Source organism: Adiantum capillus-veneris, chromosome 16 (genome assembly GCF_014529385.1).
Source record: "Adiantum capillus-veneris isolate H3 chromosome 16, ASM1452938v2, whole genome shotgun sequence".
Classification (NCBI taxonomy): Eukaryota; Viridiplantae; Streptophyta; class Polypodiopsida; order Polypodiales; family Pteridaceae; genus Adiantum; species Adiantum capillus-veneris.
The window spans coordinates 140,149,838-140,294,016 of NC_140946.1; the positions used below are offsets into that span (position 1 = coordinate 140,149,838).

A 144,179-nucleotide genomic window follows, 5' to 3' on the forward strand; every position below is an offset into this window, starting at 1 on the left:
CTACTCGCTTAAGTATTTTAAAAGGCCCACAATATTGGGGAGATAATTTAGGTGTTGGCCCAGTTTTCAAACTTTCTGAATGTTCTGGCACACGTAAAAATACTTCCTCCCCTTCCTCAAAGGTAACTTGTCGACGTTTCTCATCAGCATACTTCTTATACCAATCCTACGCTTGTCGGACATTTTAACGAGCGAGTTTCAGCATATCCATGTGGTCTTGGAGAAAATCCTTAACCTGTTGGAGCTTTTTGGTTGCCAACCCCACCGTAATAGGTGACCTAGGTTGAAACCCATACATGATCATGAAAGGACTAAATCCAGTGGTGACATGCTTAGAACTATTGTAGGCAAACTCGAGAATAGGTAAGTATTCTTCCCAGTCTAACTGTTTTTTGCTGACGTGTGCTCTTAGCATATCCTCTAGCACTTGGTTAACTCGTTCAGTCTGAACATCTGTTTTTGGATGATCGGGGTTGTACCGAGGTTCAATTGTGTACCAATTGTTTGAACACAACCCTCCAAAAATGACTGTTAAACTTGGGATCACGATCATTGACAATGTTACTAGGAAACCCATACAACTTGTATAGATTGTCCACAAATAACTTGGCATGTTCTTGTGTCTTAATCGTTGATTTGGTTGGAATAAACTTACATAGATTAGTCAACCGGGCTACGACCACCCATACCGAGTCATGACCTTGTACAGTGGTTGGTAAACCCACAATAAAGTCCATAGAGATACTTTCCCATTTTCCATTGGGAATCTCCAAAGGATGTAAGAGTCCTCCTGCTTTCAGGCGCTTTGCTTTGTTAACTTGACATTTTTGGCAATGCAAGACATAAGCTTGAACAAAGCCATGTATACCTGGCCAGTACAACTGTCGTCGTATGAGAGCATAAGTTTTTCCAATACCCGGGTGCCGTGCACTTGGACTATCATGACATTCATAAAGAACTTGGTGCCGAATGTCTGTGTCCGTCGATACACAAACTCTCCCCTTATGGAGTAGGTACCCATTGTTGATGGTGAATTGCTTCCATTGTCGTAGTTCATCACTCAATAGAGGAGAACTAGGTTGTGGAGGTTAACGTTACACTACCATCATTGGAGTGAGAAGGATCTCTCATTTGTACATGGCTCCACACTTTAGAATATGCTTCATCATGCTCATATTTTCCTTTGAGAGAATCCAAAAATTCACTACGAAGTTCCATGAACAAGAGAGAATTGATCTCCGGCATACGACTTAGAGCGTCAGCCACCACATTGTATCGACCTTTATGATATCAGAGCTTGGCGTCATATTCTTGAAGAATCTTGGCCCACCTAGCTTGCAGACCCTTCAAATCTGTTTGTTGTGTAAACCATTTGATGCTTTCATGGTCAAACACAATCTCAAACTGAGCACCATACAAATAATGCCGCCATGTTTTTAAGGCAGACACTATTGCATAGAGTTCGCGCTCATAAGCAAAGTAGTTCTGCTGAGCTACATCAAGATAATTGCTTTCAAATGAAATTGGTCGTCCATCTTGTAACAGGAATGCTCCAATAGCACGGTCACTAGCATTCGTTTCCAAAACAATGGTTTCAAAGGATCTACAATAGCTAGTATGGGAGCTATAGCTAATGCATGCTTTAGCGTATTAAGATTGTGTTGTTGAGCGGGTCCTCACTAAAAAGCTTTGTCTTTGCCTTTCAGTTGATTCGTCATGGGAACATCAATATTAGAATAGTTTTTAATCAACCTTCGTTAAAAACCTGCAAATCCCAAAAAAAATTATAACTCTTTGAGATTTTTAGGAGAAGGCCATTGCCGGATTGTATCCACTTTGGATTGATCCATATATAGCCCATTAGCTGAAATAACATGCCCCAGACAGTGAATTTCTTCTTCCAGAAAATCACACTTAGATTCCTTGGCATATAATTTATTTGTTCGTAACAACTCAAACACCTACCTAAGATGTTGTAAGTGTTCTTCTCCAGAAGCACTATAAACTAGAATGACATCGAGAAAAACAATGACAAATTTACCCAAGTACAGCTTCAAGACACTATCCATAAGTGTCATGAATGTTGCAAGCGCGTTGGTTAACCCAAAGGGCATCACCAAGAACTGGTAGTGTCCAAACCTTGTTCGGAATGCAGTTTTGGGTATATCAGCAAGTCGAATACGGACTTGGTGATAACCTGACCGCAAGTCTATTTTCATAAAAATGCAAGCATGAGTGAGTTTGTCGAACAACTCATCCACTCGTGGCAATGGGTACTTGTTCTTAACCGTAACCGCATTTAAGCCACGGTAGTCTACGCACATGCGCATAGTGCCATCTTTTTTCTTCACTAATAGGATAGGAGAAGCCCATGGTGAAGAGCTGGGTTGTATAAACCCTCTACTAAGGTAGTTAGCAAGCTAACGTTCCATCTCAGCAGCTTCAGAGTAACTCATACGGTAAGGTAGTTTACTGACAGGTTTACAGCCTGCAACCACATCGATACTATGTTGCACCGATCATGTCGGCGGTAATCCTGGTGGCAAATCATTAGGAAAAACATCTTGAAATTCCTTTAATAATTTTTGTAACTCACTAGCAACGTTTGCTTGTTTGGAAGTAGCCATTGGTGGAAGAGATGAGAGAGAAGCATGGGGCGTTGAGGAATGTTCAACAGATTCAGTGTTAGAGAGAAAATGAGACAATGAGTAACACAAGAAAACTTGATCTATTTCATTATCAGAAACAAGCTGCATAAGCTCAGTTGTACATATCAATGGTGAAGAAGGTACATCCTTCTCTCCTAAAAACAACACATGTGCGCCATGGGATTCGAACATCAAGCTATTGTGCTCATAGCTACGCTTCAGTGATGGTCCTAGGCTATGCAACCATTCCCTACCAAGGACCACGTCTACCCTCTTCATGTTCATAACCTGAAAATTCAAGGATGTGGAGTAACCTTGTACTTCCAACGGAACATCTCGGACTTGAGTATCCCAGATTTTGGTATCATGTCCATTCATCATTGCTACCTTGTAGTGGTGGATACTCAGAGTTTGAGGCAATTGGAGTTTTTTCACCAATCCATAATTGATGAAATTGTAAGTAGCACCGTCATATACCAAGATGTGCACCTTGTGCCCTTGCAGAGATCCGTGCATACGTACTAACTCATGTGGTCCGAAGGTCTGTTGCCACATGGAAGTTGTGAGACAGCATTCATGCACCACCTCGGTGTGTGTTACTTCCACTGTAGAGAATCGTGAGGAAGACTCAAGAGGCAGCAGTTGCACCGTGTGCACTGCTTTCTCCTTGCCATGAGCAGCAGATTTCCCCTTGGGACAATCTTTTTTTCCATGACCACTTCCTAAACATTGAAAACATAATTTCTCTTTCTTAGCTTTATCAAATTCCTCAGGAGAGAGAGGACCTCTGGACCCCTTGAGTTTTTTAGATGCTTTTGAATTGGCTACTATAAATTTCCTTTTATTCTGCCCATACTATGTGCGTGTATTACCATGTGTATTAGCAGATACGTGAGTATTATGTGCTTTCTTTTCATCTAGATCATTGTGAATATGTGCTTTCACTATGGCTTCCTCAAGTGTTTTAGGGTCTTGGGTCTTGACCTGCTTCTTAAGCTCCGGTGTCAGACCTCATATAAATCCCCGTACTTGCTACAAGTTATCTAAGCCTTCCAAATTGAGGATAACATCCCGATAGTGAGATATATATTCAAGTAATGATGGGTATTGGCACATGGAACACGTGTCCCAAGCCGTCCAATTCCGATCTGCCTCATTTGTAGGCAAAAATTCTTTGCGGAACATAGCTTCAAAAGCTGCCCAACTCTGTGGTATGATATTCTTCTCCTTGAGAGACATCCACCATTTGTGGGCCTTGCCTTCCAGAGTTAAGCTCGTTTGTAGTGCTCTGACTGCGTCCGGAGTACGCCATAAGGCGTGAATTCCATCCCACTTGCTGAGAAAGATGTTTACTTCATCCTTATTGCGGTCTTGGTCTTCTCCCTTAAAAGTCAGTGGTTTGGTATTTTTCAACAACTCATCCACCTTTTTGCAGTGAGAGTGTACAAAGTATCAGCAGTTGGACCTTGTCCTTGATTAGAAGGGCCTTGCCCCTGTGTAGCAACGTGCTCATGCATGTGCGTGTCTTGCTGACCCTTGGATTGCTGTTGCATTAATTGAATCACTAATGTGGATAATTTAGTGACATTTTCATTTAAAGATTTAAAATTTCCTTCCATAACTGATATGCGTGTCTGAAGTACACAAAATTCTTCAATGTCGAGCAATTCATAAGTGTCATCCCCTGCCGTAGCGTCGCGGGCACTCTCCTTGAGAGCATCCAGCCGCGGGCCATCATGGGCAGGATCAGGCGTATTTTGCTCAAAATCAAAAGTCATATTGATATCTGAATCCGTGGCGACACAGTGCAGTGAAAGGAATAGTCAAAAAAATACATGAGATTGAGAGCACTTGCAAAGTTTAATTAGCCTTGCTAATCCCGTCAAAGTCGATATTATCCAAGTCAAAATTGATCCAAAATGTCAGCCGTGTAGGGAATTCCTTAATCCCTTGTAGCCGAATTGAGTATGGGTAGTATTGCTTTCAACCGTAATCGATTTTGAGAGATAACGTCACTTTGAACTCCTCTTGAGATGCTTTATGAAATCTCTGAAAGATAATACGCAGAGAATGTGTGTGGTGTATGTACTTATGGCCGTGTCGGGATGTCGAGCTTCACCGAAGCTTCACAAGAGGGCGGGGGGGGCGGGGGCGGGGGGGGGGGGGTACCCACTGTGGGTACCGTCCCTTAGCTTGTGTAAAAAATCGTGGCCACTAACCCCCAATGGGGTTGGGTGCCCGTCGGGTGTGAAAATACCTTGCTCTCCGGCTATGGCAGCCCACAGAAAGCGCGAGGGGGTGATAAAAGCTCCCCCTGCCTTGTAGGATGGTCGAGGCCCATCGCTACAGGCACGTGAAGTGCTCCACACCCCAACGCGATGCCGTAGAGCCCGCAAGGGTGCAATTTTGTGCAGGTCGCCTGTCGGCGGTTTCTCCTCGCAAGGGATGTTGCCGAAGCCTTGAGTCTTGTCGTCCTCCTCATATGGGATGAGCTCCACGCCTCCTTGACCCCGACATGCAAAACAACATGCAAGAATTGTGTGGCTCCCCTCCTCCACGGCTGTGCCTTCCCAAAAAGGAACCTTGCTCTTCATACCAATGTTAGACAAGAGGAACTAGAACCTAGGAGTCCACCTCCCAACCACCCACTATATAGCATGGCTCCTAGCCCTTTGCCCTAGTTGGACTCCCTTTCCACACTGCCTAGCCTGGCCTTGCCCTTGTCTAGTCTGGCCTTGCCATTGTCCTGACAGATGGCTTGGGGAATGGACCTAAAAATGGCTTGGTCTCCAAAGGTTGGCCAAAGTTCTCCATTGTGGTACTAATGGAACATGTACCAACCTTGGTACTCCAAGTGATGGTGACTGCACTTTGGGTGGTCTTCTTTGTGTATCCTAGTCCCTAAGATTTTCTTCATCTCTCTCTTTGTCTTTTGCATCACATGGTGGAATAGAGGTGCCATATACAACTTCATATGGCATCCTCAGGTGAATATCCAGCTTTGAGGAGGTCTTCATAGGTGCATCTTTGTGCTTTTCTTTTTCTTCTGGTGTCAATGCAGCATCTATTTTCTTCTTTGGTAAGTCCCTTTGTTGAGATGTCGGGGGTTTAGGGCATGGAGATAGAGAGGTAGGTCCAGGGGAAGGTTCAAGTAGCAAAGTATTCACTCCTTGCTCACTTTCTTGTTGTCCTTCTCTTGTGTTTCTAGCATCTCTTTCAACTTCTTTTAGATATCTTGGACTTCTTTGACTGTGAAAGGCTCTAAATTTTGTTGTTCGATCACTCTTTCAGGTTCTTCATAGGCTCAAATGTAGTGATCGAACTGATCTTCTAGTGGTCTTGAGGAGTTGCCCTTGATCTTTGCACCATCTATAAAGATAGATTTCTTCTACATGTCAATAAGTCCATCCATCATATGATCACAAAAGCTACTATCACAAGTGGGGCACATATTAGGTTACTCATTTATTGGAATACTTCGGCGTGTTATCATAACACCCGCCTCATTAGCATGAGGTGAAATTCCAAAAGAACCTTAGAGAGGCAAGTCAAAACAGGGATAAAGGTAAATCTTAGAGTGAGAAAGGAGTTGTGCAAGCAAAAAGACTCCCTCAAAGAACCCATGATGCATTGATTAAAGCACGCAATAATATTGAGGACCCAAGCCCATAACTTCGATAACCATAGCCAAGCGAACATTGTTGAGAAAGTGATCCGGACCCCAAAGTGTAACCCTTGTTATGCCTCAAAACGTCCACCATTTGGTTTGTGCTACTGAAGTTCGCAAGTGAGGGAAGAGTAGATGCTCAAAAAACTCCATAAAATTTCTCCTTACATATTCACTTATTTGTTGAAGATGAGGAATGGCCGCAGATAAAACCAGCTCACACTACCAGTCCATAAAGTAATGAAAATGAGCAAAGATGCACCTAAACCTAAGAAGTTCTTGACTTTTATTGTGTCTCTTAAGACGTTCATTGTATTTTAAGATCTGGGTTCTTGTCTTGAGTCCTTCTTTCTCTTCTCTTTACAGGTACAGTCAAATTTGTTCTTGGCTTCCTATATCTAGTACTTGTAGCACTACCTAAGAGAATTACATACATAGCTAATATATCTTTATTTATTTATTTTGCGATTCCTATATCTAGTACTTGTAGCACTACCTAAGAGAATTACATACATAACTAATATCCCTAAACCCTAAACCTAAGAAGTTCTTGACTTTTATTGTGTCTCTTAAGAAGTTCATTGTATTTTAAGATCTGGGTTCTTGTCTTGAGTCCTTCTTTCTCTTCTCTTTACAGGTACAGTCAAATTTTTTCTTGGCTTCCTATATCTAGTACTTGTAGCACTACCTAAGAGAATTACATACATAACTAATATATCTTTATTTATTTATTTTGCGATTCCATACCGCTATCCAAGTTACAAGATTTAAAGAATAACACTAGTCTTGCTATTATTTACCAAAAATAGTCGTATTACAAAAGGTGGCATTACTTGAGTGACACAAAAAGGTAACAAGACAGGGCTTGTATCCATCAATTACATGGGCTAGGGAAGATTGAAAGGATCACAAAAAGGAGAAAACACATTACAAAAGGTGAGGAAACTGAGACGTTCCTACTCCTCCAAGGAAGTATCTTCATTGGGATAGTCCTCCCACTAGACCAAAACCTCTTGAACCATTCTGTGTAGTAGTTTCGGTTCCTTCATGTCTAGAATTTTGTCTAGCCTCATCCTCTGACTCTCCCTTTGTCTTGAGAATGGGAAATTGTTGATTCACGTCACTAAGATCCAAGGTAGCATAGACATTTGCTTGTTCTTCAATCTTATCCTTTACTGAAACAAAATTTTGTGTTGTTGAGCTAGGTGGTTTGGTGGTTGGCCCTTGAGTATGGAAATGAGTTGTAGGGGGGAGTTCTTGCTTGGGTTGGGTTTCTTCCTCTTGCTCCAAGGTTTTTGAATTGTTCTCTTTGATAGGGGCAATTTTTAAAGTTAATAGGGGTAGTCAGAAGATTGGGGTTATTTCCTTTGAGTGACTAGAAGAGTATTCACAAGAACAAAATGTGATGGTGGTTGGGTTAGGGCAGTTGGCTTCGGTATAAATGGCACTTTGGGTGCTCTAGAGGGCTGATTGGGGTAAGGAGGGAGAGAGATCATGTTTCCTATCTGTTGTAGAATCTCCCTTAAAAATACTCTTATGATTTGACTTGGCCCGGATTAGAGCGTCTTTGAGTGAGGCAGGGCAAAGGGACTCTCTATACACATAATTTGAAATCATAATAAGGGTTGACCACCAAATCTTTTATTAGGTGATATCTGATTTCATCTAGAGCAAGAAAACTGAGCCAGTCCAACTGCTTCAGGAGAATACATGAGTAGTCTTAGATACAAAAACTCTTGCATGCATAGCCATCATAATAGCATCGATCTCAGCCGATTACAATCAATCACTAGTTATTGTATGGCACCCTGCTTTTGGGGTTATGATGTGTTGCCTTAGCTAGGTGCACCTATTCAGATTAGGATTTCAAGAACTCATACACAAGTCTTGGAGAAGAAGGAGAAACTCAAGGGCACACAACACACGAACTTATATTACTTTGCATGCAGGTTCAAAGATAAGGGAAGCCCTAGGGATTTTATCATGTATAAAATACAAGGACAAAAACCACTCAATGATGAGAAAAGGGCCACGATGGTCCTAACTGTGTTTGGACACGTCACCACCATATTGTGGTGACAAAGAAACGATGAGAGAAGACTTGTTGCTCGCGTATGGGGGAGTGGAAGACCTTATGAAACTGGCCCTCCTACAAAGAGTCTCTCCATTTACTATGCTTAGTGCAATCATGGAAGAGCATTTTTCTCATGATTACCAATTCCTTATGAAGGTAGATGAATAAGTTAGGTGTGGATTGCAATACACAGAAAAATCTTTAAAATCCATCGAGCCAAATGTAGCTAACCATAGTTAAAAGCTTTGGGTGGTCACTTCCCCAAATATGTATTGTATCTCGTGATGTAATTATACAAGATAACTAATACTCAAAAATGTAAAGTTTATGTATACATTAGAGGGGAGTTTTAAAGCACGCCAATCACACTATAAATATAGCATATATATTGGGGTATCATTAATAATCTCTTGAATGCACATGATACAGGGGAGATTTTGATGAGTGACCACCCCGAGTGTGAAAGCTACACTACACTTGCCTTCACAAATAGAAGTCTTTATAGTAGGCTTCTTATTGCTTAACCACAACATATGTGAGTGGCCCAAAAAGTGAATCAAGACACATGAGCGTCATATGAACCAGCCCTATGTGTCCAAAAAAGCACCCAAGTATGATGAGTGCCTTGGGATAAAACAACCCAAGGTGTATAGTGTGACTTATATCAAAAAAATTTGTTAACAACCTATGAATGCTTCAACCTTGTGTTTGTGTTATGCATGAATTTTCTCACATGTGAGATTGAAATGAATCGCCCGACTTGTAATACATGCACAAACAAAGCATCCAATAGCTTTCGAAGATAAAGTGACATCAAAGTAGTCTCAAGCATCATGAAGACTAAGCGTCAAGCATGCCTCCAGAGGAGTAGTATTAGGTTTGCAATCCTCAAGGCCCAATCAACATAGCAATGTCTCAATGAAGTTTGTCTAAAACATAGAGCAATACCTTTATGACATTGCTTAAACTATATGCTCAAACAGTGATGCAAGAATCCCAAGTCTGACATCTCAAAAGAGACATTCAAATTAGACCTAAAATAAGCAATATGTGCTAGCATGAGATAAGATGGTTAGGGAGACATCATCTTCATGCTTGACGTACGAAGTACTCTTTGGACTACTTTCAAAAAACCATGTGTATCAAATAAGCATGTCTCTTCAAATATTGTCTCTTCTCATACCAAGCGTGAGGATCTTGCTCTAAACCATAAAAGCCCTTCTCAACATGCACACATAGTTATTTTTCCATTTTTGAAGAACACCGTGATGTTTTGTTTCATAGTCTTCCTCATGAAATTTAGGATTCACGTTTCATTGGTGTTGTAGTTGATGCATGTCTGAAACATTATGAGCTATAAATGCTATGAATGGTACTTATTGAAATTAAAACCCTTCTCTTGAGCAAATTTTTTCCATTTCTAGTCTTATATAGCGAGCAAAGCTAATATTTGGTCTATGTTTGGACTTAAAAATCCATTTACTACTGGTGACATTTTTAAAAATCCATTTACTATTGGAGAATCGGAAATGAACGTAGGCTCTTTTTGTGCTTCATATTGATCCACATTTGATTTCCAAAGAGCACTAAAAAGAGGAAATAACCTATCCTGCATGTCCAGTGAGTTAACATTTGTCTCTTTTGGTACATCAAAACAATAGCTAGACAACATTTTCCACAAAGACTACATTTCAATTAATCAAGAAACACTTGTGAGTGAAAGAACCTATAAACGTTTGCTCTCAACTTTATAACCAACAAAATATGCATGACAATCTCATGGTCCACTTTTTTACAATATTTCTCACGTACTAAACCATAGGCCAACGAATCAAAGATATGCAAGAAACCAATAGAAGACTCCTACCAAAATTCATACAAAGTGAGAGTAGTGATTTAGTTTTCCTTTCAAGAACACATTATTTTGAGGAGTATTCGACACAATATGTTGATGTTTTATACCATGATTAGCAAAAAATGCCCTAAAATCTTTTTGTTAGAGTTAATGGTGGGCTAATTAGAGTAGCATTTGTGATTATTAGTAGATTATTCAATGGATAAGAGAATGGAAGCCAAAATGAATTAGAATTACATTGATAAACTTGGAATATCTAGGGTAGTACATGGTATTACAACCCAAAAATCATCCCCTACAAAGGTGGGTCAATTAGAGTAGTATTCATGATGATTAGTAGAGTACTCAATTTATAATAGCTATTATTTGGACTAACCTGTCACACAGCTATCCAAATAACTCCAAACAAAGAGGCCAAGCATCTTCCCATCACTTCTACAAGTGCCATCAATCACCGAGCCATTGTCTTTCTCCTCCTATCGCAATGTGGTACTTCCTTGGTGTTGTTGTTCGTTCAATTGTTTGAGAAACATTTTGAAGAGACATGCTTCTTCTTCCCACAATGCGTACAACTTTTTATTTTGCAAAAATCAGTTATATGCCCTGGTTTTCAACACGCATACCACTTAATTATACCATTATGTAAAATGCAAATACATGAATAGTTGAAGTGTTTTTTTTTTTTGCCTCCTTGATGTTGTGCTCCTCTTCTCTTTTCATTGTGCATATGGAGTGGTCTTTGCACTTGGAGACTCTCTAAGGCTCGTGTCTAGCTCCTCACAATTGCACACATCACAAATATTTCATACAAACCATTAGCAGTTTTGCGTGGATGGATTTCTTTAATGCGTAAGAGAGAGAGAGAGAGAGAGAGAGAGAGAGAGAGAGAGAGAGATAGAGAGAGAGACACACACACACACACACAAATAGAGAGAGAGGAATTTGGTCTAGTTTACGACCTTGCTTCACGTCTGACCACTTTGCCCACCTAAAACAATAAAGGGAACCTTAATCCCATCATGACCAAGAGATTCCCAATATAGTCAAGATACTTAGGCAAGTGGCCCTTATATTGGGGGAAGAGAAGGTGGTTTATCCTCTCCTTGGATAGTGCACCCTGCGTGCACGCGCGCACGCACACACACACACACACACACATTATCTCCAAAATAGCACAAAAATTAGGGCTTGGTAATATGAGCTAGTGCCACCCAAATCGAGAGGTTAGGGGTTCATCTAAACACCCAAATCGAGAGGTTAGGGGTTCATCTAAAAGTGGATGACAGGGGGATTCTCATCACATAGGAAGTGCATCCAAAAGTGATTTAGTAAGAGGAATTAGCGATGCAAAGATGGAGAAATTTGGAAAAATGACGCACATAGCAAAATTGAACAAATGAGGTGCTTAATTGACTAATATAATTAGTACTCCATCAACTTGACCATTAGGTATTGGTGTATACCTAATCAATGACACAATTGAAAGTGTAATGAGTAAGATCATTAATTAAGCTAATGGGTGACTAGGGGATAGATGAAGAGAGTGCTTCATGAAAAAACAAGAATCTAATCTCCAATAATTACATGTTATCTAACTAAGAAAGGCAATGGCTAGCAAGAGCATGCCCAAAACTTGAAGTGTGCTAACTAGTACTACAAAAAGTTGTTTAGGGATCTTAGGGTAAATAGGATACTAACTACCTCCAATATCTTTGATATTACTTGTTAGGGTTTGTGTTTGGTTAATTAGAGTAGGATCCATGATGATTAGTAGAATCCTCAATGCACAAGAGAATGAGAATCAAAATGAAGTATACTACGTTGATAATGGGCTTACAAAGTGTGTACAAGGTATCTCCATATTGTAGGAATAGAGAGAGCATGTAGGGATAGCACAACATGGTGGTACAACACCAAAATTATTCCCTAAAAAGGTGTGTCTACCTAAGGCATGTGGGAGCTCCTTTGGCATTTTTTCCTTCACTTGTCTTCATATAAACCTCATAAATTACACATAACTATCACATTACAAGGTACCACATAACTATCACATTACAAGGTACCACATAGGATTTTTGGTCAAGAGGCGCTACACAAGTACACATAAAGACTCTCAAAAGAGATACAAGGTAGGGTTCTCACAAAGAAAATTTAATGTCATGGGACAAATCCCACACACCTAAAACCATCCCATTTTATGTCTTTTAGGTCATGCATACTCACTCTAACCACTTTTAATTAAAGCTTATTACAAAGTTAATCAGTGAGATCAACTCACATTTTAGTTTTCCTCAAAAATAGGATTTTAGGATACCCCTTGTAGCCATCACCTCAAGCTTACAAGCTTTATCTTCTTAACCACTCAATGCAAGAGGTTGCTCCTCAGCTTAGACCACACTAGCTACATCCCAATGCATCCAATCAATACCACATAGCTTCAATCTTAACTTGTGTTTGACAGGTTGTTTAGTATGCGGCGAGTACAATTAGCTTTAATTCTTGGTGTTATATAAAGCTTCATATTTCAGAAAACCCCTAAATCCATAACACAACCTAAGGTAGGAAACATTGCCTTAAACCACCAGTCACAATTCTAGGAGATCAAGCTTCATCATTGAATTCCTATTCGTGACGTTGAAAACTTTCTCTAGTTTCCATAGACTCATTCTCAATACAAGATCTATTAAAGCAAGCCCCCTTGCATTTACGGTCGCCTACATGTTTTCTTGACACTACCAACTATCAGAGACTTTAGGAGAATTCTATTTAGAGCGATAATCAAAACACTTGGATACTGCCCAATGATTGCAGCAAACCCAAGAATAATTACAAGTTAGTCATAAATAGATTCAAAGGGTGGACAAAGGAGGCACATTGGAGTTGTATTGAAGTATCTTCTCCAACTTTCAAGGCCTATTAAAGCTCTAGGTGGACCGCATTAGCTACAAAGCTCACAAAATGAAGAGTCTTCCTCAACAAAGAGATTTCAAATTTGTTACCATATGCATGTGGTAGTGATGTGTGTGAACACAGTTAGGACCACCGGGGCATTTTTTCCCTCACTAGGAGGTTTTTCCCCCCGTGCATTGTATATACGCTCATCACTCTAGAGCTAACTTATCTTTCCATTGCACACTAAGTAATACACTCTATGTTGTGTGCCTTGAGCTTCCTTCATCTTCTCCAAGATGTGTGTGTTTCTTGCAACCCTAATGCCAACAATTGGTATCAGAGCAGGCTGCGTCCTATAGGGCTTAGTCGCCACCAGCAGCTCCAGCACACAGCTGCTCACTTTCTCCAATTTTTGTGAGCTTTGGCGAGCGTTTGCAGGTCGACAAATATTTTGGGAGCGCTCGTAGAGCTTGATCTGCTCATTTTTTATTTGGGCTCATTTCGGTCTCCGTTTCCACCACAGGCAGTACTACGCATGATATTTTGTCATTTTGTGCATAATTTTTGTCAATGCCATTTTCTGTATAACAGGCCGTGTACAGTCTTCTATGGTTTTCACGTGTTGTTCCCACTCCGTTTTTCCTCTTTTTCGGTAGTTTTCACATTAGGTACAACATTCACCATGGCTGACAACAACACAGATGTGTTCAAGATGTTTGATGCTAAGAATAGGTTGGATGGGGATAATTATCCAATATGGGCTTACATGATGCAGCATGTCCTTGTGTCAAAGGGTGTTTGGAACATTGTGTAGGGCATTGATCTATGTCGTGGTTCTGAGGATGTAGGCGATGTTGACGATGTTGCAGGTTTTGGTGGCAGGGTTGCTGCTGCCATAGTTGTTTTGCCTACGGCTGAGCAAGCTCGTTGGGATGTAAAAGATGCATATGCTCATGCATTTATTGTGTTGTCTGGTGAAGCGCACTATTACTCCTCACATTTGTTCATTGAAATCTGCAAAATAGGCTTGGGATATTCTAGTTGGTCTTTATGCAAGTTGCAATGAGGCAAAAATGCACTGTTGAGTAAAGAGCTAGAGTCGAAGATTATGCATGAGGAAGATGACATGGGCACTTTTCTTGTTGGTGTCAAGGATATCAATGAGAAACTTATTCTGTAGGTGAAGTCATTTCAGACAGTTCTCTTGTGAAGACTGTTCTTGATGCCTTGCAAGATTCTTACCAGACTTTTGCTAGTACTTGGGGACTTATGACCCACGGAAATTCTCAAGTTGTCAAGTTTGATGCATTATGCACATTGTTGTTGTTGCAAGAATCACTTTCCAGAAAAAACTGGACTAGACAGCGTGTAGTTGAACAGGCCTTTATTGCTACTCAAAGAAAAGGTGGTAATAGCAATGTAGCCACTTCTCATGGTTCTTCTGTGAGTGGTAAATTTTCTATTCATAATGCTTCTACTAGCAGCAATTCATCTGGGAATTCTGGTGATGAGGGCAAAAAGAAGGTGAGTTGCCATTATTATAAAGTTAATGATCATTTGATCAAGCAGTCTCCTAAGTTGAAGGCCAAAGAGGCTAAGAAGAAAGAGGCTAGTTCCACTACAAATGCAGCTATTATTGAGTCTTCTATGAAAGAAAACTCTGATGCTGATGTTGATACAAAATGGCATTTAGTGCAAAGTGCACTTATGATCCTTTTGTTCATCATGCATGTTTGTCAGTTGATGCAGATGCTCAAGTGTGGTACTTTGATAGTGGTTTACAAAGCACATTATCTCTCATTGTGACGTAAACCTCTCTCGAGGATGTCCCTCATGGAAATTCAGTCACTTGTGCTATCAATGCCTCTTATCAAGTCAAGGGAGTTGGAAAGATTGTACTTACTACTGTGAATGGCAATTATTTCACACTTGTTGGTGCATTGTATGTACCTGGGATCAAGAAGAATCTTTTGTCTGTATCTGCACTTGCTAGACTTGGTCTTGTAGTCAAATTTGTGGATGACAGATGTAGAGTTCATGATCTCAGTTTTGGTGATCAAATTATTGCATCTGGCATTTTGTGTCATGGACTGTATAAGCTCACTTTGTATGACAAGTGGATAAAATTTTTCAAATGCAGTTGCAAATTCAAGTGTTGTTTCAGATGCAAAATTGTGGCATGTACATTTTGGGCATTTGAATTTCGTCAGTCTGCTGCGTTTGTAGAAGTCTGATATGGTTTCTTCGTTGCCGCCTCTTGAAGTGCCTGTCAAACATGTTTGTGAAGGCTATATTTTGGGTAAGATGCAGCGTTCGAAGTTTCCAAAGGATGGTTTAGTTAGGGCCACATGTAGGTTGCAGCTTGTGCATAGTGATGTTTGTGGGCCCATGCAAAATCCGCCCTTGGGCAATTACCTTTACTTCGTGACTTTCATTGATGATTACTCCAAGCATGCATGGGTATTTCCGCTTAAAACGAAGTCCGAAGTTTTTATGTGCTTCAAACAATTTCTGGCTATGGCTAAAAATGTCTCGAAATGTACTATGGACACCCTCTCTTCCAATCCGGGGGGGAGTATATGTCTCATGAATTTAATGCATTCCTAGCTAGTTGTGGGATAAAACACAAATGTACAGTCCTTATACGCCTCAGCAAAATGGTGTTGCTGAGAGGAAAAACATGTCACTTACAAAAATGGCACGATGTATGGTCAAAAGTCAAGCTTTGCCACATTCTTTTTGGCTTGAGTGTGTCACTTATGTACTAAACAGATGTCCTACGAAAGCTTTGCACTCTATTACTCCATATAAAGCACGGCATGATAGAAAGCCTTCTATTGAGCACATGCGAATTTTTGGCTGTTTGGCATATGTTTTGGTGCCACAAACTCAGCGCAGAAAATTGGATGATAAAACTGTCAAATGTATTTTTGTTAATTAAATTGCTGAAAGAAAAGGTTAACGCTTCTATCATCCACAAACAAAGCGTATCTTGGTCTCACAGGATACTATGTTTGTGGAAGATTCTGTTCAACCCTTGCTGTCATGTACCAGACAATCATATAAGCTCACAGGACATTTACGACACTTTGCGCTTCTTTTCAATGGCGGAAGTTCGAATGTAAATTTCAATGAGACAAATGTACAGCCTATGGGGGTCTTTGGATATGTTAAAGATCAACCTATTACTAATGTAGATGTACATGATGTGCTTGATGACGAAAGGACTGAGAATGAGCAGGCTACAGGTATGCCTAAATGGCTGGTGCATACTTTGCGTGATAGTAAATTAGATGCACCATTGTCTAGTCATACTCGTTCAAGTGCATCTTATGCATGTTATGCTTTGTCTATGTCTACATGATGTTGAGAAACCTGTCTTTTGATGAAGCACATAATCCAAAAAATTGGATGGCTACCATGCAATCAAAATATGATGCACTTATAGAAAATGACACATGGACTTTATGTGATTTGCCTCCTGGCAAAAAGGCCATTGGTACGAAGTGGGTTTACAAGTTGAAACGCAAGCCGGATGGTGAGATTGATCGCTATAAGAATCGACTTGTTGCAAAAGGTTATACACAGCAAAAAGGCATAGATTATGAAGAGACTTTTGCTCCCACTTGTCGTACGACGCATTGGCATCTCATTTTGGTTGGGATGTACATTAGTCAAACATTGTTATTGCTTTCTTGAATGGTGACATTTGAGAAAGTTTATGTAACGTAGCTTAGCAATTTTGTCATTAAAGGGCAAGAAGATAAAGTGTGCAAATGTAAGAAAGCTTTGTATGGGTTGAGGCAATGAATTGTATGGCTTTGTAAGATAAAGAGAAAATTCCTCAAACCAAAAAAACATGGCAATGAATTAGAATATTATACAATGGCAATAAAGTGCTACTTATATACCTACTTGGGGGACCTTAAGCACCCCCCTCAAGATTTTCTCAACCTACTTATATACCTACTTGGGAGACTTTAAGTACCCCCTCAAGATTTTCTCAACCTATTATCATGTGAAATAAGGAAAATAAATACCTCAAGGTTTTCTCAACATATTATCATGTGAAATAAGTAGAATAAATACCTAAAGGTTAAAATAAATAATAGGATCCAATTGGATATTCATTTGAGATGCATAAACCTAAACACCCATCTCTATAGCTCACAATGGACATTTGCAGGAGGACCAAGTGGATGAAGAAGCTACCGTGGACACCCTAGTAGTAGGCCGTCAAATATTGGATATACCTTAGATTTGCAACCACCACCTCTCACAATAAAGAATACCATCTCAAGTATAGGTTACCTCATAGAAAGTTGAATTGTAAACCACATTACATCCAAGGAACCCCATTCACGAACCGTGAAGATATCATGTCAAAGATTTTGAAGATAATGAACTTGGAACACACATTGTACATAATCCCGCTGAAAGAAATGGATTGTGTACACAACACCTATAGTGTTTTGTATACGTCATGTTGGTTCCTTGCCGAATCCTCTTTGCTTTGAACTCCGACACACAGGTTCAAACACCGATTACTTGACCTCCAACACATGGATCTAAATCGAGTACTAGGAGAGCTCCACTTGCCCCTCTTTGCCACTCACATGCCTCTTTCTAGTTGAAGCATGTTACGCAAACCACCACCAAATTAGAAAGTTGCAACCAAGGCCACTATGACCGCCACCATGTATCTTGTACACTTATTGTTATTGGTGGAAGGAGTAGTCATTAGGCGTGCTACCAGATGAAGAAACTTTGGAGGTGGCAACTTTCCCACTATTCCTTTGGGCAACCAACCACAAAGGCTTGTCCTTCTCATACTTCCGGAGAATGGAGAATACTAAGGTCATGAAACACTTTCTAGATTTCACCTAAAGCAGCTGCCAGCTTCTGGTAGCCGTGGCAATTGTCGGCACACCTGGGCAGTCTGCAAGCATTTGTTGCAGGGTGGCCCCATGTGTAAATCCATAACAAGTGAAAAAATGGTTTTTATCCCATGAAGTGCGAGTTGCCTTTCCACGTGATTGCAGAAAATTTCAAAATGACTGTTTTCCTTTTATGTTTTAGAGGGGGCACATACTTATAAAAAATCTTTGGAATGCCCAGTTAGGCCTAGCAAGTGCAAAGGTAGGTTTTGAGGTTTTCAACACATTAGCTCTTTCACCAGGTACAATGTCTGGGACCAACAGAGACACACACCAAAGAAGCAATCACTCAAGGATAGCACATCTAGAACCATACCAACCGGAAATAATATGACCAAAGGGAAACAACATATAGCTACTTTTGTTTCGTCTGATCTCTATGTTATAATACTAGCATAAGTACAGTGACATCATTGATGTGCATTGTTCGTATGTGCATCCCCATTCGCCATCAAAGATTGAAGGGACCACTAAGTTAGAGTCTGTATCTTCTTCCTGTTGTGAGAAAATTGTGCAAGTGTATCGAGATGTATTACCTTTCTAAGCGGTAAGAATACATAACTTCACCAAACACATCATAAAATCTAAACAATATAGAGGTTGCTGTCATGGAGACAGCAAGAAAACCTTGACCATCATAGACAAAGTTTACACCAGCTTCACTGCCAAATGATCTCAACCCTTTGAATGCTTTTGAGCCTCCACCACTGGTGAAGAAATGAACAGAACTGCAATAGCCAAAAAATGTATGAGATCCTATATCTACGTTGAATGCATACACTGTGGAACAGAAACAATACCTGTTTGAGCGCTTGATATGTTGAAGGTTGTGATCATGTCCATTGATGTACGCATCCACCTTATATCTCTGCAGCAATCAAATGCACAGTTTTGATGCAGTTCCAAAGGAATGATCAAACACAGTGAATTGCTACATATTGTTTCTTTTCTAGATAAAAATTACAATAATTACCTCCAATATGGGCAGCAATTGATTTACAAGCTCAGGAGTGTCTCCATGATGTCCTACACTCCTGATAGTGTGATGCCCAATTACAAATTTCCAAGAAGCCTTCGATGTGTCAAGCTTATGAGCCAAACTCTGTAGAAACAAGCATAAACTTGAATCACTTGCTTATCCAAGAAAATCCTTATCCGAGTAATGTTTACTTACTTGCAGCTGTGACCGCAACTGATTTTGTCGAGGAGCTAATCCTCTCCAGTCGAAAGTTTGCTTTGAATTGGCTTCCCAATACTCATCCACGAAGGTGGTGGTATCAATGAAAAAGAACTCTACAGAATCCTTACAAGGTTCTGCAACATGCATGCAAGGACAAATAAAGTGTACACCAAAATGAGCAAAAGACCAGGCCAACAAATTGTAAACAGCGAAAGAAGAGAGAGCTAATGAAAAGGCCTCAAAAAAAGAAAACCTGCTGCATGACATAAAACGCGATGCACCTCAAACTCTCGCCGACAAAACCAGCGCCAATCTCGCTTTACCAGCTCACTGTTGATTTGAGACAGAGCATTTCCCATATAATCATGGTTGCCCAAAACTGAACATAAGAGCAGATAATCAGATACTCAATTGAGACCCAAAACCAGTAAAATATTATTATGCGTTCCACAGCGTTTCTCATGCTTTGTGTCATGCTTATTCACCGCTTCACTGCTACCCTTTTGTAATTTTTACTCATGAATGTGCATGACTAAACGTTCAATGACCTTTGGGATTCACATTCGTAGCCTTCTGTTTTTCTTCCTATGAGTGGCACTTTTTTGCTCATCACCATCACCCAGTGTCTCAGACACCTTCGCATGCAACAAACATTTTGAAAACTAGTATCAATAGTTCATAGAGCTAGCAATCTTACTGTTAATCCCTTTTGACAGTTGCTGAAGACTAAAATAATGGAGGATACTTATGCTGTGGAGAGAGACACAGGCCTTCAACCACCACTGTTGCCACCAACAATCCACAGCAATCTGACTACAGAGACAAGCACTTTTGTGCGTGCCCTGGCCTCAAAAGCTCTTAAAAACATAAAGCTTCAGAACTCTAGTGTCGGGTGTTAGCATACTGGTCGAAAACAAGACCAGCAATAGAAAAAAAACAAAAGTCACCATGACTGCATGACCAATGTGTTAGTGAGTGCATGCGTGTCAGTGTGATCTGAGTCACACTAGCACCCCCAGCCTTTAACTTTTAGGCACTAGCACCAAAAGACTTCACAACCCTACTATTTACAACAGTGCCCAAAAGCAAGTTAAAAGTCATCTGCTATTACAAACTGGCGCGGCTGATTCTCCATGACGACTGGAGCTAGAACACGCTTAATAGGGATATGAGTTTTGGTCATCTCTCCATGACGGGTCACCTTTAGGGGCTAGATATAGGCAGACGTGAGATCTAGCTTGCAGCTGCAAAAACGAAAAGTAGATGGGCTGATAATTGCAGCTGAATCTGGTGATATCAGCATACCAGCAAGGGCTGCCTGATGTTCCTGCATCTGTCTACTGCAAAAACGTGAGAGGGTATGCTCTAAAATATGGTGCTAATGAAGGCAGATCGCTGATTGGGTTAGCTGCTAGGGCTGAAAACTCCAGGCTGCAGAGGGGGGGGGGGGGGGGGGGGGGGGGGGGGGGGGGGGGGGGGGGGGGGGGGGGGGGGGGGGGGGGGGGCGCGACCTTGCTGCTAAAACACCAAGGATGCTGGTGGAGAGGGTGCCCTGCTGATGGGATCTTCTTGTTCTACTTCTGCCAACTTTTGTATCAAATGACTCGCATAGACTCCTCTTGTCCTAATTTAAGTCAAGTTTTCAACTTGCTGAATTTACTAAGAAACTCGCTAAAAATTGCCCGTGCAAAGTATCATAGTTGGACCTGCACCAACTGTACCTCCAGAGACACAGAGTGAAACATCACATGCTTGCACATGTCACGCTTCGTGATTCCGGCAATTACTTGAACATGAATACTCATTTGCTAGTCTACACCAGTGTAACAGGGAACGGGGGGAGCACGGCCCAAACGAAACGGCGTTTCGGACGAGTCCCGTTCCCGAAATGGAGATGGGAATGGAACGCCATTCCGGAACGGGGTGTAACCGGAACGGTGTTCCGGAATGGGGGGAACGAGGCGGAACAACGAAACGCAGGGCGGAACGGGCAAAAGTAGGCATTTGGGGAAAACAAAGTCGGCTTTTGGGGGCAGATTTGGGGCTGTTCGGGGAACATATTTGGTGCAGTTTGAGGGCAGGTTAGGGGGCAGATTTGGGGTTGTTTAGGAGTTTATTTAGGACTAAGCTGAATGTAGGTAATTCAAGCCTTACTTTAGGTGGACCGTTCCGACCCTGTTCCCGTTCCGCCCCCCCCCCCTCCCTCCTCCCCGTTCCCGTACCGTTCCGGACCCTCCCATTCCCGTTCCCGTTCCGGGTAACTATGGTCTACACAATAACGTTGTTGGTTGCTCAATTGTGCCTTGTACAAATATTTATGCAAAGATGGACCTACTCGCTCACAAAGGCACCATACGGAATTCTCTAGGGTTTTCTAGTCTAGGGGTTGGCTCTAAGTTGTAGTAGCATGTCCGAATCGCGCATCCAGCCCATGCACACAAGACAAATTGTGGGTTGCAGGCACAATCATGTAAAATTCCCTAGGGTTTATAGGGTTTATCTCTAACTCGTAGTAGCATGTCATTGATGTTTGCATGGCACATCAAGCCCATGAGCACAAGACAAACTCCTGGGTCGCAAGCACACCACGATTGCACATTTGCTAAACATTATTTTTCTTCTACGACGGACACCCCGTGCCAACGGAACAGAACAGACTGAACAACTTTAAGCAGTTCAATAACAACTGGAGAGAGAGAGAGAGAGAGAGAGAGAGAATTGCACCCGATGGGGAATTTCTTTTGTGGTAATTCTTCGAGATGAAGCATCTCCGGGGCTCATTTGATGCACCTTTGGATCCGTCTTGATGAGGGGTTGCTAATGGTCACCTATGAGACCAAAAGGTTACATGTGGTGAATCTAATACCAGGTCTGGGTACAAAAAGTGCAAAGAACTGAAAAGAAAATAGTGGGTAGGGGTGGGATGAAAGCTGATACAAAGGGAAGACAAAGGGTGAGCTGATACAATGGAGCTCACACACACACACACACACACACACACACAGAGAAGAGTATTTTAACGTCGTAGGAAAATATCCCAAGAGACCATAAAGATCTATCCGACGAGGAGAGTTGAACTCAAGACCTGTTATGAGAGAGGGAAATGGCATAACCAATCTACCACACTTGAGTGATAGAAAGGTTATACCATTTGAGAGAGAGAGAGAGAGAGAGAGAGAGAGAGAGAGAGAGAGAGAGAGAGAGAGAGAGAGAGAGAGAGAGTTCCACCCCAAGAGGGCAGCGGCCCCAAACATTCGCACCCCTTTTGGTATTTCTTTATATTGCTTCAACTCAATACAGGCCAGTACTCTGTTCTTTGCACTCCCACGTGGAGACATGCCATATTCAAAGGCCCTTGGCCATGAAAAGCAATTACATGAAAAGCTTCAAGTTCTAAAAGCATCTAGCCCAAAAGCTGGCGCTGAAATCGGCCAACGAAAAATATGAAAATCCGTACACGTGCCACTCAGCAGCCAGTGCAAAATGCGGAATTCCGTACACCCTGCCAACGCGATTTATTGAGTGTCCGTACAACTGATGCCACATCATCATTTGAATTCACGAAAGCATTGTGTGTGTGTCTTGCTTTCTTTTAATGTCTTTAGGTCGCTTGGGCCCCATCGGATGGGGTCCCATAAGTTGGTGGGAACTCTTCTTTAAAAATAGGACACTCAGTAAGACTTTGCAAGTTGGTAAAACTTCTTCCACTGCTTCTACTTCTTCTGTTGCTTCCAGGGGTTAGGCCCCTCGGGCAGGATCTGTACGTTGGCTCCGTTTTTCAGTGGTTTGACACATCAGCAATTTGTGACATCCCCCCCTTCTTGAAAGAGAGTAATCGTTTGAGATTACCATATATCTACAAAACAACTCAAGTTAGCTCAAAAAACGATTCCGAGGGACATTCCGAGGGACAATCAGTTTTCTCATTCCAGATTGGAGCTCTTGATATCTTGGGTCGTTGGCTTCCCAAAATAATCTCATCCAATAAGAAGTACATTCTCATTCCACATCAGAGCTCTTGATATTCTGGCGTAGCAAAATTAGCCATCATACCCAGACCACGCTGATCTCTAACGGGTGTCTCGATGCACTAAAATTACATACCCAGGTAATCTCACCCGATTAGGAATATTTAGTGGTTGGCAATTTACAAAGCAACACAAATGCTCACATATGCATGTTACAATACATAGAAACATATAGCCGCCCATGAACACTCCCCTCGCAAATAACCATCCAGGTTCGGGCCGTGAGCTGTTCAACGACTCCCTCATCACTCCTCCCACAAATATCCTAAAAAGGTCTGGGCCATGAGACCACTACTCAAACTTCTTAATACTCCCCCCAAATAACCACAAGGGTTTGGGCCATAAGTATGTGCAAGCATTCTCAAACATCATTTCTCAATACTCCACCCGGGAATAAATCACCAATCATTAAAACCAGTACTAAAACCAGAGAAGTTGTTGTGTGGAGCCTTGTACAGATACGGCTCGTTGCTCTACTCTTCCCAGCCCCACCCCCCCACCCCCTCCTCTCACGCGCTGCTGCCCCCCACTCCTGCTCGCTCGCGCTACCCACTCCCCTCCTCTCACGCACTACCCACCCCCTGCCCGCAACTCTGCCCTCTTCGCCCTCACTGCCCCCCTCTCCCCCTCACGCGCTGCCCGCTCACCACCACTACCGCGCGCTACCCTCCTCGGCCGCCTGCTGCCCCTGCACGCCCCACCCTCACCTTCTTGCTCCCCATGCCCTTTTTCTTTTTCATCTTCGCCAAAACCTCCACCACCCCCCCCCCCCCCCCCCCCCCCCCCCCCTCGCCACCAGTAGCCCTGCACCCTGCCCTTGCACCCACTACGCACACTCGCACCCCCAACCTATTGCTCGTGTTGCCCCTTCCTCTTCACATGCTCCTTCATTTTTACGGCCTTCGATTTGGTGCTCGGTCTCCCTTCAGAGAAAGGACTCGTAGCAGCAGAGGTCGCGTCGTCACCACCCCTGCCAACAGTAGCAGACACGGATGGATGCTCGTGCCCGCCACAGAGTGGCTCCCAAGAAGTCCCCTCGTACGACCCCGCCGAGCCCCACCATCCGACTTGCTCTTTCACCGAGAGAGCAAGCAAGCTTAGAGGCAGAGGTGGCACGTCTTCAGGCCACCTCTGTTATTTGCAAGATCATTGGCACCCGACCTAGCGGAGGGGGGGGTACGTGATCTCTCGAGGCCCAACAGCGGTGGGATGTTCAGCTTCTCGGGCGCGGCTACTATCAGATTGAGTTTGAGACTTCCGAGATGGAGTCCAAGGTCATTGCGATGAGCCCCCTGGCCATCCGAGCAACTAGAGCTCAATTTCGACAGTGGCGCCATGGTTTCGATATGGCTACCAATGCTCTTGTCGAGGAGGCAGACCTACCCTTCTCAGTCTGCTTCCCTGGCAAAAGTACCTCCCGCTCCTTTCCAGGATAGTTCCAAGATTGGGATTGTCTTGGACACACCTTGCACGGCAACTTTTGTTGCTGCCAAGGCAGCAGACATACCTACAGTCCGCGTTCTGGTTCGAGACACCCACACCCTCCCGAAGGTCGCTTTACTATCTCGGGTGACTGGTGGGTTGCTCCGTCAAAATGTGGAGTATTTGGTCCTCCCGAATCAGTGTTTCACTTGTCGACAGATAGGCCATCTTGCAAAGGCATGTCCACGGAGGAGGCCCTGACCCACGCAACAGGCCCAGCCTACTAAGGTTGGCTCGGCTCAACAGACACGGACATAGGGAGCACAGGCGGGTACATCCTCCAAGACTGGCTGACAGCAGGTGCGTGACTAGCACCACGCCAATTCAACGCCCCTAGTGGCCGGGTGACTGGTGGGTCGCTCCGTCAGAATGTGGAGTATTTGGTCCTCCCGAATCAGTGTTTCACTTGTCATCAGATAGGCCATCTTGCAAAGGCATGTCCACGGAGGAGGCCCTGACCCGCGCAACAGGCCCAGCCTACTAAGGTTGGCTCGGCTCAACAGACACGGACATAGGGAGCATAGGCAGGTACAAACTCCGAGACTGGTATCTAGGTAGAGGAGGGCTGGCAGCAGGTGCGTGACTATCGTCGCACCATGCCAGTTCAACGCCCCTAGTGGCCGCCCTTGACCAGGCCAGTAGCAATGGGTTCCTACAAGGAACCATTTCGACCCCCTATAGCAGGACGATCGGACGGACACCCCTTCCACCTCACCCTCGCTATCGACAGCCCCTCATCCTAAAGCCCCTACCCCCCCCCCCCCCCCCCCCACCTCCATTGTTGCTAAATTGGCTTTATCTGACAGGAAAATAATTCTAAATGAATTATTGGATTTAGAAGTGAGAAGGGTTTTCTCGCTTGGAACACCAAGAAAAATAATTCTAAATGAATTATTGGAATTTTAAGTGAGAGGGATTTTCTCACTGGAGACATCCAAGTACAGAGAATTCCTAGTGCGTCATTCAGAGTAATGACGGGAGCACTGTGAAAGGGAATATCTATAAGGCCACTAGGAACGAGTACTTCTGATGCGTCACATTAGATAGGTGACAGGGAGCATTGGGAAGAAGTATCCGACCATCCGGTAACGGACATCTCTGATGCATCATAGGATGGGTGACATAGAGCATCAACAAGGAGATTGTACCGTAAGTTCGGTAGGAAAGGACTAGGTGATGGGTATTCCTAATGTGTCACAAGGTGGGTGATGAGTGCATCGGAAAGGGAATATCCATAGTCAGGAGGAAATTCCGAACTGTGTTGGTATTGTGCACAAGGAAAAGCAAGCACTTGAATGAAGATGGGTTGAGAGGAAACTTTGAGGAAAACAGATGCTTTTTGAGAAAGCGGGATTGCCTTTCGGGAAAGCAGATGCTTTCCCGCAAGGAAGTCTATGTCTGCACTGCAACTGTGCATGTGATTGCATCCAAGGACGCCTGGAAACTGTTGTGAAAGCATTGTTTTTAACTTATAAGAGTTCCCTCGCGAAGAAGTGCCTACGAAGCGTGTTTCCATCGCGACAAGCTGCTATTTTTCTCTGTTATCAGCCCATAAACGTCGTAGACGGGGCTGATTTACGAGAAAGAACCCGAGAACACACCTCTTTTGTGTGTAGGATTGGAAGAGAGGATTTTCTATGTAGAGATCTCTTCTGGGGAATTGCTTTTTAAGAACCGAGTTACGTTTCGAGCGTCGAGACTTTGAAGGTAACGATTTTTATGTTATGATCTCTAAGTATTTTTTTGCAGGTGTACTTCCTCTTAGTGAGGGAGTAGGAGCAGAGGAAGGCATGAGCCTCTGCAGGAGAAAGCGCTCTAAGGAACTAGAGCCAAATCAGGCCAAGGGTTTCGTATCCAAGTTTGGGAAGCAGATCCACGGATCGAAGAGAGGTAGACTCTCGAGATGTGATCCGGAAGTTGAAATTCCCAAGGGAAGGACTTCGTCTCCAGGAAAGCAGAGTTATTCTGCAGGAGGAGGACTCTAGAAACAGAGTCGGAAAAGAGTTGCAGGGATGCCATGCCCTGAGTCTGGAAGGTGAAATCCAGAGGCGAGAACCTTGATTCTCGAGGATTTGGAATAAGGAACGGAAGTTCCTTGGAATAGGGTTTTTCCCTAGGAATAGGAAGCCGAGGCTTCCAGGAACCATCAAGTCTTATTCCAGAACGAACGTGGTAATACGTTCGGTTCAAGTGCTTGTATAGACTTCTCCTCAGTAATAAAGATCCTATTACGGGGGGGGGGACCAGCCCATCTTCTGGTCCCAGTATTGTGTCGATCTTCTCACTCTATCTCTCTGTCTCTCTATATCCTCTGGCTTCAGTATTAAGTGATAAATTCTATTTATCCAAGTATATTCTATATTGCTATGCACTCCCGTTTGTGACAGTGGTATCAGAGAATGGTCTCCTCTCTTGCTCTGTAAAGGAGGACGACTCTGGGAAGATACTGGAGAAGCCATGACAAGCCAAGAGAGAAGTAAGCAGGCGGAACCCTAAGCCCTGCAAGAAAAGCTCGCAAAATTTTTCTCTTCGTAAGAAGTCGACACAAGACTTGGGATTTTCTGAGAAGGCGACAAGAGCATGATGCTCAAGAACCTAGAGAATCCAAGGAGCGGAATGCTCAAGATCCTTCAGAATCCAGAAAATATCCATGAACATCAATCCAGAACCATAGCCATGAAATCCCGTTATCCCGAGAAGGATATGAAGGTCTTTAGACCTTAGAACACTCCGGTCAAGTTTGATACTTTGGACGGAAGGGAAGATGTCCCCAAAGCTACCGCTTTCATTTGACAGTTTGAAGTTGCCTTTGCAAACGGCAATTTCTGAGAAGAGTCGAAGATGAGGCATGTGACCAAACACCTCAAGGGGATTGCAAGTACTTGGTGGTATACCAAAGCTCTGCAAGGAACTTACAACAAGACTTGGATTCAATTCAAGGTTGAATTTTCCGACAAAATGTTTTTCCTCTACGCTTTGAGGAAGGCATCCAAGAAGATTGGGATCGGTTTGCCCAATAGGAACACGAGCGAGTCAAAGCAAATAGTGGAAAACATTGCTAGTGGTAATAACTCGCAAGAGGAAAAGATTGGAAAGAAGTACCGCCGTGCACAAGGAATCTTCGGATGAGAACCGTCTGCCTACGTTGAGCGACGGCCCGGAACAAGAACCTTCTTTAGCACACTCTGTTTGTGAAAGAAAGACATCGAGCTTAATGCTATATGACTTGGGCATTCCCTATGTGGGAGGACACAAGAGGTTTAATATCCTCTGGACTAACAGCGCAGGATTATGCGCAAGGACAGCTACCTAGATTGATTTCTAGGAAGATTATTCTTCTCGAATTTGAGAAGATGGAATCAATTTAACAAAGTCTCGAATAAGGAAACTTTGGATCAGAACAATTGGCCTACCCAAAGAAAAGGCCCGGAATAAGAACTTACTTTGGTAGGATGACACACTTTGTTTGCCACAGGAAGATTTACATAAGCTTAGTGCTCTCGACATGCCCTATACGGGAGGACACAAGAGGTTTAATATCCTCATGACTAATAGCGCAAGGTTATGCGCGAGGACATAGACCTGGATTGATTTTTAAAAGGATTATTCTTCTCGGGATTGAGAAGGTGAAATTGAGTTAACAGATTCTCGGAAAGACGAAATGACAAGTTCTTACATGGCTCGTAAGTTTGATGAATGATGAAGGATATCCTCGAGGTACTAGAGGAAGGACATGAACTAGTAAGGTATGTCACGTGACACATCCCAACCCTATGTGTCCGTGGACAAGCTACACCATAGCACGGTTCCCGTCAGTCAAGTCAAGTTTAGATTAGCAGTGATCTGGCACTTTTGTGAGTCTATTCGTAGACCGTGCATGCCCAGTCACTTAGCATAGATGCATATCCTCCGGTTGCACACAGCATGATCATCGGAATTCCCATCAGAATCCATTAGCATCAACTAGGGGAATTTCTCTAGTGCATTTAGCCTATTTTCCTATTTATTGGGATTTTCACTTATTATTTTCAAGTGACTTTCCTCAATTTTGCTAAGTTAATATATAAGCAAACCCAAGTTCACACTTTCTGGCAGAAGAGGCAGCAGGAGCTTCCCGCTCAACAGGCAACTTCTCAGCAGTAAACACCCCCACCCCCAGCAGTAGACCCTCGCCATACCTCTCACCATCCCCTTGGCGTTTCCTTCTCTAGCAGCAAATCCATCGCCTTGAAGCTTTCACCTTCTAGCGCTGTCACCCCTACAGATCAGCCCTCTCACTAGCGTTTTTCTCACCAAGCATCTGCCCCAGCCAGCGTTTTCTCATCACAAAAACGCCAGCCTAAAACCTCAGCTTTGCTAGCTTTTTTCACAAGCAGCCCATTAGCATTTTTGTATCTCCACAGCCCAGCGTTTTGGCAAGAACAGGAACAGCCCAGCGTTAATGATTATCAGCAAAAAGGGGGCTATAGTTCAGCGTTTTTGGACCAGCCATATCAGTGTTTTGATCAGCAGATTTCAGCCTTGAAGAAAACGGAGGTTTTCAGCCATGACACAGTAGGAGCAGATTCCCCCAAGTCGGTTGCAGATGATCCCCCATTTTCAGCCATAGAAACGCAGCCAAAACAGTCATTTTCAGCCACAAAGACGACCCCGAATTCAGCCCTAGAAGATCACAAATTTCAGCCTTAGCCGTCGTCGTCATCGGCATAGTCCAACTTGCATCTGTCCATTGCATTCGCATTGTACACCTTTGTGCAATCAAAGTAGACCACTCTCGCCGACGAGAGTGGGGCCTTCGGAGGAGGGTTTTACAACCCCTCGGGTGTCGTATCTCTTCTCTCTCCTTCTCTTAGTCTCATTCACTTGCACGCACAATATCCACTTGCTTTGTCGTGATCATAGCATTCTCCATAAGACGGAAAGCTCTCTCTTTCCCTAAGAACTAAAAGGAACCTTGAGCAATAAAGATCACTAATCTTGAGAAAATACAACATTCATTCCGTTGCACCTAACATTGGTATTAGAGCTTTGGAAGTGTTCTGCATTACTCAAGGAAAGAACCACAAGAATTTTTTTGGATTGTTGCGATCGCACGAACCCAAGTTTACTTGGGCGTGGCGATTCCTAATCGTGTTTTGTTGAAGAGTGACAAGAATCCCAAGAAAGAAGGGCTTGTCCAGCCTCCCCTTGTGTCTCTTTTCACTCATTGCGAGCGGACCGTGCACTTAGCGGCCGGCCAATCGACGTGAGGTGGGAAAAAGCAACCTTGGTGTGAGCGCAAGGCCGCCAAGGGGTGTGCCCGCAGAAAAGAGTAGAACTCGGGTGAAGAGAAGATCCTTCTCAACACGATTTGAGAGCGAAAGAAAACCTCAAGAACCTCAAGAACCCAAGACCCTCAAGACTCGAGAACCTCAAGAACCCAAGATTCTCACGAATCAAGGACCTCAAGAACCTCAAGACCCTCAAGAACCAAGTTCCTTGCGAGCTTAAGATCCCAAGATCATAGTGCATGGTCGTCACCCGAAGCCGAATGGATACTTCGCATACAGGTGATGAGAATGAGAGAGGCGACGAAGACTCGTTCGTTCCCACCCGGAGATGATCTCTTCAACCCTCCCCCTTCGCCATCTATGCCAAACCCTATGGAGGCAGTGGTCAAGCAGATGATGGCCATGATGGATAGACAAGAAGCAAATCGCCTTGCTCTTGCCGCAAAACAAGAAGAAAATCGCCTTGCTCTTGCCGCAAAACAAGAAGAAAATCGACTAGGTGATGGGTATTCCTAATGCGTCACAAGGTGGGTGATGAGTGCATCGGAAAGGGAATATCCATAGTCACGAGGAAATTCCGAACTGTGTTGGTATTGTGCACAAGGAAAAGCAAGCACTTGAATGAAGATGGGTTGAGAGGAAACTTTGAGGAAAACAGATGCTTTTGAGAAAGCGGGATTGCCTTTCGGGAAAGCAGATGCTTTCCCGCAAGGAAGTCTATGTCTGTAGTGCAACTTTGCATGTGATTGCATCCACGGACGCCTGGGAACTGTTGTGAAAGCATTGTTTTTAACTTATAAGAGTTCCCTCGCGAAGAAGTGCCTACGGAGCGTGTTTCCATCGCGACAAGCTGCTGTTTTTCTCTGTTATCAGCCCATAAACGTCGTAGACGGGGCTGATTTACGAGAAAGAACCCGAGAACACACCTCTTTTGTGTGTAGGATTGGAAGAGAGGATTTTCTATGTAGAGATCTCTTCTGGGGAATTGCTTTTTAAGAACCGAGTTACGTTTCGAGCGTCGAGACTTTGAAGGTAACGATTTTTATGTTATGATCTCTAAGTATTTTTTTGCAGGTGTACTTCCTCTTAGTGAGGGAGTAGGAGCAGAGGAAGGCATGAGCCTCTGCAGGAGAAAGCGCTCTAAGGAACTAGAGCCAAATCAGGCCAAGGGTTTCGTATCCAAGTTTGGGAAGCAGATCCACGGATCGAAGAGAGGTAGACTCTCGAGATGTGATCCGGAAGTTGAAATTCCCAAGGGAAGGACTTCGTCTCCAGGAAAGCAGAGTTATTCTGCAGGAGGAGGACTCTAGAAACAGAGTCGGAAAAGAGTTGCAGGGATGCCATGCCCTGAGTCTGGAAGGTGAAATCCAGAGGCGAGAACCTTGATTCTCGAGGATTTGGAATAAGGAACGGAAGTTCCTTGGAATAGGGTTTTTCCCTAGGAATAGGAAGCCGAGGCTTCCAGGAACCATCAAGTCTTATTCCAGAACGAACGTGGTAATACGTTCGGTTCAAGTGCTTGTATAGACTTCTCCTCAGTAATAAAGATCCTATTACGGGGGGGGGGACCAGCCCATCTTCTGGTCCCAGTATTGTGTCGATCTTCTCACTCTATCTCTCTGTCTCTCTATATCCTCTGGCTTCAGTATTAAGTGATAAATTCTATTTATCCAAGTATATTCTATATTGCTATGCACTCCCGTTTGTGACAGTGGTATCAGAGAATGGTCTCCTCTCTTGCTCTGTAAAGGAGGACGACTCTGGGAAGATACTGGAGAAGCCATGACAAGCCAAGAGAGAAGTAAGCAGGCGGAACCCTAAGCCCTGCAAGAAAAGCTCGCAAAATTTTTCTCTTCGTAAGAAGTCGACACAAGACTTGGGATTTTCTGAGAAGGCGACAAGAGCATGATGCTCAAGAACCTAGAGAATCCAAGGAGCGGAATGCTCAAGATCCTTCAGAATCCAGAAAATATCCATGAACATCAATCCAGAACCATAGCCATGAAATCCCGTTATCCCGAGAAGGATATGAAGGTCTTTAGACCTTAGAACACTCCGGTCAAGTTTGATACTTTGGACGGAAGGGAAGATGTCCCCAAAGCTACCGCTTTCATTTGACAGTTTGAAGTTGCCTTTGCAAACGGCAATTTCTGAGAAGAGTCGAAGATGAGGCATGTGACCAAACACCTCAAGGGGATTGCAAGTACTTGGTGGTATACCAAAGCTCTGCAAGGAACTTACAACAAGACTTGGATTCAATTCAAGGTTGAATTTTCCGACAAAATGTTTTTCCTCTACGCTTTGAGGAAGGCATCCAAGAAGATTGGGATCGGTTTGCCCAATAGGAACACGAGCGAGTCAAAGCAAATAGTGGAAAACATTGCTAGTGGTAATAACTCGCAAGAGGAAAAGATTGGAAAGAAGTGCCGCCGTGCACAAGGAATCTTCGGATGAGAACCGTCTGCCTACGTTGAGCGACGGCCCGGAACAAGAACCTTCTTTAGCACACTCTGTTTGTGAAAAAAAGACATCGAGCTTAATGCTCTATGACTTGGGCATTCCCTATGTGGGAGGACACAAGAGGTTTAATATCCTCTGGACTAACAGCGCAGGATTATGCGCAAGGACAGCTACCTAGATTGATTTCTAGGAAGATTATTCTTCTCGAATTTGAGAAGACGGAATCAAGTTAACAAAGTCTCGAATAAGGAAACTTTGGATCTGAACAATTGGCCTACCCAAAGAAAAGGCCCGGAATAAGAACTTACTTTGGTAGGATGACACACTTTGTTTGCCACAGGAAGATTTACATAAGCTTAGTGCTCTCGACATGCCCTATACGGGAGGACACAAGAGGTTTAATATCCTCATGACTAATAGCGCAAGGTTATGCGCGAGGACATAGACCTGGATTGATTTTTAAAAGGATTATTCTTCTCGGGATTGAGAAGGTGAAATTGAGTTAACAGATTCTCGGAAAGACGAAATGACAAGTTCTTACATGGCTCGTAAGTTTGATGAATGATGAAGGATATCCTCGAGGTACTAGAGGAAGGACATGAGCTGGTAAGGTATGTCACGTGACACATCCCAACCCTATGTGTCCGTGGACAAGCTACACCATAGCAGGGTTCCCGTCAGTCAAGTCAAGTTTAGATTAGCAGTGATCTGGCACTTTTGTGAGTCTATTCGTAGACCGTGCATGTCCAGTCACTTAGCATAGATGCATATCCTCCGGTTGCACACAGCATGATCATCGGAATTCCCATCAGAATCCATTAGCATCAATTAAGGGAATTTTCCAGTGCATTTAGCCTATTTTCCTATTTATTGGGATTTTCACTTATTATTTTTAAGTGACTTTCCGCAATTTTGCTAAGTTAATATATAAGCAAACCCAAGTTCACACTTTCTGGCAGAAGAGGCAGCAGGAGCTTCCCGCTCAACAGGCAACTTCTCAGCAGTAACCCCCCTCCCCCCCCCCCCCCCCCCCCCCCCCCCCCAGCAGTAGACCCTCGCCATACCTCTCACCATCCCCTTGGCGTTTCCTTCTCTAGCAGCAAATCCATCACCTTGAAGCTTCCACCTTCTAGCGCTGTCCCCCCTGCAGATCAGCCCTCTCACTAGCGTTTTTCTCACCAAGCATCTGCCCCAGCCAGCGTTTTGTCATCACAAAAACGCCAGCCTAAAACCTCAGCTTTGCTAGCGTTTTTCACAAGCAGCCCATTAGCGTTTTTGTATCTCCACAGCCCAGCGTTTTGGCAAGAACAGGAACAGCCCAGCATTAATGATTATCAGCAAAAAGGGGGCTACAGTTCAGCGTTTTTGGACCAGCCATATCAGCGTTTTGATCAGCAGATTTCAGCCTTGAAGAAAACGCAGGTTTTCAGCCATGACACAGTAGGAGCAGATTCCCCCAAGTCGGTTGCAGATGATCCCCCATTTTCAGCCATAGAAACGCAGCCAAAACAGTCATTTTCAGCCACAAAGATGACCCCGAATTCAGCCCTAGAAGATCACAAATTTCAGCCTTAGCCGTCGTCGTCATCGGCATAGTCCAACTTGCATCTGTCCATTGCATTCGCATTGTACACCTTTGTGCAATCAAAGTAGACCACTCTCGCCGACGAGAGTGGGGCCTTCGGAGGAGGGTTTTACAACCCCTCGGGTGTCGTATCTCTTCTCTCTCCTTCTCTTAGTCTCATTCACCTGCACGCACAATATCCACTCACTTTGTTCGTGATCATAGCACTCCACAAGACGGAAAGCTCTCTCTTTCCCTAAGAACTAAAAGGAACCTTGAGCAATAAAGATCACTAATCTTGAGAAAATACAACATTCATTCCGCTGCACCTAACATTGGTATCAGAGCTTTGGAGGTGTTCTGCATTACTCAAGGAAAGAACCACAAGAATTTTTTTTGCTTGTTGCGATCGCACGAACCCAAGTTTACTTGGGCGTGGCGATTCCTAATCGTGTTTTGTTGAAGAGTGACAGGAATCCCAAGAAAGAAGGGCTTGTCCAGCCTCCCCTTGTGTCTCTTTTCACTCATTGCGAGCAGACCGTGCACTTAGCGGCCGGCCAATCGACGTGAGGTGGGAAAAAGCAACCTTGGTGTGAGCGCAAGGCCGCCAAGGGGTGCGCCCGCAGAAAAGAGTAGAACTCGGGTGAAGAGAAGATCCTTCTCAACGCGATTTGCAAGCGAAAGAAAACCTCAAGAACCCTAAGAACCCAAGACCCTCAAGACTCAAGAACCTCAAGAACCCAAGATTCTCATGAATCAAGGACCTCAAGAACCTCAAGACCCTCAAGAACCAAGTTCCTCGCGAGCTTAAGACCCCAAGATCATAGTGCATGGTCGTCACCCGAAGCCGAATGGATACTTCGCATACAGGTGCTGAGAATGAGAGAGGCGACGAAGACTCGTTCGTTCCCACCCGGAGATGACCTCTTCAACCCTCCCCCTTCGCTATCTATGCCAAACCCTACGGAGGCAGTGGTCAAGCAGATGATGGCCATGATGGATAGACAAGAAGCAAATCGCCTTGCTCTTGCCGCAAAACAAGAAGAAAATCGACTTACTTTCGAACGCGAGCGCGATGAACGAGAAGCTCAAAGGGAGATTCGTCATCAAGAGTTTATTTCCCACATCCTAGCTTCGAAGACCGAACCACCCAAAGATCGTGAAAGTTCGTCAAGTGGCGCAAGCCACGACGCGGATTCCAACCATCCAGTTACATAAAAGTTGACTTTCAATAAGTATGATGGTAAGATGGATGCTACAGTTATTCATTCTTGGTTGCATCAATTTAATGCTTATTTTGCGACAACTAAGAAGACAGAAAATAGCAAAGTTTTGACGGCAGCTATGTATCTTGCCGGCGATGCCATCAATTGGTACCACGCATGGCAAGAGGCACAGCTAGCCGCGCACCTAGAGGCAGCCGACGATTTCACGCCCCTCTCTTTTAGTTGGGCTGATTTCCAAGACAAGCTCAAGGCACGGTTTATGCCACCTCAATACCTGGCACGATTGAAGGATGATTGGCGCGCTCTCAAGCAAAATGGTATGCCGGTTATGTCTTTTTCTAATCGTGTTTTGCAGCTAGGTACCCAATTACGCAAGTCGGATGATGAGCGCAAAGAGGCTTTTCTCTTTGGATTGGACGAGTATATCAAGTACGATGTCGAGGTATTCGATCCAATCGATCTCAACAAGGCGGTAGCGATTGCTCTCGCACAGGAAATGAAGCACAACAAGGGAAAGCCTAAGGAGAACAAGACTTCCACAAGTACCTCGCAGACTTCTCAGAACCCGCAGAACGGTAAGAACGGTAAGAATGGTAAGAATGATAACTCTTCTCACCAATCTTCCAACAGTATCTCAACAAAGAATTCTTCCAATGAATCTAAGGGTAAGGCTAACACAACGACTAAACCTAAGCTTACTCCATATGAAAAGGTAGCACAAGGGATTGTAGGAGGATACATCACGTCGGAAGAACAAAGCACTTATTCTAAGGAAGGTCGTTGTTTTCATTGTCACATTAAGGGTCACATAAAAAGAACATGTCCTAAGCTTGAGTCGAATGAATCTAAAGAACCCACAGCACCCACTACATCTGTCAATGCAATGAATGATAACACGATTGTGCCCAAAGTTTCTCAGGACCCTCCCATTGATGATTCTCTCATTAAATGTTATGGTCGTACGTCGAGGCACCATTTTGTCATATTGTTTGACCTAGGTAGTATGCATGGATGTGATCAGTCCCTCTCTTGTTGAGAGAGCCCGCCTCGAGGTTAGTCCGAGATCTCCTATCGAGGTCTCTGGCTTTCGTCCCGGTATGGACGCTCTCATCACGAAGGAATGCCTTGATGTGTTGTTTGCAATTCAACAGACTGCATTCACTAGAAGATTTGTTGTTTCTCCTCTCTCAGGATGTGATATGATTTTAGGCATGAAATGGTTTCGTGAAATAAACCCTCTCGTTGATTGGGAGGCTAACACTTGACTCTCAATGCCAAAAGTGATTCTTCTACTGTCTTTCATGGAGTGGATACTTCTCCTCCTCCATCTCTCATTGCTAATATGCAGGACAAGATTGAAAGGATTCGGGATAAGGAGATTCTCTCAGTCTCTCTTTCTCCACATCATGACACACAGGATTTGCATGATTGTGTGAAGCATGATGATGATTTGAAGAATAACGATTTTCTTGATGATTTGGATAAAAAAGACGAGCATGATGAATTCCATGAAGATTATGTGATTGTTCACAAGGATGATGTGTTAGTTGATGCTTTTTCTAGCGAAGCTAACCTCGTTGTAGAATCGATCAATCACCAAGAATCGATCTTGGCTTTCGAGTCGAGGTCCACAGATCCCCCACAAGAAGATTCGATAGATCCCGAAGAAGAGATCTTGGCTCTCAAGCCTTGGTCCAAAGAGCCATCACAAGAAGTATTACGTGTTCGCATGATTGATACGCACGCATTGTTCGAGTGTTTCATTCGTGAAGGTTTCATGTATTTTAGTCAGCATCGTTATCTGATCCCTTTTCCTAGGCATGACATACTGTATGTTGAGCACGTTTCTCTCGTGGATGAGCACGAATGTATGCGGATTGTTCATGAAAAGCTGAAAAGTTTGTACGTCAGGAAGTCACATTTCATGTCTCTTCCTTGGCATGACACAGTTTCCGAAAGATCCCATGATCACCAAGCATGGGCATTTCCATTGTGATTTGCCACAGTTGATTGATTTTGATCAAACAGAAAAGATTCGATCGCATTGTTTGCATGTGGTTGATGAACGGGTTGTCACTCCGTCTCTATGTTCATCTACATTGCATACACAATCTTTAGAGAAGACACGATTTTTTTCCTTCACTTTACATGGCATGGGTATGTTCATGGTTTTGTGTTGGAGATGGTTTCAGGAATTTTCGGCCATGGAGATTCTTGAAAACGATAGAAGCAGGATCTAGACGAAGTTGAAGCAAGGAAGGAGCCACAGAAGACTCTGAGTCGCTTTCGGCGCGGCCCAAAGAAGCAAGCGTTGCTGACCTTTATGAAGTTCAAGTACCGCTCGACCCACAAGCAGAGTGGGCTAGCGAAGAGTCCCTTCCAGGATTCCGGATGCTGTTGGCGATCTCCCTCGACGCCATACAGTTCGGTACCAGTACCTCACTTTGAAAAGGAGGGGATGTCACGTGACACATCCCAACCCTATGTGTCCATGGACAAGCTACACCATAGCAGGGTTCCCGTCAGTCAAGTCAAGTTTAGATTAGCAATGATCTGGCACTTTTGTGAGTATTCGTAGGCCGTGCATGCCCAGTCACTTAGCATAGATGCATATCCTCCGGTTGCACACAGCATGATCATCGGAATTCCCATCAGAATCCATTAGCATCAATTAGAGGAATTTTCCAGTGCATTTAGCCTATTTTCCTATTTATTGGGATTTTCACTTATTATTTTTAGGTGACTTTCCAACAAAAGTAGGTAGGGCAATTTTGCTAAGTTAATATATAAGCAAACCCAAGTTCACACTTTCTGGCAGAAGAGGCAGCAGGAGCTTCCCGCTCAACAGGCAACTTCTCAGCAGTACCCCCCCCCAACAGTAGACCCTCGCCATACCTCTCACCATCCCCTTGGCGTTTCCTTCTCTAGCAGCAAATCCATCGCCTTGAAGCTTCCACCTTCTGGCGCTGTCCCCCCTGCAGATCAACCCTCTCACTAGTGTTTTGCTCACCAAGCATCTGCCCCAGCCAGCGTTTTGTCATCACAAAAACGCCAGCCTAAAACCTCAGCTTTGCTAGAGTTTTCACAAGCAGCCCATTAGCGTTTTTGTATCTCCACAGCCCAGCGTTTTGGCAAGAACAGGAACAGCCCAGCATTAATGATTCTCAGCAAAAAGGGGGCTACAGTTCAGAGTTTTTGGACCAGCAATATCAGCGTTTTGATCAGCAGATTTCAGCCTTGAAGAAAACGCAGGTTTTCAGCCATGACACAGTAGGAGCAGATTCCCCCAAGTCGGTTGCAGATGATCCCCCATTTTCAGCCATAGAAACGCAGCCAAAACAGTCATTTTCAGCCACAAAGACGACCCCGAATTCAGCCCTAGAAGATCACAAATTTCAGCCTTAGCCGTCGTCATCACCGTTGTCGTCATCGGCATAGTCCAACTTGCATCTGTCCATTGCATTCGCATTGTACACCTTTGTGCAATCAACGTAGACCACTCTCGCCGACGAGAGTGGGGCCTTCGGAGGAGGGTTTTACAACCTCTCGCGTGTCGTATCTCTTCTCTCTCCTTCTCTCAGTCTCATTCACTTGCACGCACAATATCCACTCACTTTGTTCGTGATCATAGCACTCCACAAGACGGAAAGCTCTCTCTTTCCCTAAGAACTAAAAGGAACCTTGAGCAATAAAGATCACTAATCTTGAGAAAATACAACATTCATTCCGCTGCACCTTACAAGGTAAGTATTGAATTATGAAATTTATGTTTAATTTACTTTTTAAGTTCTTTACTGAGAAAGGACCAGCTCAACTCACCATTGAGCAAGATTTGGAATCTTTCCGGTTTCTCCCCGGCAGTTCAGTTGGACCTCTACAGTTGAGGACAAATATTTATAAGTGAGAGGGATGTTGCTGAATTGGCTTTAATTGACAGGAAAATAATTCTAAATGAATTATTGGATTTAGAAGTGAGAAGGGTTTTCTCGCTTGGAACACCAAGAAAAATAATTCTAAATGAATTATTGGAATTTTAAGTAAGAGGGGTTTTCTCACCGGAGACATCCGAGTACAGAGAATTCCTAGTGCGTCATTCAGAGTAATGACGAGAGCACTGTGAAAGGGAATATCTGTAAGGCCACCAGGAACGAGTACTTCTAATGCGTCACATCAGATGGGTGACAGGGAGCATTGGGAAGAAGTATCCGACCATCCGGGAACTGACATCTCTGATGCGTCATAGGATGGGTGACATAGAGCATCAAGAAGGAGATTGTACCGTAAGTTCGGTAGGAAAGGACTAGGTGATGGGTATTCCTGATGCGTCACAAGGTGGGTGATGAGTGCATCGGAAAGGGAATATCCATAGTCAAGAGGAAATTCCGAACTGTGTTGCTATTGTGCACAAGGAAAAGCAAGCACTTGAATGAAGATGGGTTCAGAGGAAACTTTGAGGGAAAACAGATGCTTTTTGAGAAAGCGAGGATTGCCTTTCGGGAAAGCAGATGCTTTCCCGCGAGGAAGTCTATGTCTGCATTGCAATTGTTCATGTGATTGCATCCAGGGAGGCCAGGGAAGTGTTGTGAAAGCATTGTTTTTAACTTATAAAGTTTTATTGAGTTTTTGGGCAGATTCAGACTATTTTTAAAATACTCCGGCCGCCCACTTAATAAGTGGGCAGCCATCTGATAAATAAGGCAACAGATCAGCCAGCGTTTTCTCTCTCTCTTTTTCTGACAGAACAGCGCAAAAAAAACACCCAAAAAAAAAAACAAAAACGGCCGCGATCTCTACGCGAGCAGCCATTGCTCTGCTATCTTTGCCGTGGCCAGGGAGCGGAGCTATAAAAGCATCACACGCCCTCTCCTAGAGGGAAGATTAGTTTTTGCAAGGAGGAGATGCTGCTGCAGATTTTAGCCGCAAAGAAGACATTTGCCGGTGATGCCCATGACTGTCCCAAGTGTACCCGACGTCGCCAAGACCCAATGCACGAGTTCCCTCACGAAGAAGTGCCTATGGAGCGTGTTTCCATCGCGACAAGCTGCTGTTTTTCTCTGTTTTCAGCCCATAAACGTCGTAGACGGGGCTGATTTACGAGAAAGAACCCGAGAACACACCTCTTTTGTGTGTAGGATTGGAAGAGAGGATTTTCTATGTAGAGATCTCTTCCGGTGAATTGCTTTTCAAGAACCGAGTTGCATTTCGAGCGTCGAGACTTTGAAGGTAACGATTTTCATGTTATGATCTCTAAGTATTTGTTTGCAGGTGTACTTCCTCTTAGTGAGGGAGTAGGAGCAGAGGAAGGCATGAGCCTCTGCACGAGAAAGCGCTCTAAGGAACTAGAGCCAAATCAGCCCAAGGGTTTCGTACCCAAGTTTGGGAAGCAGATCCACAAATCAAAGAGAGGTAGACTCTCGAGATGTGATCCGGAAGTTGAAATTCCCAAGGGAAGGACTTCGTGTCCAGGAAAGCAGAGTTATTCTGCAGGAAGAGGACTCTAGAAATAGAGTCGGAAAAGAGTTGCAGGGATGTCATGCCCTGAGTCTGGAAGGTGAAACCCAGAGGCGAGAACCTTGATTCTCGAGGATTTGGAATAACGAACGGAAGTTCCTTGGAATAGGGTTTTGCCCTAGGAATAGGAAGCCGAGGCTTCCAGGAACCATCAAGTCTTATTCTAGAACGAACGTGGTAATACGTTCGGTTCAAGTGCTTGTATAGACTTCTCGTGAGTAATAAAGATACTATTACGGGGGGGGACCAGCTCATCTTCTGGTCCCCAGTACTGTGTCGGTCTTCTCACTCTCTCTCTCTCTCTCTCTCTCTCTCTCTCTCTCTCTCTCTCTCTCTCTCTCTCTCTCTCTCTCTCTCTCTCTCTCTCTATATATATATATATATATATATATATATCCTCTGGCTTGAGTATTAAGTGATAGATTCTATTTATCCAAGTATATTCTATATTGCTATGCGCTCCCGTTTGTGACATCCATCCCCCCCCCCCCCCTTCGCATCCCCCCCGTTACCGCCTCACCCCATCCCATCCCACCTACCGACCCCCTTGCTTCATCGTTTACCCCATCTCCTTCTGCACAGCCGAGGGGATAGGACCTCCCTCGACAACTAGGAGGTCTCTTGGTAGTGCTTTTGCCACGAGCTGCCTGGCACAGGAGGAACAGCCTTTTCTGCAGGCACCCTTGTTGGTGCAGACGTCACCTTTTGCACCAGTCCCTCATGGACTGACTAGTTTCGACATCCGTCGTTGGTGGGACTTCTTCGCTTACAATTTCACACAATTCCTTGGCAACTCTTCTCTCGATCTTGCGGTTGCTTGCTTCAGAGTTCACGTAACTTTTCTAGCAACTAGAGAGGAAGAAGCCTTGGACACAACGGTTGGTTTCTCCTTCCCACTGTGTGACAAGGATCACACTGAGTGGACCTTCAATTCAGTGATGGACTGGCTCCAGGTTCAGGGTCTGGAGTTCTCTCATCACAAGGGAGACTTGGGAGGATTTGATACAGACTCTGTGGTCGTTGGCCAAGTTTTCTGTGACACCACTAGCTACAGCAAGATGTAGGCACATTGTGGTACACTTTTTTGTTGACAAGCAAACTACACCCTGTGATGGCTTGGATCAAGATTACTCCCCATCATTTTTTCTCACTGATCCCATGAGGATTGTCTCATGAAATGTGTAGGGATTAGGTGGACCCCGTTTCACCATCAGAGGGGTTGCTTGCATCAGGAGCTTCAGAGATGCCTAGTGGGTGGTATGATTGATATACTTATGCTCCACTAGCATCATCTTTGTGAGAGCCGCATTCGGCGTAGTGGTCAGATTCTTCGTGGCCGCTATGAGACCTTTTTGTATAGCTGCTTTTGGGCCTGGAGGCATCCAGGGAGGTGTATGTATGACTATTGCAGACTCATGGCAGCACGCCATTGTGGGCGATCTGTAGGCATTTTGGCAAGGACCAGCTTTCAGATCATGCGCAAGTGATTCTTACTTTGGCAGACGGACAGGGGAGTGGGAGTACCTTAATACGCATCCCTGAGAGGATTTTACTGGATACAGAGCTCAGAGAGCAGGTGGTGGCGCTTTGAACAGAGAATTCGAGTACACAGGGCACCCCAGCTAGTAGAGTGGCCGCTAGACTTGCTGAGCATAGTTGCTTCTTCCTCCAAGAGTCTGCAACTCGTTTGGATGCAGCCGAGGAGGAGGAGAAACGGCTTCAACGAGGGATTACTTTTTCAGAGCGGATGAAAGAGCGCCATCCCGACAGTCCTTCGATGGAGGAGCAGAAGATGAGTTAGAGACTCGAGATGCCTCTCTAGGTGAAGGAGCTTCATGAGGCCCTCATGGCAGTCCCCCGAGGCAGCTGGCCAAGGGAGGATGGTTTGACTCCCAGTTTTTTCTTGGAGTACTCGAAGCTTCTTGGCCAGGATCTTTGTAGCGCTTACCAGCACATCTTGTACTGGAGAGATGCCTAACAGCATGAGCGAGGGTTTGATTTACCTTATCCCCAAGGAGGGTGGCGCCTTGGATGAGATTCGGTAGTGGCGTCCCATCACCATTCTCAAATCAGCCTACAAAATCTTAGCCAAGGCTCTAAGTTTGAGAATTCAGCCGCTACTTGAGAGCATTATACATGGGACCTAGATATGTTTTGTCACGGAGCGCAGTATCCTTGACAACATCTTCACCTTTTGGGAGGCTTTAGCCCTTGCACGCCTCTTAGGACAAGACCTGTGATTCTCCGTCTCGATTTTGAGAAGGCATACGACATAGTTGACTGGGATTTCTTGGAGGACACGCGGCTCTCTGTGCAGGATGGGGTTCTCAAATACTTGGGTTAGAGGAGTGTCAGCTCTCTACAGATGTGCACACATTCAAGTGCTATTGGCAGGGGGAAGAGGGGAGCACTTCATGCTCACGCGTTCGGTTAAACAAGGTTGCCCTCTTGCCCCCTTCCTGTTTCTCTTATATGCTGAGGCGATGAGCAGATTTCTGACTTCACGGGAGGTTGGTTTGTGTTCCCTATTAGGGGAGACGAGTTGCTTGACCCTAAATTTGATGACGACTCAGCTATGTACGTGGAGGGCCGTGAGGCCAATCTGAACAAGTGTCAACAGGCTCTTGAGATGTTTTGTCGTGCGTCAAGAGCACTGATCAATTGGAGGAAGACAGTGGATTTCTGGGTTGGCAATGCTCCTAGGCCTGATTGGTTGTTGGGTGATGGCTTCAGGTGGATCCCCCCAAAGACTTCTATACGCTATTTGGGCCTCCATTGGAGTTGAACACGGCTCTCTTTGGCTGGCAGAGTTGTAGTGGTCAACCACGTGCTATTGGCTACTTATGTTGTACATCACATCTTGCTAGATCTTCTCGAGTTCCTGCATCAGCCAGCTGGAGAGGCTGATCAGGAATGTTTTGTTGTCAGGGCGTGACACCCAATCAACCCGGGCCAAAGTGTCCTGGTAGGTCATCACTTTACCATGTTCTCAAGGGTGGCATAGCAGAGCCCTCCTTGGGAAGCTTGTGGTCAAAGGACTTCTTCCAAGGGAGGAGCCTTGGAAGGAGCTACTGCTTCACTGGATTCGAGCCCAAGTCCCTCACGCAGGCTGCCCTTGAAGCCCGTCCATCAGGTACATTTTTACAGAGATGCGCACGGTTGGCCTGAGTAGGAGCCTGGAGAATCGATTTGCTGCAAGCATGCTTAGGTCCTAGGAGCAGTTGAGGAGTGGCCTGGAGCAGCATCAGCCCACTAGAATGGAGGAGCGCTTGAGGCAGCCTCTTGTTTAAAACCCCATGGTTAGCACACCGAGAGGCCACTTGGTTGGTAGCAAGCCCCACGCTTCTTGGGTCCCATGGCAGAGGGTCCAGCCTGCACTCTCGGCGACTGGCTTCAGTTTTGAGGCTGTTCTGAGGAGGTTCAGAGCAAACAATTACGAGGCATGAGAGGGGTACAGAGCATGTGTTAGGATATTACAAAGGCTATACCAGCTGAGTGGCATACCCCTCTTGAGGCAACGGCTCCCGGCTCCCAAATGGATGAGGACCTTCACACGGCTGGAGGTCCTCATTGCAGTTCGTGCCTGCTCTGAGTCAATACCACACATGTTCTTTGAGGTGCATGGAGAGGGTCGCCTTCACAAAGTTTCAATAGAAGCACCACATGTTGCAGAGTGTTGTTTTCAGAGGATCCGAGTTGTGGTCATCCATGGGAGGACTTGCGTCATAGATCCTGACCCAGCAGATCTCGAGTCAGGACACTATACCACACATGTTCTTTGAGGTGCATGGAGAGGGCCGCCTTCACAAAGTTTCAGTAGAAGCACCACATGTTGCAGAGTGTTGTTTTCAGAGGATCCGAGTTCTGGTCATCCATGGGAGGACTTGCGTCATAGATCCTGACCTAGCAGATCTCGAGTCAGGACACTGGCGGCAGAGTTGTCCTATGGTACGAGTACAATGGGACCCGGGAGTGTGGTTCCGGCAGGATCCTTTCTCTTCGGCCAATCACCCAGGTATTCCCTTTCTCCAGTACACAGTTCATTTGGCACGACACAATTGGCCGCACAAAGCGAGTTTCGCCCAGCTACAGCACTTCACTGGCAGGAGGAGGGTATCACAGCCGAGTTCTTGTCAGGCTTTTGGGAGTGGTTGTGGGACAGCAGGCAGCCAAGGAGAGCTACCATGTTTCAATGGCTAGTTGCGCATAGAGCTACAGCAATTGGAAGTTGGTTGGTACACAACGCCTTCTCAGCAACCTGTGGCCATCCTTTGGAGAGCCAACGTCGTCGTTTGTGGGACTACCCCATGGCACAACAGGTTTGACTTCGGGTTTTTCGGTTGATACCAGCCCTTTCCACAACTCGACAGTACACTTGGGGTGCTGCAGCCTGGTCCACACTCACGGGCCCTGCACTCCACTTTGAGTTGGCTTCCACTAGCACGATGATTGTGATTCAAGGGGGTCGACCTACACTTAGGTTTCCACAGAGCTCATCCCCCAGGGGTGGTGCATGGTGTTGGGAGCTCTTCTACGGCCTGACACTTTGGTTCATCTGGTGGGTCCGCCGCTTTCGCATCTTCGAGGCTCGCCTCACTAGTAGAGATTGTTCGTGACTTTTGGTTGGAGTTGATTCATACACTCAGGAGTCAGTTTGAGAGACTTCAGGGTAGGTCCAACCGCATGTTGCGGTTTTGGTGTTGCCCAGGGCCTTTCTTCACCATGGTTCAGGGCAGGGGTAGTTCTCGTTCGTCGTACGGAACGTTTCATTCCGTCCGGCCTGTCACGTTCTGTTCAGTACGTTTAGTACAATCCTTTCGTCCGAATTTTGTAGCCGTTGGTGACAGTTTTTGAACGTTGAAAGTGAACGTTACTAGCCGTTTAGGGAGCCATTTTGGAGCATATTTGCAACCATGTACCAATGCCCATTGCCATGCTCTCCCTCTCCCATGCTCTTCCTCTTCCTATTTAAGCAACTCCTCCACCATGTTCTCCAACACAAGTTACAATCCCATGTGCTCCCATTGAAGCTCTCAAGTGACAAGCTCTCCATCTTCTCTCCCTTGGGTCTCTCCCTCTCAAGCTCCCATTGAAGCTCTCGAGTCTCAAGTGACAAGCTCTCCACCTTGTCTCCCTTGGGTCTCTCCCTCTCAAGCTCCCATCTCAGCTTTCACCTCTCTCTCTCTCTCCCACCCCCACCCCATCCTTCCAAGTGCCCTCTCTCTCTCTCTCTCTCTCTCTATAATCTATTGATACTAGTAGCTACATACTACATTATGCCTCCTCCTCTTCATGAAGCCTTTGAGAAGCATTGCCGCTATTTTGAGCGGGTGGGGGGCAAGCAAAACGCTTGCAAGTGGTGGTGCAAATATTGCCCAAAAGGTATAACCTCTTTCATCATCCGTCTCACTATCCACTTGACAAAGATGGGAGGACAAGCGGGGCCATGTCCTAATATCCCCAAAGATATCCTTGTGGAATGCAAGAGAAAGTACCTTCCATTGAAGACACGCAAGGGTAGAGTAACCTCGGATGAGATCGTGTCGCCAGATGTTGATAGCTCCAATTCGGAGGAAGAGACCTCTCCAACTACCTCCATGGCTACCGGTGCCACCGCGGCCTCATGGGATGGTGGTGCCATCTCCAAGAAGTCCAAGAAGTCCAAGGAGTGGTCAAGTGATGGTGACCGGCCTCCGAAGATAGCAAAGCAAGCTTCTCTAGCTAAATCGGTGGGTGGATGCTCCGTCCCCTTGTCTTTCCTCAAGGAGAGACAAAGAATTGCGGAAATAGAGATTGACCGCACAGTGATTGAATGCAATCTCTCCTTCAACATTCTTCGGTTGGAGCGATGGAAGAGGATGATCATAGCGATTGCCGCGGTTGGTCCATGCGAGGGTGGACGGGTGTGTCATACCAAGACATGAGAACAATGAAGCTAGATGAAGAGAGGGTAAGGATTGACAAGTCACTTGCGCCCGCACGTGCGGGTTGGGTAAAGTATGGATACTCTATTCTCTCAAACGGATGGAGCGACCGCAAGAAGAGGGGCATCATCAACATTCTTGTGTCTTGTCCTCTAGGCATGTACTTCTTGTGAGCGGTGGATGCGGGTTCGAGAGGGAAGAAAGTGACCAGGGCATTCATTTGGAAGCACATTCGTAAAGCCATTCTTGAGGTAAAACCGTAAACTGAGCCTTTATGTCTTGAGCAATTGCCAATGAGTCCTATGTTTTAAGTTTTAACTCTCTTTGTCACAAATGCTTCTTGTGTAGGTTGGTGCGGAGCATGTCGTGCAAGTGATTACCAACAATGCTTCAAATTGCAAGGCAATGAGTAAGAGGCTAGAGAAGGAATTTCCATCCATAGTATGGACTCCATGTGCCTCTCATTGCCTTGACCTTCTCTTTGAAGACATAGACCAAGCACTCTCCATCATCAATTTCATCAATGGCAAAATGATGATGCTCGCAATTTACCGCACCTACTCCAATCTTGAGTTGAAGAAGCCATCGGCCACTCGCTTTGCCGCTATGTGGCTACTTCTTGAGCGGCTCTATGATGTGCAAAACAAAATACAAAAGACCATGGTCTCCGATGAGTTCAAGGAATGGATGAGTGGAGAGTCCGCTGCTTCACAACAAGATGCAAAAGCCATCCAACGGCTTTGCTTACGGGAGGAGATTTGGCAAGAAGTTAAGGGTCTTGTCATTGCAATCTTGCCCTTGTACAAGGCTCTCCACATGAACGACATGGAGGAGGCAACTATTGGGCTTCTATGGCACTTCATGGAGGAAGCTTACAAGGAGATTGAGAAGTCTACAATCCTAGGTGGGCCTCCCGATCGAACACAGTAAAACTACATAATATTACATAATACATTCTCTATATATCTACATACTTGTTTCTCTACTTAGTACATTTCCTCTCTCTTCTTGTAGTGATTACCTCGAGGAATCTCCCAAGAGAGACGACATTCTCATCCCAATCAAAAAGTGGTGGGATTGGATGAAGAGACCTATCCATTACTTTGCGGCTCTCTTGCATCTGGCTTACAAGAAGCCGGAACTCTTTGCAAATCAAGAGCTTAGTGAGGAGCGCAACAATTACCTCTTTGAGGTGCTAAAAGAAGAGGACATTGGAGCATTTCTCCAAGAGGTAATCAACTATAGCGACCAACGAGGCACCGCATTTACTTCCAACTAGTGTTGGAAGCGGCAATCCTTGGTGAAGCCTCTATTTTGGTGGGAGAGCTTTGGCTATCAATTGCCCACTCTCAAAAGACTTGCTTTGAGGGTTCTTGGCCAAGTAAGCGGCAAGCCTTAAACTTTTACAATTTGTGCTTCATCTCTTCAACTATAGTCTCTTATAGCTTATGCCTCTCTTGATGTGTTTTAGGATTCCTCATCGGGAGCATGTGAGCGGAATTGGTCTCCATACTCCCTCATCCACACCAAAATCCAAAACAAGCTCTCAACAAAGCAATTAGAGCGACTTATCTATTGTCGCTCCAATTTACGCATGTTGCGCTCTATGCATGAGATGCCTATGGTTCGACAGGTAAAATTTATAAATTATAATCACGAGTCACCACTCGAGACTCCATACTACATAGCATAGTCACAGGGGACACCCTTTTTCATGCTTCTTGTCCCCACTTTTCTGTCTCCTTTTGCCGTCCCGCCCTCTTTTTTACACTAAAAATTCATTTGAGCCCCGTCCCCCATTCCCCGTCCCGGAATGCGTCCTTTGTGACTATGCTACATAGTCTACTCCATTTTCTATACTCTAGTCTTTAATTAGTTTGAATATACTAATTATGTGTTCATTGTCCAATGTTGTAAATGTCAAATAGGTCAACGTGGATGAGCTCACACTCACGATTGATACTCTAAAGAGTGTAAACAAAGAGCAAGACCCTGAGGAGCAAATGATATTTCGTGAGCTCTACTTGGAGCTTGAGGAGATTGATCGCCAGGTTTCTCGCACACGATCACACAACAAGGTCGTCATCCATGGAGTTACATCGGCTACAAGAGGTAAGAGGTGCAAGGGCTTCCACTCTCCATGGTGGTGGTAGAGGCAGAGCATCAACAACACCCACGGAGGCTCCTAGGACCTATGTGCGGCGAGGCTCCGGAAGCGGCTCTTGTGTGGCGGCCATCACTATGGAGGAGAGAGAGCCTAGAGAGCCAGCGTACGATAATGAAGGCAATCTCATTAGTAATGGAGATTATGAGCCATCATCCTTCGACTCTTGTGAGGAAGAGGATGATGTTGATGAGCAAGGCTCGGAAGAGGAAGATAAGGAAGGTGATGAGAGCACTAGTGACTAGAAGCTCTTAGACTAGTTACTTTAGACTTTACTATTTAGTCTCTCCATTATGGTGTGCCACTTTTTGAGTACTTTGTAACCCTTGGTCCCCCCACTTTTTTGTTTCATCTTGAGTCTTGACTCTCTACTTATCAATGATCATTTTGGTTTATGTAATGCTCATTCTCTTTAGTCTTTGAGTCTTGACTCTTTACATTGTAGTATTGTAAATTGTAATCTGTACAAATGTCAAGTTTCTTTAAGTGTAAAATTTAAACACAAAAGCCTATGTCTTAGGACTTAAGAATTATTTGTTTTTTTTATTTTGAACATACGTAGCGTCATCGTACATCATAAAAAATTTTAGTTCGTTTAGTACCGCACATCGTCGTACGTGTACAAAACGTATGGGACCGTATGAGACCAGTATGGTTCAAGGTGTGCCTAGATGGCATTACTGGCCACCTATGTGGCTTTTTCCTCCTCCCACCTCGTGACCTAGCTCTCATTGTACATACGTTGTTTTCTCACTGGGAGTCTCCCCATTTTTTTTATGTAGTCCTCTCTTGTAGAGGTGGTTTGTAGCCCTATGGGCAGTTTTATTAACTAATGGAAAGATCTTATTCTTGGAATAAAAAAGAGATACCAACCATACCAAACAAATTCCAAACAAGTCCTCAAATAATATTCAGAAAACTGCTAAATCAAACTGAAAAAGCATTCACGGCATCAATCAAGCTCAAAAAGAAAATTGGCTTTCGGTCCTGAAAGCTACACCAAAATTAGGGTTAGATTTCTTCCATGAGGTTGTAGCCGACCGCAACATAGTCCATTAGCTCTTGAATGGTCGAAACAGGTCTCGACAGAGAGTGATCATGTGGTGGTGATGGTAGCCTCAAGATATAGCAATCACACTAGGCCTTCAAGATTATCGGTTCAAGAAGAGACGCCTGCTGAGAGATATCGCAAAATTGCTTCTTGTAATTTGCTAGGGTTTTCGTGGCAAGCATTTCAAGATACCCCTCTCTGCCAGAAGCTGCACTCCGAAGAAAGACATGTAACTTCGGGCAAAAAAATTCTTGAAAGCTTGTTAAGTCCTTGGAGTGTGCGGCTTGGTAGCTATAGACATCCACCACAGCATGGCACTACATCTGAGCAAAAGTGGCTAGTAAGTCTGGGGTCAGGGCACTAAGTTCTTTCATACAATATCCTGTAAAACTTGGAAGCACCATCTTGCTCCGTTTGCTCTTTGGTAGGACCGGTAGCTTTCAAAAGAGCACAGGCCTGAAGCTTTGATACAACTGTAACGGGGACGGGCACAATGTGCCAACACAGACTTAACAACTTTAAGCACTTCACAAAGAGAGAGAGAGAGAGAGAGAGAGAGAGAGAGAGAGAGAGAGCACAACACATAAGACGGGGAGTGGCGGAGTTCCATCCCAAGAGAGCACTGGCCCCAAACCTTGGCGCCCCTTTTGATACTTCTTTAAATTGCTTCAACTCAGTACAAGCTGGTACTTTGTCCTCTGCACTCCCACGCGGAGATGTGCCACAAACTGAGCCCATGGCACATATTCAAGCCCTTGGCCATGAAAAGCTTCAAGTTCTAAAAGCATATGGCCCAAAGCTGGCATTGAAATCAGCCAGCAAAAAAAAACGGTATAGGTGTCACGTCAGCAGCCAATGCAGAATGCGGAACTTGGTGCAACCTGCCAACGCGATTTACGGAGCATCCGTACAACTACTACCACGTCATCAATTGAATTTGCAAGAGCATTGTGTGTAATAAACTTGGACACCCCAAGTTAGAAATCTGGCACGACACACCAATGAATCACTTAAAACACTTCACTGACTTTAATCACAATGCTAGAGCGTCGACACGGACCGGCAAAGTTCCGTGCCCAGAGGTATTGGCCCCAAAGTCTGGCACCCCTTTCGATATTTATTTTTATATTAATACTTTGAGCAAAGTCCTCTCTGCTCAGTGCTCTCTAGTAAAATCTAAGTAAGAGAGTATCCCTGAGTACATATTTATAGGCCCATGGCCTTCAAACTCAAAAGCAAGTACATGAAAAGCTTTAAACTCAAAAGCTTTTGGCTCAGAAGCTGTCAGCGAAAAACACGAAAATCCATACGCTGCCACATCAGTATCTGTCAGTGAGTTTCACGAAGTTGTCCGTACAGCCAGTCAACGTAAAATCCGGGCTTCTCGACGCCATTAGGGTTGCGTCATCGGTTTGTGACATACCCCCCTCTTGAAAGAATTTTAATCGCGCTCGATTACACCTGCAAAATCATACATAAGCCATAAACCAGTTTAGTAGACGTTGACTCTAAATACCGACGCACTATATGACACAAATCGAGCACTTGCACAAAGACAACAGTTATTGAATATTCACATCACATTCAAATCATAGCACATAAAATCCATCCAGATCTAGACCACGATTCCTAGCAACTGTATTTGGCAATTGCATCTAGATCCACATTGAACCTCACTGAAGTCGGATTAACTAATTCTTATTGCGATCATGTCCATAGATTCTCAAGACCGAAATGCTGCAGTCATTTCCTCTTTCAATCCTACACTCAAGCACAATCACATGAGAGAGCACAAAAATCATATTCATTTTCAGGAATTCCGGTTCACAAATCACACACTTAGTTCATATTGAACATTGTGTTTCAATCATTCAGTCTAGTCATCTCATCAGTTCAGAAATCTTGATGCACTTCGATCCCTGTGTGGTCGTCTCATCCCTCGGGAACTCTTGATGCGCTCACCACAGTATCCAATCATCTCATTCAATCATTCATCATCAATCATCATCATCATCATTCAAAATTCAAGATTTGTGTCTTAAATCGTGATCAAGTTCATTCTGGAGTTGTCATTGCTCCCAATTGCATTCAGATGCAAATTCCCCAACATTTATTTCTCGATTTCACATGTTATGTGAACACAAATAACAAGATCTTCCAAAAAAAACATTAATTTCACATATAAATCACATTCATGTTCGGGAATTTCCATTTCAAAGTTCTTTATTCATAAAGTCATAAAGTAAAATATTGTCAGTACATCAATATCCCTTTCAGTTTCCTTTTTAGTATCTAATCTGGAGCGAGTATCTCCTCACCCTGTTCTATTTCAGTCTTGTCGGTCGTTCTCATTCTTGTGCCTTCTTGGGGCACCACGCAGATATATGTCCTTGTTCCCCACAATCAAAGCACTTCCCGTTTTGAGGTATTCGGCTTTCTGTTCCTCCGTCACTCAAGGACGTGTATCTAGAGGGTGCTGCAATTTTCAGCAGGATAGACCTTAAGAGTAGGTACCATCAGATTCGTATAAGGCCAGAGGATGTGCACAAGACTGTGTTTAGGACGACATTTGGTCTCTATGAGTTTTTAGTGATGCCATTCGGTCTTACAAATGCTCCCGCTACGTTCAATAGGATGATGGACCAGATTTTTCGCTCGCATCAAAAGTTTGTTGGCACATTCTTTGATGACATGATAGTCTATTCGAAGAATGAAGAGGAGCATAGGCGTCACTTGACCATTGTGTTTGAAGAGCTGCGCAGTCACAGGTTACTTGTCAATCCTAAGAAAAGTGAATTGTTCCACTTCTAGATTATGCATGTGGAAGGCAAGAAGAATGTTGTGGCTAATGCGTTATCAAGGAAGCCCCAAATTTTAGTTGTGTCAATTCCTTATCATCATGAGCTCGATGACATGAAAGAACAGTATGCTACTGATGAAGATTTTGCAAGGTTCTTTGAAGAGTTGCAAGATGGGCAACGTCATGAGCACTACCTCCTCAGAGATGGTTTTATGATGATGCATGGCAGACTTTGTGTTACTAGGCCATTGCGACATAAGGTCATGGTAGAAAGTCATGTCCAACGTATGCAAGGCATCGTGGAATTGATGCGACAATGAAAGCGGTAGAGACATTCTTTTATTGGCCTACTTTGAGGAGAGATGTGGATGCCTTTGTGCAAGTATGCATGATTTGCCAAAAGGTCAAATTTGACAGACCAAAGGCACCAGGGTTATTACAGCCATTGCCGATTCTGGATAAGCCATGAGAAAGCATTGCTATGGATTTTATCTTTGATCTTCCAAGAACGCCAACAGGGAATGATGGTATATGGACCATCATTTGCAGGTCCAACAAGCAGGCCCATTCTATTTCTGTCAAGAAGAAGATTAAATCTAACCAGATGGCATGGTTGTTCATGTACAATGTGTTTTAAGTACCATGGTATGCCACAATCGATCGTCAACGATCGTGATCCTCGCATAACGAGTTTGTTTTGGAGGGGATTATTTGAGAACATGGGCACTACGCTCAAGTTCTCGTCTTCGTTTCATCCACATATTGATGGACAATCCGAAGAGGCTAATTCTACTGTCTTGGATCTGCTGAAATGTTATGTGTCAGATAATAAAAGCAAGTGGGAACAGTATTTGCCTATGCTTGAGTATGCGTACAACAATACGGTGCATTCGTCCAAGCAACGCACCTTTTGAGATTGTTGAAGGTGGAAAAAAGGTTCCTCCCATTTTGCATACAAAGAATAAGATCTTTGAGGAGGATCGATATGTTGAGAACATGGATAAAATATACAAGAAGTTTAAGGTTGCCTTGGAGAAGACTCAGGCAAAGCAGAAAAGGGTTGTTGATCGTCACCGTCGTGAATTAATGTTTTCACCTGGTGATTGGGTATTTTTACGGTTTGAAAAGGCAAGGTTAAAGAAGATGAAGAGCAAGGAAAGGTTATTTCCGAAGCTCAGCATGCATTACTATGGGCCTTTTCAAGTGCTTGATAAGATCAACGATGTTGCTAATAGGCTGAAATTGCCTAACACTTGGAAGATTCATAATGCGATATGCCACAGGAGGATCAGCCAAAAGTCGTTGAACTTGATGAGATCTTGGTACCTGAGCAAATTTTGGCACATAAAGAAAGAAAAGTTAAGGGACAAGTTGCAAGCCGCTATTTGGTGAAGTTCAAGAACTATCCACCAATGGACGCAAAGTGGATGAAAAAGCATGAACTGTCAAAGAGTCACCAAATGTATTGCAGCTTTACCTTGAGGCCTTTGGGTTACAACCTACATCAATGGCATGTAGATATGGCATGCAATTGAGAACGTTTGCGATTTCAAGAGGGGGGTATGTCACGAGGACGTGGCAACTGCATTACTGTCAGGAGGACGTGGCAACTGCTAACCTAGTTGTTGGTTTCCTTCCAATGATTTTTATTTAATTTTTGGGACCCTCTTTTTGAAGTCACAAATGGCCGGACATTGCGTGGCCAATGTGAAATGGCCGACGACCGAGAGTTTCACCCGCAGTTAGGAAGGGCAGGTCGCCACGAGATCGAGCCAGTCGGCACTAGAATCCAAGCAGTAAAAGGGTGGCTAGGCTCAGTTCAAAGTCATTTAGGCCCCCTCGCTACACTTATAAGTCGGTGGGTACTAGAAATTAACTCTAAAGAGGCAATCTGGACACATGACAGCTCTAGAGCGATTTGCCAAAAGCATCAGCAAGAGGGGGCGCCCAAATTGAGGGAGGAGGTTGATTTGCAACTCACTGTGACTTACAGTGTGTCGGTGAGTAGTGTGCGCAGGTGATCACATCTTTAATGGAAAGCTTGCCTTCTCCCTTGTCTCATGCAACGAGATGACTTGCTCTTCCGTATGTCTCTCCCCTTTGGCACATATGGTAATGCCCCACCAAATGGGCTACTCAATTGACCATGTACAGTTTTGAGGGTTTATGCGCGTTCAAAGGCAAGAGCCTTCTAAACAGGAACCGGATTAGCTAATTGCTAATCCCCCACAGGTACGCATAGTTCCATCGCGAAGGATTGCGAAAACGGGAAAACTCGTCCATTTCAAAGGGGAACTGTTCCAGCGTGCAGAAGCACCTGAGACACGTGTAGGCGTGCTCGCTCCGCTCGAAACAGTCCAAAACAGAGAATTACAGCCTGCTGTGTTTTTTTGCAGGTTTAAGGTTTCGCACCTAAACTGCAGGGAATCGCCAGGGGAGCCTCGAAAAGGCCTTGGGATGTGTGTACAAGGCTATAGGCACCTAATAATGGCAAAACAAAAAAATTACAGCACGTTGAAATTAACCTGCAGCTCACCGTAAAGCTTCTAGAATGAGGGGAAAAGCGTCCTAGGCGTGTACGTTTGACCTGCAGGGATTTTGCGCCGTTATGCTGAGAAATTGGGTCAAAAACCTGCGATTACAGCCATGGACAAGTAAGGTGACCCTTCTTTAGAAGCTCTTTCACTTGGTTCATGATTTCCTCATTTTGGGCTCTGCTAACTCGGTAAGGTGGCCGGTTTGGTGGCTTGCTGACAGAAATCAAATCAATGGTCTGATCTTTAGGGTGCTAAGGACATAACTCTCTTTGAAAAACAATCAGCTTGACCTTGCAGAAAGTCTTGTCCTTCTTTCTCAAGGTCGGACAAACTTGATGTTTTATTGTCATCTAACTCATGTAAGTAGATCAAGTAAACAAGCAGTCTTGATTTCATTAATTTCAAATAGTCGAAGCTGATATAAGTGGGATGGACTCACCCTTTAATTTTACATCAAGTACTATATATCTACCCTTCTCATTCTCCAGTGTCGCTTTTCTCGAACTACAGTCAACCACAACGCCATTCTTGTGGAATCAGGGGATTCCCAAGAGGACATCACACCCTTCCAAAGGCATGATCTAAAAGTCCTCATGCCCTAGATACCCATGACAATGCAACCAAAGTTTTCCTGTAACAGGTGTAATGGCAACATCCCATCTTGGTGCCGCTAGAATTGCCTTGACCGGTGGTCCCATTTCCTCTGTCGTTATTCCAAGTAGAGCCGCCAATTCAATCGAGATGAAGTTGGCCTTGGCTCCTCCGTCAAAGAAGATGAGGGCTTCTTCATCTCGTACTTTGCCCCACGTTGTGTAGAGCTCTGTACTTTCATCCATTTGTTCAAGGTCATTCCCCATAAAATCTGCTACCAAGATACTTTCATCCATTTGTTCAGGGTCGGTCCCCACAAAATCCGCTACCAGTCCTGCTTTTGTCTTTCCTTTTTTGCTCGCTCCTCTGCTACTATAGAACTCTCTGGCTTGTCCTCTGCTTGATCATTGGATGCTTTGTTGGGACACTTGGCAAGCACATGCCCTTGTTCCCCGCATCCGTAGCATTTACCCTCTTTGTAGTACTCGGCATGTTGCGCTGCTGTGCTCTGTTGACAATCGAGGGCCCGAAGGTTACTTTTTCTATGGTTTCCCTTCCTCCTATTACCGTTGTTCGATTCTTGCCTCGTCCGGACTACCACAAGCCTATCTGTAGGGTAAGTAGTGACTGCGTGCATTGCAAACCCTTGCTTGGCATGTTCCATTAACCACTGCATGGACTCGGACTTCTTGTGCAAACAATAACTCCGTATCTCTTTGGGTAGTCCACAACAAAATCGCTCAATTTGTTGCTTAAAGGTGATTTTCTTAAAAGAAGCGAATAGAAAAGTATCCCAAAATCTTTGATAGTAGACATCCAATGTGTCTTCTTGGTCATCCTCAAATAATTCCAAGCAGTGATTACATCTTGTTCATATTCCTCAATGAGCCACGAAGAAGGGGCCCGCTTGAACTCTAGCCACTTCTTTGGTGCTTCCCTGCGTAGCAGTAGGGTTAAACCACCAGGTTTTGGCATTCCCTTTGAGATAGGACGCCACTCTTCGTACCTTGGAGTGCTCTAAGTAGCGCCCTCCCGAATAAGCGATGTCAAACTATTGGATAAAAGCGAGGGCTTTGTGGATATCCTTAGAGCCGAAAAACATATCAAACTTTGAAGCCCTTATCCTTAAGGTAGTCGTACTAGTTGGCTCCGTATAGGTACTTTCTCTTCGTTGCATACATCGACACATCGGAATCCGAGCTCTCGGAGGACGAAGATTTCTCATCTGAACCGTCAAAGTGCTTTGAGAGCTTCTACAAGATCTACTTTTCTTTGTCTACTTCTTGCCTTTGTTGTGTCTCTGAGTCTTTCTCCACTTCTTGTTCTTTCTATCCTCATTGCTGGAGTCAGAGGAAGAACTCATTGAATGGACAGAAGAGAACGAGGATGAACTGGAAACACCCTCAAATCGAACACGTTTCTTTGGCGTACTAGCGACCTCGAAGGTAGATTTTTGACCCAAGTAGACGGGATATCTTCCACGGCTCCTCCTTGGTCTTCATGAGTCTTCTCTCTACAGCTTCATCAAACTCATCCTCTGAGTACACCCTTTGTCTTGGTACCGCCGGTGTAGATTTCTTCTTTAAAGCCGACTTGAGAGGCGAACGGATGGCAATGCGCCATCGAGAGTGCACCTCATCAAGTGGATGTTTCGCCAAAAATTTCACGTACTGGGGATCCTTGGAGTACTGAAGCATCTGTAGAGCACAAGTGTCGACCTGCTGTTGACGCTGCATCTCCATCTTTTCGTACTCTGTAGGTGGAGACGAGCCATATTCTCTCAAATCATCGAAAGGTGGTCAATGACCATTAAAATCTCCATTGTTGTCTTTTGTACCCAAGTGGTCGGGGTGTAACATTTTCCTCCTAGAAGGATTCGTCAATTAAATCCATGTGCGCTGTAAGTAAAGGGATCGGATCCTCCGTAGAAGAATAATCGTCTAAGCTCTGATACCACTGTAATAGAAATTGAAAGACTTGAACAAAACTGAGAGAAAGACGACACGGCATGGCGGAGTTCCACGTCCAAAAGTACTGGCCCCAAAGACCGGCGCCCCTTCTCGGTATTTCTTTATTAATATGCTTCAACAAGTACAATGACCGAGGGTCAACTCTCTCAACAGTGTTCCCAAGCAAATCTGCCCGAAAAGAGGCCATGGAAATTCTTATAAAGGCCCTTGGCCAAAAGCAATACATGAAAAGCAGTAGTCTAAAAGCATCTGGTAACCAAAAGCTAGCGCCCTCTAGGTTGTCCCATTAAACGCAGGCGTCCATACGGTGCCACATCAGTGATGCGATTTGTAGCACGAATTTCAGGCCGTCCGTACACCCACTACGCAATTTGGTCCTCTGCTTTAATTTTCAAGGGTTTATGGTCTCAGAGGAGGCGAGACTACACGGAACGGTGAGAGAGATTGAAGTTTTGGGTTGTCCTTGGAGGCTTTTATTTTCTTGCCTGAGAAAATGGTGTTTTTGGTGTGTCTCTTTGTTGGCTTGGCTTGCGTGTGCTAATAATTCCAAGCCTAAGCTTCACAATTTGTCTTGTAGGGTATTTTGAGTTGGCACGTGCTTGTAATTCCCAAAAAGGGAAGTTGGGAGAAGAAAGACCATCTTGTGTGTTCGGTTAAGGTTTTGAGTTTGGGGAATGTGTTTTCCAAATGGCAAGGACGCCAAGCTATAGAGGTGCCCCCGATTTGCTTCCATTGTCGCTTTTGGTGGCTCCATTGTTGTTAGGTGCAGCGGAATGAATGTTTGCGCTTTGCTTAAGATAAGTGCTCCGAACTGTGCTCAAGGTTCCTAATGTTCTTATGGAAGGTAGAGCCTTCCGTTCTTATTGAGAGAATGCTATGATCACAAACAAAGTGAATGGACACTGTGCGTGCAAGTGTAGGAGACTGAGAGATAGAGAGAGAAGAGAGATACGACACCAGAGACGTTGTAAAACCCTCCTCCAAAGGCCCCACTCTCGTCGGCGAGAGTGGTCTACTTTTGATTGCACAAAGTGGTACAATGCGGATGCAATGGACTGATGCAACTTGGGACTATGCCGATGACGACGACGGTGATGACGACAACGACTTTAGGGCTGAAATCTGTGGTCTTCTATCTGCTGAATTTCGGGGCTGTTTCGGTGGCTGAAAATGACTGTTTTGGCTGCGTTCTCGAGGGCTGAAAATGGGGGTCTTCTGCAACCACCTAGGTCTGAATCTGCTGCTGTCCAATAGGGCTGAAAACGCTGACCATCTGATGCATTTATGGCTGAAAACCAAAAATGCTGGGCTGACTCTCTAGCGTTAGTGAAAAACGCTGGTTGTTCTGGATCTGCTGGCGATCATGGAATGCAAACGCCAGGGCTGTGGGGTGTTGAGGGTATGCAAAAACGCTAGGCTGATGACGGTGTGGGCGATGAGGGAACACCAAAACGCCAAGGGTTCTTGCTGAGAAGGTGCCTGTTGAGCGGGAAGCTCCTGCTGCCTCTTCTGCCAGAAAGTGCTAACTTGGGTTTGCTTATATACAAACTTAGCAAAATTGCCCTACCTACTTTTGTTGGGAAGTCACATAAATTAATAAGTGAAAAATGTCAAAAATAGGGAAAATAGGCTAAATGCACTGGAAAAATCCCCTAACTGATTCTAATGGATGCTGTGTGCAACCAGAGGATATGCATCTACACTAAGTGTCTGGGCATGCACGGTCTACGAATAGACTCACAAAAGTGCGAGATCACTTCTAATCTAGACTGACTGGACTGACCGAACCCTGCTCATGATGTAGCTTGTCCACGAACACATAGGGTTGGATGTGTCACGTGACATCCCCTCCTTTTCAAAGTGAGGTACTGGTACCGAATTGTATGGCACCGAGGGAGATCGCCAATAGCATCCGGAATCCTAGAAGGGACTCTTCGTCGGCCCACTCTGATGTGTGGGTCGTGCGGTACTTGAACTTCATAAAGGTCTGCAACGCTTGCTTCTTTGGGCCGTGCCGAAAGCGACACAAAGTCTTTTGTGGCTCCTTCAATGCTTTAACTTTGTCTAGAGTCGTGCTTCTTCCATCTTCAAGAATCTCCATGGCTGAAAATTCCTGAAACCATTTCCAACACAAAACCATGAACATACCTATTCCATGTAAAGTGAGTGGAAAAAATCTTGTCTTCTCGAAAGACTGTGCACGCAATGTAGATGAACATAGAGACGGAGTGTAATACATCATCCTTGTGAACAATCACATCATCTTCATGCAACTCATCATGCTTGTGAGAAATCAAATCATGATCATGCAAATCATCATGCTTGTCATTGGCTTCCAAATCATCATGCTTAGCAATATCATTCAAATCATCATGCTTATCTTTGTCATCCAAATCATCATGCTTATCATTGTCAATCAAATCATCATCATGCTTCACACAATCATGCAAATCCTGTGTATCATGCTTTGGAGAAGAAGAGACTGAGAGAGTCTCCTTGTCCCGATCTTGTTGGATCTATGCCTGTATTTGAGAAAAGAGTCGCAACATCGCTTGCATTCTTGCTGTGGTCTCGCGGTCATATTCTGTTTGTCTTGCTTTGGCTTCCAAGCATGCTTGCTCGCTCTCACGCGCTATGGCTGCCATTCTTTCTTGGTACTGGCGCTCTATGGCTGCCATGTCTTCTTCGTAGGCTTTTCTTTCTGCTTCTCTTTCTTGGTCCAACTCCTCCCTAGGAGTTAGCGCAATCCTTGTCGTAGATGGTGAAGGGGGAGGGTCGGAAAAACCTCCTGGTGGGGAAAATTCTTCTTCGCCTCTCTCATGCTCATCACCTCCAAGCGAAGTATCCATTCCGCTTCGAGTGATGACCATTCTGCAATCGTGGGTTCTTGTGGTCTTGGGTTCTTAAGTTCACGAGGAACTTGGGTTCTTCGGGATCTTGGGTTCTTGAGGGTCTTGAGGTTCTTGAGGTTTTCTTTCGCTTGCAAACCGCGTTTGAGAAGGATCTTCTCTTCACCCGAGTTCTACTCCTTTCCGCGGGCACACCCCTTGGCGGCCTTGCGCTCACACCAAGGTTGCTTTTTCCCACCTCACGTCGATTGGCCGGCCGCTAAGTGCACAGTCCGCTCTCAATGAGTGAAAAGAGATACAAGGGGAGGCTGGACAAGCCCTTCTTTCCTGGGATTCCTGTCACTCTTCAAAAACACGATTAGGAATCGACACGCCCAAGCGAACTTGGGTTCGTGCGACCGCAACAAGCAAAAAAAAATTCTTGTGATTCTTGTGGTTATTTCCTTGAGTGATACAGAACACTGCCAAAGCTTTGATACCAATGTTAGGTGCAACGGAAAGAATGTTTGCGCTTTGCTCAAGATGAGTGCTCCGAACTGTGCTCAAGGTTCCTTTTGTTCTTATGGAAGGTAGAGCCTTCCGTTCTTAATGAGAGAATGCTATGATACAAACAAAGTGAATGGACACTGTGCGTGTAAGTGTAGGAGACTGAGAGATAGAGAGAGAAGAGAGATACGACACCAGAGACGTTGTAAAACCCTCCTCCGAAGGCCCCACTCTCGTCGGCGAGAGTGGTCTACTTTTGATTGCACAAAGTGGTACAATGCGGATGCAATGGATTGATGCAACTTGGGACTATGCCGATGACGACGACGGTGATGACGACGACGACTTTAGGGCTGAAATCTGTGGTCTTCTATCTGCTGAATTTTGGGGCTGTTTCGGTGGCTGAAAATGACTGTTTTGGCTACGTTTTCGAGGGCTGAAAATAGGGGTCTTCTGCAACCAACTAGGGCTGAATCTGCTGCTGTCCAATAGGGCTGAAAATGCTGACCAGCTGATGCATTTATGGCTGAAAACCAAAAACGTTGGGCTGACTCTCTAGCGTTAGTGAAAAACGTTGGCTGTTCTGGATCTGCTGGCGATCATGGAATAGCTGCAAACGCCAGGGTTGTGGGGTGCTGAGGGTATGCAAAAACGCTAGGCTGATGAGGGTGTGGGCGATGAGGGAACACCAAAACGCCAAGGGTTCTTGCTGAGAAGGTGCCTGTTGAGCGGGAAGCTCCTGCTGCCTCTTCTGCCAGAAAGTGCTAACTTGGGTTTGCTTATATACAAACTTAGCAAAATTGCCCTACCTACTTTTGTTGGGAAGTCACTTAAATTAATAAGTGAAAAATATCAAAAATAGGGAAAATAGGCTAAATGCATTGGAAAAATCCCCTAACTGATTCTAATGGATTCTGATGGATGTTGTGTGCAACCAGAGGATATGCATCTACACTAAGTGTCTGGGCATGCACGGTCTACGAATAGACTCACAAAAGTGCGAGATCACTTCTAATCTAGACTGATTGGACTGACCGAACCCTGCTCATGCTGTAGCTTGTCCACGGACACATAGGGTTGGATGTGTCACGTGACAAATGCGGAGGGCAAGTACTCTTGGTTCCTACCTTTAGAGTTAGATAGTTGGAGATAAAGAAATGGCTCAAGATAATCCAAAGTTTCATGGGCTCCCTCAAGATGATGCCAATGCCTTCTTAGAGGGATTGCCAGTAGATTGCTTCATGCGCGGCATACACGATCAAGCTATTATGCTACATCAGTTGGGCTACAGTTTACAGAATGGAGCAAGAGCATAATTGCAAACTTTTGAAGCTCAAGCTCAAGCTCAAAATCCACCTGTTTTCTTGATTATGATATGGTGAAGCATGCCTTTTTGAACCAAAACAAGAATGTTGAAGATCCCGATGTAGTGTGGCATGAAATTCTTAAGCATATACAAAAAGACAATCAAAGTGTAGACGACTACTGCATGCAGTTTACATGTCTTTGAGATTGATGGTGCAGGGCTTTGGGAGAGGAGGTTCCACCCACTATGTTGAAGAAGGATCACTTTGCAGCCAACCTCAAAGAAATCCTTAAGTTAAAAGTGGAGTTGAAGAGGCCTACAACATTTCAAGATGAAGTAACCATTGCCAAAGGAAAATGAATAAAAAGCACTTCTTCTTGATGAATAGGGTCGGGTATCCAATGGTCAAGCAGATCGAAGAGGAGATGAGAGCAAAGAAAATGGTATGGGGAACAGGAACGGAGAATGGAGTCCGGGTCGAGATGGTAAAAGTTAGGGAACGGGATCAATGCCCGGAACACAAAAAATAACTATAACTGACGGCTAGAATAAAAATAAAGTGTTGCAAGGGGTGCCTGTTGGAGGGGTGAATCTCTCTAAGTGGGGAGCTTTACTACATGGTTCTTCATCAAGTGCGATGATCTTTAAAGGGGTGTCTCAATGCATTAAGATCACATACCCAGGCAATCTCATCCAACTTAGAATTATTGATGCACCAAATTATCAATAATTCACCAAATTATATGCTTCACAAAACGCTTTATAGATGACACACAGTTCACATGTGCAAACAAATAACTTAATACACCAGATACAACCAAATACTCCCCAACCGAAGTTTGTGCCATTCAGAGGGTTCCCAAGTACAACTAAACGCTCCCCAGACCGAAGTCTACATCGTTCAAAGGCATATACAACCAAACGCTCCACAGACCACAGCCTGCATCGCTTGGAGGTTTCCATTTACAACTAAATGCTCCTTAAACCGCAGCTTGTCGTTTAGAGGCCATATACAACTAGATGCTCCCCAAACCGCAGCTTGCATCGTTCGGAAGCTTTCAAACAGCATTTAAACCAAAATCAAACCAACTCAATCGACACCAAGACAAGTTTAAAATGCATAAATTCTATTTCAAACAATTTACAAACTCTATTCTCAAACAAAATTTAAAAGTATCTAAATGCAAAGCAAACTTTAAATCATTATGGGTTGGTCTCGGTCGGTCAAACTCGAAGGACGATTCGCTTTCCGCATCAAAGTTATGGTTCGGTAGCATCATCGTTATCGTGCCAAGGCATGCCCAAAAGAGAGTCGCAATGTCCTAGCTTCATGGTGTGTAAGTTGGCCTTGCCATGGTACCCATAAATGGTGACTGGCAAAGCACCAATAAGTGGTACAACATTACTAGTTTCCCCTCTCTGGCTTATTCGGCCTGCAATTCTCTAGCATGTTTATCATATTCAAAGTCCATCTGCTTGAGGAACTCTGGATCGATGAAATTCTCGTTGGCTCCTTAATCAAAGAAGATAAGCCCGCAAATTGTCGCAAGAATTCCGAGAATTTGTGTGTTGTTGTCGAAGATTCTAAGTGGTTGCCTGTTGATCATCCGTAACAAATTCCAATTTTCCTTTCATAAGTTAGTAGCCGACCGTAGCATGGTCCATAAGCTCTTGGATTGTCGAAACTTGCTTGGCAAACAGTATTCCAGAAGAGGTGATGGCAGTCAAATGGTATAGCGCTCAAACTGGTCCTCCAAAGTTATCAGCTTGAAGAAAGACAATGGAAGATAGATATCAAGGAACTTCTAGTTGTAGTCGTCCATATTTTCTGTGGTCAGCATTTTCAAGTTGCCCCATTCTGCCAAAAGCTGCACTTCAAATAGGGATATCACGTAACTCCGGGTAAAAATATTCCTAAAAGCTTACCAAGTCCTTGGAGCGTGAGGCTTGGTAGCTATAGAACTCCACCACTGCATAGCATTGTCTTTGAGAAAAGCAACGGAAGATCTTTGATTCTTCAGTGTAGTTCCCGAGAGCATATATATTTTTGAACTCCTATAGGAACGGTAAAGCTTTCTTCCTATCTCTCACTCCCGAAAAGGTGAAAAATTTTACTATAGATCCACCATCCTTAATCCTTGGGCTGATGCCGTGCAAGTCCAAGGTGTGGATAATAGGGGTAGGCATACGGGCTCCAACCATTGTACCCAAGTGACATTGGGGGAGGTGTGGCAAAGGCGGTTGCACCGGGTAGAAGTCAGATGGTTGCACCATATTTTAACAAACTCCCCCGATCGGAATAGAAGACTGTGTAGGTTGTCGAGAAGAGGCCCTTGTGCTTTTTGGTGCCAGAGGACGAAAAACCTGAGGCAACGGAGGTGGCAACAGGTAGTTCAGAAATTGTTGAAAGCCTTGCAAAATTGAGAGGTTCTGCTGAGAGTGCCTCGAGAGTATGTCGGAGTTCATTGAGGAGGGACTGCAGATACTAAATCTGGAATCCAAAAGGAGACCCCCAAGTACAAGGCCCTTGGACCCCAACTAATATGAAAAGCTCATGTTCCCCAAGAGCAATTGTTGCCAAAAGCGTGTGCCTATGAGGTCGCCCGCGTTTTGCACTGGAATCCATGCACCTGCCACATCAGCAACAGCTCTGCAATTTACGGACTGATCCGTACAGCTTTGCCACGTCAGCCTTCTGGTATTGTGCCACATCATCAGATTTTAAATGGGCTCGGCCGGTTGTCCATGTTGGCATTTTAATGGCCCTATCCCCCATAGGGGCCATGCCACGTCACTAACTTGTGACACAAACCTCAACCTTTATTGTTCAAGGCTTTTAGCTCCTCATTGCTCAAGCCTCTACCTTCGTTGTTCAAGCTGTCAAGCTAGTGTGGGCCCACTTACAATGATCTGAGTGCTAATGGCACCCTCGTCTCGTACTTACAGCACATGGCCCGAAAGCAACTCACTTTTAACTGCTATTTAACAATAGTGCTCAAAAGCACATTAAAAATTATTAGCTAAAGTCAACCAATGCTCAAAAACCACCCCCAAGTGTAAAAGATGTAATGTCAGTAATTGTCCATACGATGTGGTCATCACGCCACATCAGCAATCCGTACACTACCATCTCAGCCTTGTCCGTACAATCCCAAGAATCAGACTGCAAACCTGGCCCGATTCATGGGCTGTTACGCTCAAATTTGGGAGCTACATCCGATCTGCTCTACTCTGTCCAGTCAGGTACTCTTGACATATCACCAGTTTGGGATAAATCCTTTGTACACAAGTACAAACTGGGCACACAGCTAGAAGCAACCTCCTGCAAAGAAATCTCCAACCTCCTCAAACAAGGGACAAATAGACCAGGCTGAAATCAATCCAGGAATAACCCCCCTCTGCCGCACAAAACACTCCTTTGGCTGGCTGAAAATCAGGAAAGGTTCCAGGCAATCATCAGGCACAAACCGCCGCACATGAGCTCCGTCTTGCCTCCAAAACACAGCCACAAACTCATCCAACTCCTCAGTGAAAAATAGCAGCACTTCTCTCTAGCCTGCTGGCTGAAAAATGCAGGTTTTCAAGGTTCTTCGCAACAGAACCGGAGCAAACCACGGTTATTCCCCCCTCGATGCAAAAATACATAGTAGAGAGACTTCTCCATGTGAAAACGTGGTATAAGTTGCCCTCCTGCTGGCTGAAAATCTGCAACCCAAACAGCTCCTTCACACAATTTAGATCACAAGGGAGGCATCATCAGGTCCTGGCTCTGACACCATGTCAAAGTGCAGCGAAAGGTGTGGTGACAAGGGAGCATAAAGCCCTACAGGGCAATCTCTGCACCATGTCAAAGTCAAGCGGAAGGTGTGGGGACAAGGGACGCAAGGAAGAAGGGTGTGTGTTGTGTCGCTGGGTTGGTTTTTTTTTTTTTGAGGGGGAGGGGGGGGAAGCAAATCGCGCGCGCGTGCGAGAGAGAGAGAGAGAAAGAAAAGAAAGAAAGAAAGATTTTTAACGTCTATGTCAGGCCGAAATCGGCCTATGAGACAAATCAAATGTACATGGCGTGTATGTCATCCGTCTATCGGAAAGACAAATGAAACAAAACTGATACAAAACTGAACTGAATGTAGGTAATGGAGTATCTGAGGAGGGATGGGGTTCTATCTCTAGGGGTATATGCATGTCTATATGCTCAAGGTAGTACAATCATGAGAATGCATCAAGCTCTCTAGCTCCATCCTGTACAAATGGGGGGATGTAAGATGTGGTACATGGGCGGGGCTGGTGCCAAGGCTACCCGGATGAAAGCTGTCGGGTCGGCCCTCATCTGAGCTACTCGCTCCTCAGTGGCACTAGTAGTGTGTCCCGATGGCTCTGTATCTCTAGTAAGAAACGTCCGAGCTGTCTCTGATCTCGAGAGTCCATGATCTCTCGGAGAGTGGGCTGTCCTCTGAATAAGGCCTCATATCTGCCTCTGATCTCAGTGTATGCTCTGCATCTACATACAAAGTGCTCCTCACTCTCCACCTCCTCTGTGCAGGCTCTGCAGACTCGCTCCTCCCTGGGAACACCAGTATGTCTCCCGATCTCAATCTCTAACCTGTGTGAAGCCACTCTCAGCTGACCAATCGCCACCCGTGAGCTATGTGGCATATATGTGTCCATATAGCGTGGTCTTTGTATGAACCCCCCAGACAATATGGTGAGAAACTGGTCTCTGTAATCTGACATCCTCGTCCCCAAGCCAGGTGACTCCCAGACTCTCCTAGTGTATAGCTGCCACAAATCCTGTCTCAATACCAAGTTTCTCTCACTGCGAGAGAGGTGAACAGATGGTGAGTGGGGGTCGTACTGGAATGGTGGTAGGCTCTCCATGTCAAGACCGTGTCCCTCAAACCATGCTCTGACCTGTGAGTACCAAGCTCTCGCATGCCCACTCTCTGATATCTGTATAGCTGCCTCAAATGCTCTACGAGTAAGTCTGTCAGGAGGTAGCTCTCTCATCCTCTGGATGAAGCAGACTGTCTGGAATAATGCCTCTACAACCATAGGTGGTGTGGCGAGCTCGGCTCTAATAATGTCATGTGGCATTGTCTTCTTGCTGCGGAGCAAGCGTGAGATCATACATACCTGTGGCCTCTCAAGCTGTGTCCACTGGTCATCCGTCAATCCTGGTGCCCATACTGCCGCCGAGTACATCAGGGCCGGGGTGACTAAGGTGTCAAAAAGCCAGCCCTTCGTGCGGGGCTCCTCAGAGCTGCATATCCTCGGGTGAGCCTGTCAGCAGCAGCCTGCCTCATAGTGAAGGGTCCTGGTAGGCTGGTGAATGTGATGCCAAGATAGACATAGGAGGTGACTACATCAACCTGTCCTCCTGCTGCTGTGAAGGTGGCAGCGCTCCTCACTGCACTGGATGTGTGAAAGATCATGACCTTGGTTTTGCCAAGGTTCACAGTCAACCCCTTGTGTGTGCTGAATTCGTCCAAGGCCTCAAGATGGCGTTGCAAGCCCTCGGGTGACTCTGAAATCAACACAATATCATCAGCATATAACATGATGTGGACCGGAGTACCTGCCAAGTCGCTCCCCTCTCCCCCTGCTCGTAGTATGTAGTCGGAGATCTCGTCGATGTAGAGCCCAAAGAGTGTCGGGGAGAGTGGGCATCCTTGCTTAACACCAATGGTGCTAGCAATGGTCTCTGAAAAGCCGCCTGGGCAACGAACCCGACCCGTCACCCTCTCGTAGAGAGTATATATGGCCCAAATCATCTCTGTCGGGACCCCAATGCTGTGAAGGCGCTGGAAGAGTCTCTCGCGTGGGACTGTGTCAAAGGCCTTGCGGAAATCCACAAAGCAGCAGTAAAGCCTCTTCTTCCGCGCCTTTGCCCCATCAATGAGGCAGCGCAGAACGAAGATGTGGTCAGTGGTGGAGAAAGCTCGTCTGAAACCTGCCTGGCTTGGAGCTCGTAAACCCTCGGTCTCTGCGTAGCAGCTAAGCTGTGCCTCAAGTACTGCTCCATATAGTTTGGCCATCGTGTGGCCAATCATGATAGTCCTGTAGTTCCCTGGGTCCAGGGTGTCGCCAGATTTGTGGATAGGCACTATGGTGTGCTGTGTCCACTCCTCTGGGAAGCCCTCCCCTATAGCCCGGTTGAAGACATGTGCAATCAACGGGGCTATAGTGGAGGCCGCATAAATGATGTGCTCACTCTGTAATCCAGTGTGGTCAGCTGATCGTCTGTGCTGCATGCGGCGTATGGCCCTCTCTACCATCTCTGCTGTAAAGAAGGAGGAGCACGTGGGGCGTGGCTCATGTGGCTGTGGGATAGGAGGCTGCCCTGGCACCTCATAGAGGCGCTCTGCATAATCATGCCATATCTGTGGATCCTCAATAGCTGTGGTCGGACGTGGCTCGCGCAGGGTGCGCCATGCCGTCGCGCTATCTATGCTCATGAATAGGCGGTATAGCTCAAGCTCCTGTGCCTCTTCGAATGCTCGCCGCTTTTGGCGTGTCAGCGTCTTCATATCTCGTCTGGCCTCTCTCTCTGTGATCTCTCCTAAGGCTCGCCGTGCACGGAGGCGTCGGTATAACTCTCTGCACTCATCATCATACCAGCGGTTCTGAGGCATAGTCCCGGGGGGGGGAGTGCGTCCTGTGTGAGTGGTGTGTGGAAAAGAGCTAATAGCTGAAGTGTGGAGAACGGAAGAGATATGTGATGTGAGAACTGAGAGTGGTGTGGATGGGTGGAGGAGGCATAGGCCATGCTTGACCTCGGCTGAGTAAAGAGAGGCTAGCTCATGTGTGAAATGGATGGTGGTGTGTGGAGTGTGTGCTGTGGAGCTATGTGGGATGGTATCTCCGGTGATGGAGAAAGAGAGGTATGTGTGGTCGGCTCCGATGGGTATGGGTGGAATGGTGAAGGATGTGATAAGGTGTGTAGCCTCCCTGGGTCCCATAATATAGTCGACTGTACTCCCCCCTCCCTCTGTAACTCCATGTGGCATACAAGTCAGGCCCCCTGAGGTGGGCCACTGGGCCATCCCGTTATAAATAACGAGACGGTGCTGGGAGCCAAGTCGAAGTAGGTGTCGTCCGTAGGCTGTGACTGGAGCTCTGTCTGCTGTATCTCTCATAGTAGCCTCCTCATCTAGAGTGTGTAGTGCCTCTGGGTCCTCGTGGTCATATGTCTCACACTGCTCACTGCGCGTACGAGCATTGAAGTCTCCCATAAGGAAGACTTCACCCAGTGTGGAGTACTCCATAATCTCCTCCGTGAGGCATGCGTACGGTGACTCCTGCTCAATAGGGGCGAATCTGGAGCCTGTGGGAGCAAAGTAGCAAAGGGCAATGTAGAGATTCCTGTCTCGTGAGAGCTCGAGGCGAATCCACATGTTTCGGGCCTGTGGGTCCCGGGCAACAATCTGTAGTCTGCTGTGAAGCCCCTGTCTTAAAAAGTATAGCACTCCTCCTGAACCGCGAGTGGTGTGCTGGCGCATACATCCCCCCGATAGACTCCCATTGGAAACCATGTATCCGTGGTAACCCTCTCTCTGGGCGTGTGTCTCGTGTGTCTCTGTAAGTAGATGATGTCTCGACTTCATCACCTCCTCAAGTCTATCTCTGGGTGTGTCCATAGGTCTCCATTGCAATTCCAAACCGTGACATGAATCTCCTCGTGTGTCCCACAGGCCGCGAGTCCCTATGCGATGGTCTTGCCATCAATGATACCCTGCCATCTCGATATACTGCCTTCTTCCCTTCTTTGCCGGCCTGGTGGAGACTCTAGGCATGCACGTGCGGCGGTGATCTTGTTGCATCTTTGTGAGGTCATCATCAAGATAAATCGGGGGGGCTTCTAGCCCTCTCAAGATGACCCTCTTTCGGAGAAGAGAAGAAGTTCGAGACTCCTCGGAGGGGAGGAATTGGAGGATGAGAGCTCTCTTCTTTGGATCTTTGCCGGCTCTCCAAAACTTTGGAGAAAGGGATCTCTTCTTCCTTGTATCCCACTTTCTTGCATAAGGCTTTCCCATCGCTCTCGGGTGTGGACCTTCTTCTTCTTTGATGCCGGTTCACTCGCACACATTGAGACGGCGAGCTTGTCGCATTTTCTCCTCCTCGATGGTTGTGTGTACGATGAGTACCTCATCTTTTTGGGCTTCCTCTCTTGCTACCTTCTTGATATTCTTTTTGACCACTTCGACCCATCCTTCTTTGGTGGCTTCTAATTTTGTCCTCAATGCTTGCGGTGAGGGCTTTGGTGATCTCCCTCCTTGAGGGCTTCCTTGGCCTCCTCTTTAATCTCTCCTTCCTCGGGGGTGAGGGATGTGATGGAAGCATGAAGGAGGTCGATTTGTGCCTTCATCTCTTCTTGCTCTTTCCTCCATCTCTCCCTCTCCTTCTCGTTCTCCCGTGCCTTCTCTCCTTCTCCTCTTTGAGGTTTTGGATTTCCGCTCTCATGTCCTCTTTTTCTTCGTTCCATAGCTTGATGAAGGTGGCTTTCTCCTCCCTCCTTATCTCTCTCTCCATCCACCATTCTTTCATGTCCTTCTCCAATTGTGCAAGCCTCTTGTTCGTGAGCATGAAGGTTGTCTTCATTGTCGATTTCGGCGTCTTGATGATGGGGGGAAGACATAGTTGTATCTTGGAGCTACCCTCTCTTCATATTGTGAAGAAGAGGGGAGAAGGGGAGTACGTGTATGTATGCGTGTGTATGTGTGTAGTGTGTGTGTGGGTATGTATCCGTGTGTGTGTGTGTGTGTGTGTGTGTGTGTGTGTGTGTGTGTGTGGTGTGAGAGAGAGAGAGAGAAGAGAGAGAGTGAGATGGCTGTGTGAGAGGGGGAGGCTGGGGGCAGTTCAGCAGCAGGGCGGGGGCAATGGCGGGAGCGACGCAACAGGGGGAGTCGGCAGCGAAATGGCAGCGGCGGCAGGGGCGGCGAGTGGCAGGTGGGGCTGCAGCAGCGGCTGTGCCGCGAACTGCTACAGCTGGGGTGGGCAGCGCGCGGACACGCAGGGCAGCAAGGGGAGAGAGAGAGAGAGAGAGAGAGAGAGAGAGAGAGAGAGAGAGAGAGAAATGAAATGAGAGAGAGAGAGAGAGAGAGAGAGAGAGAGAGAGAGAGAGAGAGAGATGGCGCAAGCCCTATGGGCAATCTCTGCACAAAATATTGATACAAGTGCTACACCAAATCTACCATCAAGGAGATGCCCCCCCCCCCCCAAACAGGAGTGCAGCCTCAACAATACCTTCAACCCATAAAATATGGGAATAGGAAAGTGGCTTGATCAAAGATAGCATACAAGTGGCCATACAGGACATAATCTGAATGTCTCCCGTAAACCCTAGACATTGAATTAGCCTCTCAAGGCGGAGGACAGCCACAAAGAAGCCCTCTCTCCCTAGCGTTAGGCGGAAAACCCAAGAGATGACCTCCAAAAATCTGGCAGATGCAACAATTAGAGCAAGCGAACAAAGCGGTGGACAGCTTTGTACTTACACTCAGCACGTTCAGCAAGTGAATGGGCAAAAGCCCACAGAGACTGAAAATGCCTGCATATAGGCCTTTGACACGAAGTCAGGCAGCCACCCATAGCCACACCACATAAACCAGCTACAGACTAGGAAAAAAAAAAAAGTGGGGCCTGGGCGTCCCTAGAAGTACAATGCCCCTAACAACTGTAATTTGGGTAGCCAACTTACAACCAAGGGCTGCCCACAAATGAGAATAATGAATACAAAAGCATCTCGAAGGTAAACCTCTAACTAACACTTAAAGGCACAAAGCCATAGAAAACCTTTCAACTGATTGACCAACATGCTTGCCACCCATATATTTATGACAGATGCACGTGCATGCACAAACATGAACACGCTCACAAATCCATGCACTCGACCACATGAGCTCTCATGCAATGCCCAAATCAGAACGTAATTGTTACAACAACTAATTTCTTTCAATTTTTGTAGTAAATCCTAACTAATGCTTTAAGGATAATGGTGCTCACCAATAAGGAATAAAAACTTCCCTTTCTGATGAGGTGTTTTGCTTGCAGTAAACTCTCGCAATTAATATTGCCATAAGCACTCTCAATCATGTTTTTCACCCCATGTAGAACCACAGACTATGAGACAGTAAGCTTTCTCACCACGAGTATTACCATGAACTATGAAACGGTTAAGCTTTCTTAATAAGAACATGGGGAAAAGAGACCTGTTGCAAACCTGCATACCACTTTGTCTGCAAACTTGGAGCAGTATAGACATTTGTAAAAGAAGCTGCAAACGTAGGGTCACTCGCCCCCTGAAGTCCAGTTTGGTAGAAATTATCACCAGTTGAGATCACAAACTGAATACCAAGCTGCTGTCCAATTCGGCCCATCTTCAAACAAGCAATACCAGTTCATCTGAGAATATGATACATCTTCAGTGTACAATAAAAACCGAATTGGACATTTTCTTTGAAATAACCGTATCCCTGTCGATAAATTCCTACTTGCAGAATCTGATAATACCAAGATAGGGCAGATAAAACTATTATTAATCAGCATGCAAGATGTAGAATGTGAAGACATTCACAATACCACCAACTTGACTCGCTGCTAGGTTGTGTGGACTCCACTACTATGCATGAGCTCCACATGAGCCAAAGAATATATATCCTCTACGTGTTCAGATACTTGATATGTCATGCAAATAGCACGATTGAAAGAAAAAAACTGACAATGAAAATCACACTTTTTAAGAGTTCAGTAATTCTGAAAAGAAAGAAACTTAACCCATCTGTAAACAGAGCAAAACAGCTTAAGTCAAATATGTTTAAGGAGAAACACTGCTCATAAATAACAATTTGTAAATACACTTGCCGTACTGTAGTTCATGGAAGAGAGAGAGCGTGCACTGGAAGGAGAGAGGAAAGAGACAATGGCACAAGGGGGCGAGCCCACTAACTCCAAATGACAGTCTCAGAATGATAGAAGACAAAGGACAGAGAGCCCCCTAGGCCACATATATAGTGAGCCAAGGCAAGTTCGGGCAAATATCTTCGTTAAATACTACGACCAAAACTAAAATCATCATCCTAAAACTATGAAAATGGTCAAAACAGGCCTGAGACGGGCGGTGTGGGTCCATACCCTACATGTGTCTAAGATCCTCGTCCAGCAAGTGTACGGGTGGCCATCCTACAACTAAGGGTTGGTGCACGTGTGATGAGAAGCCTATAGGCAAAAGGAAAAACATTTGCAAGGTGAAGATAACTCTCATAACCCCCCTCAACAACAAATGTTGACAAATCTGGAGGACAAAAAAATCCCAGGAATGAGCACCAAACCCACAAAACGACAACCCGTACAACACCAATTTGATGATAACCAAGGTTGAGAAGTCACAAAAGGAGGTTGATGAAATAACCAACTACCAAACAAGTTACTGAAAAATTATTTAGGAAGGGACCCAAAATGAGCGTCGAATAGCTCATTGATGACAATCACCACTGAGATAGAGAAACAAAGTGTAGCAACATGTCACGTGACACATCCCAACCCTATGTGTCCGTGGACAAGCTACACCACAGTAGGGTTCAGTCAATCCGATCAAGTTAGATTAGCAGTGATCTGGCACTTTTGTGAGTCTATTCGTAGACCGTGCATGCCCAGTCACTTAGCATAGATGCATATCCTCCGGTTGCACACAGTATGATCATCCGAATTCCCATCAGAATCCATTAGCATCAGTTAGGGGAATTTTCCACTGCATTTAGCCTATTCTCCTATGTATTGGTTATTTTCACTTATTATTTTTAAGTGACTTTCCAACAAAAGTAGGTAGGGCAATTTTGCTAAGTTAATATATAAGCAAACCCAAGTTAGCACTTTCTGGCAGAAGAGGCAGCAGGAGCTTCCTGCTCAACAGGCAACTTCTCAGCAATACCCCCCAGAACCCCTGGCGTTTTGGCTTTGCATCATCACCTACACCATCAGAGCCCTAGCGTTTTGGATACAGACATCAGCCCGACGTCCCTCTCGCAATTACCGCGGGCAACACCAGATCCCCAGCGTTTCCTCATTTGCATCATCGCCATCAATTTCAGCCTCGTGGCGTTTTTGCCTTTCCTCAGCCATACTAGATCCCATGGCGATTTCAGCCTTTGCTTGATTGCCCTCACCCCCCAAGTCATCTAGCGGTTGCAGATTCATTCAGTTTGCAGCAGAAGTACCCACAGCCTTAGCGTTTTTGAACCAGCGTTTTCAGCCATAAAACGCAGCATCACCTCTGCCATTCCAGCGTTTTTGGATCAGCCATTCAGCATTGAAAAACGCACGATTATCAGCAGATGAAGCACAGCAGATCAGCCCCAAGAAGGTTGCAGATGTTCCTCCATTTTCAGCCATAAAAACGCAGCCAAAAGTCATTTTCAGCCACAGAAACAGTCCCGAAAAATAGCAGATAAAAGTTCACAAATTTCGCCATCAAGTCGCCGTCGTCGTCATCCGCATAGTCCAACTTGCATCAGTCCATTGCATTCGCATTGTACACCTTTGTGCAATCAAAGAATAGACCACTCTCGCCGACGAGTGGGGCCTTCGGAGGAGGGTTTTACAACCTCTCGGGTGTCGTATCTCTTCTCTCTCCTTCTCTCAGTCTCATTCACTTGCACGCACAATATCCACTCACTTTGTTCGTGACCATAGCACTCTACACGACGGAAAGCTCTCTCTTTCCCTAAGAACTAAAAGGAACCTTGAGCAATAAAGATCACTAACCTTGAGAAAATACAATATTCATTCCGCTGCACATTACATTGGTATCAGAGCTTTGGAAGTGTTCTGCATTACTCAAGGAAAGAACCACAAGAACCACAAGAAAATTTTTTTTGCTTGTTGCAATCGCACGAACCCAAGTTTACTTGGGCGTGGCGATTCCTAATCGTGTTTTGTTGAAGAGTGACAGAAATCCCAAGAAAGAAGGGCTTGTCCAGCCTCCCCTTGTGTCTCTTTTCACTCATTGAGAGCAGACCGTGCACTTAGCGGCCGGCCAAACGACGTGAGGTGGAAAAAAGCAACCTTGGTGTGAGCGCAAGGCCGCCAAGGGGTGTGCCCGCAGAAAAGAGTAGAACTCGGGTGAAGAGAAGATCCTTCTTCAATGCGATTTGCAAGCGAACGAAAACCTCAAGAACCCCAAGAACCCAAGACCCTCAAGAACCTCAAGAACCATAGATTCTCACGAATCAAGGACCTCAAGACCCTCAAGAACCCAAGTTCCTCGGGGACTTAAGAACCCAAGACCCCAAGAACCCACAAGAACCGACGATTGCAGAATGGTCATCACTCGAAGCGGAATGGATACTTCGCTTGGAGGTGATGAGCATGAGAGAGGCGAAGAAGAATTTTCCCGACCAGGAGGTTTTTCTGACCTTTCCCCATCTACGACACTGATTGCACTAACTCCAATGGAGGAGTTGGAACTGTTGTTTATGAAACAGACTTTACAACGCAAAGCAAGAAATGCAGTAAGAATGGCAACCATAGCGCGTGAGCGTGAGCAAGCACGCTTGGAAGCCAAAGAACGACAAGCCGCATTGGATCGTGAATTCAAAGAAAGAAAAGCAAAAATGGAACGCAGACACGAAGAGAACCAAGCAAGACAAGCAGAATTTGATCGTAAGAACAAAGCCCTCAAAGAACAGAGCGACCGACAGAACAAAGAGATGTTGCGACTTTTTTCTCAAGTACGGACGTACTTTGCACAGAATCACGAAAAGGAGACTCTCTCAGTCTCTCCTTCTCCAAAGCAGGATACACAGGATTTGCATGATTGTGTGAAGCATGATGATGATTTGAATGACAATGATTTGCATGATGATTTGAATGACAATGATAAGCATGATGATTTGGATGCCAATGATTTGCATAATGATTTGGATGACAATGACAAGCATGATGATTTGCATGATCAAGATGTGATTTCTCACAAGCATGATGAATTGCATGAAGATGATGTGATTGTTCATGTTAGGTGCAACGGAATGAATGTTGTATTTTCTCAAGATTAGTGATCCTTATTGCTCAAGGTTCCTTTTAGTTCTTAGGGAAAGAGAGAGCTTTCCGTCTTATGGAGAGTGCTATGATCACGAACAAAGTGAATGGATTGTGCGTGCAAGTGAATGAGACTGAGAGAAGGAGAGAGAAGAGATACGACACCGAGAGGTTGTAAAACCCTCCTCCGAAGGCCCCACTCTCGTCGGCGAGAGTGGTCTACTTTGATTGCACAAAGGTGTACAATGCGAATGCAATGGACTGATGCAATGGGACTATGCCGATGACGACGACGGTGATGACGACGGCGACTTGATGGCTGAAATCTGAGTTCTTCTAAAAACTGAATATAGGGACTGTTTCGGTGGCTGAAAATGACTGTTTTGCTGCGTTTTTATGGCTGAAAATGAGGGATCATCTACAACCAATCTGGGGGCTGAATCTGCTACTTCTTGTGGGCTGAATCTGCTACTTTTTCTATTGCTGAAATCCAAAACGCTAGAGACTGAGGTTGACCAAAAACGCTAGCTGATCTTGCATTTCCAAAAACGCTGGGCATGTGAAAAACGCCAAGCATGTGGTGGTCTTTCCGGCGACGATCTGATGCAAAAACGCCAAGGGCTTGGCTTTCCGGCGATGAATGTTGTTGAAAGCGCTAGGGATAGGAATCTGCTGCTTGGAGAAAACGCCAAGGCTTGGGATCTTGCTTGGAGGGAATCCACCAATGTTCTGTTGAGAAGTTGCCTGTTGAGCATGTGCTCCTGCTGCCTCTTCTGCCAAATAGTGCTAACTTGGATTTGCTTATATACAAACTTAGCAAAATTGCCCTACCTACTTTTGTTGGAAAGTCACTTAAAAATAATAAGTGAAAATACCAATCAATAGAAAAATAGGCTAAATGCATTGGAAAATTCCCCTGACTGATGCTAATGGATTCTGATGGGAATTCCGATGATCATGCTGTGTGCAACCGGAGGATATGTATCTATGCTAAGTGACTGGGTATGCACGGTCTACGAATAGACTCACAAAAGTGCCAAATCACTGCTAATCTAAACTGACTGGACTGACTGAACCCTGCTGTGGTGTAGCTTGTCCACGGATACATAGGGTTGGGATGTGTCACGTGACAGTTCACAAGGATGATGTGTTAGTGGATGCTTTTCCTAGCGAACCTAACCTCGTTGTAGATTCGATCAATCACGAAGATCCGATCTTGGCTTTCGAATCGAGGTCCCAAGAACCCCCACAAGACGATTCGATCATTCAAGAAGAACCGATCTTGGCTCTCGAGCCTTGGTCCAAAGAACCATCACAGGAAGTATTATGTGTTCGCATGATTGATACGCACGCATTGTTCGAGTGTTTCATTCGTGAAGGTTTCCTGTATTTTAGTCAGCATCGTTATGTGATCCCTTTTGCTAGGCATGACATATTGTATGTTGAGCACGTTTCTCTCATGGATGAGCACCAATGTATGCGGATTGTTCATGAAAAGCTGCAAAGTTTGTATGTCAAGAAGTCACATTCCATGTCTCTTCCTTGGCATGACACAGTTTCTGAACGAGCACATGATTGTATGAGCACCAAGCATGGGCATTTCCATTGTGATTTGCCACAGTTAATTGATTTTGATCAAACAGAAAAGATTCGATCGCATTGTTTGCATGTGTTTGATGAACGGGTTGTCACTCCGTTTCTATGTTCATCTACATTGCATACACAGTCTTTAGAGAAGACACGATTTTTTTCCTTCACTTTGCATGGAATGGGTATGTTCATGGTTTTGTGTTGGAGATGGTTTCAAGGATTTTCAGCCATGGAGATTCTTGAAGACGGAAGCAGCAGGACTCTAGACGAGGTTGAAGCAAGAAAGGCGATTCAGAAGACTTTGTGTCGCTTTCGGCGCGGCCCAAAGAAGCAAGCTTTGCAGACCTTTATGAAGTTCAAGTACCGCTCAACCCACATAGCAGAGTGGGCCGGCGAAGAGTCCCTTCCAGGATTCCGGATGCTGTTGGCGATCTCCCTCGACGCCATACAATTCGGTACGAGTACCTCACTTTGAAAAGGAGGGGATGTCACGTGACACATCCCAACCCTATGTGTCCGTGGACAAGCTACACCACAGCAGGGTTCAGTCAGTCCGATCAAGTTAGATTAGCAATGATCTGGCACTTTTGTCAGTCTATTCGTAGACCGTGCATGCCTAGTCACTTAGCATAGATGCATATCCTCCGGTTGCACACAGTATGATCATCCGAATTCCCATCAGAATCCATTAGCATCAGTTAGGGGAATTTTTCAGTGCACTTAGCCTATTTTTCTATTTATTGGTTATTTTCACTTATTATTTTTAAGTGACTTTCCAACAAAAGTAGGTAGGGCAATTTTGCTAAGTTAATATATAAGCAAATCCAAGTTAGCACTTTCTGGCAGAAGAGGCAGCAGGAGCTTCCCGCTCAACAGGCAACTTCTCAACAGTACCCCCCAGAACCCCTGGCATTTTGGCTTTGCATCATCACCTACACCATCAGAGCCCTAGCGTTTTGGATACAGACATCAGCCCGGCGTTCGCTCTCGCAGTTACCGCGGGCAACACCAGATCCCCAGCGTTTCCTCATTTGCATCATCGCCATCAATTTCAGCTTGGTAGCGTTTTTGCCTTTCCTCAGCCATACTAGATCCCATGGCGATTTCAGCCTTTGCTTGATTGCCCTCACCCCCCAAGTCATCTAGCGGTTGCAGATTCATTCAGTTTGCAGCAGAAGTACCCACAGCCTTAGCGTTTTTGAACCAGCGTTTTCAGCCATAAAACGCAGCAGCACCTCTGCCATTCCAGCGTTTTTGGATCAGCCATTCAGCATTGAAAAACGCAGGATTATCAGCAGATGAAGCACAGCAGATCAGCCCCAAGAAGGTTGCAGATGTTCCTCCATTTTCAGCCATAGAAACGCAGCCAAAACAGTCATTTTCAGCCACCGAAACAGTCCCGAAAAATAGCAGATAAAAGTTCACAGATTTCAGCCATCAAGTCGCCGTCGTCATCACCGTCGTCGTCATCGGCATAATCCAACTTGCATCAGTCCATTGCATTCGCATTGTACACCTTTGTGCAATCAAAGAATAGACCACTCTCACCGACGAGAGTGGGGCCTTCGGAGGAGGGTTTTACAACCTCTCGGGTGTCGCATCTCTTCTCTCTCCTTCTCTCAGTCTCATTCACTTGCACGCACAATATCCACTCACTTTGTTCGTGACCACAGCACTCTACACGACGGAAAGCTCTCTCTTTCCCTAAGAACTAAAAGGAACCTTGAGCAATAAAGATCACTAATCTTGAGAAAATACAACATTCATTCCGTTGCACCTTACACAACAGGAGAAGAAGCGCATGGGGGAACCCCCTAAAGAAGACCACTCAGACCGAAAAGAAGAGAAATCTGCCAAAATGGGTAAACCAGCAACAAGTCCAAGTCCAGAAGTCCCTAGAAAAGAAAAAAGGAAGCCATCTCAAAGAAGTATAAGCTACAAAAAGATCTGTCCTTCCAAGAGAGAGAAACAATATCGAATATGTTTCTCCACGTGCGAGCAAAATCTCGTTTTGTCTGCCACTTGTACTTTCTCCTTACGTCTACCTTCACTATTAAACAACATCAACAAGCCCATTGGGTAAGTGTTGCTCAACTAGACTGCAATACTTTTGTGTTAAGGCTTTTGCTAATGGTTGCCTAGAGATTCTTGGTACTAATTTCATTTAAGCAAATGTGCCTTCTCTCTTCTCTACACCGTGAGTAGAATATTGAATAACATCTATAGCAATTCACTTTTTTGCTTGGTGAGCGCATTAAACGTGGTGCAATTTGAGTCCTCACACAGGCGAGAATGACGCCACTAGCACACATCAAAATATGGAGGAAACACCATCATCCCCTCGCAACTCCACACACACGCATGGGCCTCATCTCAAGGGATCTCCTTGTCCATCTCCTGCTTTCAATGCATCCCTTGTTGTGCTTCAATGCCAACTCGAAGAGATACAACGGCAACTCATGGACTTACGCACCACATAAGTCTTTCGCCGCATTTTCTTGAAAGTACGTTAAGGACTACACTAAGATTGCTCAACCCTTTATGCCTTTGCTAAAGGGCGTCCAAAGTTAAAAACGTGATAGACCAATGAACTTAATCAATGTTTTCAGACGTTGAAGCAACTAGTTATGGCTGGTTTACTATTTATTGTTGGTTTTGCAGGCATAATCAAGGACAATTACTCTTCTCTTAAAGAGAAGGCAGGGGGGTATCACAAAGTGATGACGTGGCATGACCAACTGGGAGAGAAATGGCCAAGTGGACAAGAGAAACTGAGCTGACCAACTTGAAGAACTTTTGAGCACCGGCAGAGGGGCCAAACCCTACAAATCCCAAAGCTTGAAGTCTGAGGCTGATTTTTGTAAAATGCATTGACATACTGATGTGGCAGTCCGTATGGACGATGACATGGCACAACTGTAAGGATTTTTCTGCAAATTACGCTAGTTGCTTTTGCTGATTTTAGCGCTAGTTTTTAGGAGCACATGCTTTTGGGGATTAGTGCTTTTGGGGCTCTACTTTTAGGCATCCCTTGTACTATTTATAAGTGCCCTTGGGCCTCACTCTACAGAGCATTTGGACACAGAGTCTGAGAGCAAAGGACCCCCAAGAGTTGTACTGTTGCGACTCGTAATAATAAAGAAATACCGGAAGGGGCGCCAGTCTTTGGGGCCAGTGCATATGGGCACGGAACTCCGCCGTGCCATGTCAGCTCTCTCTCTCTCTCTCTCTCTCTCTCTCTCTCTCTCTCTCTCTCTCTCTCTCTCTCTCTCTCTCTCTATATATATATATATATATATATATATATATATATACGTACATATATATACATGTATATATATATATATATATATATATATATATATATATATATATATATATATATATATATATATATATATATATATATATATATATATATACGTACATATATATACATATACGTACATATATATACGTATATACATGTATATATATATATATATATATATATACATGTATATACATGTATATTATTTATATATATATATATATATATATATATATATATATATATACTTGATGATGACATATGGGAGTTCTCTAGACTTGATGATGACATATGGGAGTTCTCTAGACTTGATGATGACATATGGGAGTTCTCTAGAGATGGAGATATCATTCTCTTGGGAGACTTTTATGCCAGGACGGCGAACTCCCAAACAGTATTTTATGATACCTCAGAGGAGATGCTTAGAGAGAGATATATCGGAGATGGGGCTTGACAGACACTCACAGGATAGAGAGCACACAGAGTATGGGAGATATCTCATGGAGATGACGACTACGCATGGTTTGGCCATACTTAATGGTCTAGAGATTTTTCCTTCGTCTGGGGGATTCACATGCTTTCCACACAGACATGGGGCTAGTACAGTGGACTATGTCATGACTTCACCGAGCTTCATCTCTAGTATTCAAGATCTCAGTGTGGGACCTAGACCCGTTGGAGTAGCAGTGGACCGACCATGCTCTCCTGACTTTTTCAGTCTCTTTCCAGTATAGTGCCTCTCAGACACCACGGAGGATTGCGCACACGGGGTATACTTTCGAGACGGACTCAGTTTATGTGGAGGAGATTTACAGGCCGATGTAGCCTGTATATACCGTGGAGGAGATCACCACTCTATTGCCGGAGATCTTGCATGGGACAGCAGTAGAGGCATACCCACACACTCAACCAAATCAGAGAAGACGTTCTGGGAACATGCCTCAGAATAGTTGGTATGATGAGGAGTGCAGAGAGATGAGAGTTCAGATTCAGAGCGAGCTTATACTTGGAGTCATTACATACAGACAGTCTCGGATTGCCCTTTCGCGTTTAGTGCGACGGAAGAAGCGGGCCTTTTTAGCCCAGATGGAACGTGATTTTTATCAGCTCTTTTTCAGTCGAGATTCAGGTGAGGCCTGGCGTCTCTTCCATGAGCACTCACCTCCTCCAATGATTACTTCTCCCGAGATTTGGGGTGAGTATGCAACATCATTATATACAGTACCTGGGCAACCACCATTACCAGACCCTCTAGAGCCATGTCCAGCCACTAGTACCTACTTTACCACTGAGATGGTGAAGAACGCCATTGACAGGATGAGTGTCACCAGCGTGTGACTACTATCTATCCTTTTTGTTGATTTCTTTCTTATTATTTATTTACTTTCACTCTTTGGAAACACCCCTCGGGAAATCTAACTTCCTTGCATTGCATAGCTAGTGTGGAACTGTTCAGAGGGAGTCCAGGCCTGAGGGCAAGAGAGCACTAAGGTTGGACAAAGACTATGGTTAGCCAAAGTGGGGTCATTGACTAGCCGAAGTGGAATCCTTTGCTACAAAGGCTACATTTCAGTTCTGGGTGTGGCTGCAATGTACAAAGGGGGTCAGATGACCTAGAAAGATACAATGGCAGCATATCCTAAAATTTAGGGAACTGCTATTTTGGGCCGAGAAATGTATTCGCGTCATTACCTCCGGAATGACAAGAGGAACATTTTATTGCTCTGCTGCCAAGTCAACTGACGCACCAGTTGAGATATTTTTAGCCCCGTTGGCCAAAATCGGAAACCGGGCAAGGTGTCACTCTGTGAGCATTTCTGCTACTCCTGGCCAGAGAAGGGGGCACCTAAAATGAGAGAGGAGGCTGATTTGAAGTTTTTGTCACAGGTTAAGAGCTATGGAGTGCTTCTTTTCCCTCTTATGTACAACGCGGTGCCAGGAGTGATGCCCTTCACGCTACGCACTGCTCTCTCTCTCCCCTATGGCAGTATGTTATGCCCCACTAGTGGGCTTTTCAATTGACCAATGTACAGTTGTGTGGGTTCATGCGCGATTGCCGAGGCAAGAGCCTCTTGCACAGGTACTAGATTAGCTAGCGGCTAATCCCCCGCAAGTACAGGTGAATTCGGAGAGGTTTCACGTCAGAAATCTCGTCCGATTCAAAGGGCAAGTAGCCCTACAGGTGCGGAAGCTCGAGGGCTTGCTACGGATGCAACCGGCACGCGAACCGGAGCCCAAAACAGTAAATTACAACCTGCTGTGTATTTTTGCAGGTTTAGGGTTTTGGCCCTAAACGGACCCTAATACCCCCAGGAGGTTCGGGGACGCGAGGGGACCGCTGTACAGGCGATCTAGCGCATTTTCGGGGCTGAAAACAGAGAATTCAGTGTGCTGCAGATTCTCGCCAGGTTTTGCAAAGTGTCCGTATGCGTCAGGAAAGTCATTCAATGCGTGGGAATACTGATTGTGAAGGGTCCTAGTACAGTTATGCCGCCGAAATCGGGCCGGAACAGTTGAACTTCAGCCAAGCTTGTGCGGGGCAGCTTGTAGGGAACCACAGCGTTTATTCCCTCTTTTAAACAATAAAGAAATACCGAAAGGGACGCCTAAGTTAGGGGCCAATCTGGTGTCGGTCTTGTCATACAGGTGCAATCTAGCAGCCTGTATCCCTTTCCCCTTTGTTGTGTCTTGAAAGTACAGGTAAAGTGGGCGACAAATTAAATGGGTGAAAGCAAATAAGATCTAAGTCTAAAGTCTACCGCGCTTTTTGAAGTTAACAGGCCAGTTTCATGGTTCCATCCCTGGGATTAAATCACTTTTTCCCATAGAAGTGAGCCTTGGTCAGTTTGGGCTTGAAGACACAGGGGATCATAGATCAGACACAGGGAAAACCAATTATGGCTGATGTGACTGAAGAGGTTTCCTCTTCGCAGGGTCAACAGACACATGAAGTGGGTGAGTCTTCAAGACCACCATAGACGGATGATGATATATTCAGGACCCAGTTGGCTATTGTTGTGGCTATGTTCACACAAGTAATGCAGAACACGAGGTTTTTAGCCTTTCTGCAACCTCCTCTTCCGTCTCAGCAAGTTGGGTCACTGGATCATATTCAAAAGCCTGTTAAGGCTCAAGCACAGGTGATTCATACTGCAAAGTCAATGGAAACACCTGTACACTTGATGGAGAATATGCGGTCTCCACAACCTGTGCCTAAGGTGCAAGAACAGGTGGCTGAGATGCCAGTCTTTCAAGCTGTACCAGTTCAGCCAGCCACTTTTCAGCAGCCTATAGCCGGTTCTAATGGGCAGGGAAGCAACCTACAGGCTATGTAACAAGTCTTCCCACCACCTTCGGTACACCCTGGCTATTTTGGAGGTGGATCGATATTCCAGAGCATGGCTGATCATGCACCTGGAAATCAGTTTTACACGCCAGGAACAGTGTTCGGGGGTGCTCAAACAATGATGCCCAACCCCATGTATGGTGTCACGGGCATGCTACCAGGGTTTCAAAGCACTCAGGGCCAATTTGGGATGCCATTTGCAAATTTTGGTATGGCTGGAATTATAAATCAACAGCCAAATATGGCATTTCCAGTTCTACTTAATAGCGGTCAAGGAACACAGATGAACCCTAATAGTGTTCCCATGTTTCAGTCACTTCCATATGACAACTTAAGGCCGCTGGAGAGGCCAACTCCGTACAAAGGTGGCAAAGGTGTGACATTCACGACCTTTACAGGGTTTGATGACAGGAAGAAGGCTCTCTCATTCCTCCAGCAGTTTGACAAGGCCTATGCAAGGGGAAACTTTACAGAGGCTTCAAAGGTCCGCAAGGCAGCCACTTTCTTGACAGGGAATGCGGGACAATGGTGGACAACTTTATTGCTTCAAGGGCAAGCTCCGTCCACATGGATTTACTTCAAGCAGATTTTTGCAGCAGCATGGTTATCTGATGACTTTGAAGCAGATGTCATGACAGAATGGCACCAACTTAATGCTGCTACTTGCAAGAATCTGGATGACTACAATCGGAAGTTTTGGAAAGCTCTACTTCCAGTAACTTCCTATAGGTTTGTGCCATTGACAGAACAGATTGAAAAATACTGTTGTGGCCTACCCAAAGGATTGAGAAAGTACTGCACGAAGACCAAAGTCACTACTTTGACGCAGCTCAAGGGAGAAGATTGTGAATTTAATACTGGCGTCAAGGAAGGATCAGCCAAGAAAAATTCAGCAAAGAAGCACGTTCCCAATGAGGTTCCAAAAGGGACTCAGGAGCCAGCCAACGCAGGGAAAGGCAAAGCTACGGCTGAATCAGAAAAGGGGCCAGCAAAGAAATGGAAAAGACGTTTTCCTCGCAAGTCAGAAGAGCAAAAGAAGGTCCTGAGGTCAGAGAACAAATGCTTTATCTGTGACCAACCTGGCCACATTGCTTACAATTGTCCTACAAAGAAAAGGCCAGCTGATTCTTAAGACAAGGAGGACAGGAAAGAAAAGAAGCCCATGGCTGGTCTAGTGCCAGATATGGTGGGCGACAAGCCAAATTCAGATGCAAGTGAGCTTTGCAGACCATGGGGAAAGGTCAGGGATCAAACAGTGCTTATCTTCTTTGATCCCGGTGCCAAAGCCAACTTCATTTCCCCATAATTGGCTTCAAAGTTGGGAATCAGACCTGAAGAGATGGGGTATACAGCAGAGGCAGGTTTGGCATGTCTTGGCCATACAGAGGCTGTGACACCTATCATCGGAAAGTTGCGTCTACATATCCAGTCCTATGTAGATGCTGAAGAATTTTACATCATGCCACTGGACGGATGAGATGTGTTGTTAGGTATTCCTTGGTTGTTTCGTGTACAGGGAATCATGGATGTCTACAACAAAAAGATCATTGTACAGAGCAGGGGAAAGACTCACATTCTGGATGTAAAGCTTAAAGGGGAGTCTATTCCCACTGTATCAGCTTCTGCTATTACTTCTGTAATGAAAAAGCATCTTTCTGCGTACTTGATTTTTGCACGTGAAGTGTCAGATTGTGATGAATCAAATTTATCTGTGCTAGATAAAGAAAGGTCAATGTTTTTACAACAGTATAGTGACTGTTTTTCCGATTCATTACCGTCTCAATTACCGCCAGAGAGACCCGAGGACCATGCGATAGATTTGGTGGCAGGCAGTAGCCCACCAAATAAGCCTCCGTACAAGGTTAGTGCGGCTCAGCAGAAAGAGATAATGAGCGAAGTACAAGAGCTGTTAGAAAAGGGACTAATTCAGCCCAGTTCATCTCCATTCTGTTCTCCAGTGTTGTTGGTGCAGAAAAAGGATGGCTCATGGCGTATGTGCATCGACTACCGTGCACTGAACAAGAATACCATCAAGAATAGGTTCCCTATACCCAGAATTGATGATATTCTGGACAAATTAGGAGCAGCAGCTATGTTTAGCAAGATAGATCTAAAGAGTGGGTACCATCAGATCCGCATTAGATCAGAGGATGTGCACAAGACTGCTTTTAGAACAACGTTTGGCCTTTACGAAGTTTTAGTGATGCCCTTTGGTCTCACAAATGCTCCTGCTACGTTCATAGGATGATGGACAGAATTTTCCGTCCACACCAGCAGTTTGTTGATACATTCTTTGACGACATGATAGTCTACTCAAAGAATGAAGAGGAGCATAGGCATCACTTGGCCATTGTATTCAAAGAGCTACGCAGCCATAGGTTGCTCATCAATGCAAAGAAAAGTGATTTTTTTCTGGAAGAGATTCATTTTCTTGGACACATTGTCTCAAAGGATGGTGTCAGAATGGATCCTGCAAAAATTGAAGCGATCAAGTCATGGCCAGATTTGAAGACGGTGCACGATGTCCGAAGTTTCTTGGGACTATGCTCCTATTACAGAAGGTTTATCCGAAATTTCGCTGAGATTGCTTCACCTTTACATGCTCTTCAAAAGAAGGCAGTCACCTTTAGATGGACACAGAAAGAGATTTCAGCTTTTAATCTCTTAAACGAAAAGATGACTTCAGATCTAGTCATTGTGTTGCCAGATCTTAGGAAGTCATTTGTGGTCCAGTGTGACGCCTGTGGTAGTAGCATTGGTGCAGTGCTAATGCAAGATGGCAGGGTAGTAGCCTATGAGAGTAGAATCTTGCAAGGGCCAGAAAAGACAATGCAAGTCTATGAAAAAGAATTGCAGGCCGTGATTCATGCGCTCTTAAGTTGGAAACACTACCTGCTAGGTGCAGACTTTGTTGTCCAAACGGACCATCAGACCTTGCGATACTTCTTGACACAGGCAAAGTTATCTGAGAAGCATATGCGATGGGCAAATATCTTGTCCATGTTCCACTTTCACATTGTGCATGTGGAAGGCAAGAAGAACGTTGTGGCTGATGCCTTGTCAAGGAAGCCACAAATTTCAGCTGTGTCAATTCCTTATCATCATGAACTTGATGATATGAGGGAACAGTATGCAAATGATGAAAATTTTGCAAGGGTCTTCGAGCAGCTAATGGATGGACAACGTCATGAACACTATCTTCTCAGAGATGGGTTCATGATGATGCATGGCAGATTGTGTGTCACAAAGCCATTGCGACGCAAAGTTATGGAAGAGAGTCATGTCCCACCGTATGCAGGGCATCGTGGTATCGATGCTACAGTTAAAGCGGTTGAGACATTCTTCTACTGGCCTACATTGAGAAGACATGTAGATGCCTTTGTGCGAGAATGCCTAATTTGCCAGAAGGTCAAGTTTGATAGGCAAAAGGCACCAAGGTTATTGCAACCAATACCTATTCCAGATAAACCATGGGAAAGTATTGCTATGGATTTTATCTTTTATCTTCCGAGAACGCATACAGGAAACGATGGTATTTGGACCATCATTTGCAAATTCAGCAAGCAGGCTCATTTTATTCCTGTTAGGAAGAAGATAAAGCCAGATCAAAAGGCACGCTTGTTTATGAGCAATATTTTCAAGTATCATGGCATGTCACAGTCGATTGTTAGCGACCGTGATCCATGCATGACAAGTTTGTTCTGGAGAGACTTGTTTGAGAATATGGGCACCACGCTCAAATTCTCTTCGTCATTTCATCCTCAAACAGATGGGCAGTCAGAAGAGGCAAATTCTACTGTCCTAGATCTACTAAAGTGCTACGTGTCAGAGCATGAAGGAAAGTGGGAGCAGTATTTGCCATTGGTGGAGTATGCATACAATAATACAGTGCATTCATCAACTGGCAAGGCACCTTTTGAGATAGTTGAAGGTGGCAAGAAAGTTCCTCCCATACTGCATACAAAGGACAAGATATTTGAAGCAGATAAGTATGTTCAAGACATGGATGAAATGTACAAGAAGGTCAAAGTGGCCTTAGAAAAGACTCAGGCAAAGCAAAAGAAAGCAGCTAATCGTCCCCGTCGTGAAGTGGTATTTTCACTTGGTGATTGGGTGCTTCTACGCTTTGAAAAGGCAAGGTTAAAGAAGATGAAGGGCAAGGAAAGACTGTTTCCAAAGCTTAGCATGCGTTACTATAGGCCTTTTCAAGTGTGCGACATAATCAGTGATGTTGCATATAGGCTGAAATTGCCTGACAGTTGGAAGATTCACAATGCGTTTCATGTGAGTCTTCTCAAACCTTATCTGGGGGATGTGCCAGAGGATATGCCAGTTGAAGATCAGCCGGAAGTCTAGAAACTTGACGAGATCTTGGTCCCCGAACAAATTTTGGCACATAAAGAAAGAAAAGTGAAAGGCAAGGTTGCTAGGCGTTACTTGGTAAAGTTCAAAAACTATCCACCCATGGATGCTAAGTGGATGGAAGAAGGTGAACTTGCAGAGTCACCAACTGTGTTATGACTTTACCTTGAAGCCTTCGATTTGCAACCGACCTTGAGTCTTGACCCCTTGAGTTTCAAAGCTACATGGATTGTCAGTGTGACAATGGCTTCTAAAAGAAATGATGTACATGGTATTTAAACTGAGCTCAAATGAAATACTTGTTACATAAATCTTAGAGCTGTACACATTGTCAATTTGGCAATTGCTCTTATGGAAAGTCCAAAATTTGGTTAGAGCTATAGAAGTGAGTATTTCTTGTCAGTTTGTCAAGGATACAGTAATTGCTTCTATTAAAGGGTACATGTGTAACTGCATTCTTAAACTATCGGTTTGGGTATGCTCGAAAGTGTTATTGGGTCCAATGTGTACTATAAGACAGTGGCAAAAAGTGTAGCTACCATTTTGTCATCGGAAAGTTAGTGACTCAAAGCAATGGCAGAGTGCGAAGCTACCACTATGTCATTGGGACAGGGTTCACACGCAGGCAATACATGTGTCGACGAGGTGTTTAATACACCAGGATTGACAATGAGCATGTATGTGTCGTACATGTGTCAACAGGTGTTGATTACATCAGTGTTGACTGTGAGCATGTACGACATAGATGCAAACGAGGACGTTTGAGATTTCAAGAGGGGGGTATGTCACCAGCGTGTGACTACTATCTATCCTTTTTGTTGATTTCTTTCTTATTATTTATTTACTTTCACTTTTTGGAAACACCCCTCGGGAAATCTAACTGCCCTCCATTGCATAGCTAGTGTGGAACTGTTCAGAGGGAGTCCAGGCCTGAGGGCAAGAGAGCACTAAGGTTGGACAAACTATGGTTAGCCAAAGTGGGGTCATTGACTAGCCAAAGTGGAATCCTTTGCTACCAAGGCTACATTTCAATTCTGGGTGTGGCTGCAGTGTACAAAGGGGGTCAGATGACCTAGAAAGATACAATCGCAACATCTCCTAAAATTTAGGGAACTGCTATTTTGGGCCGAGAAATGTGTTCGCGTCATTACCTCCGGAATGACAAGAGGAACATTTTATTGCTCTGCTGCCAAGTCAACTGACGCACCAGTTGAGATATTTTAGCCCCGTTGGCCAAAATCGAAAATCGGGCGAGGTGTCACTCTGTGAGCATTTCTGCTACTCCTGGCAAGAGAAGGGGGCGCCAAAAATGAGAGAGGAGGCTGATTTGAGGTTTTTGTCACAGGTTAAGAGCTATGGAGTGCTTCCTTTCCCTCTTATGTACAATGCGGTGCCAGGAGTGATGCCCTGCACGCTACGCACTGCTCTCTCTCTCCCCTATGGCAGTATGTTATGCCCCACTAGTGGGCTTTTCAATTGACCAATGTACAGTTGTGTGGGTTCATGCGCGATTGCCGAGGCAAGAGCCTCTTGCACAGGTACTGGATTAGCTAGCGGCTAATCCCCCGCAGGTACAGGTGAATTGGAGGTTTCACGTCAGAAATCTTGTCCGATTCAAAGGGCAAGTAGCCCTACAGGTGCGGGAGCTCGAGGGCTTGCTACGGATGCGACCGGCACGCGAAACGGAGCCCAAAACAGTAAATTACAGCCTGCTGTGTATTTTTGCAGGTTTAGGGTTTTGGCCCTAAACGGACCCTAATACCCCCAGGAGGTTCGGGGACGCAAGGGGACTGCTGTACAGGTGATCTGGCGCATTTTCGGGGCTGAAAACGGAGAATTCAGCGTGCTGCAGATTCTCGCCAAGTTTTGCAAAGTGCCTGTATGCGTCGGGAAAGTCATTCAATGCGTGGGAATACTGACTGTGAAGGGTCCTAGTACAGTTATGCTGCCGAAATCGGGCCAGAAAAATTGAAATTCAGCCAAGCTTGTGCGGGGCAGCTTCTAGGGAACCACTGCGTTTATTCCCTCTTTTAAACAATAAAGAAATACTCCCCTTTGTTGTGTCTTGAAAGTACAAGTAAAGTGGGCGACAAATTAAATGGGTGAAAGCAAATAAGGTTTAAGTCTAAAGTCTACCGCCCTTTTTGAAGTTAACAGGCCGGTTTCAATGAGGCCTAGGAGAGCATATGATCATGATGGTTTGGTGGCAAAGCACTTGATACATGCTAGAGATTTACTGTTAGAGGTTCTTGCGCGGTTGTTTAACCATGTCATGTGTGAGGGACTACCCGAGTCTTGGAGATTATCTACTATTGTACCTCTCTTCAAGGCAAGGGACCCCACGGTGCCAGGGAACTACCGTACTATTATGATAGGGCACACATTGGCACGGTTGTATACATCCATTCTTGAACAGCAACTGAGTAAATGGGCAGAAAATGAGGGCATACGAGCAGCAGGACAGGCTGGATTCAGGAGGGGTTTCTCCACTTTGGACCATATTCTTACACTCAGAGCCATTATTGAGGAGGGTCGGGCACATGGGAGACGGATGTATTGTTGCTTTGTGGACTTCCGCAAAGCATTTGACACAGTGCCGAGGGCTAGATTGATGCGCAAGCTACCGACGTTGGGAGTACCCACAGAGATCATATGGGGGATCATGGCTTTATACGGCTCAGTGACTGGCCAAGTACGCACTCTTGAGGGGATTTTTGACATTGTTCATTCCACTATAGGAGTGAAACAGGAGTGTCCTTTGTCCCCTACACTTTTTGGTATGTATGTAGATGAGGTCTCTGACTACATTGACAGAGAGGGCGACAGAGGCGCTCAGCTAGCAGGGGCATGGATCCCTTTATTATTATATGCTGATGATATTGTGTTGATATCAGAGTCACCAGAGGGCATGCAGAGACAGTTGGATGCATTGCACAGCTTTGCAGAGGAGAGTGGATTGTCTATGAACCTTGGTAAAACCAAGGTTATGGTGTTTAACACCACACGACAATGGGTCAAGAGATCGGCACCTACACTCGTATATGGTCAGAACACTATGGAGTACACAGATGAATATACATCTAAGGGGGTGGTATTCACAGGACCAAGGTTTACTCTGAGGAGAGCAGCAAAGACTAGACTGTCCAAAGCCTATGCGGCATTGGGAGGGCTAGAGAGGATGTGTTCGCAGGTTCAGTTTCAAGAACCACGAACAAAGCTATGGCTCTTTGATACTTTGGTTGCTTCAGCTATGCTTTATGGGGTCCAAGTTTGGGGACCATCTGTGAATCATGACAGTTGGAGGAGCATGGAGAGACCCTTGGTATTTATGATATCCCGGATGATTAGAGCCAAGGCCTCCGTACCACATGCGATTATTCGATCGGAGGTAGCCGCCCCTCCTATAGAGATTGAGGCTCTTACCAAATCAGTGTTCTTTATGCACAGTCTATAAGATACACATAGAGGCAGATATACTAGATTGGCTCTTGAGTCCTCTAGACAGTTAGCGATGTAGGGAGATGCATCATGTTGGTATGCGCAGATGACCTCATGGTTTCAGAGGCATGGTTTCAGCATGGATAGATTGCCTCCTTTTCAGTATTCCCTGGATGCACCCTCCCTGCCAGTCACACGGACGGAGATCACTAGACTCATTCGTCAGGATCTTATACAGTTGGACACCATGAGGACAAGGGTAGAGCCGATGCAGGAGTTGGGCACGAAGATGGATTTCTACAAAGAGCATCTTCTCCAGCTTTCGGGAGATGGGTTTGTGATTCGTCCGAGCTACTACACACTCATTTGTCTCATGGTCTGCGATGTGCTATTGGTCAGATTCTCACATCCTCACACCAGCTGGAGATTGAGACGGGTAGATTCAGAGGGATACCACCGGAGTCTAGGATATGCCAACTATGCGATAGAGAGCCAGAGACAGAGCTACACTACATATGCCACTGCACTGTGTATTATGAGATACGAGGGCGCTTCCATTGCTTATTCAGGGAGGGTTTTGGACCCCTAGATAGAGTCATGAGGTATCAGGATCAGAGATGCCTTGGCTTATATCTACTTGAGCTACACCGACATAGAGATAGTCTGCTGAGGAGACATGGAGTACGACAGTCACAAAGACAGATCACAGACTTCTTTGGATCGAGGGAGCCAGGAGACCAACCACCAGCACAGGGTTGTACCCACATTCATACCAGAGGCACCTTCATTGACAGGGCGACTCAGCTCGGGAGATCGAGACGACCACGACCAAGACACAGAAGCACACTCCATCGACGGAGACTCCAGCAGAGGATCAGAGGCATTCTAGCACGACACCAGAGTGTCATTGAGAGCCTATTCTACATTTTCACATTTCACACTTCATTTTCAATTTTCATTTTTTACATTCAGTACTTTTTGTACTTGTACTTCAGACATTGTATTAGATTCACCACTTTGTATCTGATGGTCTCATAGGTCATTTTGGCCTTTTGACGACGTTAATATATCATTTCATTTCTCTCTCTCTCTCTCTCTCTCTCTCTCTCTCTCTCTCTCTCTCTCTCTCTCTATGTGCAATTTTCATTCATTGATTTTGCAGTTTTTGTTCGTGTGTTGCTATTGATTTCTCGCTTAGAGTGTCCAAGCTTGAAACAAAGTATGTTGGATATGTCACAAAGTAATGACGTGGCATTATAGTATAAGAATTGGGATCACGAGAGGATGAACGTAGCATGTGCAGGGACAGATCAAAGGATCCCCACCTCACTCCAAGCGCACGAGAATTCGGGAGTTGTATTGTTGCGACTCGTAATGATAAAGAAATACCGGAAGGGATGCCACTCTTTGGGGCCAATGCATCTAGACAAAGAACTCCACAGTGCCGTGTCAACTCTCTCAACTCTCTCTCTCTCTCTCTCTAATGTGCAGCGGAAGTGAATGATGGTGTAAGCTCAGGATGAGTGAACACTGAGTGCTCAAGGTTCCTTTTACTAACGGGAAGGGAGAGCCTTCCTTGACTTGATGAGAGAATGCGCAATGACCAAAACAAAGAGAGTGGAAACTGAGTACAAAGTGCATGAGAGAGAGAGAGAGAGAGAGAGAGACAACACCAGATGAGTCCCAAACCCCCCTCCAAGGGCCCCCCTCTCTATTGCTAGAGAGGTATTTGCTTTATTGCACAAGTCTGGTACAATGGTTCTAAATGTTGTGGTACTTGCCAACGACGACAAGGACGACGATGATGACGATGTTGAGAACGACGTTAACGATGCCGAGGCTGTCAATGGGCTGAAATCTGAGAACGCTAGGGTCTACTGCTATGGATCTGCACTGTGTTGACACCACGGGGCTGATCTGCAACGGTGATGCATGCAAGGGCTGAGAACTGCAAAATGCTGGCTGTTCTTGGGCTGAATCTGCAAAACGCTGGCTGTTCTTGAGGTTGAAAACTAAGAGCTGGCTGATGTGCTGCGATAGGTGGAAAACAGCGAGGATTTGCTACCGGATGGTTGAGGTACAGCGAGGCTAAGGGCTGATCTGAAAACGCAGGCCTTCTTGGCTGAAAACGCTGGTCTTATGGGTCTGCAAAACGCTGGTCCTTGTAGGTGCAATAACGCTGGCCTTGCTGGTCTGCTGAGGAGAGGAATGTCTGCTCCCTCTTCTCCTTCTACTAAGTGCCCTGAGTCTCCTTTTATAGGTGCATACAACTGGGTCGAGCAACCTCATATTCAGCCCCACGATTCTGGAAATAATAATGAGTCACTTAATAATAAAATGACCTATAAGAGGTGTTTCACATGCAGTTGAAAACATGGGTTCATGTGGTGGAAAATGCTCATGTTGGGTACTGGATATTGATGCTAGCGATCATAGGTTGTAAAATGAGAGGGTATGCAGCTACTCTAAGTGCCTTGACATGCACGTCCTGTGTACATGCTCACAAAGGTGCCAGAACACTTCCTAGGCTACCTAAACCCTAGAAGTAGGAATAGCTTGTCCACATGCCAATAGGGTTAAATGTGCATGTGACATCCCCCCTTTTCAAGGTGAGGTACTAGTATCGAGTTGTATGGCTTCCATATTATCTGCCAACAATTCTTGGGAGTCTGCGAAGAACTCCTCTTCACCAACCTACTCTGATGTGTGGGTCGCGTGATACTTGACCTTCAGGAAAGTCTGCAATGATTGCTTCTCTGGGTTCGCACAAAAAGTTACACAGAAAAATCTGTTGCAGCTCCATGTCTTCAACTGAGTCTACGATCTCGGGTTCATCTTCTTCAGAAATCTCCGCTCAGGAATATCCCTGAAACCACTTCAAACACAAAACCATAAACATATCCGTTTCTTGTCGAGTGACTCAAAAAAGACTATTCTTTATAAATGATTGCGCATGAAATGCACATGAACAATGTGACGGAGTGCCAAATCGTTCACCAAACACATGCCAAAAGTGAGATCTAATCTTGACTCTTCGACCTAAAGCTATCAATTGTGGCCAATCACAACGGAAATGTCAATCTTTGATGGACAATCATGCTCGTGCTCTAAAACTCTCTTCTTCTTCTTCTTCTTCTTCTTTTTTTGTGACTGTGTCATGCCAAGGAATGAACATGCAAAACCGACTGACAAAACGGACAATCGTGAAGCATTGTGAATTCCTTGAATGCAAACTCTTTATCTTTTCTAGAATGATCTGCATATATCCGTGCTCATCCATGAGTGAATCATGTGCATCGTGCAATATGGAGTTCCTATGAGAAGGTAACACATAAAGACGGTGACGAAAATACAAGCGACCGTCACGAATGAGAGACTCGGACAATGCGTACTGACTAATCATGCGAACACAAAATACTTCCTGACTGGGTTCTTTGGGCCTCGACTCGAGAGCCAAGATCGGTCCTTCCTAACTGAGCATATCTGCAATGAGGTTAGTTGTACTAGAAACACAATCATCCAAACCACCAAATTGCTCACAAGGCAGTCACCCCAAGGTGTACTCGGTACAGACCGAAGCTACTTGAAAGCTTCATGATCCTTACGAACAATCACATCTCTATCATGCAAAAAATGTGTGTCGTGCTTCGGAGAAGAAATGACAGCAAGAGAGTTCTATTCATGCAATGACTCATGCTTTTCTAAACTATGGGACTGTGTACTCAGAGAAACTATAAGACTACGTGTTTTATCCTCTTTCGAAACATGAGAGTGAGAGACTAGTGGCAAAGACAGAATGTTCGTCATAGCGAATAACCACGGGAGGTGTTCCTTCAACTGTGAGAGAGAGAAAGTGTTTTCTTTATGGCCCAACCGCCCCAAATTTCATAAAATGTGGACACAAAACCCTCACAAACACTGAAGCATTGGCTGAATCAATCGCTGGGATGAAACGCTGGAATGTTTTGACGTCAAAGGGCCAGCAATGCAAGTCACTTCACTTATTAACAAGAAAACCCCACTCTTAATGTTTTAAGTGGCCGACCACACTTGACCGACCTGCCCCAAAATAACACAAATAATCACATCTGCACCTTATAGGTTAATAACAGCAGAGTACAAAAAAAAAAAAAAACCAGCGATGTCAAAATCTCACGTTGCCCCTCCCCCCTTTTCCTTCAGCGATGGCTCAATGGGCTCCTTTTGCGCGCCAACGACAAGTTCTGGGTGGCCATTCCTTATTTTTCATACATAGAGGATATTTCGGACAGTGTTCTCTCGGAATTTACACCGAAGTCATAATTATTCTGGATACTCCAAACCCGAACTACAGTGTGTGTGTGAGAAGTGGGTGCAGGTGATCACAGCTTTAATAAAAAGCTTGCCTTCTCCCTTGTCTCATGCAGCACGATGATTTGCTATCGCGCATCTCTCTCCCCCCTTTGCACATATGGTAATGCCCCTCTAGTTGGGCTTCTCACATGACCATGTACAGTTCTCAGGTTTTATGCGCGTTTGCCAAGGCAAGAGCCTTCTGTACAAGAACCGGATTAGCTAATTGCTAATCCCGTATAGGTACGCACAGTTCCATCGCGATGGAATGCGAAAACGGAGAGTTTTCTCACGTGAAAACTCGTCCTATTCAAACGGGAACTGTCCCATTGCGTGCGGGAGCTTCTGAGACACGCGTAGACGTGTTTGCTCCGCTCAAAATGATGCGAAACAAAAAATTACAGCTTGCTGTGTTTTTCTGCAGGTTTAGGGTTTCACACCTAAATTGCAAGGTAATGCCAGGAGAGCCTCAAGAAAGCCTTGGGTGCTTATACAGGACAATTTAGAGAGATTTCCTGCAAGGAATCTCGTCTAAATCAAAGGGCAGCTGACTTTACAAGTGTGGCAGCTCGAGTGCTTCCCACGAGAGTGATCGGCACACATATCAAAGCACAAAACAAAGAATTATAGCTTGCTATAGTTTTTTTCAGGTGGTCGGTTTTGGCCAGTTTTGATGCCTACAAGTCCCAGGAGCTTCGAGGAAGCTAGGGAATCACCGAACAGGTGTTTTGGTGTAGCTTAGAGGCCAAAAACAGAGATTTCAGCGTGCTGTAATTTCTCACCAGGTTCTGTAAAGTGCTCCAAAGTGCATGGAAAGACACTGTTTACTTGGGATTTTGTCTGTGGAGACTTCTATTGTGGTTATGCTGCCAAAAAGTAGGGGAATTTCAATCCGATAAAAGTGGGACAGCTTGCAGAAGTTTACAGGTTTTTCCCTAAGTGTGATAAGAATAAAGAAATACCGAAAGGGGCGCCAGTCTTTGGGGCCAACAAGGGGTCGTTGTCCGCTTGGAAGCACTCTAGCTGTCAAGCCGTGTTTTTGTTTAAAGTGTTAAATTCCATTTGAAGGTTTATTCGTGAAGTTCCTCTATGTCATAAAGTTTAACAATGTAAAGATCGGGTGAAAGCTAAAGTCTACCGCCCTACAGCTGGTTTCAGGTTGTGCCGCATGTGACCACCCACTTGAGTGACAGAGGCATTGTCTATGGGACTTCCCCATGGCAGAGCAGGTTTGGCTTCGGATTCTACGGCTGATGCCTGCCTTGTCATCAGCTAGTCAGTACACTTTGGGGTGCTGCTGCTTAGTCCACCCTCACGGGCCCAACACTTCGATTTGAGTTGTCCTCAACTAGCAGGATGATTGTGATATAGGAGGGCTGTTAGGATTGGATGGGTGGATTGATGCAATGAGCTCAAGGTGGTTTGAAGCTTGGAACAACCATGGTTGCACACAGTAGAGAGAGAGAGAGAGAGACTCACACTCTATAGACTATAATGTACATGCAATATATTTACAGCATATATTATCACTCATATACAAAAGGAAGGGTTTATGTACAAAAGGTCTCATAGCCAGTATCCGGCAGCTCATATCTCCAGGTGCCTTTTCAAATGGCTACACACATAAATGTAATATGTGTCACATCAAAACTTAAACTAGGTGTCGAAGGAGTTCCCATGCCCGCCTTTCAATCCTCCCCTTGGGCATGTAATACATACTGAAGACCCGATTATCCACACAGGATGACACTATCCACACAAGATGACAAGAACTATCCACAATGATGATGAAAATACCTCCCCTTGAACTAGAGAGGGTAGAAACGGATCTTCAAAGTACATTTGTAACGAAAGAAACTTCCCCTTCGTCATGAGCTTCTTCTTCTTCGACTATATGAGTTGCTCCTCTCACTGGCTTCTTGCCTTTGTTGTTACTGTTGCCGCTGCTATCTTGAACTTTTGAATAGCACATAGAAGGAGGATGCCCCTTCTTTCCGCAAGTGCTACAAAATTTATTGATATAGCAGTCCTGAGCTATATGACCCATTTTACCACAGTCATAGCATTTTCAGACGTTGGAAGATGATATAAAATCTATACATCATTCGCCTTCTCTTGCTATAAAAGCCCCGTTTGTTGGTGTAGCTGGATTTTTCTGCTTCCTTTCTTCTGCCTGAAGTGAGCTTACCACATCTTGAAGTGTTGGAGTTGGTTCCTTTTCTTCAAGAATAGTGACTATATGGTCATAGTTGGAAGGAAGTGCACTAACAAGGACTGCAACTTTATCGTCTTCTGTGACTTCGCATTGGATGTAGGTCAATTGTGTAATTATGTTTTTGAGCCTATTAACCAAACTGGCTATGTCTTCCCCCTCGAGCATAGTGAGTTTGTAAAGTTGCCTTTTCAAGCTAACTTTACTCCGTTTTTCTTTAGCTCCAAAATTTTCCTCTAGAACTCGTCAGGCCTCGTATGCATGTGTGCACTCATCTATTAAATGTACATAATTATCATGAAGTGCAGTAATTATGATGCCAAGTGCCTGTTCATCTTTTTCTTGATTGAGTGCAGTAGAAGCCCTGGTTTGTGTGCCTTCGTGATCACTGAGAGATGTTTTTACTACGGCCCATAATGTTTTCTTCATTAAGTATCCCCTTAGTTTAGTTTGCTAGGTATAGAAACCATTAAATTTTATGATTCCTTTCTCTTCCATGATGCAAGTGCTCGTGAAAAAATGCCAAGGACTTGGTCTTACCGATAGAGAGACTCTCTCTACAGCAATGTCTTGCCCAATTTTACAAAAAAAAGTGCACGTGCGAGCTTGATAAGATCCCAATTGTGAAGTCACTCTTCACAAACTGTGTTTTGTGAAGCAACTCTTCACAAGAGGTTAAGGAACATTTTGCCCGTTTAAAGCTTGAAAACTTGGTCGAAAATTTACTTTGCCGAAGCCTTGCCAAAAAGGGGGTCTCCTTTTCGAAAGCCAAGACTTGAAGGAGAACTATAGGTTTCGTCGTCGAGAAGTTTACCCTTTTCGAAGTCGAAAAGGGAGGTTGCCTCAGTGGTGTGAGCTCATTATTCTCTCTCAAGTTTTCTCTCACCCTGCTTGTACATGAGGAGCTCTCTCTCTCTCTCTCACTCGTCGGGTGTGTGGACGGGTGTGGAATGCCGAGCCGATAGCCGAGAGTAGGACCGTGGGGTGTGCAACCACCCTAAGGTTTATTAAAAATAAAATAAAAAAGTAAAGAAAAAGTTCAATACTTTGTCGAATGCTACAGGAATCTCTGACGAAGCCAATGCGGGTGGTGTGTGTGTGTGTGGCACTGAAGCCCAACTATAGGTTGAGGCGAACGGCGAGAAGGAAGATTGGGCGAGGGCGAGCCTGCAACGAAGGCAAATGGCGCATGACGAGTGGTGTCCTTGCTAAGGGCGAGGCACGGACTGGCTACGGCGAGGGCTTGCCATGGCTAGGAGCTGCGATGCTATCTTTGCTTGCTCGGTTTCCCTTGCTTGCACAGCGCAATAGCTCATGGTGCGATAACACAGTGTGTGCGTGGTTATGCTCCAAGCTTTGAAGCTTGCCTCACGACTCTTGCTCCAATTTGCCCGCTGCCTAATTTGTTGCGATACCGAGATGCTCCAAATTCCCCCTCAGCCGATTTCGACTCTGCCACTCTCTCCTTGCTTGATTACTTCACGCCTTCAAGGCTTTCCCAATTCAACCTGCGGATCTCGACCTTCTTGCTCTCAATTCAGCTACCGGCATTGCGTAAATCTCCCTACTCACAAGCTCTACCAATATGTCGGTTCACTATCCGCTGCCTTTGTGCAAATGCTTCCCAAGATTCCCTTGATTCCAAGGGTCGTTGCTAATGTGCCGAACCTGGTTGCGCCAGTTGGGCCTCTGTCCCCCCCCCCCCCCCCCCCCCCCCCCCCCCACCCTTTGGCTGGATTCTGGAACCGCTGCCTGCAGGAGCTCTTCAACCTCAAGCTTCAAACTCTCTCTACCCAAGATCGATTCTATTCCCAAGGGCTCAAACCTCCAAGTCTTAGCACCGAAGCTCTGATACCAGTTGTTAGGATTGGATGGGTGGACTGATGCAATGAGCTCAAGGTGGTTTGAAGCTTGGAACAACCATGGTTGCACACGAGAGAGAGAGAGAGAGAGAGAGAGAGAGAGAGAGAGAGAGAGAGAGAGAGAGAGAAAGAAAGAAAGAAAGAAAGAAAGATTTTTAACGTCTATGTCAGGCCGAAATCGGCCTATGAGACAAATCAAATGTACATGGTGTGTATGTCATCCGTCTATCGGAAAGACAAATGAAACAAAAACTGATACAAAACTGAACTGAGTGTAGGTAGTGGGGTATCTGAGGAGGGATGGAGCTCTATCTCTAGGGGTATATGCATGTCTATATGCTCAAGGTAGTACAATCATGAGAATGCATCAAGCTATCTAGCTCCATCCTGTACTAATGGGGGGATGTAAGATGTGGTACATGGGCTGGTCTGGTGCCAAGGCTGCCCGGATGAAAGCTGTCGGGTCGGCCCTCATCCGGGCCACTCGCTCCTCAGTGGCACGGCGCTCCCGGGCTCGGATCTCCTCGATCTGTCGGTGGTGGGAGCTCGCGCCCCTGTAGCCTGTGACTCGTGGTCGTCGTCTAGCTCGGCTCACCTCCGCCTGTGGGAGTGTCACTCCCCTCTGAGTGTCTGGTGGGGGAGGGGCGGTAATCCTCTGAAAGAAGTCTGTGAGCTGCGACTGTCTCCCCTCTGTCTGTGTAGCTGTGTGTGGCTGTAGTAGTGTGTCCCGATGGCTCTGTATCTCTAGTAAGAACCGTCCGAGCTGTCTCTGATCTCGAGAGTCCATGATCTCTCGGAGAGTGGGTTGTCCTCTGAATAGGGCCTCATACCTGCCTTTGATCTCAGTGTATGCTCTGCATCTACATACAAAGTGCTCCTCACTCTCCACCTCCTCTGTGCAGGCTCTGCAGACGCGCTCCTCCCTGGGAACACCAGTATGTCTCCCGATCTCAATCTCTAACCTGTGTGAAGCCACTCTCAGCTAACCAATCGCCACCCGTGAGCTATGTGGCATATATGTGTCCATGTAGCGTGGTCTCTGTATGAACCCCCCGGACAATATGGTGAGAAACTGGTCTCTGTAATCTGACATCCTCGTCCCCAAGCCAGGTGACTCCCAGACTCTCCTAGTGTATAGCTACCACAGATCCTGTCTCAGTACCAAGTTCCTCTCACTGCGAGAGAGGTGAACATATGGTGAGTGGGGGTCGTACTGGAATGGTGGTAGGCTCTCCATGTCAAGACCGTGTCCCTCAAACCATGCTCTGACCTGTGAGTACCATGCTCTCTCATGCCCACTCTCTGATAGCTGTATAGCTGCCTCAAATGCTCTACGAGTAAGTCTGTCAAGAGGTAGCTCTCTCATCCTCTGGATGAAGCAGACTGTCTGGAATAGTGCCTCTACCACCATGGGTGGTGTGGCGAGCTCAGCTCTAATAATGTCATGTGGCACTGTCTTCTTGCTGCGGAGCAAGCGTGAGATCATACATACCTGTGGCCTCTCAAGCTATGTCCAGTGGTCAGCTGTCAATCCTGGTGCCCATACTGCCGCCGAGTACATCAAGGCCGGGGTGACTAAGGTGTCGAAAAGCCACCCCTTCGTGCGGGGTTCCTGAAAGTGTGCCTGGTGGCATCTCCGCTCTAGCATGGCCAGCGCTGCATATCCTCGGGTGAGCCTGTCAGCAGCAGCCTGCCTCATAGTGAAGGGTCCTGGTAGGTTGGTGAATGTGATGCCAAGGTAGACATAGGAGGTGACTACATCAACCTTTCCTCCTACTGCTGTGAAGGTGGCAGCGCTCCTCACTGCACTGGATGTGTGAAAGATCATAACCTTGGTTTTGCCAAGGTTCACAGTCAACCCCTTGTGTGTGCTGAATTCGTCCAAGGCCTCAAGATGGCGTTGCAAGCCCTCGGGTGACTCTGAAATCAACACAATATCATCGACATATAACATGATGTGGACCGGAGTACCTGCCAAGTCGCTCCCCTCTCCCCCTGCTCGCAGTATGTAGTCGGAGATCTCGTCGATGTAGAGCCCAAAGAGTGTCGGGGAGAGTGGGCATCCTTGCTTAACACCAATGGTGCTAGCAATGGTCTCTGAAAAACCGCCTGGGCAACGAACTCGACCCGTCACCTTCTCGTAGAGAGCATATATGGCCCAAATCATCTCTGTTGGTACCCCAATGCTGTGAAGGCGCTGGAAGAGTCTCTCGCGTGGGACTGTGTCAAAGGCCTTGCGGAAATCCACAAAGCAGCAGTAAAGCCTCTTCTTCCGCGCCTTTGCCCCATCAATGAGGCAGCGCAGAACGAAGATGTGATCAGTGGTGGAGAAAGCTCGTCTGAAACCTGCCTGGCCTGGAGCTCGTAAACCCTCGATCTCTGCGTAGCAGCTAAGCTGTGCCTCAAGTACTGCTCCATATAGCTTGGCCATCGTGTGGCCAATCATGATAGTCCTGTAGTTCCCTGGATCCAGGGTGTCGCCAGATTTGTGGATAGGCACTATGGTGTGCTGTGTCCACTCCTCTGGGAAGCCCTCCCCTATAGCCCGGTTGAAGACATGTGCAATCAACGGGGCTATAGTGGAGGCCGCATAAATGATGTGCTCACTCTGTAATCCAGTATGGTCAGCTGATCGTCTGTGCTGCATGCGGCGTATGGCCCTCTCTACCATCTGTGCTGTAAAGAAGGAGGAGCACGTGGGGCGTGGCTCGTGTGGCTGTGGGATAGGAGGCTGTCCTGGCACCTCGTAAAGTCGCTCTGCATAATCATGCCATATCTGTGGATCCTCAATAGCTGTAGTCGGACGTGGCTTGCGCAGGGTGCGCCATGCTGTCGCGCTATCCATGCTCATGAATAGGCGGTATAGCTCAAGCTCCTGTGCCTCTTCGAATGCTCGCCGCTTTTGGCGTGTCAGCGTCTTCATATGCCGTCTGGCCTCTCTCTCTGTGATCTCTCCTAAGGCTCGCTATGCGCGGAGGCGTCGGTATAGCTCTCTGCACTCATCATCATACCAGCGGTTCTGAGGCATAGTCCCGGGGGGGGGAGTGCGTCCTGTGTGAGTGGTGTGTGGAAAGGAGCTAATAGCTGAAGTGTGGAGAACGGAAGAGATATGTGATGTGAGAACTGAGAGTGGTGTGGATGGGTGGAGGAGGCATAGGCCATGCTCGACCTCGGCCGAGTAAAGAGAGGCTAGCTCATGTGTGAAATGGATGGTGGTGTGTGGAGTGTGTGCTGTGGAGCTGTGTGGGATGGTATCTCCGGTGATGGAGAAAGAGAGGTATGTGTGGTCGGCTCCGATGGGTATGGGTGGAATGGTGAAGGATGTGATAAGGTGTGTAGCCTCCCTGGGTCCCAGAATATAGTCGACTGTACTCCCCCCTCCCTCTGCAACTCCATGTGGCATACAAGTCAGGCCCCCTGAGGTGGGCCACTGGACCATCCCGTTATAAATAACGAGACGGTGCTGGGAGCCAAGTCGAAGTAGATGTCGTCCGTAGGCTGTGACTGGAGCTCTGTCTGCTGTATCTCTCATAGTAGCCTCCTCATCTAGAGTGTGTAGTGCCTCTGGGTCCTCGTGGTCATATGCCTCACACTGCTCACTGCGCGTACGAGCATTGAAGTCTCCCATAAGGAAGACTTCACCCAGTGTGGAGTACTCCATAATCTCCTCCGTGAGGCATGTGTACGGTGACTCCTGCTCAATAGGGGCGAATCTGGAGCCTGTGGGAGCAAAGTAGCAAAGGGCAATGTAGACGATCCTGTCTCGTGAGAGCTCGAGGCGAATCCACATGTAGCGGGCCTGTGGGTCCCGGGCAACAATCTGTAGTCTACTGTGAAGCCCCTGTCTAAAGAGTATGGCCACTCCTCCTGAGCCACGAGTGGTGTGCTGGCGCATACACCCCCGATGTAGAGACTCCCACTGGAATCCATGTATCCGTGGTAGCCCTCTCTCTGGGCTCTCGTGTGTCTCTGTAAGTAGAATGATGTCTCGACCTCTCATCACCTCCTCAAGTCTCTCTGGGTGTGTCCATAGGTCTCCATTGCAATTCCAAACCGTGACATGAATCTCCTCGTGTGTCTCACAGGCCGCGAGTCCCTATGCGATGGTCTTGCCATCAATGATAACCCTACCATCTCGATATACTGCCTTCTTCCCTTCTTTGCGGGCTTGGTGGACTCTAGGCATGCACGCGCGACGGTGATCTTGTTGCATCTTTGTGAGGTCATCATCAAGATAAATCGGGGGGCCTTCTAGCCCTCTCAAGATGACCCTCTTTCGGAGGAAAGAAGAGAGAGAGAGAGAGAGAGACTCGCACTCTATAGACTATAATGTACATGCAATATATTTACAGCATATGTTATCACTCATATACAAAAGGAAGGATTTATGTACAAAAGGTCTCATAGCCAGTATCGGGCAGCTCATATCTCCAGGTGCCTTTTCAAATGGGTACACACATTAATGTAGTATGTGTCCCATCAAAACTTGAACTAGGTGTCGAAGGAGTTCCCATGCCCACCTTTCAAGGGCCGGCCCACGCTCCAGCCTGTCACAGAGCTTATGCCCCATGAATGGAGTGGTGATGGAGAACTTTGCTGAGAGCTTATCTGCAACCTGACTCTCTTCTGGTTCATATGGAGAGCCCATTGCTTCCGCATCTTTGAGGCCTCTCCCATCCCACCAGTAGAGATTGTACGAGATATATAGCTGGAGCTTATTCACACACTTCGAGGCCAGTTTGAGAGGCTACAAGCATACGCAAGAGAGTCGCAAGGCATTTCTATGACTTTGGCTTCCAAGGCCTTTCTAAACCATGGTCCATGGGACTCATAGATGGCACTACCAGCCACCTAAGTGGTTGTTTCCTCCTCCCATATCTTGATTTAGCAGTCACTGTACATCTCAGTTTTTCATTGGGAGAATCTCCCCTCTTGCTGATGTAGCCCCCCCTCTTGTTGGGACAATTTGTAGCCCATGGGCAGTTTTAATAACTATTAGCCTGTGCATAGTGTTTGCAAGGATCGTCTTTCACGATAAAAGTGAAAGAATGCTATACTCTCATACCAATGTTACAGGGTTGAACACTAAGAGGACAAACACTTGTATACTCCAAAGACAGCTTACACAATGACCCAAAACGGCCAGCCCCTCCCTCAAAACTTCTCTTTATTTATGGGAGAATTGTACATAGTATCATGGGCAATACAATGCCAGACTTCCTTACTGATGCAAGTTCAGCATTGCAAACAAGTGAATATCAATGTTCATTCTCCAAGCCACTTGTTCCTTTTATCTACTCTCTCAAGTGCCCACATTCTCCTCCCTTTGATTGCAATTGTCCTCCAAACAAGAAGCCACAATCTTCACAAGCACGAGGCACAAGAGAATGCCTACACTAGAGTAGATTGAACAAAGCCTTCACGATGAAGGTCGTTGACTAGCTGAAAAATCTTCAATTCCGATGCAATTATACCCTATGAAATTCTTCCATTGTCGACATAGGCTGAGGAGAGAGCCTCCATATGATCTCCATCGAAGAAGGATGGCTGAAACTGCAAGAAAAGCGCCACAAAACAGAGAATTTGGTGATATAATGAACTGTTTTGATTAAAAAACAGCTCTATATATGTAGATAAGTGGTGTAGGATGAAGAAAAGAGCCTCCCCCAAGATAGATATAGCTATGGAAAGCTTCAAAGTGCAGAATTCCCTAAAGCTCAAAGTCGCAAGTTCTCTTATAAGTCTGTCTATTTGAACTTGTCACTTGTCAAAATTCTCAAATTGGTCAAAGAGCTTTAATTTAAGTCCTTTACGTCAATTTAAAAATTAAAAATGTGTGTAAACACACATTGATTAATATTCTAAGTGACTTTTAGGTTGTCCAAGACTCAAATCTTAAGATTTCTCATCCACAAAAGAGGGTTATACTTACCACCAGTTCACAAGCCACTGGATGTGTCAGCAATTTTCAAATAGGATACGCACAATTTCGGGCGAGTGTCCCCATTTCCCGAAACTATTCACGGCATTCGTAGCACGAGAAAATTAAGTACGCAAGCGCATAAAAATGTTATGCAATCCAACATCGGTATGGATGTCACCTACACATGGCTTTGTGTGCCACCTGAACATGCTTCATCGACTTCTGGAGCCAATTTTCCACCTATCCCTAGATAGGAGTGTCAAGAACCCTAGGAAGATTAGTATCGATAATTTTGTGAGCTTGTTCACACGACCTGCATGTCCGAATGAGTCCATTAGATTAGGCTTTTCAATTTTGAAACCCTCTAGCATAAACGAATTGTACAAGCATTTTGACAGATGTAACACTATGGTGAGCATCTCGCATGACGTGCATGTAATTTTAGGTTAGAGGAATCCAACAATCATTCCTGGCATCAATCAGATTCCCCGGGTGGTAGATGTGCAACAGTTTCACCCAGAAACTTAGCCGAGGTAGAGTATTATTAAATCATTTTAGTACTTTATTTTTATAACTTTGTCTTCAACTTTTGCCCTACCTAAGCCTTAAAAAGTTCTTACCTAGTATCTTAGCCTGGAAAGGGAGCAACGGAGCTAGCAATTTGGATCACATGAGCCAGAAAGTGAGAGCAGCCCTAGCGTTGCATCAACAAGTGTTATGCTCCCAAGACGCACATCAGCCCAATGTTCTGCATCAGCAGCGAATTGAACCCAGCGTTTTCAGTTTTCAGCCCTTCCCCTCACCGGTCATGGCCTGGATTTGCTAACGCTAGCCTCTCCGCTGCAACCCGGTACTTCGGCAAACCATTGAGCCTCTTCTCGGCCACTCCCTCGCCGCATAGAGTGCTCCAATTGCTGTCCATCAGCATCATCATCATCTACGCTTTCAGCCCTGCTTTACGCAACAAAATGGCTACGTTTTCACACTCAGATCTGCATTTTTGTAGCCAGTTTTCAGCCCTTGATTCCTCTCACATCAGGAGCACAAATCAGCCCCAAATCTACCCCTTGGTGACCATTAGCAACCCCTCATCACGACGGATCCAAAGGTGGATCAAATGAGCCCCGGAGATGCTTCATCTCGAAGAGTTACCACAAAAGACATTTCCCATCGGGTGCAACTCTCTCTCTCTCTCTCTCTCTCTCTCTCTCTCTCTCTCTCTCTCTCTCTCTCTCTCTCTCTCGCTCCAGGGAAATAAAAGGAACCATCTCTCATGCTAAGTAGCACACATTAACGCAAGGAAAGAAGTAAAGATTTGTGGATGTGTAAAGTCTAGGTCTTCACCATTTCAATTCCGCTACACTTGACAATGGATGGTCCCCATTCATGAGCCTATGATTAGAGAACGTTCCCATGCAAGAAGACGATGGTACTAAACCCTGTGGAAAGTTTGTGCACAAGGCATTTCCGGCCATGTGCATGTGAACACAAATTCTAGCGGAAAGCCGAGTCCCTCGTTCCGTGTATGGACTCGAAGTTCAAGACCAACAAAATATAAGATCTGAGAACACCAAATAAAGAGGTGTCAACCCATGAGGTAATATCATTTATTTTCCTCAATGGAAGCCTAACAATTGAACCACAATTCCCTTTTGAGCGACCAAAAGGTGACACTAACCAATCAAAATTCCTACTCTCCCCACCTTTCCTACGGATAGGCAATTGAATGGCGAGAATTAGGCCATTTGGAAAGCCATGATGACAACCATTTTCAACTCTTACATGACTTGACACTATGTCGGTAGCAACGTCAAGAAGCTAAAGGATCCTACCGAAGCAAAGTTGTGGGGGCATGTCAATGCTTGATTCAAATCAATCATTCACTATCCTCAACAGTAAACTATCAGTTATCAATCACATACGACTGAGGAAAGACACGAAAATAATTTGGGATCAACTTGTAGCTCTGTATGATCAAGTGTCTCTCATGAAGCGGATTGCTTTGGGGATGTAGTTGCAAACCTTGGATGCCAAGCAGACTAATCTGATTTAAACAAAAGATCAAAAATATGCCACACGGTTGACTCTCACAAAATAACAATGAATGAAAGTCCTTTCTTAAACAAGACACACTTCCTCTTTCTTGAAATGGGCAATGAATACCTGGATAGCAACTTGAGATTGATTGTACAGACCCCGGCGGCCCCAATCACCTACAACCAAGAAATCAAGTTTTTGTTTTGCAGCAATTTGGTGCTCTTGTTGCTGGGAAGATGACAGATGGGAGGCTACAAAGGCGAGTTTCAAGAGGATGCAGCCGAGTAGGGTACCGAAGAGGAGAAAGAGGGAATCTCTGCGTGTTGGTCTCCAAGAAGAGTACCGTGAGGAGGGCGGTCTCCTACTCTGCTGAGGTGGAACAATTGAAAATGCTGAAAGCGAAGCTGCTGAAGATGTTGGCAGTGGTGGGAGAGAGGAGCCATAGAAGAAAGGTTTTCTCTCCTCCTCCACCGACATCTCTTATTATTGCTGCGCCCAAAACTTGATCGTCACTAACACTATTACTGCTAATTTGTGAAAATGACGGTGGATTCTCTTGCAAGTCAACCTGTTACCTGCACATCAAGAGCAGAGTCTGCCTTAGGCCTATTGCTTTAAAGGCGAAAACTTCCGAGCAAATTAACTAGTCTTGTTTGGTGGGCCTCGCTATATAACATCTATAGAATATATCAGCACATATGCAAATTGACATTTAGCATCTAGCACTAAAGGAAACTAAAGGAAACTACAGTGCTTCATTAGCCCCCATATGGATTGAATTGAATTGAGTTGAAGGATCAAAGCAAAAAGGAACGCACGAGAGAAAATCTTGGAGAGAGAGAGAGAGAGAGAGAGCTTGTGTTTCATTTTTCACAAATCCTGCTACCTTAAGTTGACATAATCTTGTGTTTACAACACCATGATCTTCATGTCCTAATTTTGATATGGCTAAACATGTCCCTAGCATTTTTATCGTATTAATTATGTGATTCAATCTCGCTCTATTGTGTGCATTCTTTTCATTGTGTGAGTGTGGTTGTGTCATTTGAAGATTCAAAAAGAGTATATATTCATGGAGAAGAAATTGATGGGGATAGAGAGAGAGAGAGAGAGAGAGAGAGAGAGAGAGAGCTTGTTACCTTTCACCAAAGCAAGTTTTTTTCTCTTAGTTTATACCGTCTCTAATACGTTAAGGTTAAGCAAGTTTTTTTTTCTTAATTTGTACGGTCTCTAATATGTTAAGGTCGTGATGCTGAAGGAGTACGAGCGGAAGTGCGACGCGAGAGAGAGTGCGAGAAGAAGAGCACGACGATATGGTGAACTCGCTCTACTGTAATGTGTAGAGCATAGTGAGTTCTTATTAGGTTTTTACAAAAGAATATGTGTACATACCTGGCGGCCCGCCTACTTACTTGGGCGACCACATTGGGCTTTATACCCCAGCAACTGCAGCTTGTCAAAGTTCACACCACAAAAATCCTGCTGATCTACTACAAAAGGACTTCCCATTTGGACTTTAATTGTGAGAGAAGCTACTATACAAGCTAATATACAAGAGATGTAGAGAAGTGATGTACTACCCTACACCTAACTGCTTGCGAAAATGCGCAAAGCTCTCTGAGGGAAGTCCTTTTGTAAGTAGATCAGCAGGATTTTCTGTGGTGTGAACTTTGACAAGCTGCAGTTGCTTATCCTCAAGCATTTCCCTGATGAAATGATACTTCACATCCACATGCTTTGTCTTTGAGTGATAAACTGGATTGCGAGCCAATTGTATAGCACTTTGACTATCACAATATAACACAGGCATCTCTTCTTTGATTCCCAAATCTGTTACTAGTCGATTAAGCCAAATTGATTCTTTGCATGCCTCTGATGCTGCAACATATTCAGCCTCTGTAGTAGACTGAGTAACACAATCTTGTAATCTAGAACGCCATGATACTGCTCCACCAGCCAATGTAAAGACATACCCTGACGTAGACCTTCGGTTGTCTAAGTCACCTGCATAATCTGAGTCTGTAAAACCCTTTACACTTAGCTCCTGACTCCCATAGCATATACGCATACTCTTTGTAGCTTTCAGGTATCTCAATATTCCTTTCACTGCCTCCTAATGTTTCTTGCCTGGGTTTGACATGTATCGACTTACTACTCCCACTGCAAATGCAATGTCTGGGCGAGTAGTAATCATTGCATACATCAAACTACCCACTGCAGACGCATATGGAATCTTATCCATTTCAGCCTGTTCTTCCTCAGACACAGGACAATCTTGTTTGCTAAGTTTCACATATGGTGGCAATGGAACACTCAATGCCTTTCCCTTCTCCATATTGAAACGTTGCAAAACCTTGTCAATATACTCTGTTTGAGATAACCAAATCAACTTCTTTGATCTGTCTCTCTCAATGCGCATACCAAGTATATGACTTGCCTCACCCATGTCTTTCATGTCAAACGATTTTGCCATCTTTGACTTCAAAGCTGAAATTTCTTCTAAGTGCTTGCCAGCTATCAACATGTCATCCACATACAAAATAAGGATCAGCCAACTGCCATCCTTAGCCTTCTTTGTATATAGACAGTGATCGAATTCACTACGTTTGAAAGCATAAACTTGTGGAACTTATGGTACCATGCCCTCGGTGATTGTTTTAAGCCATAAAGACTCGTTAACACCTGGCATACCAAATCTTCCTTGCCTTTCTCAACAAACCCTTCTGGCTGCTGCATGTAAATTTCCACATCTAAATCACCATGCAAGAACGCTGTCTTGACATCCATTTGGTGCAACACCAAATCTAATATGGCAACCAATGCAAGAAAGCATCTCAATGTAGTCATCTTGACCACCGGAGAGAAGACTTCATCAAAGTCAATGCCTTGTTCTTGCTTAAAGCCCTTGGCAACAAGCCTTGCTTTGTACTTTGGCTGACTATCATGAGCGGTGATCTTATACCTGTAAACCCATTTACAAGGTAGAGCCTTTTTGCCCTATGGTAATTTAACTAGCTTCCATGTCTGGTTTTTATGCAGAGCTGTTATCTCTGACTGCATGGCCAATTGCCAATTCCCGGAGTCCTTCATTTGCACTACTTCCTTGTAACATGAAGGCTCATTGCAATCAGTCAACATGACATAGTTCATAGATGGAACAAACCTATCAGGAGGTCGCATGATACGTCCAGATCTACGCACAATAGGTGGCTCAAGCTCAGCCACAACCTGTGGTTCCACTCTATCCTGTCCTTGCTCCTCTTGAGCCCTGACATTTTGTCTTGCACGTGCAGGTCCATCTTCTTGGAAGACAACTCTTCTAATCTCCTCAACCCTCTCTGGTTTAGAATGATATTTGGCTTCATTAAAGTGAACATCATTGCTACGGATAACCTTTCTGGATTCGCGATCCCAAAGTCTGTACCCCATCTCACCAGAATTACCATAGCCTAGAAGAGATGCACTTTCTACTCTTTGGCTCAAGTTTGTTCCTAAATTCCTTTGGAACATGAGTATATGCCTCACAACCAAAGACTCTGAGATGCTTGTATGAGGGCATTTTGCCTGACCATACCATCTCTGCCCACTGAATCCTTCTGCAAAACCTTGCTAGGAGATCTATTTATAAGATGAACAGCTGTTGATACAGCTTCAGCCCAAAACCCATTTGGCAGTTGTGCATTAGACAACATACTTCTGACCTTCTCTTGTATGGTCCTATTCATCCTCTTAGCAACACCATTTTGAGGAGGATTGTAAGGAGCAGTAAGTTCACGTTTTATACCTTTTGACTCACAAAAGTCTTGAAAGGCCTTTGAAACATACTCTCCACCATTGTCAGTGCGTAAGCATTTAAGCTTCTTGCCACTCTGATTCTCCAGAAGTGTCACAAACGTTTTGAAAACACTAAACGCTTCATCCTTGTGCTTAAGAAAGTAAACCCATACTTTCCTCGAGTAATCATCTATAAATGTCATAAAGTAAGAAGCTCCCCCTAGAGATAGGTTAGGCATAGGTCCACACAAATCACTATGAACAAGTGCCAACTGTGTATCTCTTCTACTGCTTCTATGCTTATGTGGCTCCTGTGTTTGCTTACCATACAGACTATGTTCACAGAATTCAAAATCATTAAATGACAATCCAGGCAAATAACCAGAACGAGACAATATTTCCATTCCCTTCTTGGACATATGTCCTAACCGGCTATGCCACAAAGAAACGTTCGGCTGCTCAGTTACATTGATTACATTTTTAGAGACATTTGATACATAAATCATGTAAAGTCCTCCAGAATTTACTCCATGTGCTACTGTCATAGAAACCTTGGATATCTTCTACATGTTCTGTCCAAAAGTGGTGACGTAGCCAGCATCATCAAGTAAACCTGTGCTGATCAAGCTCTTTGTAATTGCGGGAACATGTCTCACATTCTTCAGCGTGAAAGAAGAGCCATTCTAAAACTTCAATTGAATATCTCCAACACCTAAGATCTCACATGTCTGCCCATTGCCTAGCCGAACATGATCTTTAGTGGTCACATAAGAGGTAAACCACTCCTTGTTTGGAGACACATGAAGTGATGCCCCTGACTCTATAATCCAGTCACTCAGTGCATTTCCATCAGATGTTGTAAGAAGAGCTGAGTCCATTGTATTCTTCAAGAAGTAGATGTCTCCTGACACTAGACTGTCATCCTCTGCAACAGTGTTTGTCACATTTATTTCTTGAATCTTCACTGAGGACTTGTTCTTCTCATTATGGTCTTTAGCTTTCTCTTTGCCTTTTTTTGCTTTCCATTCTCTGCAGTCTCTTTTCATGTGACCCTTCTTGCCACAATGGTAGCATTCTATGTCACTCTTGCCTTTAGCACTGCGGGCTACGAGACTGATTCCTCTTTCCACCTTTGTACTTTTCTTTGGTCCTTCCCCTAACAACTAAGGCTGTTCCTTTGCCTTTGTCCATTGTCTTTCTATCGGTTTCTTCAGTAAGCAGACTTCCTTCTACACCTGCTATGTTCAAACCATCTGGAGGTGCAGAATTACTCAAAGCTGTGCGAAAAGTGTCCCAAATTTCCGGCAATGTGATCAATAGGAACATAGCTCTAACAGGTTCATCAAACTTGACACCTTGAGCTGACAACTGACTGTAGATGGTGTTGAATTCATTCAGATGATTGGACATAGGTGTCCCTTCTTTCATCTTCAAGTCAACAAGCTTCTTAAGCCAGTATACCTGTGAAGCTGCCCTCTGCTTCTCATAAAGATCACTAAGCTTTGTCCATGCTTCATAAGCCGACATCTCGTCTACTACATTGAAGTAAACGCTTTATGCCAAAGTCAGCATAATGGTAGAAAGTGCCAATTCATCCATTTTGCTCCATTCATCTTCGTCCATATCTTGTGGTTTTATCCCCTTGAGCTTTATAGGTTTTATCTGCTTCTTTTGTACCAACACGTGCCAAATCTGCTTCTTCCACAATGGGAAATTGGTTCCATCCAACTTCTTGATATTGTAAAGAGCAGTGTCCTGTGATCCAGCCATAGCTATGCTTCACAGTAGTTTACTTTCCTGGGAAAAATTTGGCAGAGTTTCCCCTGTAAACTGACCTCTGAACCAATATCAACCTGTCAGATGAACCAAGAAAGCTTCAGATTCTGCAAAAATTTCGGTAGAGTCTCCTTTGTAAAATGGCTCTGGTGTACTCAAAAATAGACCAAAAAACAACTCAAAAAAAAAACATTCTCTCTCACACTGTAAGCTGCGGGTAAACCTGTCCTGCACTTGTATTGTCTCTCACTGTCCTGTCTCTATCCTGTAAGCATAGACTGCGACAATGCCTCAACGGCAATAAAGCAAAGATGCAATCCCAATTGTCTAACTCACAGTCAATACATCCTAGCTCCCTATCTAAGGGTGCTCGAGGGATCGCTCCAAGACTTGTATCACCGAAAGGATCTCAACATTCGAGAATCCCCCAGCTCAATAAAACCTCACTCGACCCTCAACAAAGGCTGCAGTAAATCTGACAATACATAGACTTCCCACAAAATCATACATCCACAAATTTCCCACTATATGTTGTAACCGCTGCGGTGGTTGTTTGTTGCGTGACTCACAGCCAGCAAACCCTCAACAGACATACATCATCTCTGACAATACATCCGATGTGGAAGTACCTACAATGTCAGGATGAAATCTGGAATATCAAGCAGCAAACACAAGCTACCTGATGAACTAGTGGATGTCGCCTACAGTCTGTGTGTAGATGCGCCAGTGTCGTATGGGACACGCCTCCAAGAACTATGGGCCGTCCTTTGATGTGTAGACAACCACAAATCAACACTCTGGGAGTGCCGATATCCTCAGCACCTGCAATCGTAGGCCGAAACCCCAAATTTCCAGAGTCGGATCTGCACCCGCTGAGACCACGTAGTCGAAAATGGCCTGCGCAGAAGTTTGTCGAAGCCGAACGGTGGCCGAGATGACCTCAGAATGAAATTCTGAGAACACCAAGCCCTTCGGGCTTTTCCACAAGATTTGGGGCCGTGTCTTCGCCTGTCAAACCAATCTGAGCAGATGACTGGCTACCTACAAATCCTGCCCCGAGCCTCGATCTGAGCTCTGATACCAGTTGAAGGAGTACGAGCGGAAGTGCGACGCGAGAGAGAGTGCGAGAAGAAGAGCACGATGATATGGTGAACTCGCTCTACTGTAATGTGTAGAGCATAGTGAGTTCTTATTAGGTTTTTACAAAAGAATATGTGTACATACCTGGCGGCCTGCCCACTTACCTGGGCGACCACATTGGGCTTTATACCCCAACAGATGCGTCAATTTTGAGCCGTGTACCTTGTAAAAGAGCCATAAGAAGAGTTAAAGTTTATATAAAGTGATGATATGGATAATTTGAAATATGTTCACTTTTAAATGTTGTTCCCATTTTACCTTTGCAAAAAGAAAACATGCAAGTCTCCTTGCATGGGCGAGTTTGCACAATCCTCCCCAATTTTTATAATACGAGAGAAAGCGCCATTACTATGGCACCGTGTAATTATTAGTGCATTCATTTCATTGTGTTCTCAATGTAAAATGTGGTAGTTCTTACTCATCGCACAATCAGATATCTTGTGTCTGTAAATGCATAGGAGTTGTGTCCAGGCTTCTTTGTACATTGACTATAATGAAACATAATAACACCAAGAAGGTCTGAAATTTAAGTAGGATGCATGAAATTTTTTATAACTTTAAATGTTTTACAATTAAAATAAAAATCAAAACAATTTGTGAGTATTTGCACCAATCCAAGTACAATGCTATTTCATAACAACAAAGCTTCATCGATTTTCATGACGATGTCAACGACAAGACTCTCACTCTATATCAAAGCTTGCTTGCAATAGCGGAGTTGGATATATCCTAGAATCAACATACGTAACAATATTATCGCGAATTCTTGTTGTCTGGCTTTGAGTCTAGTACTACTCATTTGCAGTGACAATGGAGAACCTGTGGAATATTGAGTGGCCATTTGGGATGCATGAGGTCTATTGTTTTCGAGTCTGCAAACGACTTTCTCACCATGGGATGAGATGGAAAAACCATCCAATGATCTGTCTTGGCATACAAGGCAATGCCAAGCAAGACGTTCTATTTCAATAGCCCTTGTCTAGCAATATCATTGCCACCCATATCGGAGTCTTACGAAGTGTTACATGCCTTCAAGGTGCAAGCATAGGTTATGTTGGAAGGGGAGATGGGGAGAACGGTTGCTTGCTTTCAATTCCCAACCTTTGCTCGTCAACCTTTCACCATCCCTTCCAATTACCAAGTACTCACACACACCTAGACTATGACAGCACACACGCACCACAAGAGAATAATTTGACAAGGGAAGAGTGTAAGGGAGTGTAAGAGGGGTGTAATAGATGTAGACATAATCATAGAGTACACAAAGAACCACAACATAGCATAAGAGAGAGGGAAGGGAGAAATTAAGAGAATCTACACAAGAAAGGCCTAAAGATTTTAGCCCCAAACTCCCCGGCACCTCTTGTGGAGTTTGGTATTTGATATTTGATTTATTATTGGTGCCAAAAATTGGAAGCCCCTCTTTTACACTTAAGTCCCACTTTAGTTATGAGTGGTACACACTACTTATTGCATGACCCTCTTAGGGCCAGTTCTCACTGTCCTATTTGCAAAGTAGCCATAGTGGCTGAAATACTGTGCTAGAATAAAATGACTGAGAGAATTATTATTTGTCGATGCCTCCTCGTCAACTCCCAGAATTCCAATCTACAAACCATCATGCACTCACTGTTAGTAAAATTCAAATAGACAGCACATAATTAACCATTAAGCTAGTTATCCCAATTGCAGTTAACCTGTAATGGAAATGGCCTATAAACTTTGAGAGTAGCGGAATTAGGAAATTAGGTGAAACACTTTTGTGAGATTACTTTGTGAGCATAGCGAGTGAATTTGATTGATGGTAGCAACATAAACATGGTACTTAGTTAACTTGGCATGAACAATACTTTTGCAAGAGAGAGAGTTTAGAGAACATGACAATAGTTGAGGGCCGGATTCATACGGAGCCGATCCCCCTCCAATAGGCATTTGTATATAGTTTCTCCCATCAAGAGAGACTAGGTACAATACAATCTTTGTGTTCCTTGTGACCTAGGTGATGCAATGAAGATGGAAAGCTTCATGTTTCACAAGCATAACATAAACTTTGTAGAAAGCATTAACTATCCCGAGCCTCAGTCCTAAGGCCTCAAAAACCTTCGAAGGTGGAGAGAGCAAGCGGGGAATGAGGATAGGGAAGAGGAAGAAGAAACATTCCATAGGAGAAAGAAATAGTTCCTCACTTATCATCACTCTTCTTGCTAGCATACATAATAGCATAGTAATGAAGATGGAGAAGATGGCAAGCTTAAGCATTGAAGCATGGCTCTTGGTGGGATTTGCATTCCATAGCCAAGAGTGTTGGTGTAGGCTCTCACTTCTCACAAGCTTGGAGAAGGAGGTGGAGTTCCTCAACTTTCACCAAGTGAGAATGAATCCACAAAATGAGTGTATGTGTGGTGTATATCCCCCCAGCACCCCCCTTGCTTGCTTGGGGCGAGTTGTAGCTTTTACACATGTTTCAAGCTCATTGGACCCCTCTCCCCCCTAGCCAATCACATGCAACATGCATTCAAGTACATGGGTAGTCTTTGGACAAGTGTCCTCCTTACCCCTTAGAGAGAGAGAGAGATAGCTTGAAAATATCTAGATATTTGTTGGATGGAACTAGAAGCTCATTGGACCCCTCTTTAGCCCAACCAATAGCATTCAAGCACACCATGTGGCTAAGCATAGGGAGAGTGTGACATGTGTCCCATGTACCCTTTGAGAAAAGGGGTGTCCTTTGGGTGAGTGAAATGTTAAGTCAAACGTTCCCCTAACTTTGGGACTTTCATGCATAGGAACCTTCTCAAGCACCATCCTCAGTAAGTTTGTAGGGTTTCTTTTTGACTCAAGCACCTTATCCCCCCATGCATGGGAAGCTTCTCAAGCACCTTCCTTATTAAGTTTGTAGGGTCTCTTTTTGACTCAAGCACCTTACCCCCCATGCAAGGGAAGCTTCTCAAGCACCTTCCTTATTAAGTTTGTAGGGTCTCTTTTTGACTCAAGCACCTTACCCCCCATGCATGGGAAGCTTCTCAAGCAGCTTCCTCATTAAGTATGACAAGCACCTCAAGTACCTTAGTCCTCAAGCATGACAAGCATCTCAAGCACCTTAGTCATCAAGCACGGCAACCACCTCAAGCACTTTAGTCATCAAGCACGACAAGCACCTCAGGCTTAGGTCGGGATCCCACGTCAAGCTCAACCCTAGCTTGCCTAAGGTCAAAGGACTTTTAGCACTAACCATTGGAGGTCTTTAATGAAGCTAACCCTAAGGTCTTTTAAGCTCCATTAGTTTCACGTTGCTCTTTGATATACTACCTCCTTTTGGACCCGTATTGAGATGTAACCATTTCTCCTCTTGGTCCCCTGATGAGATAAGTCTAGAAGCACTTATTGCACATTGCTCTTTGGTAGACCATCTCCCTTTTGGACCCCTATTGAGATGCAACCATCTCTCCTTTTGGTCCCGTCTTGAGATAGGTATAGAAGCACATGTCTCTATTCTAACTCTTGTTCCCTTTTATTCTTCCATATTAAATGATCAGTTTAATATGAGAAAATCATTTGGTAAAGTTAAATATTATATTTTATGACATTACCTCTCTCTTGAAATCATAGTCGTAGTTGACTTTGAGGTAGAGAAGATAAAGCTTAGTCATTAGTCTATGTTTCTTAGCCGGTAGAGGATCCCTTTTTATCCTACGACATCATTCCAAGATGGATGACTAGTCCATTTGGTGCTTGGGAGATGTAGGTGCCGCAAGCATGTCTGCTCTTTAGTCCATATCATACTTCCAAAGTAGAGTGACAAGTTCTACTTGGTGTTTGGGAGATGTCGTCACCACAAACATGATTCCAAGCATGCATACTATTTAAATTTGTGTACAATAAAAAGAGAACCAGTCCTATAAGACAAAAACATTTTTCATTTAAAATGCATTTCCATATGCTTACTCTACTGCAACATTGTAAGCATTGACAAGGTTCATATTATCCTTAAGCTAGATTCCTTGCATCCATTTAGCATCTTTAAAAGGATAATTTTTTAACTTAATAAGATATCGTCAAATAATCTTACCGTTCTTAATACCTTGTCTCCATGTCATAGGATGGACTTAGATTGAAGTACTTCTTCTTGATCTTCAATTTTTGGAGGGTTTACAACTATTGCTTCTTTTGATGGCGCTCCTTGGTAAGGCTTACGTAGGCTCTCATGGAAAGCATTGTGTATGAGCCAATGGTTGGGCAACTTTAATTGATAAGCCATCTCATTGACTGGCTTCGAAATTTAAAAAGGACCATAGTATCTTTTTGCTAGTTTAGCATAATACTCTTCGTGGCCCGAAAGATTCTTGCCCGTAGTATGCCTTAGATGAGCCTTGAGAAACTTTAGCAAGATCTAATCATTTTTCGTAAAGGCTAAGGCTCTTCTATGCTTATTAGCAACATCCATGTTTGCCTTTTCTTTGAGATGGATATAACCTCTTTAATCTTTGGAAAAGATTCTTGTGAGTCTCAGCTATATTCATCAGCAGGCGAAGATCTTCCCATGTACTTTAAATAGTAAGGACTTTTGGATCGTCCCTCTATACCTTGAAAGGTGCTTTCCCCATAGAAGTATGTACAACGTCATTGTATGCATACTCTATAAGAGGTGGGTACTTCGATCATTGAGAATGTTGATCTACTTCCATGACATAGGCTTTTAGTATATTCAAGGATTGTTAGATTAGTTATTTCACTTTGGTCATCTATTTGTGGATTATAAGCTGAAAGAGAAATTTAATCTACTTCCTAGATTCCAAAAGAGACCCTTCTAGAAATTACTGGTCATTCTAGAATCTTTATCCGACACTATGGATGTTTCAAATCCATGATGTTTAAAAATTTGAGATCTGAAGAGGTTTCCATTTGATGTGCCTTAATAGGCATAGAGTGTGTTTTCTTGTAAGCCTATCGACTGAAACAATCCAAGTTGCTTCCCTCGATCAAATTTCAACTTTTGGTATACCACGCATTTTGAAACACATTCTTATATGTTTACTTTCCGTGATAGACCAACAGAAATACATTTATACTCCTCGAAGAGTAGACTATGGAATCTCTCTTTGACCCGCATAAGGAGAAGTATGGGATTCATACATGACGTTATTATTGTATAAGTGATTAACACATAACCGATTTCCATTTGGAAGATAGCCATCCTTCAAGGTGAATGGTTCTTTTTTCTTCCCTATTGCAAAGGCTGTAATTACGTACTTAAAGTCTTGGTCAGTAGCACATTTACCCTTGGCCGTTGTGAAAGTGCATCAACGACTTGATTGTGCTTGCCAACAAGGTGAGCAATATGAAATTTAAATTGCAAAAGAAAATTTTCCCACCTCATTTGTTTGTCGGAGAGCTTGGTTTGCATCATGAAGTTCTTGAGGCTTTGTGATCCATTCGTAGGATGAATGGAGTCCCCAAGAGATAGTGTTTCGACTTGTTTAGGGCATATAGAATAGCTAGTAGCTCTTTTTCGTATTTGCCCAATACTCACTTATCGAAGTTGAGTCTTTGACTCTCATATGCTATGGCATGCCCTTCTTGAAGCAGAATAGCTCCAAGACAATCATCACAAGCATCACATTGGACCTCAAATGGCTTTGAGAGATCTAGTAGTGTGAGCACATGTTGAGGGATAAGATTCTCCTTAAGCTTCTTCAAAAGCTTCTTGCACTTTTGTAGTCCATGAATACTTAATGTTCTTTTTTGTTAAGTCATGTAATGAGCTTACTATTAGAGAGAATGTTTTTTTAATGAAGCATCTATAGTATGCACACATACCTATGAAGCTTCGTACCTCCTATAGATTCCTTGGATTAGGCCATCCTTTTATTACCTCTAACTTTGTTGGATCCATACGGGTGCCATCTTTAGAGATAATGTGAACTAAATATTGAATCTCTTGTAGGAAAAATTCACTTTTTTTTTTAAATTAATGAAAAGCTTATTCTCTCTCACAACTTGGTAGATTACCTGGAGGTGTCCCTTGTACTCCTCAAGAGAATTTGAATGGCCTGAAAATTTTTGTCCGTCATGAGTTTGAATGCATCTGGAGAATTTGTCAAGCCAAAACTTGTCAATTATCAAATAGATCTTCGACCATGGCACGGGAAATCTATTTTTAATAGTGATCTTATTTAGTGCTCTATAGTCAACACACATGTGATATGGTTCATCTTTCTTTTTCACTAAAAGCAATGGTGAACAAAATGGAGAGGAGCTAGACCTCACCATCCCTTTTTCCACCAATTCATGCACTTGCCTCATGATCTCCTCTTGTTGATCTCGTGAAACTTGATAAGGAGGCTTGTTAGGTGGTGAGCTTCTTGGTAGGAGCTCAATTGCATGGTCATCATCCCTCATTTTAGAGGTAGCTCACTAGGGATGTCATCGATGAAAACATCTTGGAATCCATTTAGGAAATTAGACAAAGCTAATTCCTCTTGATTCCCTTTATTGCAGGGATATGGTGTCCCCCGACTCATGAGCATCTATGTACATGCTCTTTTCCCTGAAGGTGAAGTAGATTCTCCTTTTAGGGAACTTCATGTTGGGAGCCATGTGGTTAAACCATGGTGCCCCAACGATAACATTCTCATGTTTGAGAGGGGAGATGAATAAATCCTTTTTGTCCACATAGCTTTGGACATGAAGCCTTAATTTTCCAATTAAGGAAGTAACTGAGATGTCTTGTCCCTTGATAGCTCCATTGGCTTTCAATGCATCTCCCATCTTGTGGGTTTGTATGCCTAGCTTAGTGGTCAACTCCATGAATATGAAGTTGTGAGTTGAACCAAGGTCAAACAAAATAAAGGCATCATGCTGAAATCTTTGACAATGAGAATCCTCTTTTGGAGCTTCAAACATAGAGGCTCTAGAAGTTTCATTGCGGGCAATTCTCTTGGGGCAAGGACGATAACCATGGCCTTGCTACCCACACTTAAAACATTTGTGGTCCTTAAAAAAAACTTCTAGCTCTTTAGGAGAGAGATCATATTTACCTTTCTAAACTCCCTTCTCCTTGGATCGATTGTTGTTGTTGTTCGAATAGGCTTGGTAAGAATTTTGGGCATTGGTTTTCCTCTTAGCATCACTTTTGTCTTTATTTTCCATGGGCTTGACATTCCGTCTAGCCCCTTGTTGGAAATTGATGCACGAAGCAACCATGGTATGGTGGATTACTTTGGTGATAGAACCAGCCATTGAGAGTTGACATACGCGGCCATCTCTTTGGGTAATCCCACACAGAATTGTTGTTTTTGCTCATCAAAGTCTATCTTTTGAAAGACAGTAGCCTTGAGATGTAAATCCCAAAACTTGTCCACATATTTGTGGATAGACTCATGATAGAGAAGCCTCAAACTCCGCCATTCGGTGAGCACTTTGTCCTTTGCGTCGCTTGCAAGGAATTGCTTCTTGATGGAAACTCGTAGAGTTCTCCATGTCTTTGGGGCTTTGCCGTTGCCATGAAGGCTAGATCTCTAGGAGAATAGCTATTGCTTTCGGCGGAAGAGAAGAAAGGTGAAGAAGAGGGTGACCTCTTTTTTTCCCTTTTCTTCTTTTGTTTCCTCTCTTCCCTTTCGGAGTGACAAGGAGAAGGACTATGGGTTAACCGTTTCCTCTTGGGAGGAGTTGGCAATCGTTTAGTCCGCCGTCTTTGTGGAGCCACATCTTCGGAGGAACTTAGAGATTCATTACTTTCTTGTTCTTTGGATTCCTCTCTCGTATGGGAGAGAGTTTTCTTTTGGGGGTCTCATCAAGAGGCCTCCTAAGCTCTCTCTCCTCTTGGAGAGGAAATCAAATCCCATAAGCACGAAATTGTTGAGTAACTTTGTCTTGCAAAGCGGGGTTGCCCATAGCTTGTTGCAACCTAGTAACAAGATAATTAACAAACATGGAGCATCATCATTAGCACCTTCATGTGCAAACTCAAAGTTATCAATGTTCATTCTACTCTCTTGGTTATTGTCGGCCATGTTAATTAAACTTATGTGTTTACTTAGTGCATGCTTTGGCAATTCAAAACCTTAGTTGCTACTCCTCTTAGCCTTTTAAAACAGGCACTTAAGTATCTACACCCACGGCTCGAATTGGTTAATTATAGAGAGTAGTGGAGTGAGTCTAGCATAGCAAAGTTGCCAAGGGATAGCTCCTTTCGGACTTCTCATGGCTCAATAATGGTAAAGCCGTAGGCAAGCCTATAAAGACGCCATTATTAAGACCAAAGCTCCCGAGGTGTGCACCATATCCCACATAGTGGGCTCAACAAAACCGATAATGGATCCCAGTCCCACTTACCGTAATATAATTAACAAAATCAACCATTAAATAGGATACTTAAGGACCTCTCTTCTTAAGCAAGAAAAGAGAAACCAAATGCTCTGATACCAATGTAATGGAAATGGCCTATGATCTTTGAGAGTAGCGGAATTAGGAAATTAGGTGAAGCACTTTTGTGAGATTACTTTGTGAGCGTAGCGGGTGAACTTGATTGATGGTAGCAACATAAACATGGTACTTAGTTAACTTGGCATGAACAATACTTTTGCAAGAGAGAGAGTTTAGAGAACATGACAACAATTGTCGGACTAGATTCATACGGAGCCAGTCCTCCCTCCAAAAGGCATTTGTATTATAGTTTCTCCCATCAAGAGAGACTCGGTACAATACAATCTTTGTGTTCCTTGTGACCTAGGTGATGCAATGAAGATGGAAAGCTTCATGTATCACAAGCATAACATAAACTTTGTAGAAAGCATTAACTATCCCAAGCTTCAGTCCGAAGGCCTCAAACACCTTCGAAGGTGGAGAGAGCTAGCGGGGAATGAGGATAGGGAAGAGTAAGAAGAAACAGTCCGTAGGAGAAATAAATAGTTCCTCACTTATCATCACTCTTCTTGCTAGCATACATAATAGCATAGTAATGAAGATGGAGAAGATGGCAAGCTTAAGCATTGAAGCATGGCTCTAGGTGGGATTTGCATTCCATAGCCAAGAGTGTTGGTGTAGGCTCTCACTTCTCACAATCTTGCAGAAGGAGGTGGAGCTCCTCAACTTTCACCAAGTGAGAATGAATCCACAAAATGAGTGTGTGTGTGTGGTGTATATCCCCCCAGCACCCCCCTTGCTTGCTTGGGATGAATTTTAGCTTTTACACATATTTCAAGCTCATCGGACCCCTCTCCCCCCTAGCGAATCACATGCAACATGCATTCAAGTACATGGGTAGTCTTTGGACAAGTGTCCTCCTTACGACTTAGAGAGAGAGCTTGAAAATATCTAGATATTTGTTGGATGGAACTAGAAGCTCATTGAACCCCTCTTTAGCCCAACCAATAGCATTCAAGCACACCATGTGTCTAAGCATAGGGAGAGTGTGACATGTGTCCCATGTACACTTTGAGAAAAGGGGTGTCCTTTGGGTGAGTGGAATGTTAAGTCAAAGGTTCCCCTAACTTTGGGACTTTCATGCATAGCCACCTTCTCAAGCACCATCCTGATTAAGTTTGTAGGGTCTCTTTTTGACTCAAGCACCTTACCCCCAATGCATGGGAAGCTTCTCAAGCACCTTCCTCGTTAAGTATGACAAGCACCTCAAGTACCTTAGTCACCAAGCATGACAAGCACCTCAAGCACCTTAGTCATCAAGCACGCACCTTAGTCATCAAGTACGACAAGCACCTCAAGCACCTTAGTCATCAAGTACGCATCTTAGTCATCAAGCACGCACCTTAGTCATCAAGCACGACAAGCACCTCAAGCTTAGGTCGGGTTCCCACCTCAAGCTCAGCCCTAGCTTGCTAACACTAACTATTGGAGGTCTTTAATAAAGCTAACCCTAAGGTCTTTTAAGCTCCATTAGTTGCACGTTGCTCTTTGATAGACTACCTCCTTTTGGACCCATATTGAGATGTAACCATCTCTCCTCTTGGTCCCCTACTGAGATAAGTCTAGAAGCACTTATTTTTCTTTGGTAGACCATCTCCCTTTTGGACCCCTATGGAGATGGAACCATCTCTTCTTTTGGTCCCGTGTTGAGATAGGTCTAGAAGCACATGTCTCTATTCTAACTCTTGTTCCCGTTTATTCTCCCACATTAAATGATCTGTTTAATATGAGAAAATCATTTGGTAAAGTTAGATATCATATTTTATGACATAACCACATGCAACAGGAGGGTCCCAAGTCTCGTAACATCCTTTCCACCAGGGATAGCAACTGTCCTCAATTGTTGCTCATGAAAGAATCAACTGGACTGTGAGTGATGGAAAGTGTGAAAAAGGTCTGGGAAGTTGCAGAAAAAAATCAGGCATCCACCTGGCACCCTCAAGAGTGACCTTTAAAAGGTCAAAAGATAGTGGTTATAAACTATGCCATCGCGTGTGGTGGTGGTCTCGTGATCAACTATTTGTGCAGGGGTGAGTTTTTCTTCTTGGTCCACAAGTGAAGGTGGATCCTCATAAATGTAATGTGTAGGTAGGGGGTCCTCTGAAAGGTCTTAAAAGACTGATGTGGAAAGCATTGTGAATTTGCCAATGTAAAGGTAGGTCTAAACGAAAGAAAACATCATTGATCAGAGCAGAATTTTGAATGGGCCGTAAAAACGAAGAGCAAGTCTAACAAAAACATTAGTATCAACACTTTTGATCCTTCGTTTTTCAATGCGAAGCATAACATAATCACCTTCTTTCAATTGGTGTGCCTTGCGGTCCTTGTTAGCATACTTATTGTAAATTTCTTGTGAGTGTTTAATGGCAGAATACACACATGCATAAATATCATGAAGATTAGCAGTAAATCATGAGCGGCAAGTACAACATTAGAAAGACTTGAAGCGAGTAGACATAGAATGCCCATACACAATTTCAAATGAAGATTTACCTGTGGCAGTGTGAGTGGTATTGTTATATATGATGGGGAGGAGCTGGGAGCACAACGGAAGAAGAATACGCACGCACACACTCACACACACACCACCATAGCCACACACAGGTTGAAGGGGGAGAGCCAATGTACTGTATGCCCCCTTTCTTTTTTTTCTCTTATCTTATGCACTAAGGCACAATACACATTGTACTTAGTGTTAGTGGCACACACAAGTGTATGGCTGTACACTTAGGGTTAGCAGCAATTAGTGATGGGCGGTCGGCCACATGGGCATTAAACCTAACATTCTCCCACTTGATGGCCAATGTGGGAGACTATAAAAATGGAAGAGCACCACTCTTCACCCAATGCCCATCAACTCACGACAGTGTTGAAACTAATGGCTGGAGAGACTCTTAGTGAGTGCATCCGTTGTGTTCTCTGACGTAGGAATCTTCAATAAATCAAGGCTCTTGTTTGGCAGGCATTCACGAGACTGAAGTGATAGCGCACGTCAATGTGTTTCGTTATGGAATGAAACACTGGATTGTTAGCCAAGGCAATAGCACTTTGACTGTCACAATGAAGAACTGGTGTACACTGCTCCAATCCAAGATCTTTCACTAGGCGAGCAAGCCAAATAGCTTCTTTGCATGCTTCACTCAATGCAACATACTCTGCCTCTGTGGTAGAAATGGATGTACAATCTTGAAGAACAGATCTCCAAGAAATAGCAGAACCAACAAATGTGTAAATCCAACCTGTTGTTGATTTACGACTGTCAACACAACCTGCATAATCACTGTCTACAAATCCCTGAATGGATGACTCTCCACAACCATAGCATAACTGTCTATCTGCAATGCTACTCAAGTATCTGAGAATCGACTTGACAACATCCCAATGCTTTTTACCAGGGTTAGACATAAATCTGCTGACAACTCCCACTGCATGTGCAATGTCAGGTTTTGTAGCCACCATGGCATACATGAGACTACCACAAGCAGAAGCATAAGGAATTTTATCCATCGTAGCTTTTTCCTCAGCAGATTTGGGACAATCGTTCTTGCTAAGTTTCAAATATGCATGCAATGGAGTACTCAAGGCCTTCCCCTTCTGCATGTTGAAACGATCAAGAACCTTGTGCACATACTCTTTTTGAGAAAGTTACAACAACCTCTTCTTACGATCACGAGTAATGCGCATACCCAAAATGTGATTGGCTTCACCCAAATCTTTCATGTCGAATTGACTTTTCAGCTTGGTTTTCAAGTCAGCAATGTCCTTCTTAGAATGACCAGCAATAAGCATGTCATCTAAATAAAGGATAAGCATAATAAGCTGTCTATTTGGTTGTCTTTTCATGTAAAGACATGGATCCTCATTACTGTGCTTACAGCCTAGGGAATGCATAAATGCATCAAACTTTTGATACCATTGTTTGGACGATTGCTTCAAGCCATAGAGACTTTTCAGAAGCTTACAGACCAAATGCTCCTTGCCCTTGAGCACAAACCCTTCAGGTTGCTGCATATAAATCTCTTCCTCAAGATCACCATGTAAGAAAGCTGTAATGACATCCATTTGATCAAGTTCCATATCTTCAGTGGAAACCAAAGCAAGCAACATTCTTAGTGTCGTCATCTTGACCACTGGAGAAAAGATTTCCTGGAAATCTACACCATATTCTTGCTTGAAACCTTTGGCCACTAAACGAGCTTTGTAATTCTCAACATTGGATGCAATCTTCTTCTTGTAAACCCATTTACAAGGCAAAGCTTTCCTACCTTTTGGAAATGGAACAAGTTCCCATGTTTTATTCTTTGCAATACTGGATAGCTCCCTCTTCATAGCATGTTCCCATTGAACCTTATCATTGGCTAGCATAGCCTCTTTGTAACAAAAAGGCTCACCACTATCTGTCAGCAACACAAAGTCCATGCCTGGAACAAACCGTTCTGGCGGATGTGAGACTCTTTGAGATCTCCTCGGCTGATCAGAGCTTGTACTAGCCTGTGTAGTAATTGGCTCTGGAGCTATCTGTACAGGAGGTGATACATCGAAAAATGTCACTTTTTGGAATTCAACCTCTTTTGTTGGCTGCCTATGCATCTTGGTCTCATTGAAGACAACATCACTGCTACTGATTACTGATCGACTTTCCGGATCCCATAAACGATAGCCAAATTGACCATCTACACCATAGCCAATAAAGATGCATTTCCTAGACTTAGGGTCAAGCTTAGCACGCAACTCCTTGGGTACATGTGCATAAGCTTCGCAGCCAAATGCCCTTGAGATAATAATCAAAAGAAGAAGCTGAAAATAAAAAGGCCAAGGATGGAGCCTGAAAAGGCGCAAAAGAAACAAACACACACCAAATTCTAGCATTGTCCACTTGCCAGCATTACTTTCACTTGAGCCTACTCCACACTTGGCGCACTGACTCGCACCTATTTTTGTTATGTGTTGACCACTAGCTTTGTCTTGAAATAGTGAAGAGGTGCAATCACCTCCTTTTTTAGTGTTTCTGACTGTGGCCTTACACACACCGCTTCAAATCTGGACAAGCATGCCAAATGATTTGTCTCGCGTTAGCATACACACACACACACACACACACACACACACACACACATAGCGTCACTGCTAATCACTGCCTATATACCGATTATGGCACAATTGCTCCCAATCCTCTCTCTCGCTCTCTCTCTCTCTATGGCACCCCGCATTCAGTGTCGACCCTGATGCCCGTAGCTGCAGCCCCTGTTCTCAAACGTTTCTCTGCACGACCTCGCCAAGTGCCCTCCAGCTCGCAGATAGCAAGTCTTTTTTTTTTGGAAATAAAAAAAATTAAGCTTGCGTTCCCACCCTTCTCTACCTCTAGCTCGTAGAAGGAGTCGACGACTCGTCTTGGCTCAAGTTGGCTGAGGCTCATGCATCCTGCCTCCATTAAGAAATAACTTTTTCTTTAGAAAAATAGAAAAAAACTGGGAAGAGGGGGTTCTTGCACCGTTGAAATTCAAAAAGGGTTTACAAATTTTGAATTGCAACACTCATTTGACCGTGGGCAGATCCAAATTATAAAACTGCAAGTCAAAGGATTTTTCCTTCTTAGAATTGAAGTGCTTGATTTTTCGGTCCAATGGCCAAAAGGGATTTGTGCTATGACCTTTTCTCTTGCTTTCTATGAAAAAAAATTCTATGTAAGAGCATCGGTGCGGGTTCTCATTGTGTGCTATGATTGTATGTTTTTCATAAATGAGCTTCACTACATAAAAGTTCAATTTATGCACTCTTCTAATACATGAATTTATTCCAAATCCTCTTGTCATTAAGGAAAAAATTTTATAAGCAAGCATGAGAGCTTCACTTTTGAGTATCCTTAATAACATTGCATGGATGTATGGTTGGGACTTTGTGATTAAACTTGACATTGCTTGTGCATTTTTAGTGCTTGATGATAATGTAAAACCATGCAGGGCACTAAATTTAAGCTTGTTTGATGGCCAGAAGTGAGCAGTAAAAATTTTGAGCTTGTGACTAAGCATGCTTTTAGTGTTTATATTGGATGTTCATATGCTAGACATCACTAACAATTGAGCTTCATTTTGACGGGGTGTGGCAGAAGTGTGTGTTCATATGATCCAAGAAGGGGTCATCATTGCAAAAAATATTGCAAAATTTGGCTACCTAGAGCCATTCCATTTTTTTGGATTTAAAGTTGTATACATGCTAGCTCATAGCTTGGTTAAAAGTTAAAATGTTTTCATTTTGAGCTAGTATTTACCCAACTTTTTTGAGCTTTCAAGTACAAAATTTGTCTATTGAGAGCCATTCATTTTCATTTCATCAAGTTGCAGTCATCTCTAGCTCATAGCGTGCTCTTAAATTGTAGAATTTCATGTGAGCTAGTTGTTAGCCAACTTTTTGAACAGCTTTAAATTGTAAAATTAGGCTTTCAAGAGCCACTTCATTTCATTCAAAAGTTGCATTATTTTCAGCTCTTGGCTTATTTTAAACTCCATATTTCATTGAGCTAGAAATTAATCAAAACTTTTGAATCATACATGAGAGATGATAAAAATTATAAAATTTGCTTATGTAGAAGCTCATTTTCTCTCTCATGGTTGTTATGTATGCATAAATTTTCTACAAAGAGCATCATGTGCATAACCAAAGGCATTTTTCTTCCTTGGGTTTTTACCCTTTGGCAAATTCGGATATGCAAGACCCTAGCGTTAGGTTTTCATTAATGTTTTTTGTGTGCTTTTGGATTTCAATAATTGGCTTTTGTAGCTTGTGTTTAGACTTAGCTTCAAAAATCTTCTGTTACAAATAAAAAGATCAAGAGACTTCTCTACACAAGGGATGCTTGCTCAAGGATGCTTAAAAGAGCATGAATAGGTGTAATCCTTTCATGATTTTGCTCTTTTGTTCATCTCTCCATTCTCTTACTTGGCTTAATTGAAATTTTGCTTCTAAATTATGATTCCTCTTTTGAATTCGGCCACCGGCCATTGAATGCGGCCACCGGCCACCGGCCATTGACTTCCGACCACTGGCCATCGACCATTGACTACCGGCCACCGGCCAACTGACCGGTTGTTTTCCGGCCACTTTCTGGCCGCCGTCCGGCCATAATATTCTGGCGAAAAAGAATATTCCGGCGAAAAAAAAAGTCTCGGGGGCAGAGGCCCCCAAGGCCTTTAAAGTTGCCCCTGATTCTTGTCCGTGAAAATTTTGGTTTCCAGTGAGTGATTTTCCTTCACGCACGATGGCTTCTCCTCATAATGGGGGCTTTACAAATGTGCGCTTTTACCACAGAAAATTACAAGGGTAAATCAGGCTCCATACTTAACAATCTCCCACTTGGAGACTAATCTCCAAACCAAACCTGTGACTGCTTTCCATTCTGGCTTCTTATCCTTGAATGCCAATTGAAGATGAGCAAAAGCTCAACTTCTCCTTGTTTACCACCTTTGTAAACATGTCTGCAGGATTTTCACTTGTATGCACCTTTCCTAGCTTTAGTTGTCCCTCTTCCAAAAGAGTGCGTATGAAGTGATATCTCACCTCAATGTGCTTTGTCCTTAAATGAAAGGCTGAGTTCTTCGCAAGATGGATAGCGCTTAGGCTATCACTGTACAAGACACAATTGTCTTGTTTGAATCCAAGCTCTTCTAAGAATCTGTGAAGCCACAGAATTTCTTTGCTTGCCTCCGTCATTGCTACATACTCTACTTCCGTGGTAGAAAGTGAAACCACTTTCTGCAGCTTTGAAGCCCAGCTTACTGCTGTGCCTCCAACCGTGAACACATAGCCAGTAGTGCTCCTTCGAGTATCTTTGTCACCTGCCATATCTGCATCAGCATACCCTTCTAGAAAAATATCAGTTCCTCCAAAATACAAAGCATTTGTTGTTGTCCCTTTTAGATACCTAAGTATCCACTTCACAGCTTGCCAATGCTCTTTATCTGGGTTGTCCATGAACCTACTCACAACTCCCACTGCATGTGCAATGTCTGGCCTTGTCCAGACCATAGCATACATTAGAGAACCTACCGCTGCAGCATATGGAACTTTAGACATATAGGCTATCTCCTCTTGTGTCTTTGGACACATATCCTTCCTTAGTTTAAATTGACCAGCCAAAGGTGTAGAAACTGGTTTTGCATTTTGCATTGCAAACCTTTCTAGTACCTTCTTGATGTAATCTTCTTGAGATAGCTTTATTGTCTTCTTCGTCCTGTCCCTTGATATTTTCATACCAAGTATCCTCTTTGCAGCACCTAAATCTTTCATTGAAAAAGATTTTGACAGCTCCTCTTTTAGGTCTTTGATGTCCTGCATGTTAGCACTTGCAATCAACATGTCATCAACATACAACATTAGGATGATGAATTTCCCATCTCCCAAATTCTCCGTGTAGACGCAGTGATCCGAGTTGCATCTTGTGAATCCATGATCCAACATCCATCGATCAAACTTCAAGTACCATTGTCTTGATGCTTGCTTTAAACCATACAAGCTCTTCTTTAATCTGCAAACCATTTTCTCCTTACCTTTTACTTCATACCCCTTTGGTTGAAGCATGTAGATTTCCTCCTCTAAGTCACCGTGAGGGAATGCCGTATTTACATCCATTTGCTCGAGATTTAGATCATGAGCAGCCACAAGGCTTAAGACAATCCTAATTGAGTTCATTTTTACAACAGGAGAAAATATTTCATTGAAGTCAATACCTTTCTTTTGAGAAAAACCTTTTACCACAAGCCTAGACTTGTACCTTTTCTTCCCACCTTCTTCTTCCTTTAGCTTGTACACCCATTTGTTTTGAAGTGCCCGCTTACCTTTAGGCAACTCAACCAACTCCCATGTTTGGTTGCGATGTAGTGAGTCCATCTCCACTTGCATGCTCTTCGTCCATTCTTCGTTGGATTCATGTTGCATAGCTTCTTCCTATGATTCCGGCTCTCCAGAATCTGAGATCAAGAGATGGTTGAAGGAAGGAACAAACCTTTCTGGAGGTCTACTTGCTCTTGTAGATCTTCGGGGAATAGGTTGAGGCTCCTCATTTGGTTGACGTTGTTGCACATTGTCACCGTTTGCAGTCCTTGAGTCTTCACTGTCCTCAAGCTCCATGTACTCATCACCTGTTTCTTTTGTTTGTTTTCTTTCCAAGTAATCTTTGTACATATTTTGTTCGTTAAAAATTACATCCCTACTCCTTAAGATTTTACCATCTTCAGGATTCCATAGGCGATACCCAAAGTATCCTTCTCCATAGCCAATGAAGAAACACTTTTTGGACTTTGCATCTAACTTTGATCTTGGGTTTCTATCTATGTGCACGAAAGCCTCACACCCAAACACTTTGAGAAATACATAATTCACCGGTTTACCTATCCATGCCTCTTCTGGAACTCCCCCATCCAATGCCGTTGAGGGTGACCAATTGATTAAGTACACAGACGTACTTACAGCTTCCGCCCAAAGCTCAAGCGGTAGGCCTGCATGTAGCCTCATGCTTCGTGCTCGTTCCATGATTGTCCTATTCATCCTTTCCGAAATCCCATTTTGTTGAGGTGTCCTTGGGGTTGTCCTTTGCCTCCGAATGCCATTGCTAGCACAAAAGCTTTCAAAAGCTTGGCTGCAATATTCGCCTCCATTGTCGGATCTGAGGCATTTAACCTTGGTACCTGTTTCATTCTCCACAAAGGCTTTCCACCTTTGAAATATGGAAAATACATCGGATTTATTCTTCATGACATAAACCCATGTTTTTCTAGTCGCATCGTCTATGAATGTTACATAGTACAATGAGCCACCAAGTGATGGTGTACTTGCAGGACCCCAAACATCAGAATGAACCAACTCAGGTTTTTTATTTTTTCTTTCATTTCCTGATTTTTGAAATTTTACCCTCTTTTGTTTACCATAAACACAATCTTCACAGAACTCTAAGTCCACTTCTTTCAAACCTGGTAAAAGCTTCTTTGTTTGAAGGATTTGCATTCCTTTGGCACTCATATGCCGAAGTCGGTAGTGCCACACCGCACCGTCAACTTCTGTAGTTGCTGCACAAGCTGAAGGTTGCGTGTTAACAGTACACAAGTAAAGTGTACGGACTTTTTCACCCTTGGCAACCACCAAAGATCCCTTTGAGATCTTCCACCGTTTGTTTCCGAATGCAATGTTGTGACCTTCATCGTCCAATTGTCCTGTAGAGATCATATTTTTGCGAAGAGAAGGAACATGCCTAACATCTTTAAGCTTCCATTCATTTCCGTTAGCAGTTTTGACAGAAACTGTACCTTTGCCGACAATCTCACAAGCTTCATCATCTCCCAAGTATACATACCCAAAATTACCTTTGGTGTAGTCTTGGAAATGTTGCTTGTGTGGTGTCGCATGGAATGAAGCCCCGGAATCTACTATCCAGGAATTAGACACATTGTCTAATGAGAGAATTAGAGCATCTTGCTCTACTTTACCTGCCACATTGGCCTCCGATGTTGGCTTGTTGTCTTGAGACTCTGTCTCCTTCTTCTTCTTGGACCAGCAATCCTTCTTGACGTGGCCCTTCTTGCCGCAGTTCCAACATTCAAGAACTGACTTTGTGCGTGACTTGCTCCGCCTTGAGCGATCACGACCCTTTTGGTTTTTGAACCTCTCCTTAAGCCTTCCTCTTGTTTCCACTGATAGTGCAGCACTTGATGATTCTCCTGTGCTTCTCCTTCGCATTTCCTCGCTTAGGAGAACACCCACAACATCATCAAACTTAAGAGTATTTGTGCCAGAGATAGAATTACTTACAGCCATCACAAGGCTGTCCCAACTATCTGGTAGAGATGATAGTATAAGGAGAGCTCGCACTTCGTCATCGAAATTGATTTTCACTGATCGAAGTTGACTTATGTTTGTGTTAAAGTCATTTAGGTGTTCTGCAACTGAACCATTCTCTGCCATCTTTAGATTGAACAAGCGCTTCATAAGAAATACCTTATTGGATGCCGATGGTTTCTCGTAGAAGTCGTCAAGTGACTTCATCAAGTCCTCCGTGGTCTTCATCTCCGAAACATTGAAGGCCACCGTTGATGCCAAGCTTAACCGGATTTTTCCCAGTGCCTTTCGATCAAGGACAATCCATGCTTCATCTGCCATTGTTGCGGGCTTCTTCGCAAGACCGCCTAGTGGCAAATAGAGGTCCTTCTGGTAGAGATAGTCTTCAATCTGCATCTTCCAATGTTGGTAGTTTTTGCCGTTGAACTTCTCAATCTTGAGCTTCCCTTCCTCCGCCATAACTCCCACTCAATTCAAGGAATCCTTTCCTTGAGATAATTTAGCTACGAGCAAACCTTGCTCTGATACCAGTTGTTAGGAAATAAGACGTAGCTAAATAGATAATTGAGTAGATTACTTAATGGAGAGAGACAGATTTATATACACGAGATTTTAGAGTAGAGAGAGAGAGAGAGAGTACACACGATATACGTGGTTCACCCAATGTGGGCTACGTCCACGGGAAATCAGCCACTCAATGGCATTAGTACTTCAAAACAAGAAGTAGTTTACAAAGGGATTATACCCTTAATGGAGCTCCCGCCTTGCTTCACTCTCACCACCTCACACTCACCTTGTTGCATCAACTTCACACTATGAAATGTGTGTAGAAATGGCCTCCTTTTATAGGCCAAAAGGGCTACCCTCTCTTATGAGAGACAGCCATGTGTAGCCGCCCTTGTGGGAATAAGTCCAAATCGGACCCTCCAATCCGCCCATGTGTGGCTGCCCTTGAGAAGACAAGTCCGCTTTTGAATTCGGCCACCGGCCATTGACTTCCGACCACCGGCCATCGACCATTGACTACCGGCCACTGGCCAACCGACCGGTTGTTTTCCGACCACTTTCCGGCCGCCGTCCGGCCATAATATTTTGGCGAAAAAGAATATTCCGGCGAAAAAAAAAGTCTCGGGGACAGAGGTCCCCGAGGCCTTTAATGTTGCCCCTAATTCTTGTCCGTGAAAATTTTGGTTTCCGGTGAGTGATTTTCCTTCACGCACGATGGCTTCTCCTCATAATGGGGGCCTTACAAATGTGCGCTTTTACCACAGAAAATTACAAGGGTAAATCAGGCTCCATACTTAACAAGTAAAGGTACAAGAAAGAGGCATCGGGTTCGATTGTTGCTCGGGGTGGAGAATAGCTAGTGAAGACCTAGCCCACCTTTTTATGGGATGCCCAACAATCAGGGGCATGACTGGGAAAATATGCAAGTGGATTCAAAGGACATGGAAAATTAAGTTCTTGAAGAATGATTTGTTCTTTGGTAGTAACAGGTTGGGAAGTCCTGCTCTTCTTGTCTGCACTCAAATAATCAGGTACTACTTCTTGCACCATATTTGGCAAGCAAGGAACCGCCATGTGTTTGAGGGGGATATGGTTGTGGCAAGATTTTGTGAAATCATACAAGAGAGCAGAGTGACGATACACATGATCGGAGGCAAACAAGCCTCAGAGGAATGGTCTAGAACAATACATAACATCTTGTAATAAGTAAAGCCTAAGAGTGGTAGTGGTTTCTCTGCCAAGCAGATAACTTGCAATCCTTTGGCCCTCAAGGCTTGGTCTAAGCTTGAGGTTTTTGTATATTTATGATGTTCTTAATACTATCCACTCACAATTGTGAGTTTTGCAAAAAAAGAAGATTTATAATTTTGTCGCTAAGAGAAATTTTTTTTTCCACAGACAAAAAAAAGGGAGAAGATGACACATAAACTCCCAAGAGATAAGGGTGCCGAGATTCTCCAGTAGCTAACGCTTTATATCTTGTGCTTCTTGATGCACAAATGCCAGCAACATCTCATGTTGTCCCTGTGCCAAGTCCAAATTATATGTTGCTTGTTGTTGCAAGCCTCGTAGAGGCTTTTAGGTGCAACAAGGATCTTAGGACCTTGCTCAAATCTATGCAACCACATCCATTTCTAGGCACGGGTGATGATGTGCCTACTCAACTAGAAGATCAAAGAATTTAGATGGATGACTACTTAGCTCTTGTCCGCTACAATTCAACAGCTTAGGGGAGAACATCAAGGGCTAAGCTAGAAGGACCAGTAAAGATGCAATGAATCTGTAATTTCTAGTCTCGTCAAGTAGCAAAAGTAACCCAAAGCTGGGTTGACCTAAAGCATCATCTCAAGGAATGGTATCTTCCTCTAGATTACTCCACCACAAAGATGAAAGAGTTTCTTTCTTGTGAGCTAGGAAACAGGTCTACTAAAGCATACTATGAAGAGTTTGTTCGATTTTCACGATATGCTCTCTTATGACAGAGGAACGAAAGCTAAGTTGATTCATCATTGGGATTTTGGCTCTTGAAAAGTAGAGTCCCTTTGACCTACCTCATTAGAGGATGCTCTATTCCAGGTGGCCAAGTCAAAGCATAAGAGCAATTTTAAGGGAGATATTGTAACAAATATGAAGCGAGAATTTCCTTCTTACCCAAAGCAACCTTATCAAGTAGCTAAAGTGTCATTTATACAGAAGCCAACTACCCAACCCCAACCTCCACTGTATCTTTTCATGTGAACACTCTTCTAATCACTCAAGGTGGGAGACAAATTCAATGCTACAAATGCCTAGAATTTGGCAATAAGAAGTCAAAATTCCCAAAAGAAAATAATCCCGGTATTGTGGCTACACATGTTAACTTTCAGAATCAACCCAATCAAAGAGGATAGTTCAAAAAACTTGGAACAAGAGAAATAAATCCACACAAGCAAGTTCTCTACCTACGACTCATTTTCATGCTTGAAGGATGACAATCAACTCACCAACAACAACAAAAATAAACTTCTTTTCACTAAAGGATAAGATAGAAGAATAAACCAATATCTATGTTGCCTTGGATCCCAGTGGCCGAAATCAGTAATTCCCATTTCTTGAGACCAAGGGAGAGTCTGAGGGTAAACCTCTTTCCTTTCTTATTGATTTTGGTAGCTCACATTCATTTTTTGTCACCTAGCATTGTAAAAAGATTTCAAGTCACCTCCCAACCCCCATGGGCATAAGCTATGGGTTTCTCTAGCAAACGGGTTAACCATCTTGACACATGAACAGATGGTAAATCTATCATTTCAATTAGAAGGCCACTCAATCCTATAAATATTTAGAATCCTAAAGATGAGGATTTCTAGGGATAGATTGGTTGAGTAGAAATAAATCAAACATCCACTGTGGTGAAGGGACTGTTTCTTTTCAAGATTCAAATGGTGAACAAGTATTACTACATGGTAGAGCAAGAAAAGTTCCCTTGAAGGTGGTTAAAGCTAGTACTTTAGTTAAATAATGAAAAAAGGGATTGTCAATCTGTGTTTTAAGACTCAATAAACCAAAAACAGAATCAAAAGAATTAGAGCTTGAATGGCTAAATGAGTATCATGACACTTTTCCTAAAGAATTGGCAAGTCTTCCTCCACCTAGGGAGCTAGTGCACAAGATTGAACTCATTCATGGTGCCCAAACAATAGCAAGTGCGTTCTACAAGATGTTGCTTTCTGAATCCATAGAGCTAAAGAATGAGCTGACTCAGCATTTAGAACAAGGTTTCATTTGACCCAATGTCTCTTTCTAGGGTGCTCCTGTACTCTTTCAAAAGAAGAAAGATGAGGTGTTCAGACTTTGCATAGATTTTTGAGGTTTAAATCATTGCACCATCAACATTAAGTATCCCCTGCCTTGCATAGATGAGCTACTTGACTGACTCGATGGCACCAAATATTTCACCAAGATTGATCTCAGGTTAGGGTACTACCAAGTAGGAATCAATGAAAGGGATATTTTTAAAACAACTTTCAATACAAGGTTTGGGCATTGTCAGTTCATAGTCATGCCTTTTGGCCTGACTAACATCCTTGCCACCTTTAACCATCTCATGAATGACCTTTTTAGGACAAATCTAGAAGATTTTATTTTGGTCTTCTTTGACAACATCTTGGTGTATTCAAAGACAAGAGAAGATCATGAACAAGATCTATGCCATGTCTTGGAATTCTTAGAAAGGCCCAGTCGTATGCCACGCAAAGCAAATGCTCCTTTTTTGTAGAAAAGCTTGCCTATTTAAGACTCATAGTCTCTAAGGATGGACTCTCTTCAGATCCAGCTAAGGTTGAAGATGTAGTCCAGTGGCCCATTCCCAAGACTGTTTCGGAAGTTCAAAGATTTCTTGGCCTCACAAGATGGTGTATAATAATTGCTAAAGATTACACGCTCATTCCAGGGATATGTTGCATGTAAGGAAAAACATGTGAATTGTAAGAAGAGACTTGTCAATTGTAAGAAGAAGCATGAGAAGTGAAAGAAAGAGCATCTGAATTCTAAGAAGAGTTTTGACAAGTGTAAGAAGAAGCATGAGAATTGTAAGAAACTGTAAGAAGAGCATGTGACACGTGTAAAAAGAATCACCAGAAGTGTCAAAAAATGTAAGAAAAAGCATGTAAAGTGTAAGGATATGTAAGAATAAGTTTGTGTTGCATTAAAGATCTAACTATCTGAAACTAGAATTGAGCGGTTTGTTAGCTTAAACTAGTAAACTAAAATCTATAAGAGCTTTGGAGCCCATTGCTATATAAGAAGCCTCTTTTAAAGAAGTTTTCATATATAGGTATGTATGCTACTTAAGCTTCTTACCCCCCTTAACCTTCCAAGAAGACCCACTCCTTCCCACTAGGCAATTCCAAATTCTCTCCTCTTTTGCATGCATGCATAGTTTTAGCTATGGAAAATTGAACTTTATCTCCCCTTTACCCTTTCTTCTCTCTCCATTTAGGTTTGTAAAAATATTTTACTCAAACTTGGGATGAACTTAACCCTTGCCTTTGAACATCCTTTTCCCTCGCAAGAGGTTCTCCCTCTACAATTCTAGATTTATCCCTCTTAAAATTTTCTTCTCATTTCCCTGTTGCTTACAAATGATATTGTATTGTCAATCATTTCCCCTATTCCCTTAAGTTCCTCTCGATTTACCCAACCACGTCAAGCTTATCCTCTTGACATTCACCCCATTTGAAGAAGAAAAAGAGAAAGAAAATGAAAGAAGAAGAGGCCCCTTCTCTTTCAAGCACCCTTCCCTTACCCCTATAACCAACCTTGTCAAGGAAATCAAGAGACGTTTAAGGTTTCCAATAAAAATCAAATGGAGGCAAGAAGCTCTCTCTCTCTCTCTCTCTCTCTCTCTCTCTCTCTCTCCCCCCCCCCCCCCCCCCCCCCCCCTAAAGAACAAGTAGTAGACCTTTTTTTTAAATTAGAGGTATGTCTAAACTCCATCCTATGAATTCGATAAGAAGTGCAATCGCATACTCGACCACAAGAGGTGTTACATAATATTCACCATGTCGTAAGTTTAGGGATTTCAAAGTCATATCCACATTCACCCCCTCTTTAGGAATTATAGATAAGGTTGTAAGAACTTACATAATTGCATGAAACTCATCAAGCATTCCTAGAAAGATTGCATCTCACAAATTCTAGGTGTTGGAGATCAAGCTTAATGATCTAGCCTAGGAATACCTTAGTCCTAGTTTAATTAGCTGCAGTTTAAGCATTCAATAAGGCAAAATGAAATTTTACTCTTTTGGGTCTTTGTACCTTTAGCACCCTCAATCCTCACCCTAAATCACTCCAAGCTTATCCGTAGCCTTCTTGAAACATCCCTCTTTCTTATTGGACCATTTTCATATCACTACAATCTCTCCCTAGATATATGAGTTAATGAGGCCAGAAGACCTTGTTTTGTACTCCCTATATAAAGGGACACTCGTTTTGTATCTTTTACAGTTTCTAGAAGAAGCTTAATATATTGTTATCTAGTTCTCATGCTCTAAATCATTTATTGCACTATTAATGCTACTAATCTAACATGGTATCAGAACCTTGATTAATCTAACTACAGATTGGTGGAGTGCTTCTGAGTCTTCATTAATGACAACTCTTCAAGGATTGCAAAGAAGGGAGACTCTGCAGTTTCTTCAAATTGCAGAACTACAAGGTCTAATTTTGAAATTTAAATGTTTTGTTGTTCAATTATAGCATAAGGGAACAACTATTTAAGCTTTAAGAGAAGGTCAGCTAGCACATAGAGTATATGGAAGTTCCATGCCTTGAGGACATGATCAGCCCACAAAAGGGAGTAAGCCCAAAGCTTTGCGGAAATCTTTGAACTTCTCATGAGACAATGCCTTTGTGAGAAGATCTGCAAGGTTGTCCCGTGTTGGCACATAATCCAAGCTGATATCTCTTGCCAAAAGTCTCTCCATGACATAGTGGTAATGCACCTCAATGTGCTTTGTGCGAGCATGAAAAATTGGGTTCTTCGCAACTGCAAATGTGCTCTGGTTGTTAGTGTAGATGGTGTTGGCAGTGTTCTGTCCAACGCCCAAATCAGCCATAAGGCATTTGAGCCATACACACTCAATCGTAGCTATGAAAACAACCTTGTACTCAGCCTCACAACTGGAAGTGGACATATCAGGTTGTTTCTTGCTCAACCATGATATGCATGAACTATTGAGCATGAAAAAACTCGTGGACACTCGCGTGTCATAAAAACTATCTCAATCGGAGTCCAAAAAAGCATGTAAATGTGGTGGCAATGATCCCCCCTTGGGATAAAACAACCCAAAATGTAAGGTGCCGCTCAAGTAGCGAAAGATCCACTTGACAACCTGCCAATTCTTAGACCTTGGGTTATGCATAAATCTGCTAACCTATGAGACTACAAAATGAATATATGTCCTTGTGTTGCATACATAAATAAGGCATTTAATAGCAGTTTGGTAAAGAGTGACATCGTAATATCACCAGCATCATGAAGACTCAATTTCAAACTTGTTTCCATGGGAGTGGCAATAGGTTTGCAATCCTCAAGTCCAACTTATATAGCAATGTCTCTATGTAACTTTTTTTTTGACACAAGGCAACACCATCATCACACTGCTTAAACCGTATGCCCAAGTAATGAGGCAACAGGCCCAAGTCTTTCATCTTGAAAGTAGCATTCAAATCAGCCCTAAATTCAACAATATGTGTCTCATTTGCTCCAATGATAAGAAAATCATCCACATATAGAACAACAATGAGAAGTACATTGCCTTCACGTTTTACATACAAAGTACTCTCCGTTCAACTATTACGAAAGCCTCGCCGTAACCAAATGAGTGTCAGATTTCTCATACCGAGCATGAGGAGATTGCTTCAACCCATACAAAGATTTCTTACATTTGTACACTTTATCTTCCTACCCTTTATGATAAAATCACAAGGCTATGTTATACGTAAAAATTCCTCAAATATGCCACCATTCAAGAAAGCAATAACAATGCCAATGCACATAGAAAGTGCACAGTAGTCATAAGAAGTGTGGGAGCAAAAGTCTTTTTGTAATCGATGCCTTTTTGGTGTGCATAGCCTTTTGCAACAAGTTGAGCCTTACAGCGATCAATCTCACCATGCGGCTTGCGTTTCAACTTGTAAACCCACTTCGTACCAATGGCCTTTTGTCAGGAGGAAAATCACATAAAATCATGTGTCATTTTCTATAAGTGCATCATATTCTCATTACATGACAACCATCCTTTGTGCTTCATCAAAAGATAGAGGTTCCTCAACATCACATAGGCTAGAAATAGCCAAAGCATAACAATTTGATGCATAAGATTCATGGCAAGAACCTAAACGAGTATGACTAGACAAACGTGGATCCAATTTGCTATCACGCAAAGTAGGCACCAACCATTTTGGCATACTCTAGCTTGATCATTCTCAACCCTTTCCTCTTCAAGTACATCATGTACATCTACATCAATAATAGGCTGATCTGTAACATTTTCAAAAACCCCCATAGGCTATACATTTGCCTCATTTGAATTTACATTGAAATTTCCACCAGTGAAAAGAGGCAACAAACTGTCGTAAATGTCATGTGAGCTTACATTACTATCTCTAATATATGATAGCATGGGCTGAAAAAAATCTTCCACAAACACAACATTTTGTGAAACCAAGATACACTTTGTTTGCGGATGGTACAACCTGTAACCTTTTTTTAAGCACTATAATCAACAAAAATACATTTGATAGTCTTATCATCCAATTTTTTGTGATGCGTTTGTGGCACCAAAGCATAAACCAAAAAATTAAAAACGCACATGTGCTCAATAGAAGTCTTTCTATCATGCCATGCTTCATCAGGAGTCATAGACTGCAAAGCTTTTTTAGGATACCTATTAAGTGCATAAGTAGCACACATGATGGCCTCAAGCCAAAATGAATGTGGCAAGCTTGACTCTTGACCATACATCATGCCATCTACATAAGCAACCTGTTTTTCCTTTCAACAATGCCATTTTGTATAGGCATATATGGCACTCTACATTGGTGTTTTACCCCATGACTAGCCAGAAATGCATTAAATTCATGAGACATATACTCCCCCCCCCCCCCGCCCCCATCAGAATGGAGGGTGCCCATAGTACATTTAGAGACATTTTTAGCCATAGCCAAGATTTTCTTGAAGCACATAAACACTTCAAACTTTGCATTAAGCGGATACACCAATGCATGCTTGGAGTAATCATCAATGTAAAAGTCACAAAGTTCAGGTAATTCCCCAAGGACAGAGTTTACATGGGCCCACAAACATCACTATGCACAAGCTACTACAACTTGCATGTAGCCCTAACTGAACCATCACTTGGAAACTTTGAACGCTGCATCTTACCCAAAACACAACCTTCACAAACATTCTTTACAGGTGCTCAAGAGGCAGCAAAGAAGCAACCATATAATATTTCTACAACTGTAGCAAACTGGAAAAATTTAAATGCCCAAAGCGTGCATGCCAAATTTTTTCATCTGAAACAACCTTTGAATCCACAACTGCATTTGCAAAATTCTAGCCACACTTGTCATACAAAGTGAGCTTATATAGCCCATGACATAAAATGCCTGATGCAACAATCTCATCACCAAAATTGAGATCATAAGTTGCACATCTGTCATCCACAAATTTCACAACAAGACCAAGCCTAGCCAGTGAAAATATAGGCAAAAGGTTCTTTTTTATCCTAAATATATATAGTGCATCAACAAGTGTGAAAGAACGACCATTCGTACAA

The 144,179-nt window shown here is 44.2% G+C and overlaps 1 protein-coding gene across 2 annotated transcripts; it reads right to left on the reverse strand.

Moving 5' to 3' along the window:
* Nucleotides 1-18,353: 18,353 nt before the first annotated feature.
* LOC147439965 (purple acid phosphatase 7-like) lies at nucleotides 18,354-109,481 on the reverse strand. Of its 2 annotated transcripts, none has more exons than XM_086485675.1 (7): nucleotides 109,039-109,481; nucleotides 72,689-72,845; nucleotides 19,507-19,632; nucleotides 19,248-19,387; nucleotides 19,047-19,175; nucleotides 18,874-18,941; nucleotides 18,354-18,801 (listed from the first exon to the last, which is right to left on the reverse strand). In XM_086485675.1, the coding sequence occupies exons 1-7, from the start codon at nucleotides 109,387-109,389 to the stop codon at nucleotides 18,606-18,608; spliced, it is 1,167 nt and encodes a 388-aa protein (XP_086341801.1). In that variant the 5' UTR covers nucleotides 109,390-109,481; the 3' UTR covers nucleotides 18,354-18,605. The 2 variants fall into 2 exon arrangements, with proteins under 2 accessions (XP_086341801.1, XP_086341802.1); XM_086485676.1 differs by having other exon boundaries at nucleotides 72,689-72,870; nucleotides 109,039-109,178.
* Nucleotides 109,482-144,179: the final 34,698 nt, after the last annotated feature.

What these genes read in the sequence shown, in the direction of transcription:
- LOC147439965 (XM_086485675.1), bottom strand. Translation starts at nt 109,389, where the DNA reads ATGTCGGTGGAGGAGGAGAGAAAACCTTTCTTCTATGGCTCCTCTCTC. An exon ending in AATCTCAAGTTGCTATCCAG is followed by an intron (nt 72,846 to 109,038) that starts GTATTCATTGCC and finishes GCTTGTTTGAAG; the next exon opens with ATGGGCCGAATTGGACAGCA. An exon ending in AGTTGCGGTCACAGCTGCAA is followed by an intron (nt 19,176 to 19,247) that starts GTAAGTAAACAT and finishes TTGTTTCTACAG; the next exon opens with AGTTTGGCTCATAAGCTTGA.